Here is a 141,607-nt window from a genome sequence, read left to right on the forward strand (position 1 = left end):
GTCTCCCAGGAGCTGCATGGGTTTGGTGGGTCGGAAGTTCTCATCCAGCTCAATCAGAATGGGTGTCCCAGTGGGTAACGTCACATTGACGATGTCAGCATCTGATATACCTGTTGATATAATATTGAATGTTGTGTTGTTCTGCTTCTGTAAACCACAGTAAAAACAACCATATTATCACCATAAACATAATAAAACCGTTAGCACAGCCCTCACCCATGCTGTTATGTAAAGCGTTAGCAACATGACCAATTAAAACCAAAATACACAGATAAGGGAATAACTTTATTATGTGTACATCTAGATCTTTACACAGTTGCCATTTTTTTGTCCAGCTACATAACGTTGATAATTTATAACATAACGGCCTATTAAGTAACTGGCTGGCCAGCTACAACAAACATTATCTCTATAAGCCTGTGGGGAAGATAAAAGGTCAATGTGGATCTAATGGCAGTAGCCTGATATAACAAACCTAGTGGGCTTTTTGTACAAGTTCAACCGCTTCCATTTCTGGAACTAATATACAGTATATTCCTCTCATCCAAATGGGAGTGAATGATAGTGACGAACTAGGTCTAAAACATGGAGGGCCTAGCAAACTCCAATACAAGGGCCTTTGTGGATTCAAACATTCAAATTCAAGTGAAAGTGGCCATGCAGCTCATACTAAAATCTGCATGAACAAAAGAACAATAGCAGTGCAGCAAAAGTCAATGGTAATAATGGTACTGCAACTGATGCAGTCCAGCTGAGCAGGGTTGGCATACAGAGACACAGAGACACACGAGGAGCCACCAGGCATACCTTCCAGGTGTTTCAACAGGGCCCTGCAGCTATTCCCATGCCCAGAGATGAGCACCAATTTCCCCCGTTTGATCTCCGGCACAATAGTGCCGTCCCAGTATGGCTGGAGCCTCTCCAAGACATCCTTCAGGCTCTCCGACTTCGGAAGATCCTCTTTAGACACGTCACAGGTAGAATACCGGCGGTCATTGTAGATCTCCAGGAAGTAAGGGTGTGATTCGTCGATGGGGGGCAGCGTGAGGTCATAGCTCCTCCTCCACTGTTTCACCTGCTCCTCACCATGGTTTAGGGCCATCTCAGCTCTATTCAGCCCGATCAGGGCACCGTAATGGCGCTCGTTGAGTCTCCACGTCCTGACCACGGGGACCCACTCCTGCTCCATGGCTTCCAACAACAGCCAGGCTGTGTGGATGGATCGGCTGAGCAGGGAGGTAAATACTACATCCAGGTGGTAGCCTGCTTCCTTCAGGAGGTGACCACACGCCAAGGCCTCCTTCACCCCGTCCTCACTCAGCCTCTGGTCCACCCAGCTGCAGAAGCGGTTCTCTTTAGTCCAGGCTCCTTCTCCATGCCTCATCACAAAGACTTTGTACTTGGACATCCGGAATGACTGTCTGGCAGCAGCAGCCTGTACACAAACAATGAGTTTACAGTAATTAGATGAGGGCGATGCTGGACTAGTGCAGTCACATATAGTACTGTGGCCAGACACTTACCACAAAAGTGAAAAACATCATTCAACAAGTCTCTTGATGAGTTTCATCGACCTAAATATCCAACAATATTTCAGTGGTGTTGTATATTATTAACTATACACAACTCCACTCACTAAAGCCTAATATTTTACTGTTGCTATGTAACTGCTGTTACTAAGCTTAATGTCAGAAGCAGTAGCCATGTCATTTATTCTGCGGCTGAGGGTCTAGTGGGGTCAGCAAATGTCCGGCATTTCGAATGGTTAAAAAGGCTACATGCCAACACAACGGGTTATGTTTAACCCCAAATTAAACAGGTTAATGCAGTAACTAAACATGGAAATGTGGCTATTACACATTCCCTAATTAATACCTTTTACATCATAACAGTCAAATGGTAAAACATTTTAAAGTTAGCTGGGACGCATTTTACACTTGTCATCTCATTGGTAGGCTGCTAGCGGGCATGCGTTTACGCGCGAGACTGCAAGACGGCAAACTACAAAACATAAATGTACCCGAACACATGCATCATAATAACAGCATGAATACTAGCTTACCCTGCGAGTTTACAAGTCCGTCCCAATAGTCGCGCAGTCGTGACTGTTGACAGAAATGTGGACAACCATCGAGAGCGTTTAAGAAGTCCGCGATTGAAAGCTTGTGGTCCAATCGAAACGGCAAAGCCCCCGTTAGGGCGGGATTTGTGTCATGTGTGCGGCCCATGTGGAGAGATGGAAGAAAAGGCTCCCCGGAACGTCATGGGGGACAAGGCATGACACATTCCGCTGGCTACAGTCCAACAGTAAAGTATATTCTATGTCAATGTTTTGCTTGGCAAAAACTACAGTATGAACTATGATTGATCCACAATGCAAATTACACGCACACGCACACACACGATCACACCTTTGTGGAATAAACTGTGTGCAGCTGACTGTTGACCATACATGTGACAATGATAACACAAGTAATTTATTGTCAGTAACACAATCATATTTGGATAACTTCTAACATCCAACATTTTGTGTGTCCATACCATATAATACACACTACAGTTCAAAAGTTTGGGGTCACTTTAGAAATGTCCTTGTTTTTGAAATGAAAGCACGTTTTTTTGTCCATTAAAATAACATCAAATTGGTCAGAAATACAGTGTAGACATTGTAAATGTTGTAAATGACTATTGTAGCTGGAAACGGCTGATTTATTTATGGAATATCTACAGAGGCCCATTATCAGCCACCATCACTCCTGTGTTCCAATGGCACAGTGTACTAGCTAATCCAAGTGTATCATTTTACAACGCTAATTGATCATTAGAAAACCCTTTTGCAATTATGTTAGCACAGCTGAAAACTGTTGTTCTGATTAAAGAAGCAATAAAACTGGCCTTCTTTAGACTAGTATCTGGAGCATCAGCATTTGTGGGTTCGATTACAGGCTCAAAATGGCCAGAAACAAATCAAATCAAATCAAATGTATTTATATAGCCCTTCGTACATCAGCTGATATCTCAAATAACTTTCTTCTGAAACTCGTTAGTCTATTCTTGTTCTGAGAAATTAAGGCTATTCCGTGCGAGAAATTGCCAAGAAACTGAAGATCTCGTACAACGCTGTGTACTACTTCCTTCACAGAACTGCACAAACTGGCCCTAACCAGAATAGAAAGAGGAGTGGGAGGCCCCAGTGCACAAATGAACAAGAGGACAAGTACATTAGAGTGTCTAGTTTGAGAAACAGATGCCTCACAAGTCCCCAACTGGCAGCTTCAAAAAATAGCACACGCAAAACAGCAGTCTCAACGTCAACAGTGAAGAGGAAACTCCGAGATACTGGCCTTCTACAACATTAACAATGTCTACACTGTATTCCTGACCAATTTGATGTTATTTTAATGGACAAAGAAATGTGCTTTTCTTTCAAAAACCAGGACATTTCTAAGTGACCCCAAACATTCGAAGGGTAGTGTATATAATAACAACATTCCATAACATATTACATAAAGATAATATATTATTTTCCCTTGAGTGAGTATAATTATCATATGATAGAAATGTGATTTGCGTGCACACACAAAACATATGTACACATAACAACGCAAGAGACTCTGTAGCTACGTAAAACCATGCAAACTAACTTTGTTCCTTGACTGTCATAATGTAAGTTAAACACTGAGGAGTCATAATGATGTCATCGTTCCACCCGTGACTTTTAGGAAGCAGCGAACATCTTCTTTCTGCCCTCCATGCCAGACATGGCATCCACATTCTTACGCCAATCAGTCACTTCCTCTTTCTATGGAGATGACAGAAGTATTGCACACGCAGTTGTATTGCAGGTGCACATCACAAAAAAATAAGTAACGAAAAGAAAGCATTGGGACAAGGTGTACTGTGCAGTGAATGTCCCTCTTACCTTCTCCTCCTCCTTCTTGACAGTCTTGAGGTTGGCTTTGAAGTCGACAGACTCTTTGATCTTGGCTCCCAGCAGGGCCCCCATCATGGCTTCAGCTGATACTCTCACCCTCTTCAGCTGAGGTCGCTTCTTGCCCTTCAACTCAATGATCTTCATGGTCAGATTTTCAATCTATATTGCCACATAGCAAGGTGTCAAAAAAATAAAAGTCTCCATTTCTAAATAAAAGTTCCACATACCAACACAAATATTCACTCTGTGATAAAATTTCACTCCGTGGTTAAGAGTACCTGACTCAAAGCCACAAGAGGGTAGAACATATTTCAAACGTTGCTGTCTGTACATTGATTTGATTGAAATGTTATTGTAAAAAATAAATGCATATGTTGCCTTTATGGTAACAATTCTTTTTTACAATTTCGCCCTGAACAAAGGTTTATTATATACTATTCTTCTTAATAAGATATCCCACACTTGGATAGAGTATGAATTGAAAGATAATACACTGATGTGAATTGTTTGTAATATTTGAATGTGAGAATCTGTGGATTGGGTACCTCTGCATCACTTTTGGAAACTTTCATTGCGATGTCGTACCGCTCTTCATCAACAACATCAATTTTCTGGTGCAGTTCTTTACAAAGAGTCTGTGAAGAGAAAGCAGATTGATATCTGAATATAGCGTACTCATACTCATAGTACCTGAATATTTTAGAATATACCCAATGTACTTAACTCAGACTAATGTACCTAAACATACAAACAAACTCATATTCATAGTACTTTTCCTGAATATAACTAACTATACTGTAGTCATACTCATAGTAACCTACAGATTTGGTCATTTTGATCACTCTGTTGTCCCAGAGAATTTTCCTGAGCCACAGGATTTACATGAATTCACTGAAAATCTGCAGTTCTCCTTCTCTCTCGCTTGCTCAAATGCTAAAGCACCAGACCAAATAAATATCCTAGGTCCTATCAAAACGCATTTCCTGTTAGAAATCATTACTTTTTTTGAGAATAATCAAATCTTCCTGGAGCAGGATGATTTTACTCCTGCAATGAAACTGATCAAATTAAGATCTGACACCTGTACCTAAATATACCTGAACATTCCTAAATATACTTATACCATAGTACTGTACCTGAATGAACATGAATATACTCATACTTACTGTACCTGAATATACATGACTATATGCATAGTAATGTATCTAAATAATATTCCTATATTAATAGTACCTGCAGGTCCTGTACAGACAGCCCAGATAGGTTGAGTGCTGGGACTCGTTCATGCAGTGTGCTTTCTCTGTCAATCACCTTCTGCTCCTTTTCAGCCACCAACATAGCCATGGCCTTCTTCACCAGTTTGGTCTGGGATACATCACCATATAATTACTTTATACTATTATGTATTAGCAGTGTACTTGTAGCATAACTGCTATTGTGTTTGATATATCTATGTGTACGTTAGCCACAAATCACAACTGACACACATTATGGAGAACTGTTGTTTAGTTGTAATTGACAGTAACAGGGAAGTAAGACACAAAAGGTACCTTCAAGAAGAGTCTGCGAGATGCAGAGATCTTCGACTTTGGTTTTGGCTGAAATGAGGTCAGAGAAGATGTTTTAAGCTCATTGCTAAACAAAGAATAAATAATAATATTCATGATCAATATTTTGATTTGAAATTATGAATTGGCTTTTATGGACAGTACCCTTGAACTGTTTATCTTTGTATTGTTGCTGCATCAAATTAACTGAGGGCTTTATATACATTTTAGTCATTTAGCAGACACTCTTATCCAGAGTGACTTACAGTAGTGAATGCATACATTTCATGTATTTTATTTTTTTGTACTGGCCCCCCGTGGGAATCGAACCCACAACCCTGGCGTTGCACACACAATGCTAGCGTTGCAAACAACCATGCAAACACCATGCTCTACCAACTGAGCCACAGGGAAGACATTTGATTGATTAGATCAAAAGTCCTGAAATCCAGAATATAAAATACCCTGATCTTCATGCTATGCTGCAACTGCACCTTCTAGGCCAGCGCAGTGAAGCATAAATTATTGTGATAATAGACCGGTTTCCCTTCTTTCTTTTCTTTCAAAAACACGCGCGTGCTGTCTCTGACCAACTCTCTCTTTATCTCTCTCAGAACCATCTTCTTGATCCTAACCAGTCACGGAGGCTCTCCGCTCTGCCAAAGCTGACTCTCTCTCCTCTGTTGTCATCCTCCTAGATCTATCCTCTGCCTTCAACACCGTGAACCATCAGATCCTCCTCTCCACCCTCTCAGGGCTGGGCGTCTCAGGCTTTATCAGATCCTCCTCTCCACCCTCTCAGGGCTGGGTGTCTCAGGCTCTATCAGATCCTCCTCTCCACCCTCTCAGGGCTGGGCGTCTCAGGCTCTACACACTCTTGGATTGCATCCTACCTGGCATGTCGCTCCTTTATGTATTTGTTTTGAGCTGTTGGTGGAAGGGGCACTTGATTCAGCAGGCCAGGTGCTGGGAAGGCAAAGTGTTCCCATTTTGAACCATTTCATGTGTCTGAAGGTAGAACTCTGCATACCCAGCATGCCCAGAGAGCAAATCAAGTACACTTACAGGTCTACCGCTGGCCAATCAGATAGCTCACATCATAAAAAACATGACTAGAGAGACTCAATGAATACAGCAAAGAGCTGCTGTTTTTATGAGTCAGTTCATGTTTGTTGTTATTCAGCACTGTCAACACTTTGTTCAACACTTTTACAAGCCATAAAATGTGCGTTCTCCTTACTTCCACTCACGCTAAAACCAGCACTGCAGCTGTAATGAATGAGTATAGCAAAGTGTTCCCATAAGCTTGCATTGTTATTATTAGTGGCTTTTAACATCAAGGAATATTTCACTTTCTGGTAAAAAGAGTAACAACATGAATTGGTGCATGAGGCAGAAATGATTCAGTGCGACTTAAGTTTTGCTATCAGCTGGAAGACTGTTCCCTTTTTTCAGCGAAGGGAGCGCTCTCCCTCCCCTCACTGACCATCAGATGCAGGTCATCAGTACAGTAAAAAACAAAGGGATCTCTCTCCCTCCCCTCACTGACCATCAGATGCAGGTCATCAGTACAGTAAAAAACAAAGGGATCTCTCTCCCTCCCCTCACTGACCATCAGATGCAGGTCATCAGTACAGTAAAAAACAAAGGGATCTCTCTCCCTCCCCTCACTGACCATCAGATGCAGGTCATCAGTACAGTAAAAAACAAAGGGATCTCTCTCCCTCCCCTCACTGACCATCAGATGCAGGTCATCAGTACAGTAAAAAACAAAGGGATCTCTCTCCCTCCCCTCACTGACCATCAGATGCAGGTCATCAGTACAGTAAAAAACAAAGGGATCTCTCTCCCTCCCCTCACTGACCATCAGATGCAGGTCATCAGTACAGTAAAAAACAAAGGGATCTCTCTCCCTCCCCTCACTGACCATCAGATGCAGGTCATCAGTACAGTAAAAAACAAAGGGATCTCTCTCCCTCCCCTCACTGACCATCAGATGCAGGTCATCAGTACAGTAAAAAAACAAAGAAGCTCACTCAGCTGTGCCTCACAAGTAATACAACAAATAGTCTATTACCAGTGTGATCATATACCTAAATGTTTTTAATATCATTTCAAAATGGTCTGAGAAGAACAAAATTGGCAGGGCAATTCAAGCATAGCCAATAAGCAGTGATAATGTATTGGGCCTATAGCTTACTGTACATACCTCATTGCTACAGAACTGTTTTTAATTGGTTAATGTTGCATAGGCTTAGGGTTTTTAAGTCATGTTAAAAACAAATTGGAATGGTAGATCTCGGCTTGCAATTTGACTCAGAAAGTGATCTTGGTGACCACTACAACATCCGAAGAGTACGAGCTTTCCTCACACAGGAAGCAGTGCAGATTCTAATCCAGGCACTTGTCATTTCCCACCTAGACTACTGCAACTCTCTGTTGGCTGGGTTCCTCGCTTGTGCCATCAAACGCAGCGGCCCGCCTGGTGTTCAACCTTCCTAAGTTCTCCCGTGTCCCCCTGCTCCTCCGGACACTCCACTGGCTTCCAGTCGAAGCTTGCATCATCTTCAAGACCCTGGTGCTTGCCTACGGAGCAGCAAGGGGAACTGCCCCTCCTTACCGTAAGGCTATGCTCAAACCCTACCCTACTTTTCTTTTCCTACTACTGCTGTTGAGGGAAAATGTACTTGATACGATTGTGATATGTTGTTGTCTCACCTAGCTGTCTTAAGATGAATGCACTAATTGTACGTTGCTCTGGATAAGAGTGTCTGCTAAATTACTAAAATGTAAATTAAATTACGCCTGTCAAGATGATCATTGTGTAAGGGCAGTGTTCATTTCTGCACATTTGTTCTGGTTTGAGTATGAAAATTCACTTACCGGCCTGGACCAACATCAGCCAATTGGAGAGAAAGAAACCAAAACCCCAAAAGAGGAAGATTGTCACGTTTATGTTCTTTGCATATTGTTTTACTGCAGTGACTATAGAACGTCTACACCCCCCTTGGAGTTCTTCACATTTCATCGTTACAAAGTGGGATTAAAATTGATTTAATAGTAAAACATTTTTTTAAATGATCTAAACAAAATACACTATAATGTCAAAGTGGAAGAAAAATTGGAACATTTATTGAATATGAATGAAAAATAATACACTAATAAAGTATTTACACCCGAGTCAATGCATGTTAGAAACACCTGTGGTAGCGATTACAGCTACAAGTCTTCTTGGTTATGTCTCATAAGAGCATTGCACACCTCTATTGTGCAATATTTTCCCATTATTGTCTTAAAAATTATTCAAGCTCTGTCAAGGTGTTGGGATCATGGCTAGACAGCAATGTTCAGGTCTTGCCATAGATTTCAAAGCAGATTTAATTCAAAACTGAGCTTCTCAGGAAAATGCTCTGCCTTCTTGGTAAGCAACTCCAGTGTAGATTTGGCTTTTGTCTGTTATTGTCCTGCTGAAAAGTGAATTCCTCTCCCAGTGTCTGTTGTAAAACAGACTGAAGCAGGTTTTCCTCTAGAATTTTGTCTGTGCTTAGCTACATCCTATTTCTTTTCATCCTGATAAACTCACCAGTATTTGCCAATGTCAAGTATACCCATACCATGATGCAGCCACCACCATGCTTGAGAATAAGAAGACAGTTACTCAGTGATGTGATGTGTTGTATTTGCCCCAAAACATGAGGCTTTGTATTTAGGCCAAAAAGTGTATTCCTTTGCCATGTTTTTTTTTGCGGTATTACTTTAGCATGTATTCTGTATATTTCTATTCTTCTTTTCACTCTGTGATTTAGGTCATTATTGTGGAGTCACTAAAATGTTGTTGATCTATCCTAATTTTTCTCCCATTACAGCCATTGCACTCTGTAACTGATTAAAAATGTCCAATGGCCTCATGGTGACATCCTGAGCAGTTTCCTTCCTGTCCTGCAGCTCAGTTCAGAATGACGACTGTATCTTTGAGGTGTCTGGGTGGTTTAATACATCATCCATAGCATAATTATTAACTTGACCATGCTTAAAGATATATACAATGGCTTATTTGTTATTATTACACATCTACCAATCACCGCCTTTATTTATGAGGTTTTCGAAAAGCTCCCTGGTCTTTGTAGTTGAATCTGGGCTTGAAATTCAGTACTTGACTGAGGGACCTTACACATGTTGTATGTATAGGGGACAGAGGAAGGGTTAGTCATTAAAAAATCATGTCAACCCTTATTATTTCAAACAGAGTGAGTCCATGTAACTTATTATATGATTTGTTAAGCCACATTTTACTTCTGAACTAGTTTAGGCTTGCCTAAACAAACGGTTGAATACTTATGCAACGACTATATTTTCTATTAATTCGTCAAAAACAATTATAATTTTCTTTTCACTTCGAGAATTTTGTGTGGATCAATTACAAAAAATTACAATTAAATCTATTTCAATCCCACTTTGTAATACAACAAAATGTGGAACAAGTTCAAGGGGATGTAGACTTTCTACAGTCTCTGTATATGTTGACAGCAATGCACTGAAATATGAGCCGTTGATACTTACGCTTCAGACATGGTTGCAGTTCTCTGTGTCTCCTACATATTTCACAATGTAAAAAAGTTAAACAGTTACAACAGACTGAAAGACGTTTTCAAAACTACATCATATTACACACAGTTTATTTTATTACGGACAGTTTTCAGCACGCAAAACTATAGCTAAACTATTTTAGATAAAACATACATAAAACGATACATTTAGTTCATTTTGATAACATTCCAATCTATTCTAGCAGATTATCAGATAAAAACTATCTTATTTCTTGATACCTACAGCAAATGACTGTAATAAAAACGTACAACATACAACTAAAATACATGACATGACCTTGGAGTAATAAAATATTGGTTGAAAGTCAGTACCGTTAACACACAATAAATCTGTCGGAGTAGTATTTTGTCTTTATTTTATTCAGTCTTTAGTTAATTTAGGATTAAGAAACATATCTGACTAGTGTTTAGTATTTGGGGCATTATCAAGGAACGCTTTTATGCAGATGTATAACTTGATTAAGAAAGGTCTTCTCCCAGGAGATATCCTTTTTAGTATTGTAGATTTTAAACTGCATGAATTGTACACACACATGGAGATGGAGTTATGAGCTCAAATAGCTAAACTGGTTAGCTATCTTCTGTAATATCTCACAAAAATCATATATATCAAACATACATAACAGAAAACAATTCTCTGGTTGTTCGCCAATTCATAAAATGACCATGAAATGTACCATGAAAACAGGAAATGCAATAAAGTTCTGGTCTTACCCGATTGCAATAGAAAATGTTGGCAAACTAAAACAATCCTGACATAAATCACATGTACAAACTACAACTTCAACTTGACATCTCTTTGCTGGGGGTACCTACTCACACTGACAACAAGCTACTGTCAAAAACATACACACAAAAAAAAAATCCTTTACCACAATCAGATTTTACACTTTCCTCCTTTGAGGCGTTACATTAATACTGGAAACTTACCTTTCAGGTGAAGAAAAGCTACTGTAACGTTACTAGTTGTCTTTGTGAGGCTGGAGGGATGGAAAGTGGGTTAATATATAGATTCTGGACCTCATGTGAGTGGCTCACCAAAATAGACCCTCTGTCCTCACCATTCTTACTATGTGTGACCTTCCACACATAGTGACTTGATTTGAGTTTTAGTGGTGGTACTTTAAATTCTACTACATGTGATTTGAGAGCGTAAATAAATCTATGTAAGTGATACATTATATTTGGTGAACACAACCAAGAGTACTTCAGAGAATTTGATCCGTGTCACATAACTAACTGTACAATGCCATGTAGTTTGGAAATGAATAATGATTACACTGAGATTTTAATTAACCGGACTGTTTATTATAAGAATTAAGAGTTCTCAAGGACTTAGATGTACACTACCGGTCAAAAGTTTTAGAACACCTACTCATTCAAGGGTTTTTCTTTATTTTTACTATTTTCTACATTGTAGAATAATAGTGAAGACATCAAAACTATCAAATAACATACATGGAATCATTTACTAACCAAAAAAGTGTTAAAGAAATCAAAATATATTTTATATTTGAGATTCTTCAAATAGCCACCCTTTGCTTTAAGGACAGATTTCCACCGGTCTAATGTCCATTGCTCGTGTTTCTTGGCCCAAGCAAGTATCTTCTTCTTATTGGTGTCCTTTAGTAGTGGTTTCTTTGCAGCAATTCGACCATGAAGGCCTGATTCACGCAGTCTCCTCTGAACAGTTGATGTTGAGATGTGTCTGTTACTTGAAGTCTGTGAAGTATTTATTTGGGCTGCAATTTATGAGGCTGGTAACTAATGAACTTATCCTCGGCAGCAGAGGAAACTCTGGGTCTTCCATTCCTGTGGCGGTCCTCATGAGAGCCAGTGTCATCATAGCACTTGATGGTTTTTGCGACTGCACTTGAAGAAACTTTCAAAGTTCTTGAAATTTTCCGGATTGACTGACCTTCATGTCTTAAAGTAAGGATGGACTGTCATTTCTCTTTGCTTATTTGAGCTGTTCTTGCCATAATATGGACTTGGTCTATTACCAAATAAAGCTATCTTCTATATACCACCACTACCTTGTTACAACACAACTGATTGGCTCAAACGCATTAAGAAGGAAAGAAATTCCACAAATTAACTTTTAAGAAGGCACACCTGTTAATTGAAATGTATTCCAGGTGACTACCTCATGAAGCAGGTTGAGAAAATGCCAAGAGTGTACAAAGCTGTCATCAAGACAAAGGGTGTCTATTTGAAGAATCTCAAATATAAAATGTATTTTGATTTCTTTAACACTTTTTTAGTTACTACATGATTCCATGTATGTTATTTCATAGTTTTGATGTCTTCACTATTATTCTACAACGTAGAAAATAATACAAATAAAGAAAAACTCTTGAATGAGTAGGTGTTCTAAAACTTTTGATCAGTAGTGTACCTCTGTCAAAAATATAATATTTTCCACAAATTGGAAATACATGTACAATATACACCCCAAGCCAATATATATATCCAGAGTATTTACTTCCTAAATAGAGAGAGTATATTAAGAGTACTGTCCTGTCTTCCACTGTTTGACTCGCTCTCTGAAAAAAATCCCAATCCCTACCACAGCAATCCGTAACGCCCCCATAATCACTTCACAAGCAGTTGATTTACAATTGAGTTAAAAGTTTATTTAATTGGTATCAATGTTGAAACAAGTAACTCTTGATGGGGTGTATATAGACATTCAATAGTACATTTGTACAGTAAACAACCAATAATAGAGGAAAATAGCAACTTAGTGGGTGGAAGCAACGTTCTCCGACCTCAAGCTAACACTGCCATCATCAGGCAGTTGAGGATAATATTGTTCATCAAACAAGAAACTGCACTTGGAATACTACAAATAAAAAAGGATTGGCTTGTAACTTCTGCATAAACGCACTGAAAATAAGGAAATGCATTTGCTCAAACACAATAATATTACGTTTATTGTACACACACTATCTGTATTTCCTTCAACATTCTCATACAGTCATTTAAATCAAAACCTTTATTTCATGTACAAAAAATAACAAATGTTTGTATTTATTTATTTTTCTTCTCCGTGTGTTCACTCAGTTATCTCCTCCTACAGTTATTCTTCATACCTTCAGTTTCCCTCTCTATTTCTGTTGCATCGTCTTTTATCTTCAATCATCAAAGCCATCATTGGAGGATAACGTGATAATCATCACTAATCTGCAAAACATGATATATTATGTAAGTATTCACACTCCTTGACTTTTTACAAATTGTTTTGTGTTACAGCCTGAATGTAAAATGGGTTAAAGTGAGATTTTGTGTCTTAAGTGGAATTATAAGTCCCCATAATGTCTAAGTGGAATCATGTTTTTAGAATTGTTTTGAAATTAATTAATTAAAAAGGAAAATCTGAAATGTCTTGAATCAATAACCCCTTTTTTATGGCAAGCCTAAATAAAATCAGGAGTAAAAATATGTTTAATAAGTTGCCTGGACTCTGTGTGCAATAATAGTGTTTAACATGATTTTTGAATGACTAACTCATCTCTGTACTAAGGTCCCTCAGTTGAGCAGTGAATTTCAAACAAATTCAACCACAAAGACCATGGAGGTTTTCCAATGCCTCACAAAGAAGGGCATCTATTGATACTTTAGATTTAAAAAATAAAAGAAATGTAAATGCAGATATTGAATATCTCTTTGAGTATGGTAAAGTTATGAATTACCCTTTGGATGGTGTATCAATATACCCAGTCATTACAAAGATATAGGCTTCCTTCCTAACTTAGTTGCCGGAGGGGAAGGAAACCGCTTAGAGATTTCACCATGAGGCCAATGGTGATTTTAAAACAGTTACAGAGTTTAACGGCTGTGATTGGAGAACATTGAGGATGGGTCAACTACATTGTAGTTACTCCACAATACTAACCTAATTGACAGAGGGAAAAGAAGGAAGCCTGTACAGAATAGAAATATTCCAAAAATATGCATCCCGTTTGCAACAAGGCACTAAGGTAAATCTGCAAAAATGTGGCTAAGAAATGTACTTTATTGTCCTGAATACAAAGCGTCATGTTTGGGACAAATTCAAATCAACACATCACTGAGTACCATTCTGTCACGCCCTGACCTTAGAGATCCCTTTTATTCTCTATTTGGTTAGGTCAGGGTGTGACTAGGGTGGGCAATCTATGTTTTCTATTTCTTTGTTGGCCGGGTATGGTTCCCAATCAGAGGCAGCTGTCTATCGTTGTCTCTGATTGGGGATCATATTTAGGCAGCCTTTTTTCCACCTTTAGTTTGTGGGATCTTGTTTTTGGTACTGTGCTGTGTAGCCCTACTGAACGTTACGGTTCGTTTGTATTTGTTTTGTTTCGGTGTTCATTGAATAAAGAAAGATGTACGCCTACCACGCTGCACCTTGGTCCAATCCTTCCAACAACGAGCGTAACACATTCTTCATATTTTCAAGCATGGTGGTGGTTGCATCATGTTATGGGTATGATTGTCATCGGCAAGGACAAGGGAGGTTTTTTTTAGGATCAAAAGAAACGGAATAGAGCTAAGCACAGGCAAAATCCTAGAGGAAAATCTTGTTCAGTCTGCTTTCCAACAGACACTGGGAGACAAATTCACATTCCAGCAGGACAATAACCTAAAACACAAAGCCAAATACATACTGGAGTTGCTTACCAAGACGACACTGAATGTTCCTGAGTGGCCTAGTTGCAGTTTTGACTTGAAAATGTCTGTCTAGCAATGATCAACAAGCAACTTGACTGAACTTGAAGAATTTTAAAAGAAAGAATCTGCAAATATTGTACAATCCAGGTGTACAAAGCTCTTAGAGACTAACCCAGAAAGACTCACATCTGTAATAGCTACCAAAGGTGATTCTAACATGTATTCACTCAGGGGTGTGAATACGGATGTAAATGAGATAAATTTTCAAAAATGTCTAGAAACATGTTTTGACTTTGGCATTATGGGGTATTGTGCGTAGATGGGCCAGAAACATGTTGAATTCATTTTAAATTCAGGCTGTAACACAACAAAAGGGGTATGAATACAATCTGAAGGCTCTGCAGGTTGAATGCTGGAATTGATCTTCTCAGTACAGATCATGTTTTGTGTACCTTTCAAGCGTCAAACATCTTCTTTCTGCCCTCCATGCCAGACATGGCATCCACATTTTGACGCCAGTCAGTGACCTCTTCTTTCTGGAAGGACCAGAAATGTATTATCTACACTAAATCAATCATTGAAAACAAACTACTTTGAGAATAAACAAGTTCATAATTTGTCCATCGAGATGAAGAGGTTCTCAGATTTCAACTGCCCATGATAGTAGCTAAATAACATGTAAAAGCAAGTAGTATTGTACAACGTCAAGTACAATGGGCATGCACCAGTCTTACCTTCTCCTCTGCTTTCTTGACTGTCTTGAGGTTGGACTTGAAGTCGATGGTCTCCTTATGCTTGGAGCCCAGCAGAACACTGAGCATGGCTTCAGCTGAGATCTTCACCCTCTTCAGGTTTGGCTTCTTGAACTTGCTCTGCAGCTCAATGATCTTTAGTCCTAAATCATGGATCTGGCAGAGCACAAAGAACAGAGGACATTTTTACATTTACATTTTAGACATTTAGTAGATGCTCTTATCCAGAGTGACTTATAGGTAGTGCGTTCATCCTAAAGGAAAAATCCTTAGTCCACTGTTGATACATTCCCAAAATGTTTGGCATGTCATCAGTCAAGTTTTCAAGATGTGTCACTTACCATATCATCATGATTATGTAACAAGTGACACTTTGCTTCTTGAAAGTCCAATATCTTGACAACTTGACTGCTGACATGCAAAACATTTTGGGATTGTATCAACAGTGGACTGATGAAAAAAAGTGTTTGAGTTTATTTTTCCCGTAGAGTAGCTGAGAGAAGCAGCCACATATCACAGTCACAGTAAGCAGGATTTTAGTTACTTTCAGGTACAACAAAGGCTCGCACATTAACTGTGACCATTGACATAGTCTATGTCCCAAACGGTACCCTATTCCCTTTATAGCGTACTACTTTTGACCAGGGCCCATATTTCTATCAGTCCAATTTGCACACTTAGTCCTCCCAGTTGTACTGTAACTAGTGTGTACTGTGGCTGACCTTCGCTCTAAATGTATGTTCTAAACTCATAACCACCGGGATGCAGTGTTTTAACAGGGTCATCTTAAAATGTACAGCGTTCAAAAAAGGTGCATGTTGGACTGATAGAAGTAGAAGTGATTTAAGTGTTAGAGGAATATTGCAATCATTTTATGATATCATAGCAGCAATTCTATACCTTATATACAATAATCTATAAAACATTTCAACTATCTTTAGTCATTTCCCTCTGGAATTATTTTTTTCCCCTACAAATTATTTTGGGGTATCCTACCTCCTTGTCATTTTTGGTAACTTTGAGTCCCACGTCATATCGCTCCTCATCTACCACATCAATCTTATGGTGCAGATCTCTGCACAAATCCTGCCGAGAGAACAAAAGACAGCTAATTCATCATATTTTGTTACACTTTCTGTAAGGAATTTCAACTGCGTCGTGCATTATAACGCATTATGCACGGCTTATATGGCGTTATAAATGCATTCAAAACAGTTTTTTTATACAATGTGTATACCTGGAGCTCCTCCACAGACAAGCCAGACAGTTTTAGAGGAGGGACTCTCTCAGCCAGAGCTTCATCTCTTTCTCTCTTCTTCTCCTCCACCTCAACCTCTAGCATCTGGCCAGCTACAATCAGCAATCTGATCTATAGGAGAATAAAGCTACAATCAGCAATCTGATCTATTGGAGAATAAAGCTACAATCAGCAATCTGATCTATAGGAGAATAAAGCTACAATCAGCAATCTGATCTATAGGAGAATAAAGCCACAGTCAGCAATCTGATCTATAGGAGAATACAGCCACAGTCAGCAATCTGATCTATAGGAGAATACAGCCACAGTCAGCAATCTGATCTATAGGAGCATTAACATCCAAAGGAGGTTAAAAAGGGTCACAAGAGGTCAGGGTTCATGAGCTACACATTATGGCATGCATTCTGTTTATATAACATTCATGTCGCAAATGTAAGATGCCTTGTTTATTTCTTGTGTTGACAATAGAATGCAACGCTCACCTTCAAACCCAACCGTCGGGCTGAGGAGATCTTGGACTTTTCTTTTGGTTTTGGTCTGTGTCATTAGGAGGGGGGAAAAGATAGATAACATTTCAATGTGCTAACCTGTCATTTATATGTGGTTCATTATTAAAATACACACCAAGGTTATTATACTTTTTTGTTTTTATATTCGTTTTTATTTCTATTAGTTTTAAGATTTTTATTACAAATTCAGAGCCACTTTACTATTTATAAAAACATTTATATTACATTTTTATATGATTTAGTTTTTGTTTTACTGTTAGGGACAGAAAGTAACCTATGTGTGAGAGGAGCTGTGTATGTGTGTATGGTTTGTGTTTTAGGGGATGTCACTTTTTGCCACTGGGGGGAAGTAACACAAAGTGATGGGTCAAGTTATCGGTTAGGTTTAAAGATGGATCCCGCAGTAGTCTAAAACAGCACCACGGTCGCCCCACTACAGTTGTTATTGTTTTTGATGCCGAGCTGAGGAGCAGTGTTGCCAACTTAGCGACTTTGTTGCTATATTTAGTGAGTATTCAGACCCCTCTAGCGACACATTTTCAAAAAAGCGGCTAGCGACGTGAAAGCACGTATCGTTCTTACTCTTCTCAACGAGCAGCGTCCCTAAGCACTCACAAGCGGCCCAGTCCTCGCGCAGCAGTCCCTCCCAGCTGCAGTCAGAGCAGGAGATGTTCACCCCTCCGCGTCCAGACTGCAAATGAATTGCGCATGCGGGAAGCCGCCGCTGGCTGATCCTGCCCTGGCTTACATTAAAAAATAACAATTAACCTCAATTAGGGCCAGACTAGTTACCATAATTTTCTCACATTGCCATTGACAGTTTTTTCTATTGTCTCTTCTTGGTCCATTTAGATTGTTAATGTAGATTGTATACAAAAAAATGTAAAAAATGTTATGGTAAAACATTTTCATGTTATACTGTGACTTGTTGTAGGCTCCTAAGTGGATCATAAGGTTAAAAACCAAACCAAGAGTGTCTCTTTTGGGTCACTTTTGCTGGTCCCAAGCCCGGATAAAGGAGGAGGGTTGTAATTGTGACATAAAAAAAACAAGAATCGACAGAAGAAAGTTAATTTGTAGTTCTAAACATATTTAGTGTGTTTTTTACACACTTTTTGTCTCTCCCACGACGTTATTCCTCTCTCCTACAGCGTCCATCACAATTACATGCACATGGCCAATCATGCAAATTAGGTGATGACGTCATTTAGCGACTTCTAGCAACTTTTAGGACAGCCAATAGCTACTTTCCTTACTGAGAGGTTGGCAACACTGCTGAGGAGACGTAGCGCAGCATGGTAAAAAACAAAATGGCAGTACATATTGCACTCTTCTATCATCCATGCAATGATGTATGAGGAGGAAAAAACTTCTGGTTGTTTGTAGTAACTTTGTTGTTTAAATATTGCAAATGGACATGGCTGTTTCACGGTTGAGGATTTCAGCTTTAAAGGTAGACTCAGCGAGATGATGTAGATGCATGAAGTAAACAGTACTTCTAGGTCTTACTTAAAAAAAAAAAAGTATTTCTCCTTTATTTAACTAGGCAAGTCAGTTAAGAACAAATCCTTATTTTACAATGAGGGCTTACCTCGGCCAAACCACCCCCCCCTAACCCGGACGACGCTGGGCCAATTGTGTGCCTCCCTATGGGGCTCCCAATAACGGCTGGTTGTGATACAGCCTGGCATCGAACCAGGGTCTGTAGTGACGCCTCTAGCACTGAGATGTAGTGCCTTAGACCGCTGCACCACTCGGGATCTTACAGGGTATCTCATACAGCCGAGCTTTACATGAGAAGGAAGAGACTCATCAAGAAACTATAATATGGACGAAGTGAGTTTCCTTACTTCATCCACCATACAGGTCAGTCGACGCGCATCAATCACTTCACCTACTTCCACAGGTATATCATTTGCATCCACTTCATGCGCAACCCCAGAAATAACCCCCTTGACAGGCAAAACATTTTTGAGGCTCAAAGCACGCTTCTTCTGTTCCGCGGATACACAAAAAAATCGTAATAAAACCAGCTCTTGTGACTCTCGCCGACGCCGCCTCACCCAAATCATCCATCATACTCCTTGTGACTTCAAACGGATCCATCCCCCAGATAACATTGATCCAAAACTCTCACTCTGACTATAAACTAATCTAGGGATTTCTTAGTTTCCATCACAACTATACTTCATTTGTTTCCTTTCTTTTTCACCACTGCAGCCCACTGGTTCTCTCTCTGTACTCTCTTCTTCACCTGACCCACCATCAGTTACGAACAGAACATCAGTTTCTCTCTCTCTCTCTCTCTCTCTCTCTCTCTGTGTGTGTTTTGACTGCAGTCGACAACAAGTTTCTGCAGTTCCTCTTCATCCTGCCGCGTGGGAGGCTCTATTTTTAACCAATCATCAGGGTGTTTTTGTTTTAACCACACGAACGTGACCAAAGACATAACTGAAACGGGAACCGATTTGGAAAGGCACACATCTGTCTATATAAAGTCCCAGAGTTGACTGTGCATGTCAGAGCAAAAACTAAGCCATGAGGTCTAAGGAATTCTCCGTAGAGCTCAGAGACAGGATTTTGTCAAGGCACAGATCTGGGGAAGGGTACCAAATCATTTCTACAGCATTGAAGTCCCCAAGAACACAGTGGCCTCCATCATTCTTAAATGGAAGAAGTTTGGGACCACCAAGACTCTTCCTAGAGCTGGCCGCCCGGCCAAACTGAGTAATCGGGGGAGAAGGGCTTGGTCAGGGAGGTGACCAAGAACCCAATGGTCTCGCTCTCCAGAGTTCCTCTGTGGAGATGGGAGAACCTTCCAGAAAGAAAACCATGTCTGCAGCACTCCACCAATTAGGCTGTTATGGTAGAGTGGCCAGACGGAAGCCACTCCTTAGTTAAAGGCACATGTCAGACCGCTTGCAGTTTGCCAAAAGCCATCTAAAGGACTCTCAGACCATGAGAGGTCTGATGAAACCAGATGTAACTCTTTGGCCTGAATGCCAAGCGTCACATCTGGAGGAAACCTGACACCACTCATCACCTGGCAAATACCATCCCTACGGTGAAGCATGGTGGTGGCGGCATCATGCTGTGGGGATATTGTTCAATGGCAGGGACTGGGAAACTGGTCAGGATCCATATTGCTCAGGACCTCAGACTGGGGCAAAGGTTCACCTTACAACAGGACAACAACCCTAAGCACACAGCCAAGACAACGCAGGAGCGGCTTTGGGACAAGTCTCTGAATGTCCTTGAGTGGCCCAGCCAGAGCCCGGACTTGAACCAGATCGAACATCTTTGAAAATAGCTGTGCAGCATCGCTCCCCATCCAACTTGACAGAGCTTGACAGGACCTGCCGAGAAGAATGGGAGAAACTCCCCAAATACAGGTGTGCCAAGCTTGTAGCGTCATACCAAGAAGACTCAAGACTGTAATCGCTGCCAAAGGTGCTTCAACAAAGTACTGAGTAAAGGGTCTAAATACTTATGTAAATGTCATATTTCAGTTTTTTATTTGTAATAAATTTATAAAAACCTGTTTTTGCTTTGTCTTAATGAGGTATTGTGTGTAGATTGATGAGAGGGAAATACAATATTATCCATTTTAGAATAAGGCTGTAACATAACAAAATGTGGAAAAAGTGAAGGAGTCTGAATACTTTCCGAATGCACTGTATATATGCATTGGATAAATACCTACAAGTAAATGTGATATTTGAGGCTCTCTATCACTAATTAATTTTACAATGTGTACACACATATTATTAAAACGATGTTTATAAACAATGGCAATACTGCAATGTGGATCTGAGCCTTGTTGTTAGAAAACCACATTAGTTTTCGACTGTCGCAGACGCACCTCACTCCTCGACTTTCGTCTACAGTCGGTTCCTTTATCTTTACAACTCAAAAATGCCAAATATCGGCAGTGCTGCTATTGGCAACGTCATCTTGTGAGTCTACCTTTAAATTATAAACTAAATCTCAATGTGATCTGCCAGATTCAGAAGCCTGAAAACCCCATTAGAAGGAAAAAAAGCTTTAAAATCCCATTGAAAACCCCATTCGCTTTTCGACCCCCCCAAAAACAAAAATTGAACATAATTAATGTTTATTTTATTTTGGTTGTTTTGGAGTCAAATAAAAATAGTTTTTCAAATGGGTTTGTTAATAATTTTATTTCAGTTCACTAAATAGTTTTTTCATGATTAGTTTTCGTTTTAGTTTCAGTTTTAGTTTACTATATTAACCTTGATACACACAGTGAACATGAATACTTACGCGTCTGCCATGTTTTCCTTCTTATCTTACTGAAATTTAGATAGAGAAAGGAGTTAGCATTTTTACCCCACAAAAAGAAAACCAGTAAACCGAAAATTCAGGCTTAACTTTTTTATCCATTAATGATCCAAAAAATTATGTGGGAATAATTTTCCTTTATTTATATACTATTTTATTAATTTGGTTGAAAAATGTATTGGAAATACAATTCAATGAATGTATCTTTCACTTCTGCACCAATTGAGCTATTGTCAATGCTGAGGATGGGGTTTGATGACCGGTTGTATCATCTTTGGGTCAGCTATGTCACATACTCACTGCATGTGTTGCCTCATTAAATCTCCCTTTAGATAATTTATTGTGCACTGCTGGTTAAGCCTGTGTCCAAGTCCAAAAGAAGCCTCAGTCCATACTTGAGAAGGGAGTTATTTTACTGTAGCACATTTGAATTGTGTACAGTATGTGAGGCAGTATAGGGTTATTGTTATTTCCAGCTCACATGACCTGATTGCAAAGGTCAACATTTCATACAATGAAATATTTGAGATATTATTATATATTACATATCATTATTTTCTGGGAAAATGTCAGAGCATGTAACACCCAAATGACAAACTATTACAACACATTTTACATTTCAATCACAATTTCAAAGGCTGTGCTGGTTTCTTTTTTGCTCCCAAGTAAAAAGCAGAGTAGAAACAATGTGCCTAAATGTTATATTTAAATAGTTAAAATATAAATATTGTAAAACATTTAGTTGAAAATATAAGATTTACATTCATAGGTGTCAGTATAGTCCATAGCCAACTAATTCATAGGTGTCAGTATAGTCCATAGCCAACTAATTCATAGGTGTCAGTATAGTCCATAGCCAACTAATGCATAGGTGTCAGTATAGTCCATAGCCAACTAATTCATAGGTGTCAGTATAGTCCATAGCCAACTAATTCATAGGTGTCAGTATAGTCCATAGCCAACTAATTCAAAGGCATGTGAACTCATTAACACAAACTATCTTGCTGTCTATGGCAAAGTATTAATCCAATGTGTCATCACATCAATAATTTCCTATCTGAATTCCAGCAGACCCTCCAGAAATAAATACAATTCACCTATACTGAAAAATCACACATTCCCATAGTGTTTTCCAGTGCCTCCTCAACACTCTTCCTGCATTCATAGTGTACCTAAAATGTAATACATGTATTCTACACAGAAGATGAAATATAAAGAACTACGTTTCTTAATATCAAGCCAAAGTGGTCATTGAGAGGTACCCTACCTTTAAGATGTAGAAAAGGCTGAGAGAGGGAGAGAGTGAGGGACTGAGGGACTGAGAGAGGATAGGGGGGAAATCATTCAGATTTATAGTTTCTAACCCCTGTGTGAATGGCTCACTAAAATAGACTGCTCTCTGTCCAAGCCACTCTACTGCTGACGTTTACAAACATTATTCAGGCAGGAAAGGGCTGCAATAAAACAACTTATATGGACTTGGACGTTTGGGCAGTACACTGTCTGTCTGTCGTGTGGATCTGACGCCACCCGTTGGTGGCAAGTTAACATGAAACATTTATTGTTAGAGACCCTCTAAAACCTTCCCTTGTGGCTTGTCTGTAGACTATTACAGCATCAAGTCTACCAAATGGTCTCAGGGCAACTCTAGGCAACGAAATCCAATCAAATCCAATCAAATTGTATTTGTCATATGCGCCGAAATACAACAGACCTTACCGTGAAATGCTTACTAACAAGCCCTTAACCAACAATGCAGTTCAGGAAAATAGAGTTAAGAAAATATTTTCTAAATAAACTAAAGTAAAAAAATATATAAAAACTAACACAATAAAATAACAATAACAAGGTTATTTGCAGGGGGTACCGGAACCGAGTCAATGTGTTGGGGTACAGGTTAGTCAAGGTCATTTGTACATGAAGGTAGGGGTAAAGTGACGATGCATAGATAATAAACAGCGAGTAGCATCAGTGTAAAAATAAAGGGAGGGGGGTCAATGTAAATAGTTCGGTGGCCATTTGATTAATTGTTCAGCAGTCTTATGGCTTGCGGGTAAAAGCTGTTAAGGAGACTTTTGGACCTAGACTTGGCGCTCCGGTACCGCTTGCCATGCGGTAGCAGAGAGAACAGTCTATGACTTGGATGACTGGAGTCTTTGACAATTTGTTGGGCCTTCCTCTGACACCGCCAAGTATATAGGTCCTGGATGTCAGGAAGCTTGGCCCCAGTGATGTACTGGGCTGTACGCATTACCCTGATGAAACCGGTCAGGATGCTGTTGAAGGTGCAGCTGTAAAACCTTTTCAGGATCTGGGGACCCATGCCAAGTATTTTCAGTCTCCTGAGGGAAAAAATGTGTTGTTGTGCCATCTTCACAACTTTCTTGGTGTGTTTGGAACATGATAGTTTGTTGGTGGTGGACACCAAGGAACTTGTAACTCTCGACCTGCTCCATTACAGCCCCGTCAATGTGAATGGGGGCGTGTTTGGCCCTCCTTTTCCTGTAGTCCACGATCATCTCCTTTGTCTTGCTCATGTTGAGTGAGACGTTGTTGTCCTGGCACCACACTGCCAGGTCTCAGACCTCTTCCCTATAGGCTGTCTCATCGTTGTTGGTGATCAGGCCTAACACCGTTGTGTCGTCAGCAAACTTAATGATGGTGTTGGAGTTGTGCTTGGCCACGCAGTCGTGGGTGAACAGGGAGTACAGGAGGGGACTAAGCACGTACCCCTGAGGGGCCCCTGTGTTGAGGATCAGCATGGCATATGTGTTGTTGCCTACCCTTGCCACCTGGGGGCGGCCCGTCAGGAAGTCCAGGATCCAGTTACAGAGGGAGGTGTTTAGTCCTTAGCTTAGTGATGAGCTGTGTGGGCACTATGGTGTTGAACACTGAGCTGTAGTCAATGAACAGCATTCTCACATAGGTGTTCCTTTTGTCCAGGTGGGAAAGGGCAGTGTGGAGTGCGATTGAATCATCTGTGGATCTGTATGCAAATTGGAGTGGGTCTAGGATTTCTGGGATGATGGTGTTGCTGTGAACCATGACCAGCCTTTCAATGCACTTCAAGGCTACCGATGTGAGTGCTACAGGTGTTAGTAATTTAGGCATGTTACCTATAGACCCTCTAGGTCAAGAACACACACACACACACACACACACACACACACACACACACACACACACACACACACACACACACACACACACACACACACACACACACACACACAAATTCTGTACAAAGTAGGGACTAATGTCAACGGGAGTAGAGATGTCCTAAGATGTATTTATCCGTTATTTTACCAGGTAAGTTGACTGAGAACACATTCTCATTTACAGCAACGACCTGGGGAATAGTTACAGGGGAGAGGAGGGGGATGAATGAGCCAATTTTAAACTGGGGATTATTAGGTGACCGTGATGGTTTGAGGGCCAGATTGGTATATATCGTAACCATGTCCTTAATCTTGCTGCCCTTCATCTGGTTACGGTTTCGTTTTTTACATTTACATTTTAGTCATTTAGCAGACGCTCTTATCCAGAGCGACTTACAGTAGTAAATGCATACATTTCATACATTTTTTCCCCCGTACTGGTCCCCCATGGGAATCAAACCCACAACCCTGGCGTTGCAAACACCATGCTCTACCAACCTCACATTTAGAAACCTTAGATGTTAATATCATCTTACCTTTTCTAGCGAATATTTCAATTGCTATAATAATGAAATACTGTACGGTGATAAAGCACATCCTTGTCTCTTACACCCCTAGAAAATGTCATAAAAAAAAAACTACCATTATTTATGTTTGTACATTCATGTATCATACAATATCTTGCACGGTTCTAAGAGTCAGAGGCATCTGTTTGAATTTGGTCTTATACCAAAAATAATCAATCTCAGGGCATCTAATATTAGCACTGGTCAATACCAAGGAAACACATGGGGTGGGATAGCTCAGTGTTTTGGTTTAGTATTTGTTTGAGTTGATTCTTTGCATGAAGTACTTTGATAGTAGTGTTATTAAGGAGCCCCATGTGTACAATAGCTTCCTGATGTCAATTGTAGAACTAGGAACTCTTCCTATATAACATGCATGTATGTACCACATCACATTTAGCTGTCTTTATGTGATAATTAGCCAACACATCAGACCGCCACCTCTGACCAGAGAACAAGCGATATAAATCTTAGCGGTGCTTTATTTAGAGTGGGACTAACAGGTGTTAGTGTAAGGTGGCAGATCTTGATGTGTTGTAACCCGATCCAGCCAGAGTTCATTCTCTGTGTGAATGCAGTAAGTGACGTCAATGGTACAAAGGAAATAATCACTTTGATATCCTCTACATTTATGTCTTTGATATCTTGTATATTATCATGTCTATATCCTGTATATTTATCATGTCTTTGATATCCTGTATATTATCATGTCTATATCCTGTATATTTATCATGTCTTTGATATCCTGTATATTATCATGTCTATATCCTGTATATTTATCGTCTTTGATATCCTGTATATTATCATGTCTATATCCTGTATATTTATAATGTCTTTGATATCCTGTATATTATCATGTCTTTGATATCCTGTATATAATCATGTCTTTGATATCCTGTATATTATCATGTCTCTGATGTCCTGTATATTTATATTGTCTCTGATGTCCTGTATATTTATCATGTCTTTGATGTCCTGTTGTAACGGCTGTCGTATAGAGGGGACCAAGGCGCAGCGTGTTGAGTGCTCATAATTATTTTTATTTAAACTCAGAACACTAAAGAAAATAACAAAGAGAAACCAATCAGCTCACAGTTCTGTTAGGTACTGAAGGCTACACAGGATACAACTAAACCGAAAGCAACTGCCCACAAACACACTAGAAAAAAACCCAACATAAATATGATCTCCACTTAGAGACAACGCGAACCAGCTGCCTCTAATTGGAGATCATCCCAAAAACCTCCAACATAGAAATAGAATACTAGAACAAAACATAGAAATAGAAAACATAGACAAACCACCCAAAACACCCCCTGTCACGCCCTGACCTACTCTACTAGAAAATGACATCTTACTAGGGTCAGGACGTGACACCTGTATATTTATCATGTCTTTGATATCCTGTATATGTATCATGTCACTGATGTCCTGTATGTTTATCATGTCTCTGTGGAACAGCCTATCTATTAGGTACAGTAGGTGGCGCCTAATGAAAATGAGTAGCCTGTCAGCATAGTAGTAAGAAAATATACTGTGGTATTGGACCACTTTTTTCATTGGTTCAGTACTATTTTTTGGTAGATCATCTTAAGCTGTCCATTGAGTGCGACCCGTAGTTTTACCTGGTCAGGTCACACGGTCAGGATAGACTCCTGGCCCCACACAACACTAAACTAAACTCCTGGTACACAACCCCATGTGTCTATTGTCAATCACAACATCCTCGATAAAAGTCTTTATTACACAGCCTGTCTCTTCGGGTATGTGAGTGTTGGAATGGGGTCCTCTCAGGCCTGTGGCCAGGCAGGCCTCTTTGAAACACATCATTGAACAATAGCAACCCTGACCCTGTGACCATCACTATGTTTGGAAAGGTCAAATAATCCTAATATGTGTCTCATGTCTTCTTTGATTTACAAATGTTGTTAAAACATAATGGTTGACTGACTGTTCTCTGAGGAGACCTTGAAGTATAAAGAGAGACTGAATGTGGATACAATGACCCGCTAGCTTATCGCTGAGTTACTCTCTAGAGTAAAATACTTTATAATACCCAGAAGAAGCAAAGTAATTAGTAAGTAAGTAATTAATTTGTCAATCACCTAGCAAACTCCTGATTGATTGACCTTATCCTGACTAACCGTCCCTATAAATATTTGGCTAGTGGTGTTTTTGCAAATGATATCAGCGACCACTGCCTTTTTGCTTGCATTAGAGATACCAAATTGAAAAACTGGCCCAAGTATAATTGTGAAGACAAATTTTTAAGTAATTCTCGCCCCAGGCGTTCCTTCATGATCTATATTATTCAGAGCTTGTTTCTCCTAGCTGCATACCAGACCGTGTTTCGGGACTTTAATTTTCTCATCCATTTTTACCTCTCTGGCTGAATAATATGCCCCTTTTAAGCAACTCAGAGTCAAAAACTGAACTAACCCATGGTACTCTCATGTACTCCTCTTGATAAGAAATCAAGCCTGGGCCAAGGCTAAACAAACTGTCTCGTTAGCTGATTGGTAGCTGACTGGCAGCTATTTAGGCAATTGAGAAATAGTTGCACTGCCTCGGTTAAACAGGCCAGATCAAACTACTTCCTTAGCTCTATGACAGACTCTGTTAGTGATCCCTCTAAATTCTAGAAAACAGTTAATTCACTGAAGCGGGGTAATTCCTCTACTTCCCTGCCTATTTTTGGTATTTTGTTAGGATCCCCATTAGCTGTTGCAAAAGCAACATCTACTCTTCCTGGTGTCCACACAAAACATTAAACATTACATAATACAGAATGTAAATAGACAAGAACAGTATGGAAGGCCGTTTGGGTCTTTACTATGGAACACCGTTAAGGGTCTTTTTCTTCAAAAAAGATACACGTCAAATAACACTTTGACGCGTCAAATGAGCTTGTTAACCAGTCAGGACCTAAATATGACTGCACGTCACATAATAATTTAACACGTTCATTCATTTTATACGTAGTTATTACACATTGACTACACCATCACTCGTATTTCATGTCACAACGATTCACTGATTCGTATGCTATGATGCTGGTAAAGTTTTGTCTCGCGTACCTGCCGCTGTCACACGAGCGCAGGCATTTCCCCAAGTTCTGGACAGTGCTGGTCATAAAAACAGCTAGCTAGCTGATGGATGCAAGCAATGTTCTTCCCCAAAAACATAGCAAAACAACAATCTGTTTCAGTAGCTAGCTAACTATCTATATAGGTGTCATCATCTAAAATATCCATAATTTATAAGACAGTTCTTATTTGAGTAATGGTGGTCGGACCCACCTACGTGAAGCTAGCCACAATAAGGATTAGCCACAATAGTGGAATTTGCTGCTCGCCTTCAAACCAGAAGTCTGTCATTGACGGATGCAAATGTATACAAGTAGTGGAATTATGCTATAATTGAATAGATCATGCTAAACGAGGTTGGAATGTTATAGAAATTCAACAAAAGACAATAATTTGTTAATTTGACAAAGATCTGTAGCAATCACACTGGATGTATTAGACTGTAGAATTGCATTGGGGGCATACTTATTTCACTGTACAGCCCTACCTATGGATTGTGGATCATTGACATGGGGTATCAGTCTACTCAGTGACACCCAGAGAACATTAGTATCGTGGCTCTTATTGCGGGACTCTGAAACCACTGTGAATTGAGCCACATTTATTGTACTTGTCAACCTACTATGTGTATTGAACACTATTCCAGAGGAAAAAAAATACAATGTGGGGAGGGGAGCACTTGGGTACTGAGTAGACAGATACCCCATGTCATTGAGTAAGGCTGTACAGTGCAATATGATTGTCAGTACGCACAATAGGCTGATTGGGGAGGTGATTTCCCTCAGTCATAATCCCTGATAAAGAGCTATGACGCTAATATTTGCGTTAACTCTTCACAGTTGTGTTCTGTGGGTCTAACCGAGTAGACTGATACCCCATTTCATTGCTCCACATTACAACACTCCAACCTTGTTTAACATGATCTAGTCTAAATATGGCTTGATTGCACCAATTGTAACCTTCTGCGGCTCTTTCAAATGGAGATGTTTATTTTGAAGGCCAACCGCAAATTCCACTATTGTGGCTAACCCTTATTGTGGCTAGCTTCACAACCCGGTCCAGTCAAGCCTCACTAGCCAAAGGAAGCTAGCTGGTTGCTTATAACGTTTGCTTTGGCCAACAAATGCTAGCTAGTTATTTACAGTACATGAACTGAAGTTCAACAACAAGTGGCTACCTAGCTAATACTTAGTCACATGGATTCCTAAATCATTGCTAAGAATATTGAAAATGACTGCAGTTTCTACTGGTCATTGTTTTCAGGCTGGTTGCACTGGTGCTAGCTAGGTACCAAGCTAAAGCTAGCTAGCTACCGCAGAAGTTGCTAATAACATCTGTAACATTTTTTATCCTGCTCATTTGATCCTGATCTTATTTCAAATGCTCACACAGACGTTTCCCCATTCGGTTGAACAAATAATGCCTTATTACCAATGAGGTATTGTAAACACATCGTTCGTGACCAGTGTGTACTTGTTTGCAGGCTTTTATTTTTTGTACAGCTTTAACATTGTTACTGATTGTAATGGTGGATCTTGGCTTGCATGTGAAAATTCAGCACACACAACATTCTATAATAGAATTGTATTATTTGATGTGTCAAATTAAAAGCTTGTTTGAGCATCATAGTGTTATTTGACTTGTATCGTTTTTGACACGCAAATTACCCAAACGGCGTTCCATAGAACAGCTCAAGGACAGAACTACATACATTTAAAAAAGGCATGCGTAGCCTATCAGTACATACACACAAACTATCTAGGTCAAATAGGGGAGAGGCATTGTGCCGTGAGTTGTTGCTTTATCTATTTTTTTAAACCAGGTTTGCTGTTTATTAGAGCAATATGAGATGTAACCGAGTTGCAAGCGATAATGGCTCTATATAATATTGTATGCTTTCTTGAATTTGTTCTGGATGTGGGGACTGTGAAAAGACCCCTGGTGGCATACCTGGTGGGAAAAGTGTGTGTGTCATGGCTGTGTGTAAGTTGACTATGCAAACATTTTGGGATTTTCAACACATTAATGTTTCTTATAAAAAGAAGTGATGCAATCAGTCTCTCCTCAACACATAGCCAAGAGAGACTGGCATGCATAGTATTTATATCAGCCCTCTGATTACAATGAAGACCAAAACGTGCCGTTCTGTTCTGTGCCAGATGCAGCTTAACTAGGTCTTTCCTTGCAGCACACGACTGGACAATAATCTAGATAAGACAAAAGTAGAGACTGCAGGACTTTAAACTTTTTTTTTTTAAAGCAGAGCTTCTCTTTATTACGGACAGACCTCTCCCCATCTTTATAACCATTGAATCTGTATGTTTTGACCATAACAGTTTGCAAATCTAAGGTAACACCAAGTAATTTAGTCTCCTCAACTTGTTCAACAGCCACACCATATATTACCAGATTCAGCTGAGGTCTTGGACTTAGGGAATGATTTGTACCAAATTCAAAGCTCTTAGTTTTAGAGATGTTCAGGACCAGTATATTACTTGCCACCCATTCCAAAACAGACTGCAACACTTAAGGGTTTCAGTGATTTCATTGGCTGTGGTTGCTGATGCGTATATGGTTGAATCATCAGCGTACATGGACACATATGCTTTGTTTAATGCCAGTGGCAGGTCATTGGTAAAAATGGCAAAGAGTAGAGGGCCTAGAGAGCTGCCCTGCGGTACACCACACTTAGAGATGTTTGACATTAGAGAAACTTCCATTAAAGAAACCCCTTTGAGTTCTATTAGATAGCTATGAATCCACAAAATAATAGAGGTTGAAAAGCCATAACATGTACCTTTTTTCAACAACAGGTTATGGTCATCAAAGGCGGAACTGAAATCTAACAGTACAGCTCCGGAAAATTTCAAGAACTTTGAAAGTTTCTTCATGTGCAGTTGCAAAAACCATCAAGCGCTATGATGAAACTAGCTCTCATGAGGCCGTCACAGGAATGGAAGACCCAGAGTTACCTCTGCTGCAGAGGATAAGTTCATTAGAGTTACCAGCCTCAGCAATTGCAGCCCAAATAAATGCTTCACAGAGTTCAAGTAACAGACACATCTCAACATCAATTGTTCAGAGGAGACTGCATGAATCAGGTCTTCATGGTTGAATTGCTGCAAAGAAACCACTACTAAAGGACACCAATAATAAGAAGAGACTTGCTTGGGCCAAGAAACACGAGCAATGGACATTAGACCGGTGGAAATCTGTCCTTTGTTATAATGAGTCCAAATTGTAGATTTTTTATCCAACCGCCATGTCTTTGTGAGACGCAGAGTAGGTGAATGGATGATCTCCGCATGTGTGGTTCACACCGTGAAGCATGGAGGAGGAGGAGTGATGTTGTGGGGGTGCTTTGCTGGTGACACTGTCAGTGATTATTTTAGAATTCAAGGCACACCTAACCAGCATGGCTACCACAACATTCTGCAGCGATACACCATCCCATCTGGTTTGTGCTTAGTGGGACTATCATTTGTTTTTCAATAGGACAATGACCCAACACAGCTCCAGTCTGTGTAAGGGCTATTTGACCAATAAGGAGAGTGATGGAGGGCTGCATCAGATGACCTGGCCTCCACAACACCCGACCTCAAACCTATTGAGATGGTTTGGGATGAGTTGGACTGCAGAGTAAAGGAAAAGCAGCCAACAAGTGCTCATCATATGTGGGAACTCCTTCAAGACTGTTGGAAAAGCATTCCAGGTGAAGCTGGTTGAGAGAAGGGTGGCTACTTTGAAGAATCTCAAATGTAAAATATATTTTGATTTGTTTAACAGTTTTTTGGTTACTACATGATTCCATATGTGTTATTTCATAGTTTTGATGTCTTCACTATTATTCTACAATGTAGAAAACAGTAAAAAAATAAAGAACAACCCTTGAATGAGTAGGTGTGTCCAAACTTTTGATTGGTACTGTACACATATTCATGTATTTATTCATACAGTACGTATTTCATATACATTGACATATATTTATGTACATGCCTGTATACATATATTTACATTGCTTGGATAGCAAAATTGCCTTTCTTGACCAAGGTCTATAGCTGCTGATTGAAGCACACTAACCTTACCTTCTCCTCTTCCTTCTTAATAGACTTGAGGTTGGCCTTGAAGTCGACAGACTCTTTGTTATTGGCTGCCAGCAGGGCCTCCATCATGGCTTCAGCTGATACTCTGACCCTCTTCAGAGTAGGTCTCTTTTTACCCTTCAGCTCAACTATCTTCAGATTCTCAATCTTTGGCAAATATGGCGTAATAAAGTATATTAAGTATATAAATAACAAACCCGAGCCTATATAAAGCATTAATAATGTTATTGCATGCGTTAGTGTTTTACACAGAGTTTGTGTATGTAAATGTTTACATATACATGTAAATAAGTACCTCTGTCATTCTTGGACACCTTCATTGCAATGTCATACCTGTCTTCATCTACAACATTGATCTTATGGTGCAATTCTCTACACAGTTCCTGTGCAGAACTTAGATAGGATGACAGGCAAAGTATTGCATCCTATCAATTATGTTCCAGTTAGGTTCATGATTGATTGAGTCAATCAACCTCTGTGACCTATGACCATTATCCTATGACCCCTGGGACATACCTTTAGGTCAACCAGAGCCAAATCAGAGAAGTTCAGAGGAGGAACTCTTTCACTCAGAGCCTCTTCTTCTCTTTCTCTGCTACCAGCATCACTCCTGCCTTTTTACATTTGACATTTTAGTCATTTAGCAGACACTCTTATCCAGAGCGACTTACAGTAATGAATGCATACATTTCATTTCATGCATTTTTTTTTTTTTGTACTGGCCCCCCCGTGGGAATCAAACCCACAACCCTGGTGTTGCACACACCATGCTCTACCAACTGAGCCACAGGGAAGGCAGCAGTTTCATCTGAAATAACAGGAGGAATATTAATCATTATAATATAATAATGCATGATTTATGCCACTAAGTATCTCCTATCAAATAAATACATTATCACAAATATAATTGACTTCCTAGGCCTCCAGAGATCTATTTTACTGTGTTGTTATCCTTAAGAATCAGATCAATTAGTCTCTAGCCTCAACTCATCAACTATGGCTTTATTTCTGAGCTAATTGCCAAAAGCATCTGCACGTAGAATAGAATACGGTTTCAGCTTCACAACCCTGTGTATTTCTCCTATATCAAGCCTCTGGTTGAGTGATACCCATGCAGCTGAAGCTAAAGATGTGAACTTTTTAATTTTTTTATTTCACCTTTATTTAACCAGGTAGGCTAGTTGAGAACAAGTTCTCATTTGCAACTGCGACCTGGTCAAGATAAATCATAGCAATTCGACACATACAACAACACAGAGTTACACTATTCAAGTCATGGTATGCTAACACGCAGGCACTTAGCCTTTAAATTAGCAACAGGCCATACCTGAATACTATAGATTGTTCAAAGAAATTGACTTGAAATACATTTTTGAGAGGCATACTGTACATCTGCCCCTATTTCAGAGAGATCTAAAGAGCTTTTTTTTTATTTTATTAAATATCTTTCTTGTCCAGAATGTGTCTAAATAACAATGGTAGACATAAGTCAATTGTGAATATGACATATTATAATATATATTGATATTCAATATTTTGAAATATTGAATCTAGTATAAGAAATATGAATCTGCATGTACATAATGCTTCAAACGTACCTGATATTGGAATATAAAATTATACATAATTAACTTCATATCTTGATATCTGATCTCAGAGCATGCTCCCATGCCACATCGGATGCTAAACAAACGTACCTTTTTCTATGCAGGAAGAAAACCTGGAAGAGTGAGCTATTCACTGGTCGACAATATGATAACTAGACAATGTGATAACTAGACAATAGGATAAGTAGACAATAGGATAACTAGACACTAGGATAACCAGCCACTAGAATAACCAGACAGTAGGATAACTAGACAGTAGGATAACTAGACAATAGGATAACTAGACAATGTGATAACTAGACACTAGGATAACTAGACAATAGGATAACTAGACAATAGGATAACTACTGTATGACCTCAGTCAAATGTCATGGCCTCCTGTGAGTGGACAACTCAAATAAACCCACTGTCCTGACGAACCAGGATATAACATCTAAACACTATATCATGAGTGTAGAACTCCCCCAGTCCCCAATGTCAGGTCCCGTACTAACACTCCAGTGTTCAGCCCTAGATGGGATGAGAGGATGTTGTTCTGGAACTTGCCAAACACCTGCAGCGGCCACCTTTCCACAGTAATAAAAAGTGAGACACCAGACTGCAAAACTATCAAGCTCTATTTATTAAATAGTGGAGTGGCATTTACATTCATATCAAATAAATTAATAACTTTTAAACCATTCAGTCAAATGTAGCAGTGTGTACACCAATTCTGTACATTCAGCCAAATGTAGCAGTATGTACACCAATTCTGTACATTCAGTCAAATTTAATGAAGGCTACAGCAAGTCTGTACATTCAGTCAAATTACATGTATGTAGGCTACACCAAGTCTGTACATCAAAATAACCTGGCTTCACTCTCTCAATAGCGATTGTCTTTTTTTCTTTTGCTAAATCAACTGAAAATATACAACTTTTCAGATACTGTACAGTTAATATCATCACATTCCTGGCTCTGACCTGAAATATCTATTCAGATGATATTGACAGTTATCCACCTACAGAACTACAATCCCTTACGGAAAAACACATGAATTTCACGTGATCACATGTGAAGTTAATGTGATAACATGAAACTACACATGTGAAAACATGGTCTCAAGTGAAATAAATGTGACAACATGAGGATGCAAATTTCAACATGTGATGCCATGACACTACACCTGTGACAACATTTGAACATTTTTCACATGTAAAACCGAAAATTCAATTTTCACGTGTGAATGTTTCTTACATGTGTACTCGCAATTCCACATATGCTCATCCTCCAGTACCCCCAACAGTACACATTTGTATTGTGACCCTGGACAACCACACCTCATTCAACTCATTGAGGGCTTGATGATTAGTTGAATCTGGTGTGCTTGTCCAGGGTCCCAATAAACATGTGTACTGTTAAGGGTACAGGATGACCAGGGTTGGGAAAGACTAATGTAAAGTAAGATAGAGGTTTAATGCGATGCAGCTTGCATCATATGTCATGACAACAATAGAAGGGTTGGCTATACATTCTGCTATACAGAATGGGACCAGGCTAGTGAACCACATTACCGTGCACTTAGTTAGTACTTATTCCACATACACTTATAAGGAGTGGACTGAGAATGTTTTGTAGGTGGATAATGAATGACCTCGGGCATGTGAAATCATCATATTATCCTAAAATAGAAGTCAATGATGAAGACTGTGACAAATTTGATTTTCACATGTGAAAATGTAATTCCACATGTGAAAGTTTTCACATGTTTAAATACTGAATTTAATTTTCACGTGAAAGTTTTTCATATGTGGAACTGCAAATTTCACATGTGAATCTGCAAATTTCACAAAATGTTATTCTCCTCACATGTGAAAAGCTGGTGTTAACATATGAACTCTAAATTTAATATATATGGTTTCACATGTGAAACTGCACCTTTCATATGTTTTTTGTTTGTTAGGGAAGTAATCAAATGGTAGGGGGGGTTTAAGGTAAATGGTACGCTGTTCAGCTAAAATAGTGCAAAAATCTTTCATCAATATAAATATGATTACATTTTACATGATCACTTAGTACTGACTTTTCAATATGACCCCAACTGGGAATTGGGGTCCGCTGATCTTTCTGCTGCGCCACAAAGTCTGTACCATTCTCAGAAATCCCCTACACATTCATTACCTATAATATATCTCTGCTCTTAGTAAAAGAGTGCCATCTGCACTGCTATTTTACTTATCATTTAATCTGACTATTCTCTCATCATTGATTTAGTTTACTTATTTCAGCAAGTTGAGGGTTATCTGTATAGTTTTCTGATGTTGGTGAATCACTATGATAAATATAATTGATTTTCTTGAGTGTATTATACAAAGCTAACATTAATGTAAAGTCTAACGTGTAGGAATACAGGTGAAATCAGTCATTGACACAGACATTGTGGCATGGCTGGAAGGTGAGGACATGTTGAATAATAATTACTGTATAAATAAATATACAGGAGGTTGGTGGCACCATAATTGGGGAGGATGGGCACATGTTAATGGCTGGAGCAGAATAGGTGGAAAGGTATCAACAACATCAAACACATGGTTTCCATTTGTTTGATGCCATTCCATTCGCTCCGTTCCAGACATTATTATGAGCCGTCCTCCCCTCCACTGAAATAAACATGCACAATATAATCATGTGTGTCAAATACGTAAGTTGAAAACACTGCAACTATTTTGTGACAAATTATTGTATGCAGTGCATCATCACCTGTGAAATCCCATGTGAAAAATATACACAAGTGAACATTTGAATCCACATGTGAAAATTCATGTGAAATATAATCCAATGTGAAGTGTTCCAAAACCACATTGGTTCACATGTGAAAGATGTGATCACGTGAAAGTCCACGTGAAACTTCATGTGAAATATCATCACATGTGAAGTGTTCAAAAACCACATTGTTTCACATAAACTTTTACATGTGCAAAACGTGGAAATTTCACATGTGAAATCATGTGATTTTCCACTTGAAATCATGTGATTTTCCACTTGAAATCATGTGATTTTTACATAAGGGATACTACCAATACATCATAAATAACTGATTATATCAGCACATAATTTATAACACAACTATCTATAACATATCTACAATATATAATATCAACAATATTCCCTGTGAACTAGCAAACTCTCATCACATTAAACAGGGGACACGTCAAATTCACATGGTTGACATGGTTGACATGATTCTTTACAAAATTCATTTCATATCACAACATGGCATTCACATCTCATCTAGAACTGACCTCCTCTCTCTCTTCTTTGTGGGTTCTTACAGTCTTGGCATACTTCTCTCTTAATGGTGGTTACAACATGACCCTGCAATAATATTAGAATCGAGATTAGCACTCCTTGACAATATATCATAAGTGCAAAAGACACTTTCCATTGTCCTAAAGCAGGCGTGTCAAACTCATTCCATTGAGGACCTAGTGTCTGCGAGTTTTTCCTTTCAATTAAGACCTAGGTAACCAGGTAACCAGGTAAGGGGAGCTATTTACTAATTAGTGACCTTAATTCATCAGTCAAGTCCAAGGGATGAGTGAAAACCCACAGACACTCGGCCCTCCGGGGAATTAGTTTGACACGTGTCCTAAAGTGTAATTTAGCTAATGTTGCTAATCATAATCAATACCTGCTTATTTTCCAGCATCAAACAGCTTCTTTCTGCCCTCCATGCCAGACATGGCATCCACATTCTTACGCCAGTCAGTCACCTCTTCTTTCTGAGGAGACCAGATATCATATTATTAGGTTTGATTTTGACCCCTATTCTCTATATAGTGCACTACTTTTGACCTCTATTCCCTATATAGTGCACTACTTTTTACCAGAGAGCACTATATAGGGAATAGGGTGCCATTTGGGACAACCGTAGACCTCATTGATGTCTAAAAACAAACAAACCTTCTCCTCTTCCTTCTTGACTTTCTTGAGGCCGGATGTGAAGTCAGCCTTCATTTTGCCAGTGTCGGCCACAGCTCCCGACAAGGCATCGGCGGCAGACTTTTTCACCCTCTTCAGAGTGGGCTTCTTCGACCCCTTAATCTCATCGATCTTCTGGGTCAGCGACTTAATCTGTGGACATCGTTGATGATGTGCTGCTTTTTAGTGTCTGTTATTTTTGTTGTGCATTTATTGGTGTTGTTTGTATGGCTGGTGCAATCAGATCAGATCTCCCTTAAAAGGGATTAATAAAGTACAATCTTATCTTATCTAGCATGTGTCCAATCAGTCAATTGCTATTGCTGTTAATTATTAGGAATACTTTCCTTCGCATGGAGGCACAAGACAGGGGTGTACACTCTCACCGCTTTTTATTTAATATAGCTAGGAATGTAATAATTTAATTACGGTAAGATACATTCTATAGGATGAGTCATCATTGTGGACAGGTTTATGGTTGGGTGAATATATCAAACACAATAACAGAGAACTTAGCATACCTCTAAATCATTTTTCCCCACTTTGATTTCCATGTCATATCGTGCCTCATCTACGATATCAATCTTTTTGTGTAGGTCTTTACAAAGGTCCTGCAAGAATATGATATCATGTAGAAAAGACAACCAACAACACATTAATTACAGATAACGGTATTATTGAAATTACAGATTATTTAAAATATTTAGCCAATCAATTGCAAAATAAATAATTGATAGTGTATAGAGGATTCTATAAATTCTATATTAGCAGATTTGTTGAGTAAAATATTTTTATGGAGGATTCTCCAACTCTTTAACCACCTCCTAATATGGATGATATACTGGAATATATTTTATTGTATATATGGTGTATTATAGATATATTAAGTATTATAGATAAATGAAGTATTATAGATATATTAAGGCTTACCTGTAGCTCCTGCACAGACAGGCCAGACAGTTTGAGGGGTGGGGCTCTCTCATTCAGAGCGCTCTCTCTTTCACGTTTCTTGTCCGCAACCTCAGCCACCAGCATTATCCCTGCCTTTTTCAGCAGTTTGGTCTGAGGAAAGACAACACCAGCAGTTAACCCCTGCCAATTTTCCTTCTCACAGAATGACAGATTTGTGTTTTACATCAACAGTTAATCACTTTTAATGTGGCATTTGGTATACAGGTAAACATCTCTTTTCAATTGAAGTTACCACTGTTTATCATGTATTAGAATTCATTCTCAATAAAAGGTGTAGCTGCACTCTCAGAAAAAAGGTTCTATCTAGAACTTAAAATAGTACTTTGGCTGTTCCTTTTTGGTTGCAGGTTGAACTCTTTTTGATTCCATGTAGAAGCCTTTCCACTGTTTTCTAAGTGTGTGTAAGAGTAACTGAGCAGTTGTTCCCATTCTAAATTAGTGGTTGTCCCCAAAGGTGGTTGTTCCTGTTCTAAATTAGCGGTTGACCCCAAATAGCGATTGTCCATATCCGTCTCGAAGGACCAATAAGCAGCCAGGCAGTCGAAATAAAGGCACAACCTAGGGATTCAAAGGGTAGGTCCACGACTGAAGACCTGGAGAGACTCAGAATTCAATGTGGATCCATATTGTAGGGGCACATGCAGATAACTAAGGCCTCCTTGTTTCTGTGGATTCTGTCATCGACCTACTACCGTCATCAACAGAGCGAGGCCTGAGAGTAAAACCTACCTTTAGGAGCAGCCGGCGTGTTGCCGAATACTTTGGCTTTTTCTGAAAGAGACAAAATATTTTCACTATAGACAATATACACCACTGACCTCTGTATATAAGCAATTGCTTTAGATGTGTTGATGTGGATAAAGAACCAAGTACTCACCGGTCTTTTTCCACCATTGGTAAAACAACAATAAGACAAGAACAGTTAATTGACTGTACATAACATATATTTTGAATAAGCTTTGGATCAAGAGAGGTTAAAGTCACTACTCACCCTTCAGACATGGCTGCTATTGGTCAGGTTACCTGAGGAACCAATTAAAACAAGCGTTACAAGCTTTATGGAACATTTATGCTGATACAATAATCTCCCACAGATCATTTAATAATTACAGTTAGGCCTGGTGGTCCCATAGGACTTGATGGGGACAAAATGTCAGTGCGCTCACACCATGGGATAATACTTCGCTTCGTAATCAAGGGCTAAGGTTGTGTGAGAGCTCCTGTCTGGCTATATTTGTGTAGCACATTTCTCCCGTGCTTTCCTTTGGCCCAGATAGATGCCAAATAGCAGCTGTGGCCTTGGTTATGCCAGTCAAAGGACTGGCAATAGAAGGCCTGTCGATAGAAGACCTGACAGGAAAGAGGTTTTGGCAGGACACTGAGGATGATCTAGCTGTTTTCACATCTCTCTCTTTCTTCTGTTTCTTTCTGTCTCTGGTAGGAAACAGATTTAATGTGACTCCTTTTAGCTTCCCTGTTACACATGGCGGCTTGTGTTGAAATATAGCAGAGAGAACCTTACAATACATGGCTGACACAGTAAAAAAATCTTGTTGAAATATTTGGATGAAAAAAAACATTATCTGCTATTTTTCCTTACCCTACTCTTAGAAAAAAACTGTTTAAAAAGGGTTATTTGGCTGTCCCCTTTTTGGTTCCAGGTAGAAAGAACCCTTTTGGGTTTCATGTAGAACCCTCTGTGGAAAGGGTTCTACATCAAACCCAAAAGGGTTCTACCTGGAACCAAAAAGGGTTCTTCAAGGAGTTATCCTATGGGGACAGCTGAAGAAACGTTTTAGGTTCGAGATAGAACCACTTTTTCTAAGAGTGTAGATCGAATGAGACATGAGAATTACAGGTTCTGTAACAGAGCATGACAGTATAACGAAACCTAAATGCAAAATATGCAGTCTATGAAGCTAAGCCTGTCAATGACTGACAGTGTGCTCAAGTCAAGGTAAACTAGTAGAGGAAGAATGGCCTTTGACCCCAGATTCTTGACCACTAAAAAGGATTCAAGCTGTGAAGTGGTTGTAACCTGCCATCAGACTTTTGGCAATTGGGGTGTGTATAAGCTTCAAGGTTACATGTTTTTCTCTTTGGGGCGACAGGTAGCCTAGTGGTTAGAGCATTGGGCCAGTAACCGAAAGCTAGGTAAAGGTAAAAAAAATCAGTCGTTCTGCCCCTGAACAAGGCAGTTAACCCACTGTTCCCCAGTAGGCTGTCATTGTAAATAAGAATTTGTTCTCAACTGACTTGCCTAGTTAAATAAAGGTAAAAATAAAATCAGTCAGTCATTCATGGTGTTTGCCCAGAGAGGGACAAAATAAGTCACACACAATCGGACGATTGCTCTGACTAAGTCACACATACAACAAAAGCAGTGGCATAACACAGATTCCATGACGTAAATACGAACAGCAGCAGTAGTATCCGTGTCACAGCTGGTCACAATGATATGCAATCTGCAATAATCCCCGACATTAAAACAAAGGCTGCTTCACCGGCCTCAGCCCATTTATACAGGCAACTGCACTGCTGTCTCAACATCACTATGCAGGAGCTACGGCTGGGTTCCGTTCTTCATTCTACTGTATCTTGCAATGTCAGAAGTTTTACCGTTAAGTGGCCCTTTTTAATGTAAATCTGATTTACTTAGATTTTTTCTTCCAAATTCCAATACATAACTTTTCACAATACCCATTTAATTTTGCGTAATTTTATTACTTGATTATTGTATCAAACTTACCTTCAAGGTGAGGACAATCAGAGAGAGTGAGAGGAGTGTCAGAGAACAGAGGAGAGGAAAAAGTATTTTATGATTTGAGATGATAGATTTATGGATTGAAAGCCTCGTGTGAATGGCTCACTAAAATAGACCCCCTGCAACGCCTCTCCTAGTCCTGACATTTAACATTTAATAGAATGCATCACTCTTTGTTCCCCAACCTAGTACACATCCGTTCCCAGATGATGTACATATAAAAGCTGTAAACAGTTCACACACGTGAGCATACACTCAGTTACACACACAGTTACGCACGTTGCATACACTTATGTATACGCACACACACACACACACACACACAGTACTATGAAACTACTTCTGAAATAATTATTTATTTTAACAGACTTGCAGAACAGTCTGATATCTAAGAGCACCTGCTGTAAGACCATAAACATGGAACAATCATCTGATGCCAGTTTCTCTAGCAAGATAGATTCTTAGGCACAAGGTCTAGCTAGAAATCATTGGTCAGGGTCATGAGTGCTTCACACAGGGATGATTGGCGTGTATCATACTGTAAACAGAGATGCTGTGTAATAGAATACAATTAAAACGGCAATGTCTTTCAACACAGGTAATCCTTATGTGAAATACCAGTACATAGAGCTTCACACCAAACACTGTTATACAGATCACCACCACCACTGTTCCTTTCTAGCTGTAACAAAACACTACTGTAACATCTATTTTTACATTAACGATTTTGGATCAAAATAAACAAATACCATGATGGTGTCTGTCTAAACTGGATCGGAGTGTGCATTTGACTTTATACAATGCTCAGTGCTCACGCACTAGTACACCCTCATCTGTCAGAGGTAGGTAACCTTGGTCCTGGAGCGTTGCAGACATTTCATGTTTTTTTATTTTAACTGACCTGACAGACCAGGTGTGTTGAATTTAGGCAATCGCTGAACTGATCAATGAGCTCAGTTGGTCAGGTGTGGTGCCTGGTTGGAACAGAATCCTGCAGTACCTTTGGAACTCCAGGAACAGCGTTGCCCAGACCTGATCAGTGTAATGGTTCCAAATAGCAGCTAGAGGGCAGGTGTCAATCTTTAGCCTGGTCCCAGATCTGTTTGTGCCGTCTTGCTAACTTATACGGCCAAAGCAGACATAGGAGTTGGCAACTCAGCACAAACAGATCTAGGACCAGGCTAGTCAATCTGCCAGTGTTATGTAAACTGATCTGACTAGAGCTTTGTCTACATCCCAAATAGCACCTTCTTCCCTACAGAGTTCACTATGGGCGCTGGTAAAAAGTTGTGCACTATGTAGGGAATAGGATGCCATTTGGGACAGAGCTCTTAGCTCGTTGTCAGTGAACAGTGCAGAAACAGCTGTAAGAAGAGCCAGGACTGAACACACACAATCCCTGGTCACAGGTCAATCTTTAGGATTTAAGCCCGATAATGAAACAACTGACGCTGGGATATTTGGAGTTCAGTGTAGATAAGACCGGCAACGTGTTTGTAGATCACAGTGTTGAGCCTGTGAATGAGGTTGAGAACGTGTACAGATCCTTTGGGGATTTGACTGAGAGAACATTCCAACACATTCCTACTTGGCGTTGATGAGTAATGGTGTATTGTCTGGATTAGGAGTAGGACTAGACTACAGTTAAATATACAGTAATCAACACGTTCATTTTTATATGAGTTATTGGATGTATTTTTATGAATACTAAGAGGTTTCAAAATCCAAACATATTTTATTTTTCTATAGTGTAGAAATTGGACTATATACAGTCAGAAAGGCATAGATTAGCTAATATCCATATGATCCAAATATACCGAAACCAATCTAGAATACTTGGTACAGGATACTGACTAGACAGGGAAAACACATTTAGTTGGTGCTCCCCTCTAGTGGCTGATGTTTGATAAGAAAACAACCTAATATGTAATTTCCTGCAAATTATGATGTTTATCAGTACAAATTCACCAGACAGTACATTTACCTCAAAGCATTTCCTTGTTCATGCCTCCACATGTCCTCCTGTAAACTACCTTTATTTCATTCTCAGAATTGAAGGCTTCACATTGTACCATCACAACACATCTCCAACACATGTTATCCTTATTGTGCACATAGGCCTGCATTTGAGGGACCTGCAGAACATTTCTCGAGGAGAATGGACCTGTACTGTGTTTGGCTGAACATCTTTGGACTGGCTCTGACATCAACTCTCAGGATTCTGGAATGGCCACCCCTGAACTGCACACAACCGGTATGTTTCAACCAACACAGTTGTTCTTTACTGTTAGTAACTGTAAAAATGCATCGCAAATGATCAAAACACACTGTGACTATGCCCACCGGAGAGCGCCCGTCATGTGACACATTCCACTCCATTGTATTTTACTAATTTGGCTCAATACAGCCAAACACACTTTGCAAATGTTTTTTTTAATGTTTGTTCATGTTTCAAGCGTATGCCTGCTAATAGTAGACATGTCCCAAGTTTCTATATAAAATATCACACGCGAGAAGGAAGTTAAATTATAAATTAATTTTAAATTGACCTGTACTCAGAAGCGAATTGTGGTGAGTACACGCCTATGGACTGATAAGGAGAGCGCACCTCAGTCACGTCACATATTTATCCAGCAGGCGCTCAGGAATTTGGATGTTCTATTTTCATAGCAACTGAGGGTTTTTTCCTAATCTTTATTAATTGAATGTTTATGTGATGTTATTATGTTCTGAGATGTTGAAATGTATAGGTTAATACATTGAGAGTATTGATTATATAATAAGATAATGTCATTGAAGAAATACCTGTTTAGGTGCATTTTGGATTATACCAGTTTTAAGGGTTGGGTATTTCATCTGTTCAGGTTGCTTATAGAGCTCCACAGTGGAGGTGTCATAATACCCATAAAACCTAGTAGTCAAACAGAGAAATGGTTCCAATCGTTTTTTCCACCATCAATTTTTCCCATAGGGGATTTTAGAAAACAAAATGAGGGCTGTTTTTTTGTATAGGTTTACTGTGACGTGACGTTTTGATAACCATGTAAATCTCTCGGACAAGGTGACTTTTATCAATATATTCAGCTCTATTTAGTCTCAGATCCGAAAATGCTAACTAGCATCAAAGTAGACATCATCAAATCCCTGCAAGCTCCTACACGTCATCTCTAGCTGACACCTTTGCTAACAGGTATTGTGTCAATTTAAAACTTGAATAAAACAGTTCACAGAATTGTAAATGTAAAGAAATGTAGCCAATTTATTCATTACTAAATGTAGCTAACATTAGACAGTTAATCCAGAGATTCCTAACTTTGCCTCAATTCGGCAGTCTTGTCCAGATCAGCATCATGGCATTTGTATTTTTTTTTATGATAGCCACATTAGCAGATAATTAGCATTTCATTTCTGTGGGGAAAATACAGGTGAATATATTGATAAAAGTCACCTTGCCTTAGAGAGATTTACACGGTTATCAAAACGTCACGCCAGGGTAAGCCTACACGAAACACAGCCCTTATTTTAAGCGTTTCTAAAATCACCTATGGGAAAAATGAATGGTGGAAAACAATTGGAACCATTTCCATCTTTGATCTCTAGGTTTTATGGGTATTATGACTCATACTGTGGTACTCTATTCAGGGGAGTATTAGGCTGTTTGTTATTTAGCAATTCTACGTTTATATGCCAGCATTCATCAACCTTTTCTAAATATCCACATATCCAGCTCACCTTCTGCACCTGGAAATAAATACCGCAATTTTGCACCTGATCTGACTCTTTATGCTTCTCAATCACCTGATCTGACTCTTTATGCTTCTCAATCACCTGATCTGACTCTTTATGCTTCTCAATCACCTGATCTGACTCTTTATGCTTCTCAACCACCTGATCTGACTCTTTATGCTTCTCAATCACCTGATCTGACTCTTTATGCTTCTCAATCACCTGATCTGACTCTTTATGCTTCTCAATCACCTGATCTGACTCTTTATGCTTCTCAATCACCTGATCTGACTCTTTATGCTTCTCAATCACCTGATCTGACTCTTTATGCTTCTCAATCACCTGATCTGACTCTCAATCACCTGATCTGACTCTTTATGCTTCTCAATCACCTGATCTGACTCTTTATGCTTCTCAATCAACTGATCTGACTCTTTATGCTTCTCAATCACCTGATCTGACTCTTTATGCTTCTCAATCACCTGATCTGACTCTTTATGCTTCTCAATCACCTGATCTGACTCTTTATGCTTCTCAATCAACTGATCTGACTCTTTATGCTTCTCAATCACCTGATCTGACTCTTTATGCTTCTCAATCAACTGATCTGACTCTTTATGCTTCTCAATCACCTGATCTGACTCTTTATGCTTCTCAATCACCTGATCTGACTCTTTATGCTTCTCAATCACCTGATCTGACTCTTTATGCTTCTCAATCACCTGATCTGACTCTTTATGCTTCTCAATCAACTGATCTGACTCTTTATGCTTCTCAATCACCTGATCTGACTCTTTATGCTTCTCAATCAACTGATCTGACTCTTTATGCTTCTCAATCACCTGATCTGACTCTTTATGCTTCTCAATCACCTGATCTGACTCTTTATGCTTCTCAATCACCTGATCTGACTCTTTATGCTTCTCAATCACCTGATCTGACTCTTTATGCTTCTCAATCACCTGATCTGACTCTTTATGCTTCTCAATCACCTGATCTGACTCTTTATGCTTCTCAATCACCTGATCTGACTCTTTATGCTTCTCAATCACCTGATCTGACTCTTTATGCTTCTCAATCACCTGATCTGACTCTTTATGCTTCTCCATCACCTGATCTGACTCTTTATGCTTCTCAATCACCTGATCTGACTCTTTATGCTTCTCAATCACCTGATCTGACTCTTTATGCTTCTCAATCAACTGATCTGACTCTTTATGCTTCTCAATCACCTGATCTGACTCTTTATGCTTCTCAATCACCTGATCTGACTCTTTATGCTTCTCAATCACCTGATCTGACTCTTTATGCTTCTCAATCGGACCGCCTGACAAGACCGCCTAGGGTCCGTTATCTTCCGCTCACTTCATTGTTTTGTTGTAATAGCCTATTGCACAGTATATCTTTTTTTATTTTTGTTTTCCAGGATCTTCAATGCAGCGTTCAAATTAGTAAGTGTCATCTGCACTATGGGGAAAGTATCTCGTCTTGATTGTTGTAAATACAGGGTACAAAGTTGGAAAAACCCAAGGGGGTCTCTGTATTATAAAATGGCGTAGTGCAATGGTAAATCATGACATGTGCAGTTGAACATATATATCGTTAACATACATGTACAGTATTTTGTTCAATACATTTCAATATGTTCAATGATGACACACACTGTTAATACAGATCATTCATTGTCATACCATCTATTGAATCTGCCAGATAACTGTTCAGATGAGGGCTGGATTAAACCCAGACACCAGGCACCTAACGGTCCACTGTGGCACTCAGGTTCACAGCAGCATGTGTTTGTGAGGAGAGGGGAGAGTGGTGATCTGCTGCCCGTGATCTCTCTGAGCTGGAGCTTTCAGGTCAATGGTAATGTACACAGCGGTTCTTATTATTTGATAAGCAAGTAAAACTAGATGCTTGCTTCTGCAGTTGTGTCGTTGAGCAAGCCATTTCATCCCTAATCTGTTCCTGGTACGCTGCACTGCGTTGTGACAGACCCTGTGCTCTAACAGCTCCAACGATAATGTAATCATCTTCTTCTTCCTTGATCTAATCAACAGGAGGTGTAGACATCATCCGTGGGACCGAGGTGCACATCACTGAAGAGGACACTAATCAAAGCATATGTGTCCGATACATCTTCCATAACAAAATACAAAACATGATGACAAACTGGATGCCGGTAAAACAATGATACTGGATGGGAATCTAAGTGATGGAGGTTTCCTGAAAGGTGGAAATGAATAGTCAGATATGAAAAGAACCTTCTGCTTTGTTAGACTGATATCTATTTACTTGACTTTCTTTTAGTGGACATTTTCCTTGGACAGAGCTGTGGTGGACCCTGAATACAAGTATTCTGTTTCGATCTACAACTTACCAAAACCAGACCTGGGGAATTACAGACTTGACAAAAATGTTACAATCCCAGGTGAGGCAGACATGGAATTCGATTGGAAAAGTGATTAGGTTCAACTTTTGAATGTGTATTAAAATGTATACCTGTATGTTATCATGATCAGGATGCAAGGATCCAAGCATAAAAGCAGCCAAGGTGTGTTTGGAAAACGGTAAGGCTCACAATTACAGTCAGGTAATAGTTAATACAGAAAGTAATCAAGGGCTTGGATATATCTACAACAACACTGAGTATGTTGCATCATTCCAGGCAGTCTTTGGGATCCCCAGTTGTCCTGGACTGTGCCAGTGGATGGAGGAGAGAGACTGATCATCACAGTGGGTTTTAATACAGCAGAGTTCTCTGAGGAATACCAGATATCCATCCAGAACACTCAACACTCACAGCATGTCATGAGGGTGGGTATCTGTGGTCAACAACACTCAATGATGAAACATTGGTAATTGATTACTGTGTTACAGGAACTTATTACTGTGTCATGATTTCTTCCCTCCAATTCACGTTTCAGGAGAATAGAACATCATTGAATGTGACTTTTGAACTGGATGTATGGCAGCTGCCTCCATGTGAAATGCTAATTGTGGTAAGTTTCATTTCCTATAGTAACAATTTGTTTTCTGTTTCACTGACTGACCTAACCACCAACATACTTTTTTTCTCAAAAGATTCAGCCATTTTTCATACGATGCAAGAGCAACTGTTTACATCACCAGACAAAGTGTAACTACTGCTCCTGTGAGTAAAATGTATTTGCCATCTAAATTACTTATTTTGTCCAAAGGTCATCTCATTCATTTTCACTTTTATCTTTGTCTGATAAATGTATTGTATTGCTTTTTCCCCCAGACTATAAAAGGCCTCCCACTTATAGCCGATCATTGATGATAAAAGCATTACTGGGGCTGATCATGGCTGGTGGTTTCCTGACTTATTTGCTGCAAAAAACATTCCATACAGGTTTGTTGGTTAATAGATGAACCTTTCACTAAATAAAAACAGAATAGTAAACTACATGCCTCAACTGGTAAAATATCGTTCATATTTCTGCGCACTTACGCAGTATCACTCTATTCCATTTCTTCTTCTCCTTCCTAGATCCAGGAATCCAGTTCCTGACCACTCCTAGAGATGAACTGGAGGGAGTCCAAGTACAAGAGAGAAAGAGAAAAGTCCTCATCATCTACTCTCTGGACCATCCTCTGTACATAGAGATCGTCCTGAAGCTCTGTGCTTTCCTCATGGCTAAGTGTGGCATAGAGGTGAGAACGAGGACCACAATAGACATTTTGACTGTTGTCTGTTGACATTATTGTGTTTTTAATCCTCTATGATTTTTTTTATGTATGTACAAAAACAAAACAACAAAAAAAATGTATGAAATGTATGCATTCACTACTTACTGTAAGTCGCTCTGGATAAGAGCGTCTGCTAAATGACTCAAATGTAAATGTATGCATTGTTGCTAGGTCATCTCTATGGGATGGTTCTAGCCTAGTCCTAGATTTTAAATCCTACTCAATCATGAATCTCCATTGAAATAGCGTAATGAAATACTGTAGGCTTAATCTGTGTCCGGGAAACCAGCCCTATATGTACTTTCAATTTGTCAATTAATTGACTCATTTAGGTGGTGCTGGACCTGCTGGACTCTGCCCAGCTGGGCATTGTGGGCAGTGTCCAGTGGCTGGACTGGCAGAGGGAACAGATTGTTAAATCCTCAGACAAGATCCTAATCCTGTGTTCGCGGGGGGTAAGGGCCAAATGGAGAGCAATGTGTGATGGTGCCGAAACCCGGGTGATCCTGAGAGAGGATGTACGTTCCCCCATGGGGGACATGCTCACCCCTGCGCTCAGCCTCCTGGTGCCCAGCTTTGTGAGATCTGATACGTTTCAGAACTACATGGTGGCTTACTTTGAGGACGTTTGTTCCGAGGAGGATGTTCCGTCTCCGTTTAACATCATAGTGAGGTACTGTCATAGGGAGGGAGGGAGGGAGGGAGGGAGGGAGGGAGGGAGGGAGGGAGGGAGGGAAGGAAGGAGGGATACCTGCCATGACTCATTCCTGTTCCCCTTTACAGGTACAAACTTATGAAGCATTTTGAGGAGCTCTTTTTCAGGCTCTTGGATAAAGAGAAACATGAGCCAGGGCGAGTGAATCGCATTGAAGGCATCACCCAGGACCAGTATTTTCATTGTCCCTCAGGGAAAGCATTGCGGGACGCGGTGGAGGCTTTCCATGCCTATCAGCTGGAGCATCCAAACTGGTTTGAGGATGAACTAGTAAAGGACACAGATGTGGAAGTGGAGGAACCTTCCCTGGAGCATCATGCTATAGAACAACCAACTGAGAGCCCCATCACCATCAGACAGAGTGTGCCTGGGTGCATAGAAGATGGACCTTCCACTCTCATCAATGATGTGACACCGTCAGAGAGGGATCACACGGTGTACTCTGCAACCCTTCACATGACAGAGGGACTCAAAGGTCCCACTTCGAATGAATTCAAATAATTTCCTTTCTCGGAGCACACACATATGTTTCCCATCCAGCTGAGCAAGATGGGTCCTGTAACTCTGTCTTGGCAGGTTGGGATCCCCCTGTCAGCACACTTAAAGAAGGAACAGCAGTGTAATTTCACTGATGCCGCTTGGGAGGGATCCATACCCAAGCCCATGCAGTGCACCACATCATCATCTTGAAGACATCTTGAGTTCAAGTAATGTCTGTATGGGGTCAACAGGGACATACCAAAGAGAGGTCTATGAGGGGGTGTCAGTGTCACATACTGCAACTCATCTAACGTTACAGGCCCCACCACAAGCATATGTGGACCCTGTTGCACGGTGTCTTCCTATGACCTTTGAGACTGAGAGTGAAGACGGCGCACGTGTAACAGTCGAGGGGGAAGCTCATAACGCTCTCAGTTGTGGAGTGAGGGGAACATGGAATGTGTCCAGGACAGAACGAAGTAACTACTCCCAAACCCACCTGCAACTCAATAGAGTTTATATGCATTTAACATTTTGGTCATTTATCCAATGCTCTTAACCAGAGCGACTCATAGTCAGTGCATTCAACTAAGGTAGGTAAGACAACCACATATCACCGTCATTGCATGTTTAAAACATTCCTCAATAAAGCAACTATCACCAAAATCAGTGCTAGTTAAAAAACACAAGTGTTTGTGCAAGAAAGACAAGTACAACAGTAAGGTGTTCATAGAGACTGACTGTGTTTAGCTCGCTCTACCATTATCCTGCTGTGTTCAGTAAGTAAGCATTTCATTGTACTGTGTACACAACACTGTATCTTATGCATATGACAAATAGATTTGATCAGGTAACTCTGTAGAAGGGACAGTTTTATATTTACTGGGGTGGGGGAGTGGTCCAAAATAGGGGAGGGTTGTCAAACCTTATTTTTGCTTTGGGGAGGGTTGTGTAGTTTTTTATTTGGCACAGAGGAGGGTAGTGTGTTTTTTCGCTGGTTTACATTACCTAACTTTAATTGTGCAATCCCATTCACTTTTACAAATATTTGTACTCTGTGTGTGTGTGTAATATATATATATATATATATATATATATATATATATATATATAGCTTTTACTGACAAATAAAATCAATCAATCCAAACTGTGCAGCTGCCATTTGATAAATTGAAAGAGACAACTGTTTAAAAACACCCCAAAAGTTGAATAATATTCTGAGATTGTCAATCCAAGCCTTTGATACTGGGTAGACCTACAAGGTTGGGAGGGATGTATTTTCTGCAATGCTGGAAAAAGTACTCAATTGTCATACTTGAGTAAAATTAAAGATACCTTAACAGAAAATGACTCAAGTAAAAGTGAAAGTCACCCAGTAAAATCCTACTTGAGCAAAAGTCTAAGTATTTGGTTAAATATACTTAAGTATCAAAAGCAAATGGAATTGCTAAAATGTACTAAGTATCAAAAGTAAAAATCATTAAAGATTCCTTATATTAAACAATCCAGACGGCAAATCAATCAAATCAAATGTATTTATAAAGCCCTTCTTACATCAGCTGATATCTCAAAGTGCTGTACAGAAACCCAACCTAAAACCCCAAACAGCAAGCAATGCAGGTGTAGAAGCACGGTGGCTAGGAAAAACTCCCTAGAAAGGCCAGAACCTAGGAAGAAACCTAGAGAGGAACCAGGCTATGTGGGGTGGCCAGTCCTCTTCTGGCTGTGCCTGGCTGAGCCGCCACCATTTCTTATTTTATTTTTATTGACGAATTGCCAGGGGCCCTCTCCAACAGTCAGCTATAATTTACAGACGAAGCATTTGTGTTTAGCGAGTCCGCCAAATCAGATGCAGTAGGAATGACCAGGGATGTTCTCTTGATAAGTCTGAATTTTCCTGTAAAAATGTAACCAGTACTTTTGGGAGTCACGGAAAATGTATGGAGTAATAAGTACATTATTTTATTTCAGAATGTAGAAGTTAAAAGTAAAAGTTGCCAAAAATATAAATAGTAAAGTACAGATACTCCAAAAAACTACTTAAGTAGTACTTTAAAGTATTTTACTTAAGTACTTTACACCACTGATATTCTGTTTGTCAAGATTGACATAGTCTATTTATTGTGGTGTTGAAAACACAACCCATGATTTTGAAGTGCCCGAAGTCAGTATGTTTTGTTTATTGATTGTATGGTATATTGGCACAGAAACCTGTTGCTGTAAAATGTTTTGTGTAGGTCTAGTGAAATAGGCAGGGAGAATAAGCTTGCATGGAATCAAACATATTTTATTTAATTACTCATGTGTTTCATTATAAATTTAACTTTTTGATACAAGAGTAGCTCTGATCTTAGCAAATTGTGTGTGCATTGATAATGATTGATATATTTTTAGATATAGTTTTCTTATTCATATCATGTTAATTTCCAATTGCATAAACTCAGTCAAACTGGGTGAATAGATACAGTCCAGAGTTCTAATGGTAAAGGAAAGCAAACTGGGTGAACAGATACAGGCCAGAGTTCTAATGGTAAAGGAAAGCAAACTGGGTGAACAGATACAGGCCAGAGTTCTAATGGTAAAGGAAAGCAAACTGGGTGAACAGATACAGGCCAGAGTTCTAATGGTAAAGGAAAGCAAACTGGGTGAATAGATACAGGCCAGAGTTCTAATGGTAAAGGAAAGCAAACTGGGTGAATAGATACAGGCCAGAGTTCTAATGGTAAAGGAAAGCAAACTGGGTGAATAGATACAGGCCAGAGTTCTAATGGTAAAGGAAAGCAAACTGGGTGAATAGATACAGGCCAGAGTTCTAATGGTAAAGGAAAGCAAACTGGGTGAATAGATACAGGCCAGAGTTCTAATGGTAAAGGAAAGCAAACTGGGTGAATAGATACAGGCCAGAGTTCTAATGGTAAAGGAAAGCAAACTGGGTGAATAGATACAGGCCAGAGTTCTAATGGTAAAGGAAAGCAAACTGGGTGAATAGATACAGGCCAGAGTTCTAATGGTAAAGGAAAGCAAACTGGGTGAATAGATACAGGCCAGAGTTCTAATGGTAAAGGAAAGCAAACTGGGTGAATAGATACAGGCCAGAGTTCTAATGGTAAAGGAAAGCAAACTGGGTGAATAGATACAGGCCAGAGTTCTAATGGTAAAGTAAAGCAAACTGTGTCAACAAAAAGCATGACAGAGTCAAAGTTCACTCACTTTTCTGGGGAAAAGGTCTCTCATTCCTGAGTTTCTCACACACTTGAGAAGGTAAGCATTAAGAGCAGTATTGTTGGTAATGAGCTGATATGAATTATGGGAAATTGAATGCCTAGTGCCATGTATACAATATGTTAGTGATATTAATTAATGAGGATGCTTTAAATCATAACGGCATATCTAGGGATTTTTGGCAATGAAACCCGTTATCTACATCCCCAGTCAGATTAACTCGTGTATACCATTTGTATGTCTCTGCGTGCAGTTTGAAGGAAGTTTTTAACTAGCTTTAGCGCATTTGCTCTGGTTATCATTAGCTCTATTCACGAGTTAGCTGTGTTGTTGGCTAGATATTGAACAAGTGTCCTGAAGAGAGAGCACATTTTCTAAGCCAGGTGAAATCTCGCATCACTAGCTCATTGTTATGGATGTATCCAAATAAATGTCACTAGAAAACCGCTTGAACAAATGCAAATACTGCTACTTCGTTGTTATTTTGGCTGCACTGTTTGACATGACTGTAAATTAGCTGTAGTTGACTAGCAAGCAAGGGATAAGAACGTTACCAGCCAGTATGGAAATGGACCATTTAGAACGAACGACTTGGGTCGCGTCCAAAGACCCAGAGCAGAAAGACTGAATGACTGGGTCGCGTCTCTGGTAACCGAACCGATAGAACGAACGACTTGGGTCGAGTCCAAAGACCCAGAGCAGAAAGACTGAATGACTGAGGCGCGTCTCTGGTAACCGAACCGATAGAACGAACGACCAGCCAGGTTGGGGAGCAACCCTATTTGTCGGAACTATATCTTGTGGAAGGATGAAATAGTATGAATAAATTCATCAATAACGTTAATGAAAATATGTCAATCACTTTAACATGTTGGTAACCCGTTAAAAAGACCTCGAAGCCGGTGTTAGGAGGATTTATTTGCCGTTCTGAGACGAACAACAACCGTGCCAATAGATCCTCCAAACACCGGCTTCTCGGGCATTATCACTGCTGGTCTAGCATAAAACGCAAACTGTGACGATTCAGCCTTTATTATTTAAGTGGTAACTTGTGGAATAGACACCGTCTGGAATGCAGTTTTAACCTATCAGCATTCAGGATTAGACCCCCACCCCTTGTATAATTAAGCAAACACACCCAGGTTGGCACCGTAGGGGTCCACTTTGGGCTACATGCACTGGGCCCGTGGGTTTTTGCTCATGGGCAAATAGTTGGCCCCTAATTGCTGGCAGCCCTTATTCAGCCCCAAGTACGTGTGGGCAGCCCAGTACCAGCCCACAAGAAGCCCTTATGTTGTTGGGCCAATTATGGTCCAAATAAAAGTTTGATGGCCTATTGATATATTCCCAAATATTACCTGCATTCAACCCAAACAGCTGCAGTAAACCTGTTAATTCTGGAGGTATAAAATTAAAAAAAGACTCCCAAAAATGTAATAAACAAATGAAATACCACATGTTCAAATTCAATAGATTTTGTCAATATTAAATAACAGGTACGTACCTCAGCATCTGAATGGAGTCTTTGGTTAATATCAAGTAAATACAATTAAAAGGGAAAGATTTAACAATTGGCTAATATAATAAAATGAATATAGAATATTTTTTTCAGAGAAATAAGCATAACATTCTGCGTATAAGACTTGAATGGAGTCTTTAGCTTAAAAGTACAATATTAATTAAGAAAGTATGCTTTCAAAGTGAGTTTACAACTTCAACATGCACAACATTGACATATCATGAACATCTAATGGTTTAAATATACAGACACACACCACAGACAATTACAAATACATCAGCTGCTGGACAGAGTATACAGAATGTATTGATTCTCATGTATACTCTGTCCAGCAGCTGTGAGAGCTGACAGACAGTTTAGTTTCTCAGGCTGTGTTCACATCAAAAAAAGCTGAGGTTGACTGTGGAGATAAAATGTAAACACAATCCCCATTTTTTGACCTTGAGCTTGGGTCCAGCAACCAAACGTTTAGACGTGAACCTCAAGGACTAGGCTGATACACGGCTGTTACGTACCTGTACACAGACAGCCTCTGAGACAAAGTAGTTCCAGTGTTCGTTCTCTCCACCTTTCCGCCCCTACTCTTTCTCCTGTGTAGCAACATCTCAGATTGTCTTGTGCTCCCCTTGCTCTCTTACACCCGAGTGAGTTTACCAAGTCTTCTAGACTTTGGTGGTCCTCAATTTTTTGTTCCAGGCAATCAAGTTCATCATAGTTTTGTAAGGGTAAGCTGATGTTGTCATAAAGTGACCTCTGCTGTACTTGATTGAGAGAGACCTGACACCATTCTCTCAAGTTTTGTCAGTCTGTCCTTAATTTCTTCAAGCGCATTGACCAAGTACCTATCAATACCTGACAAGAAAGCATCTAATCACAAACTTTGGCCACATGTACTCAGCGAGACTGAAAGCCCAATTGCGTTTTTTATCATTTCGGCTTAGCAAAGAATTTTTCAAGACATACCTGCAGACAGAGAGTGGCTAGCAGGCGCTAAAGGATGGCTTGGAGTCAGAGAGTGTCTTGCAGATTGGGGGTGACTCAAAGGAAGTGAGTTGCTGACAGGGTTCATAGGGTTGCTGGTAGATGGAGAGTTACTGGGAGGTGAAGGTATTGGCAAACTTATTGGTAGTGGTGGGACTGGAAGCACAGACTACTGGACACAGGTCTCTTGCACTTGGAAAAGTCTGTTGCCTTTTCGGAGGGGCTGGCTCCAAATCAATGTATCGCTTGTTTGGTCTGGTGAAAATAGAAAATGATTTCACATACATACCAAGACCACAAAAATATTAATGTAAAGATGCTTCACATAACTTTGTAATTATAACTGCTATTTATTTCATAGCACTTGCAAGCCAAAAATTGCCCAGAACTTGTAAATGTCATACCACATGCAGGACACACACAGTTGACGTGTATCACATCACACAATTTTCATGAGGTGTATATAATTATTCAAGATTTACTGTATTGTCCTAATAAATCAGAGGGTATGGAAACAAATAGATCTTACTGTCTCGACCATTGACTACATTCAAGTTTTTCTGGGTCGCTTAGTAAAACCATTTGTCTCCGCTTCTCTAGCTATCAACTGTAAGAAGACAAATTAATTTAATTTGGCAGCTGTTCGCACGTACTGTACAAAAAATATATATTCACCCCTTAATATGACATTATGCTGTTCAAGACGTTATTCTTTCAGCACACCATATGGGTCCAATCTAGTGCTATTTGCATGTTCCTATTGTATTTGTGGGTGACCCTACATGCAGAAATAATTCAGAAAAACCAGCTGTGCTTAAAGTTGTCTTCTCATATGAAATCCATGTTTCACCACGTACTTCATGAGTCACTAAAGCTCTCTTGCATTTGTTCGGATCGGTATAAGGGGGCCATAACATTATGGATGAGTCCTCCTGTATCCATGTACTACTAACAATCCCAACTGAATGATACAGAAACTCCACAATGTGATACTGTGCCATTAGTAAATAATATAGCTCTCTGTAGGACAATTTAAAATTCAGTAAATAGGTAAAACAAAAAACGCTAAACCTTGACTATGCAGCAAGGGCGTGGCTGCCCAATATGTGCCCATTGGGATCAAAATGTCCAATAGGTGGTGAACTTGGTCTCTTAATTGAACATGGCGTGCTTTATAGATGCCAATGTCTTTTGAATCCAGGGGACTGGAGAAGAGTGACAATAATGTCAAGAACTTCCTGAAAATAATGTACTCCTCCCCTGTGCGATCATCTCGTAGGATGTTCTGTACCAGTCCTATGTCTCCGTTAACCAAAACACAGTTGTCCCCAGTGGTTGTGGCAATGCTGAAGTGTTCAAATATATCCTTTAGAAACTGGGTGCAGTGAGGGAGTGAGGGAATGGTTGGGCCTCTATATAGTGTGTTCTTTTCAGAGAATGTTTCTTGTCCTGGGTTCTCTTTGTCTTTATGGATGGGAGCGTCCTCTCGAGTAATTTGGTGATTCATTTGTTTGAGAACAAATTGTGGTTTCCGGCAGACTTTCTTCAACTTTCTCATAGTTCGTTTTCAAAAGGAAAAGACGACACTAAGGACCCAAACCTCCTCACATCCTCTGCAAAGAGTCAGATTATGGACATTGTAGACCAACTCTTCAATGCCATACAAATTCTCAAACTCACTGAGGAAGTGTTTGAGGTCATCTGCATAGCCACAGTAGTAACAGCACAAGGCAGGGAAGTTGCTGTAGTGGGAGAAGGAAAGGATGTCTTGCAACACGACAGGGCCTGTGTATAATAAGAATTGGCGGAATTGGGTTCCTTTCCATCTGTCTATTTCTTTCAGTCCTCTTGGGTCTCTGAAACTCCATTGGAATGCGCTGTCTGATTTGACACCAACCTCTCAGAGGTGGCGCTCACTGCCCGAGATCCCAAGCTACAAGAAAAATCCCCTTTCATCCAAAAATACAAACTTCCGAGTTACTCTTAAGACAAACAAGGTGCATGTAGTCAAGAATGAACATTGTGACCATGCCTATGTTCAACAGGGTAACAGGAGATGGTCCTTCATTGTGATTTTCATCTTCCCATCTCAAACTGATCTGTGCGGAGTGTAGCGGTTCTATCTGGGAACGTCATGATTCTTGACATAGACCCCTTCCTGAGTGCAGCGCTCACACTGTACCCATTATGGCCCTTAATGTTATTGACTTCTTCGGGATCGGTGTCCCTTCCACCAGACGGTTGATCTAACGTTGGCTAATGCGATTAGCACGATGTATGTAACAAGAAAGTTTCCCAGAACATAGACATGTCTGATATTGTCTAATTTACAGTAGCTATTACAGTGAAAGAACACCATGCTATTGTTTGAGTAGAGTGCACAATTTTGAACATGAAGTTATTAATAAACAAATTAGGCACATTTGGGCAGTCTTGATACAACATTTTGAACAGAAATGCAATGTTTCATTGGATCAGTCAAACTTTGCACATACACTGCTGCCATCTAGTGGCCAATCTATATTGCATCTGGGCTGGAATAATACATTATGGCCTCTCTCTTGTATTTCAAAGATGGTACAAAAAAAATACAAAATAACTGTAGTTTTTGTTTTTACCATATCTATTGTGTTATTGTCCTACATTCCTTTCACATTTCCACAAACGTCAAAGTGTTTCCTTTCAAATGGTACCAAGAATATGCATATCCTTGCTACAGGCAGTTAGATGATTTGGGTATGTCATTTTAGGCGAAAATTGAAAAAAGGGGCGGATCTTTAAGAGGTTATGGAATGATCTTGATGGAGCATCACAAATGAAACAACCAATATGTAAAGGAATGATTTCCCTGCCACATCAAAACCCTCCTGTAGTCTCCCTACCTCCTCCACAAAGTCAGACAAATATTTCCCCAAATGATGTGGTTTACTCTTGCCAGAAAACACCAATCACAAAGGGCTCCTTAAGAGACTTTGCCTAAAATTGTCCACAACTGCAAAGAAGAGCTCTTGTATAAGGGCAAACCATCAACATTCACTTGGAGGCCAATGGTGTTGTTGGCAGTGTTGAAGTGGCTGCTGGATATTGTCTTAAGACACAATGCCAAAATGTAAATATCGCCACCCTTAATGTTTTGAACGTTGGATTCTATTCTATCTGTTTGTAGGACAGTACGAGCTTTCTTTCGTAGATTTAGATGGAATTCCTTCAGCACACCAAGAAGATCTGAGAAGGTGTTCTGTGGTGTATCATTTCTCAATGCCCACTCACATAACACCTTGCATAACTTTGCAGAATTATTATCTTCCTCATCAAAGCTGTCACTTGTCTCATCACTATCGTCACCAACAAGATTTATCAAAATAACTTAAGCAGTCCAGATACACATCATCATTAGGCTCCTCGTGGAGTTTCAATTCTGGATGAACGTCTTCTTGAGAATCATTAACATCCTATAGTGAAGATGATGAATTGGCAAACGATTGGAGTATTCTAAATGTGCGCCTTCGTTTCGTCCAATAACTTCTGCCAGACATAACTGCCTTTGGACAGCCACTACTACTGCAAGTCAAATATGCTTCAGACAAACTGACTAAATTGAGGACGACTGACCTTAACTCTGAGGCTTTTGTTCAGTGTAGGTTTCAGCAAATCTGAAAAAAGAAGACATGAAACACTGTGGTTTAAGTGAAAAAAATGTGGGTTAAATATACGGGATATGGTACAGCTAAATTATGGACACATCATTTGATAGATTAATGTTACTTGCCTTGCAAAAGTTTGACAGTTACACATTAAATGGACAATTTTACTGTATCCAAATTAGCTAGCTAACTATTGAATATCACCACAGAAAGGTATGGTGGTGTAACTGTGTAGGTTCCGTCCCTCTCTTCGCCCCAACCTGGGCTCAAACCAGGGACCCTTGGCAACTAACTTGCTTAGCCAGTCACGTTAGAAGTGCACACATCTAGATGCTAACGTTAGCTGTGGTAACGTTAGCCCAAAACCAGTAACCTTAAGATAGCAACCTAGTACATAGATGTATAAGCTTACTCCTTGCACTACATGTGTACATTTATCTCAAGTTAGTTATGTCCCCTTTCATAGATGTTACTTAGCTAATTACTTACATGAATCTTATTAACCAAGTGATCTTGGTCAATTTAGGCTTTGCTTTGAAATATTTTTATGCTAACTTAATAAGCTAAAATTAGTCACTTACCCAAAGTTGACCTATGGTGGTGGTTAAGCTTTAAAATACGTAGCTTTGCGTTGAAACAGCGAATTCGCTGATCGTTTTACAAAACTAAGTCTGTCACACAGTTAACATTAAATAACTTAATCATAGCGCTAACGTTAGCCTAGCTAGTTAACGTTAGCTATTCTAGTTCCTGCTAAATTAGTGTTGTTGGCCAGACAAGCAATGTTACCATCGTAAAATATTCAAACCATTTAGCCTAGGTATCTTACCCGTTTTACTAAGTTAACAAAACGGTTAACAAATGTTATGGCTGAGCCGATTGCTTAGCTGTCCGTTTGTGAAGTCGACCGTTCCTTCAAAAACCGTTCACATTTAAATGCGGGCTCGCGTACGTCTTGAAAGAGTGCGAGTCCAATCAATCCCAACCGCTCAGTGGTGGTCCATAATGTTATCGACCGCGAGGGCCCCCGCTCAGTCATGTTTGCTGGGTAAGGCCCGAAGAGGTGTGGTATATGGCCAATATACCACGGCTAAGGGCTGTTCTTTTGCACGGTGGAGTGCCTGGATACAGCCCTTAGCCGTGGTATATTGGCCATATACCACAAACCCCTGAGGTGCCTTATTGCTATTAATAAACTGGTTACCAACGTAATTAGAGCAGTACAAATAAATGTTTTGTCATATGGTGGTATAGGGCCTGATATACCACGGCTGTCAGCCAATCAGCATTCAGGGATTGAACCACTCAGTTTATAATGTGTAATAAGGCTTTTTTTGTGTGTGAACTTTATACATAATGTGACCCTAACTTTGACAGAGCCCTTTCCTCAATTCTTTTTTTAAAGTAGTAGTTCTATTAAGTTACAATTGACTGTGTTTTTCTCTACCATTATGACTTAATATGAATAAGTATACCTTTATTGGAAAGGGACTTTGAATCAGTTCTTGAATGTAGCAGGATAAGAATACAAAACACTCCACTTATTTCACAATGTTGCAGGCAGCACTGATATTTCGGGTGTAGATTTACCGCTGTGTGCCCCAATAGGGGGGTTTTACTTTATCCCGACTAACTAGAGCATGGAAATCTACTTAATGGGTGAATTGTATGTGTGCCTTGCAGTGACGTGGTTGGCTACTCACTGCTGCTTTTGATGCCCAGGAATCCAAGGCTGAGAGTTTTGTTTTCCATCATGAAATTAAGGTAACTCCCTGTGATTACGTTTTGTTCTGTAACTTGGATATGCAATTTTGACAAAAGTTTCGTATATTTTTGTTGTTTTAAAATGTTATTCTTAAAATGTTATTCTTGAATTCTGATTTGTTTATTCTGCTGTCAGTGTTTCCCTTAGATATTCTGAGTTGAGGTTGCTGAAGGAAGTATCTGCACAACTCCTAAAACGTGGCATCTCAACATTTCACAGTAGATTATGCAAAAACGGTAAAGTGACTGACTTTGAACTTACTCTTATTGTAGTATTGAAGTCGGACTCAAATATTTCTATTCTTTAGATTTCAAAAAAATTATCTCCCCCCAGATGGTCTCTTCCTTGTCCACCCGGCAGTATCCCAGGCATTGGCAGAAAACAGACCAGTGGTGGCGCTAGAGAGCACCATCATCACCCATGGCATGCCATACCCACACAACCTGAGGTATGTGCTGCAAACATGTCAAAATGGGAAGGACTTTGTTAGACAGAAAGTTCCTGATATAAAATATAATCCATGCTATCAAGCTTATTTATTCTAGCAACCTTACATGTACCTCATTTAGCAGACGCTCTTATCCAGAGAGACTTTAGTCAATTAGTGCCTTGCTCAAGGGCACATCGCCAGATGTTTCACTTAGTTGGCTCAGGGAATCGAACCAGCAACCTTTCCGGTTACTGGCCAAACGCTCTTAACCACTAGATTACCTGCCGCCCTTAATTCAGTATTAGAATTTACTGCTTCAACAGTCACTGTTTTTCCTCATTCAGCACAGCCAAAGCGGTAGAAGCCATAGTAAGGACAGAGGGAGCCATTCCTGCCACTGTTGGGCTGCTCCAGGGGAGGGTTCATGTGGGGTTGTCTTCAGAAGAACTGGACTACCTAGCACGGAGTAAGACGTCGCTGAAAGTGTCCCGCCGAGACCTGCCCTACGCCATCAGCAAGGTGAGCACCTGTCAACGTTTGGACAAACAACTGAAAAGCCACTCCATTCAGTCTTATTCAGATTGAATACCTTGCTTACCGGTGTGTGTGTGTTCTCCAGGGTCTCTGTGGTGGCACTACGGTTTCAGGCACCATGATAGCAGCACACAGAGCCGGTATCCATGTCTTTGTCACTGGGGGTGTTGGAGGAGTGCACCGAGATGGAGAGAATAGTAAGTGCAATATACCAAAGTGAAATTTAATAGGTTGTAAGCTACTGTCGCCTCAGTGAAATGTAATTGGTTGTAAGCTACTGTAGCCTCAGTGAAATGTTATTGGTTTGAAGCTACTGTAGCCTCAGTGAAATGTTATTGGTTTGAAGCTACTGTAGCCTCAGTGAAATGTTATTGGTTTGAAGGTATTGTAGCCTCAGTGAAATGTTATTGGTTGGAACCTACTGTAGCCTCAGTGAAATGTTATTGGTTTGAAGGTATTGTAGCCTCAGTGAAATGTTATTGGTTGGAACCTACTGTAGCCTCAGTGAAATGTTATTGGTTGGAACCTACTGTAGCCTCAGTGAAATGTTATTGGTTGGAACCTACTGTAGCCTCAGTGAAATAACATCATAATACACAGCAGGGAGACTTCATGTTTAGGATACAGAAATTGAAAACAACAAAATGTATTGAAATTGTTAACTGACCATCTTCTCAGGTATGGATATCAGTGCAGATCTGACAGAGCTAGGCAGGACTCCCATTGCTGTGGTCTCAGCTGGAGTGAAGTCCATCCTCGACATTGGCCGCACCCTGGAGTACTTGGTTAGTGGTTATTGCTAGATGGTTTTATACATGGTCAAATGCAGAGATTCCATTGCAAGAGATTCCATTGCAAGAGATTCCATTGCATCGCAAGTAATTATTAACAATTGTGTGCTTTCTTCAGGAGACACAGGGTGTGTGTGTCGCCACATTTGGGAGCTCCATGAATTTCCCCGCTTTCTTCTCTCCAGAAAGTGGGTTTACCTCCCCTTACCACGTCAACAATGCTGAGGAGGCTGCAGATCTCATTGGTGACGCAGCTAAATATTTTATGTCTGAGTAGCAACATTTTCAACTGACTCGAAATTGCTGTTATTTCAGGGTCATTCTGAGCTGATAATCTAGACATGATTATAAGATATTATAAAGGGTCATACATGCTTATGACAAATCTTACAATGTATTGTGACTGCATCATAATGTACTATACCTGTCTCTTTCCCCTGGCCTACAGCGGGTAACCTGTCCCTGGGTCTACAGAGTGGCCTGCTGCTGGCTGTGCCCATCCCTAAGGAGCATGCAGCAGCTGGACAACAGATTGAGAACGCTATACAGGCTGCACTGGCAGAGGCCAAGTAAGGAAACACTGCATTATAACATAATATGATCTCTCCACCTGGCTTGACTGTTGTTGAATTAAGCAATAAGGCCCGAGGAGGTGTGGTATATGGCCGATATACCACGGCTAAGGACTGTTCTTATGCATTACGCAACTCAGAGTGCCTGGATACAGCCCTTAGCCGTGGTATATTGGCAATATATCACAAACCCCCTAGGTGCCTTGTTGCTATTATAAACTGGTTACCAACGTAACTAGAGCAGTAAAAATAAATGTTTTGTCATACCCGTGGTATATGGCCTGATATACTACGGCTGTCAGCCAATCACCATTCAGGGATTGACAAACCCAGTTTATAATCCCAAATACATGTTTTTGGATATGTATGTTGCCTACTTAGGTAGGCACAGTGATGCAGAAACATTGGTAAATACCCATTAAATTGCTGGGTGTTTATATATGGAGTGTGCGACTTTCTTTATTTTCATAGTTTATAGTTTATTCGCCGTTAGTCAGCACCTCCACATAAACACATTTTTCTGGGTGTGCGCCAGCTCATGTTTTTTAGCCTACTTAGGTATTGCTATAAAGCCCTATTTATTGAGCACTGCTCATGGTCTGTCTGTGCTGGTGTTATTTCCTGATCTCTAGATAGCCGCTTGCGTGACTGACAACACAGGAAGTTTGCTTATCAGAGTTTCTGTTTGGTACCTTGATATGAGAAGAAAAGTATCAGCATTTCACCTCAGCCACACGATTAACTCTCTGTTGCCTTCGTACGTATTTCCCCTGTAGTGTTAAAGGTATCAGAGGAAGAGATTTGACGCCCTTCATCCTTCAAAAGGTCAACGAACTGACCCGAGGAAAGTCCCTCCAGGCTAGTATCCTTCTCTGATCAATATTGTGATGTGAGAAAACCACGCTGAAGAGAGAGAGAGAGGGATCATATCAGAGTCATTCTTAGTGTAAGAAAATGTAAAAAAAAATCTGACATCATAATTATAATGTATTGTATCATCATTACATTAAGGTCCCTTAATCTGATATTCCCAAAGATATCGCTCTCATTCATAATAATGCCAGGGTAGGCAGTCAGATAGCCTGTGCACTGTCTAAACGAATGCAGAAGAAGACTTGGACACCTTCTGCTCCTCACGCAAAGGAGAGAGAGAAAGATTTGGACTCTCAGCCAAACATTGTGAGTACTGGTCATATGTTCATCATCAATACACATGAACCAATCACTCTTGTCTTGTAGAGTACATCATTTTTCTTACTCAAGTTTTAGCTGGATGAACAGTGTGTAACATGCTTACTGTACAATAACACTGTGGCTCTTTCATCACAGGTTGTCATAGGTGGTGTGAATGTGGATTTTATTGCCAAGGGGAAAACAGATAAGCTAGTGGTGCGTTCACACAAACTCTGCTAATGTCAAGCATCTACTACTGCATGTCTGGAATGTTCAAATGATGTCAATGACACATGGGTTTGTTTGATTGCTCAACAGTTTGGACAGACGAATCGTGGAAGTGTCTGCCAGTCATTTGGTGGAGTAGGAAAGAACCTTGCTGGTTAGTTATTTAAAGCAATAAGGCACCTCGGGGGTTTGTGGTATATGCCTAATATACCACGGCTAAGGGCTGTTCTTATGCACCATGCAGCACGGAGTGCCTGGATACAGCCCTTAGCCGTGGTATATTGGCCATATATCACAAACCCCCAAGGTGCCTTATTGCTATTATAAACTTGTTATCAACATAATTAGAGCAGTACAAATAAATGTTTTGTCATAGAATGCTGTTCATTGACTACAGCTCGGCATACAACACCATAGTGCCCACGAAACTCATCACTAAGCTAATGACCCTGGGACTAAACACCTCGCTCTGCAACTGGATACTGGACTTCCTGACGGGCCGCCCCCAGGTGGTAAGGGTAGGCAACAACACGTCTGCCACGCTGATCCTCAGCACTGGGGCCCCTCAGAGGTGTGTGCTTAGTCCCCTCCTGTACTCCCCGTTCACCCACGACTACATGGCCAAACACGACTCCAACACCATCATTAAGCTTGCTGACGACACAACAGTGGTAGGCCTGATCACCGACAACGATGAGACAGCCTATAGGGAGGAGATCAGAGACCTGGCAGTGTGGTGCCAGGACAACAACCTCTCCCTCAATGTAAGCAAGACAAAGGAGCTGATCGTGGACTACAGGAAAAGGCGGGCTGAACAGGCCCCCATTAACATCAACGGGGCTGTCGTGGAGTGGGTCGAGAGTTTCAAGTTCCTTTGTGTCCACATCACCAATGAACTATCACGGTCCAAACACACCAAGACAGTCGTGAAGAGGGCACGACAAAACCTTTTCCACCTCAGGAGACTGAAAAAATTTGCCATGGGTCCCCAGATCCTCAAAGTTATACAGCTGCACCATTGAGAACATCCTGACCGGTTGCGTCACCACCTGGCATAGCAACTGCTCGGCATCTGACCATAAGGCGCTACAGAGGGTACTGCGAACGGCCCAGTACATCACTGGGGCCGAGATTCCTGCCATCCAGGACCTGTATACTATGTGGTGTCAGAGGAAAGTCCAAAAAATTGTTAGAGGCTCCAGTCACCCAAGTCATAGACTGTTTTCTCTGCTACCACACGGCAAGCGGTACCGGAGCGCCAAGTCTAGGACCAAAAGGCTCCCTGACAGCTTTTACCCCCAAGCCATAAGACTGCTGAACAATTAATCCAATGGCCACCGGACAATTTACATTGACCCCCCCCCCCCTCCATTAGTTTAGTTCACTGCTGCTACTCACTACATGTACTAATTACCGCGACTAACCTGTACCCCCGCACATTGACTCGGTACCGGTAGCCCCGGTATCGAGTACCCCCGGTACCTGTATATAGCCTCGTTATTGTTATTTTACTGTGTTACTTTTTATTATTTTTTACTTTAGTCTACTTGGTAAATATTTTCTTAACTCTTTCTTGAACTGCACTGTTGGTTAAGGGCTTGTAAGTAAGCATTTCCCCTGTAAGGTCTACACTTGTTGTATTTGACGCATGTGACAAGTGAAGTTTGATTTGATTTCAGCATTCAGGGCTCAAACCACCCAGTTTATAATGTGCAATTATGTCTACATAGCTCCTATATGTGGAAAAAAGGTTAATGAAACTTTTGCATTGAGTGAAACAGTTTAATGTTGACTTCTTGTGTGATATTTTACCCACCAGACTCTCTGAGCAGAATGGGTCAAAGACCTCTCTTCATCTCAGCTATTGGAACTGACTCTCACAGTGATGCTGTGCTGAACTACTGTCGGCACATGGTACATATGGGGAGAAGATTTCGAGAGGTGTTCTGAGTTGAGATCAGCACGTTTCCATTAAAATCAGAGTTGTGCGAGTTACTTATCTCAACTCTAAACCAGGCCCTTAATGAGTGGTAACAACTGATTGTTATGACCATATGCAAAGCAGAATTAATCTCTCTCCCATAGTATTCTGGCATGACATTCTTTCCTCTTTTGATTTTCCTTTAGAATACCAGTGGTGTTTCTGTACTTAAGGAGCAGCGGACTGCTACTTATTGTGCCGTGATCACCAAGAGCGGGGATCTGAGTCTGGGATTAGGCGACATGGACATTCACCAGCAAATCACAGAGCAGTATGTGAGTATTTCTGGGGCTCCCAAGTGACGTAGCGGTCTAAGGCACTGCATCTTAGTGCTAGAGGCGTCACTACAGACCCTGGTTCGATTTCGGGCTGTATCACAACCGGCTGTGATTGGGAGTCCCATAAGGCGGCGCACAATTGGCCCAGTGTTATCCGAGTTTGGCCGGGGTAGGCCATCATTGTACATTTACATTTACATTTACGTCATTTAGCAGACGCTCTTATCCAGAGCGACTTACAAATTGGTGCATTCACCTTATGATATCCAAATTTAACTGACTTGCCTAGTTAAATAAAGGTTAAATAAAAATAAATATTTCTGAAGCAGGTACTTCATCTACATTTGAACTGTAAAAATAATCATATTTACTACACATAAAAGTACACCTATCTAACTTTGCCCATCTCTACATACAGGTGTCCCAGTTTGAGGAGAAGCTCTCAACAGCCTCGCTCATGTGTCTGGACGGCAATATACCCGTCTCCACCATCAACTATGTTTGCTCTGTCGCCAAGAAGCATGCAGTGCCAGGTTAGCATGTAGAGCTGAACGCTTTGACAGTCATCAATAGTGATCGATCACCATTTTCTTACCATCAGTGCATCGCTTTGTGATCAGGGCCCATATTCACAAAGAATCTGTGTGGGAGTGCTGATCTAGGATCAGGTCCTCCCTCCCCATGTCATCTTTTTCATTATGATCTAAGAAGGCAAAATGATCCTATATCAGCACTCCCACTCTGAGACACTATATGAATACAGACCCTGATGTGATAAACTTGTGTTGCAGTGTGGTATGAGCCAACTGATAGTGACAAGGCCTGCAAGCCTTTCCTGTCAGACAGCTGGAAAGCCCTGGGCTACACCTCCCCCAACCTGGCTGAGCTGTGTACCATGAACAAGGCATTGGGCCTCCCGACACCTGCAGGTACAATAGTCAGTCCTGCACTGAGATAATTTCTGGAGCCTACTGTATATAATATGGAATTAGCCTGGACGAAGCTATGTTTGTGCTGTGGAGCCAACTCCTATGCTTGGCGTAACAGTGACCATAGGTGTTGACACTTCGCAAGACATCACAAACAGATCTGAGTCCGGGCTAGATATAATAAGTAATGCACACACTATGAAGTCTTTGTTTGACAGCTCATCATCATGCACAAACTCCTGTCTGATTAATGAGGATGAGATCTTGTCTTGTGTTGTCAGTGCTGCCTAGCTCTGTGGAGGAAGTGTTGAGCTGTGCCATGGCTCTCGCACGCCCCCTGCTGGACCACCTGCAGTGTGTGGTGGTGACCCTGGGGGCCATGGGAGTGCTGCTGTGTGGAGAACATAACGCTGGGTCTGTAGACCTGCAGCCAAGGAGAGGAACAAGGGTAAGATGATACTATGTGTGTATATATGTATGTGTGTGTGAGCTCACATTCTGTTTCACTTCTAAACTAAACGTGAGCATCTTGACAACTTTATATCTCCGAACATTATGGTGAGGATGTTTTTTTTGTTTTCCAGAAGGGTCGGCTATGTGCCGTCCACTACTCTGCTCTGGCTCAGACTGCAGCCGAAATAGTGAATGTCTCAGGAGCCGGAGATAGGTCGGTAGCTATCTAGGGACGGGAATAAACCGTAAATTTTTATTTTTTTTATCTCCATAGGTGAAATGTTGGTTTCCCACACACCCCTCTCTTCCCTCTCCTCAGTCTTGCAGGTGGGATATTGGCTGGTATGTTCCAGAGCAGAGACACTCACAGCTGTGTTAGGATGGGGCTCCTGGCAGCGCGCCTGTCACTGGCCTCCCCACATCCCGTTTGCACCACTCTGACCACAGACTCTGTGGACCCAAACAAGGTCCAACCACCCCAATCCTGGCCTCAACCCAACCTCCTGTGGATGGAGGAATAAAGAAATATACATTATTATAATGTTATTATCTTGTTCAACCATCAACATAACTTTTCAATGTTTAGTTCAGGGGTGTCAAACTCATTTTATCCAATGGGCTGCATTTGGTCTTCATCGAGGTCTAGACAGCTGCACTGAAAATTGGTTATATTTCCTCGCTGTCAAGATTTGCAAAATATTGTCCCCTATCCATCGTTTTGGGAATTTATTATGCTCCCTGACTTTCTAGCTTTCCTTTATGTGATTGTTTGACACCCCTGGTGCTGTTAATTTGTATACATTTTGTCATAATTTTCAATAAAATACAAAGATGCTTCGACTTATTATACTACTATATTTCAAATGCCCTATCCTAGGCCTATCATAGGGATGTTGACTGAAAATACAATTAACTATATTTCCCACAATGCACTGTTGATAACCTTCTGCGCCGCCGCAGTATGTACTGAATGCTTGCTTCATTCACTCCTCCCTATTTTAATGCTAGCTAAGATGGTGGTTAGAGCGTATCTTCTTTACAGATAAAAAAAAAACAAGAAAAGGACAAAACATCTATCAAGCCTTTTGAATTATAGCGCAATAATAAGCCTAACATAATCTAAAGTGTCTATACAAATCTGGACAGTTCAGAGACATCAGCAATCCCCGCCCAATTTGGTGTGACTGTCCATTTGGAGTGGAATCCCTGTAATACGTACAGGGTGAGTAGCTAGCTAGTCGAAACTATTATTGTAACTGTTGATAATTTCGTGGTAACATAACATTTAGCTTCGTGGTGCATGAACGAAGTTATACAGTTTCTGCCTCAATGCCATCCTTTTGCATTGTTGCCTTGCTAGTTGTGGATTTAATGAAATGTCAATGGTTTACTGAGTGTCTGAGTCTGTTAGCTCGCAAGCTAACGTTAGTAGGCCGCAGTCGCTAACTAGCTAGGTAACTCCGAATGCCAGCCTAGATTCTGAAGTTAGCTTGTTTGCTAATGTTAGCCTTTTAGCACCTTCGTTGGTTAACAAGCTGTCACTTTGTATTCACACGACAGTGCCTGTCATGTGAACGTTTGGTATTTACTCAAAGCAAAATGTCAAATGGACGGCATTTTACTCGTTGACTTGGGTCTTACTCATATTTTATTGTTTAGGCACCTGACCGGCTTTTTCCGAGCTAACTAACATATGTTATGCCGCGAGCTAACACAGGAGAGAATCATTGCAAACCATTAGCAGCATGCTAACGTTAATTACCTAGCTATTTGGCTTCATAGTATCAGTCATCTGACAATTGCTGCTTATAGTACTTGTACATCTGTATCATTTGTTGAGGGGACAGGGGCGCGAATGTTGGCGATGTCCGCTGTAGTTTAGCAACGGATTTAAATATGCGTTTGACCAACTTGTATTGTATTGGAAAGTACCTAATGTTAGTTGGTTAACTAGTGTTACCCATGGAGCTAACTTTAGCTAGCATGTAGTCTAGCTAGTTTGTCAGTGACCGTTACTTGTAATCAGCTAGCTAACTCACTGGTAGAGTGACTTCCAGTTTGCAATCTACTTCTATTAAAGACCATCGTGAGCTCCTCCTCAACAAACCCCAAGATTCAATAGGCCTGGTTTTTAATCAGTCTTTGATCTATTACAGTTGACAGCTACAAGAAGGTACGCCCTCCTACTGTCAAAACATCACATAATGTGTTTGTGGCTGGCTGTCCTTACCACAATCTGCTACTTTCGTATCAAGCTGTTGCCAATTGACCTGTAACACAGGCAAAAGTTGGTGATGATCCTCATAACGTTCAGCATAGAGTACTAAAATATTAAGACACCTGTACCACTAGTTAAGTGAGCAGGTTTGATTTAGGCCTAAGTTTTGCATTGTCACTAGTGTACTATTAATGTTCTCCACTATACAGGTTTCCAATCCAACCTTTTTTTTATGCCAGTAAAGTATGTCAGATAAAGTCTTGACAGGCTTGATGGAAACAGCAGATTTGTTGTTAAATGTAAAAAAAATGTTGACAAAATAATCTACAAGAGGTGATCTTTTTGTGTTGGTCAAATTAATTATGTGAGAAATGTTTATTTGCAAATATTGATATAGCAGCCATATCAAACTAACTTGATGGGAACACATCTCTGGATGGAAAATGCACATCTTTCTTTTTATGGGGATTGTTGTTGAATATTTGCATGCAAATCTGTTGCCAATTGGATGGAAACCTATCGATTGTTGACCATTTATTTACCTACTTAGAAAATAGTCCAAATAGAGTTTGTGAAAAGCAGAATTGTCTTTCCAGTCTCTATCCAATCTCATCTGCACATGAAAGGAAATGTCTATTTATTGCTGCACTTTTCGACAATGACTGTTACTTTTTATCCATCTCATTGTTTCATGTTGTGTGTGTATCGGTTGTATGCTGTTTATTGTTGAATCCTGACTGCACAACACATTTCCCAATTGGGACAATAAAGATAACTTGATGTCTTACTAAAGCTCCCATCCTGTACTACGCTCCTCCCTCCCAGCCGTGACACCTGCTCCCTTCACCGTGCCATAGGATGTCCCACAGCCCCGAGATGAAGGATGACTCTATGGAGTGCCCTCTGTGCATGGAGCCACTGGAGATTGACGATGTCAACTTCTTCCCCTGCACCTGTGGCTACCAGATCTGCCGCTTCTGCTGGCACCGCATCCGCACAGACGAGAACGGCCTCTGCCCTGCCTGCAGAAAGGTACGTAATCTATCCTAACCCCTAGCCCTTCTGCTGGCACTGTATCCGCACAGACGAGAACGATCTCTGGCCCGCCTGCAGAAAGGTACATAACCTATATTAACCCCTAACCCTAGCCCTTCTGCTAGCACTGCATCCGCACAGACGAGAACGGCCTCTGCCCCGCCTGCAGAAAGGTACTTAACCTATCCTAACCCCCTAGCCTTTCTCCTACACTTCTACTGGCACCGTGTCCGCACAGACGAGAATGGCCTCTGCCCCGCCTGCAGAAAAAGACTGGCTGGGTGGGGTTATGGAAATGTGACCTACAGTCTAGTACAGGGCTTTTCAACCCTGTTCCTGGAGAGCTACCCTCCTGTAGGTTTTCGTTTCAACCCCAGTTGTAACTAACCTGATTCAGCTTATCAACCAGCTAATTATTATAATCGGGTGCGCCAGATTACGGTTGGAACGAAAACCTACAGGACAGTAGCTCTCCAGGAACAGGGTTGGAGAGTACTGATCTAGTATAATATAATACTACTTTATTCATCCATCAGAGACAGAAATGATTCTACTCAGCTCCTAACTCTCCCCAGAAGGATATACTTATAGTCTGTACAGGTGAGTTTACCTGTCTATCTCTGCTCCTACCATCCAGCCGTACCCGGAGGACCCTGCTGTGTACAAGCCCCTGTCACAGGAGGAGATCCAGAGGATAAAGAACGAGAAGAAGCAGAAACAGAACGAGAAGAAGCAGAAGGTGACAGAGAACAGGAAACACCTGGCCAGCGTCAGGGTGGTGCAGAGAAACCTGGTGTTTGTGGTCGGGCTCTCTCAAAGGCTCGCAGATCCAGAGGTGAGACACCAGTGAGCTTACTACATTAATATACATTGAGTGTATATTAGATGTTCTTTCCATGACATAGACTAACCAGGTGAAAAGGATGATCCCTTGTTGATGTCACTTGTTAAAACTGCCCCATGTAGATCATGGGGCAGCAGGTAGCCTAGTGGTTAGAGCCTTGGGCCAGTAACCAAAAGGTTGCTAGATTGAATCCCCGAGCGGACAAGGTAAAAATCTGTCGTTCTGCCCCTGAACAAGGTAGTTAACCCACTGTTCCTAGGCCGTCATTGTAAATAAGAATTTGTTCTTGCCTAGTTTAATAAATAAAATGAAGGGGAGGAGACGGGTTAAGTATTTTCTAAGCCTTAAAACAATTGAGACATTGACAAAAGTGAAGTGCCTTTGAACGGGGTATGGTAGTAGGTGCCAGGCAAACTGGTTTGTTTCAAGAACTGCAATGCTGCTGGGTTTTTCACACTCAACAGTTTCCTGTGTGTATAAAGAACAGTCCACCACCCAATGGACATCCAGCCAACTTGACACAACTGTAGGAAGCATTGGAGTCAACATGGGCCAGCATTCCTGTGGAACGCTTTCAACACCTTGTAGAGTCCATGTCCCAGTGAGTTAAGGCTGTTCTGAGGGCTAAAGGGGAGGTATTCCTAATGTTTGGTATACTCAGTGTAGATATACTATATCAGTATAGACCAATCAGTCAAATGTATTTGTAAAGTCCTTCTTACATCAGCTGATGTCACAAAGTGCTGTACAGAAACCCAACCTAAAACCCCAAACGGCAAACAATGCAGATATAGAAGCACGGTGGAAAAACTCCCTAGAAAGGCCAGAACCTAGGAAGAAACCATTAGAGGAACCAGGCTATGAGGGGTGGCCAGTCCTCTTCTGGCTGTGCCGGGTGGAGATTATAACAGAACATGGCCAAGATGTTCAAATGTTCATAGTTGACCAGCAGGGTCAAATAATAATCACAGTGGTTGTTGAGGGTGCAACAGGTCAGCACCTCAGGAGTAAATGTCAGTTGGCTTTTCATAGCCGACCATTCAGCGTATCTAGATCTTTTTAGTTTTTAAGGTGGCAAAATTCCAGGAAACTTTCCAGAAATTCCCAGGTTTTCCAGAAATTGGGAATCCTACCACTAGGATTTTTGGAAAACCTGGGAAATTGAGTTTCCTGAATTTTGCAACCCTAGTTGACCTACCCTTTTTTGAGGATTTTTCTCTTAAAGCCTCACCGACCCAGAGGTGAGTCCATCATCAATAGTGTAGGAGACATCTAGGTAATTAGTTGTTTTTAGGATGTCCATATTTTCTCATCTGATTTCAGCTAAATGCCATAGATTTCTTCTATAAGTAACGTGATATACTATCCCATCCGTTCTACAGTTAACCCATGCATACCTTTTTTGCCTGGGAAATGCTTTTTTTGCATAGTACATAGTTTTATCGTAGAGTATTTGACGTTCACAGATGCCAGTGGAGATCAAAAGCACTTAGCACATTGATTGGAAATAGTTAACACCTCGCGTTAAATCTACTGAAGTCCCCACCCCTCCACTTTGCTTCAGTTATTTTAAAGGGATACTGCGAGATTTCAAGACTTGGGGTTGTATTTCTCATAGAGATGTATAGAGGTCACAATTGTTGTATCTGTCCCATTATGGTGTCTGAGTTTATGGGCAATGCCATTGAGACGGATACAACGTTGCGATCTCTATACATCTCTATGCTACAATGGGACAGAAAATGAGGAAGTGGATAATATGCTTATCAGTAAAATGTATGAATTTATAAAATATTGATTACTATGTGTAGATTATTAGCATTAGTAAATAACAGCTTTACGGTAGTTAGATTTATTTTCCTGCTTTTGAGAGGAGCTGGCTACTGTACCGGGAGACTTCCAGCAATTGTGCTAAGCTAACTTCAATCATCTCACCTGCACACAGAGACATAAAAATTGTATCCATTAGTTGTTCACTCCAACCCTGTTCCTGGAGAGCTACTGTCCTGTAGGTTTTCACTCCAACCCTAGTCTAGCACACCTGACTCTAATAATTAGTTGGTTGATAAGCTGAATCAGGTTAGTTACAATTGGGGTCTGAGTTAAAACCTGAAGGGAGGGGGGGTTGCTCTCCAGGAACAGGGTTGGAGTGAACCTAAAGGTGGGGTTGCTCTCCAGGAACAGCGTTGAAGAGCCCTGCTTTTAAGTAGTTGGACAAAGATGTTCACAATTTCATCTCACTATTCTGTTACTTGATCATATTTCTGGTCTACTGACCTAGCTATATTTGTTTTCCCTCAACTGTATTTATAAAGCTTTGTTTGTGAAAAATGTCTCCATCTCTATTCAATTCTGCACAGGTTCTAAAAAGGCCAGAGTATTTTGGGAAGTTTGGGAAAATACACAAGGTGGTCATTAATAACAGCACATCATATGCAGGTTCACAGGTAAGAACTGGTTCTTTGTGGCTCTCTTGGGAGGAGGGTGGCTCTCTTGGGAGGAGGGTGGCTCTCTTGGGAGGAGGGTGGTAACGGGGAACAGTCGTGGGTTCTATCGCCTTAGGGATCACATACTAAAATGTATACGGTGCCAGTCAAAAGTTTAGACACACCTACTCATTCAACGGTTTTTCTTTATTTTTTATTTTCCACATGGTAGAATAATAGTGAAGACATCAAAACTATGAAATGACACACATGGAATCCATGTAGTAACCAAAAAAGTATAAAACAAATCCAAATATATTTTTTATTCTTCAAAGTAGCCACCCTTTGCCTTGATGACAGCTTTGCACACTCTTGGCATTCTCTCAACCAGCTTGACCTGGAATGCTTTACCTACAGTCTTGAAAGGGGTTCCCACATATGCTGAGCACTTGTTGGCTGCTTTTTCTTGACTCTGCTGTCCAACTCATCCCAAACCATCTCAATTGAGTTGAGGGTGGTTGTGGAGGCCTGGTCATCTGATGCAGCACTCCAACACTCTCCTTCTTGGTCAAATAGCCCTTACACTGCCTGGAGGTGTGTTTTGTGTCATTGTCCTGTTGAAAAACAAATGATAGTCCCACTAAGCGCAAACCAGATGGGATGGCGTATCGCTGCAGAATGCTGTGGTAGCCATGCTGGTTAGGTGTGCCTTGAATTCTAAAATAAGTCACTGACAGTGTCACCAGTAAAGTACCATCACATCTCCTCCTGCATCCTCCTCCATGCTTCATGGTGGCAACCACACATGCGGAGATCATCCATTCACCTAATCTGCATCTCACAAAGACACGGCGGTTGGAACCAAAAATCCACAATTTGGACTCATCAGAACAAAGGAAAGATTTCCATCGGTCTAATGTCCATTTTCTTTTGTTTCTTGGCCCAAGCAAGTATCCTCTTCTTATTGGTGTCCTTTAGAAGTGGATTCTTTGCCGCAATTCTACCATGAAGGCCTGGTTCACAGTCTCCTCAGAATAGTTGATGTTGAGATGCGTCTGTTACTTGAACTCTGTGAAGCATTCATTTGGCTGCAATTTCTGAGGCTCCTAACTCTAATGAACTTGTCCTCTGCAGCAGAGGTAACTCTGGGTCTTCCTTTCCTGTGGTGGTCCTCATGAGAGCCAGTTTCATCATAGCGCTTGGTTTTTGCGACTACACATGAAACGTTCAGAATTGACTGACCTCCATGTCTTAAAATAATGATGGAATGTTGTTTCTCTATACTTATTTGAGCTGCTCTTGGCATAATATGGACTTGGTATTTTACCAAATAGGTATTTGTTCCGTATACCACACCTACATTGTCACACAACTGATTGGCTCAATGCATTAAGAAGGAAAGAAAGTCCACAAATTAACTTTTAACAAGGCACACCTGTTAATTGAAATGCATTCCAGGTGACTACCTCATGAAGCTGGTTGAGAGAATGCCAAGAGTGTGCAAAGTGGTCATCAAGGTTACTTTGATGAATCATAGATTTAACACTTTTGGTTACTATATGATTCGGTATATGTTATGTCATATTTTTGACATCTTCACTATTATTCTACAATGTAGAAAATATAAAATAAAACGCTTGAATGGGTAGGAGTCCAAACTTTAGACTGGTACTGTACATACTCGCTGTACTGTCAATTACTTTGGAGAAAAGTGTCAGATCATGAAAAGTGGGATTGAATTTAAAAGCAAATGGGTTCCTCTCAACTGTAAATAGGCAGGTTGTTACACACACTACATCTTTAATAAAAAGCTGTGTGTTTTCTTATCACCTATTCTGAATATTATAACTTTTCTGATCCACAGGGTCCCAGTGCCAGTGCCTATGTCACCTATATCCGCTCTGAAGACGCCCTCCGAGCAATACAATGTGTAAACAATGTAGTGGTGGACGGCAGAACACTCAAGGTGACCGAAACAGACAGTCAGGGCCAGTTTCTTTGACACAAATTAAACCAAATCCTGGATAACAATTCCCAATTGAGAAATTCCATTGAAGGTGCATTTTAGTCCAGGACAATGCTTAATCTATCTGGGGAAACTGGTCCTAGAAGTAACTGTTTGTTTACTTACTGTAAGGAACGTTATCAAATAAAGTACTATCTTATCTTAAATGCTATATGACCTTTCTCTTAGATATGTAGTAATATGATTTAGAGGGCAATAACTGAAGAGAACATTCATCAAGTACATTTTCACTGAGCTCTCCTTTTGTTTTTAAAAAATATATATTTTTTTAAATGCAGGCTTCTTTAGGTACAACAAAATACTGCAGTTACTTCCTCAAAAGCATGCAGTGTCCCAAACCAGACTGTATGTATCTACATGAGCTGGGGGATGAGGCAGCTAGCTTTACTAAAGAGGAGATGCAGGTAAAAAATCATTTTTATTCTTCCTGTGTGATTTGTTGGTGGGTGAATAGAGATGCCAAACAACTTTCTCTTGACGTCATGTACTGTTCTTGCCTGTGTGTCTACCTTGTCCCAGGTTAGATCTTGTTCTTTATTTCCTCTTGGATGTTTTAGTATCTGCCTTTTCAACCATGTTCTTACTTCAAGTGACTTTGGACCTCAGCATTAATGTTATTTGAAGCTGGTCCCAGATCTGTTTGTGCTGTATAGCCAATTCCTGATGTCGTTGTCATGCTAGATCAGGGTCTAGGTGGAAGCTGTGACACAGTTGAATTGAGTCGGGTGTCTGTGGTGAACAGTGGGAGCGTTGAGTCGGGTGTCTGTGGTGAACAGTGGGAGCGTTGAGTCGGGTGTCTGTGGTGAACAGTGGGAGCGTTGAGTCGGGTGTCTGTGGTGAACAGTGGGAGCGTTGAGTCGGGTGTCTGTGGTGAACAGTGGGAGCGTTGAGTCGGGTGTCTGTGGTGAACAGTGGGAGCGTTGAGTCGGGTGTCTGTGGTGAACAGTGGGAGCGTTGAGTCGGGTGTCTGTGGTGAACAGTGGGAGCGTTGAGTCGGGTGTCTGTGGTGAACAGTGGGAGGGTTGAGTCGGGTGTCTGTGGTGAACAGTGGGAGGGTTGAGTCGGGTGTCTGTGGTGAACAGTGGGAGCGTTGTGTGTTATGATTCTTAGGCCGGGAAACACCAAGAATACGAGCAGACACTACTCCAGGACCTCTACAAAATGAACCCCAGCTTTCTACAAACGTCAACGTGTGCAGGGGAAAAGTCAAAAAACAGATCTTCAAATTCTACACAAAGGTATGTTTGGTATTTTGGCTCTCCCCTATCTACCCAAAAGCAAATATTTGCCCTGGAGGCTGTGGCACTAACCGCTTGACCACCTTAGGCTTCTATTGATTTTGACCACACAACATCTCTTTATTAGATGTTTGTCCATTTATCACAACAGACCCAACAATGGCAAAGATGGGTGGCCGATTCTATCGGGGTACGGTGGCAAACTGGCCAATGGCCTGTCAGAGGACAGGAAGTCTCCTCCGCTGCTAGACTGCTGCCTGGACCCAGAGGGCATGACCTCCGATGGGTTAGGACTTGGCCTGGGGCTGGACACCGAGCTGGGGATGGGGTCTGGTCAGAGTGCTGCCCTCTCCCCCTTCTCCTCTAACTGTGACAGCAACAGGTAATATGGAACAGGGCTTCTCAAACTTTTTGGGTCACGGACCACTTTTGTAAAAGCACCCCCTCATACTCAGAACATTACTCGAGTGTGATTTAAAAAATAGCCTACAAGGAATTTTACTATGACGTCTGCATTACATGGCCAGACTAACCAATTCTCAGCCCCGGGGAAGGAACATTTTTAAAAGGTCTGCATTTTGACATCGGAGAGAAAATATTGCCGTTTTAAAGCGAATTTCCCGTAAATCTACACTTTTTGTCATGGGTCAGGTATTTTATTTTTTTCAGCTGTCAAGCTAATATCCTGCAATTCTACACATTTTGCCATTAGGCAGAGAGAACTTTGCACTGTAATTTAAGTTTTAAAAACTGCAGTTAAGTAAATAAAAATTGGGGGAGGAGTAGTATTGAGTTGAAAAATGTATAATTGGAGTGCTGTGGATACCAACATCCCTGTGAGCCTCCCAGGCCCATGTTGCCCAGGGTTAAGAACATACATTATAGATTAATATTATTACACACTTTAAATCTATTCCACGGATCCCTTGGCCGAAAGTCTCTCTTGTAATATTCATTAAAAAAAATTGTGTGTGGATAGGTGGATGGATACAGATCGAGAAATCTGCCCACAGACCCCCTGCAGTACCTGGATCCCACTTTGAGAATCCCTGATATGCAGTGCCTTGAGAAAGTATTCATACACCTTGACTTATTCCACATTTTGTTGTTACAGCCTGAATTCAAAATGGATACTCCATAATGACAGTGAAAACATGTTTTTAGAATTTGGTGCAAATTTATTGAAAATGAAATGCAGAAATATCTCATTTACATAAGTATTCACACCCCTGAATCATCTTTGGCAGTGATTTACATCTTTCTGGGTAAATCTCTAAGAGCTTTCCACACCTGGATTATACACTATTTGCCTATTTATTATTTTCAAAATTCCTAAAGCTTTGTAAAATTGGTTGTTGATCATTGCTAGACAACCATTTTCAGGTATTAACATGGATTTTCAAGTAGATTTAAATCCAAACTGTAACTCGGCCACTCAGGAACATTCGCTGTTTTCTTGGTAAGCAAATCCAGTGTAGATTTGGCCTGGTGTTTTAGGTTGTCTTGCTGAAAGGTAAATTCATTTCCCAGTGTTTGGTGGAAAGCAGACGGTACCAGGTTTTCCTCTAGGATTTTGCCTGTGCTTAGCTCCATTCCCTTTTTTTTATTTTTTTATCCTGAAAAACTCCCCATTCCTTAACGATTACAAGCATACCCATAATGTTATGCAGCCACCATGCTTGAAAATATGTAGTTGTACTCAATGTGCTGTATTGGATTTGTCCCAAACGTAACACTTTGTATTCAAGACAAAAAGGGAATTGCTTACCACATTTCTTTTTTGCAGTATTACTTCAGTGCCTTATTGCAAACAGGATGCATGTTTTGGAATAGTTTTTTTTTCTGTACAGCCTTCCTTTTCACTCTGTCGTTTAAGTTAGTATTGAGGAGTAACTACAACGTTGTGGATCCATCCTCAGTTTTCTCCTATCACAGCCATTCAACTCTGTTTTAAATTCACCATTGACCTCACGGGGAAATCCCTGAAATTGTGAGGCATTGGAAAACCTCCCTGGTCTTTGTGGTTGAATCTGTTTCAAATTCACTGCTCAACTGAGGGACCTTACAGATAATAATTGTATGTGTGTACAGTGATGATGTAGTCATTCAAAAATCATGTTGAACTCTATTGCACACAGTCGATGCAACTTATGTGACTTGTGAAGCACATTGTTACTCCTGAACTTATTTAAGCTTGCCATAACAGAGTTTGAATACTTATTGACTCAAGCCATTTTGACTTACATTTTTTTTATTCATTTGTAAAAACATTATTCCACTTTGATTATGGGTTATTGTATGTAGGCCAGTGAACAAAAAAATGCTACATTTTATCAATTTACAAAATGTGTAAAGTCAAAGGTGTGACTACTTTCTGAAGGCGCTGTAGAAGAATAAGACTTTATTAGTCCATTTTACAATGACAACAGAAATGTTGACATGTCACAGGCAATATATACTGGAGGGTTAAACCAAGCTTACTGAGAAGGCAGGCAGTACTATTCTGTACTGCATGGTTACACATTCACTATAGTTGCTGGAAACGTGCTGAAAAGGGCTGTGTGAACAGAGAATCCAAGCCAGCCTAGTTTGGTTCAGGTCAGAACAATAGAGTGAAAAGGTTATAACTCACAGGCCAAACTGGTCTCATTTTGGTCCATTTTAAATGCTGGTGGTGGGCCATGAAGATCATAGTCTGTTTCTCTTTAGTCCCAGCGACAAACCTCCGGAATCAATAAGTATGGTGAATGGAGAGACATTACAACAGGTACGAAGACCTTTACTAATGACTTCATTTCACATGTAGAAGTACAGAAATATGTTTTAACCATTTAAAAAAATGTGTTTTCAAGATTTGTATATAGATAATTACTATATTACATGAAGAATGTTGACGTTATTTAGGGAAATGATTGTTAAATATATGCAGAGTATACAGTTTCTTCGGATCCATTTCAAATATAACTGATTATTTCTTAAAAATGTTACATTGTCACAGACATTACCAATGTCCCCCCCCCTCTCCAGATGCCTAACAGTGAGTCCCCCTCCTCTCCTCCGGGGCTGACCAGACCCCCCAGCAGTCTGGTGGTTCCTATCAGTGTAGTGGACCTCACCGCCCGCTCGCCCTTCGAGGGGGCTGCTGCAGAGTCCCAGTCCCTGTTCTCAGACAACAGTAACTTCAGACAACCCAACCCCATCCCGTCTGGCCTGCCCCCCTTCCCTAACACACCTAGAGGGGGATGCGACTGGCCCATGACCCCTGAACCACAGAGCCTCTTCGCATCAGGTGGGTTGTGTGGGGTAGACACTGGGACAAATACACACACACACACTATTTGGTAGACGATGCGTCCTTTAACAGTGTAGTGTCGCCTCCCGGGTGGCGCAGTGGTCTAAGGCACTGCATCGCATTGCTAGCTGTACCACCAGAGATTCTGGGTTCGAGCCCAGGCTCTGTTGCAGCCGGCCACAACCTGGAGGCCCATGGGGCGGCGCACAATTGGCCTCGCATCGTCCGGGTTAGGGGAGGGTTTGGCTGGCAGGGATTTCCTTGTCTCATCGCGCACTAGCGACTCCTGTGTCAGGCCGGGCGCAGTGCACGCTGACCAGGTCGCAAGGTGTACGGTGTTTCCTCCGACACATTGGTGTGGCTGGCTTCCGGGTTGGATGTGCATTGTGTCAAGAAGCAGTGCGGCTTGGTTGGGTTGTGTTTCGGAGGACGCGTGGCTCTCGACCTTCGCCTCTCCCGAGTCCGTACGGGAGTTGCAGCGATGAGACATGACAGTAACTACCAATTGGATACCACGAAATTGGGGAGAAAAAAGGGGTAATAAAAATATGCAGTGTCTGCTCCACTGCGTTTCAGCTTTGAAACATAACCTCTAGATAAGTTTTCCATGGTTCTCTTCCTTCCCCAGACACGATACCGGTCTCGTCCTCCACAGACTGGCAGGCGGCCTTCGGCTTCGGCTCCTCATCCAAGACACAACAGCAGGATGACGACCTAGGCTTCGACCCCTTCGACATCACGCGGAAGGCCCTGGCTGACCTCATAGAGAAGGAGCTGTCAGTCCAGGACCAGCCCAGTCCACTGGGGTCCCCCGGGCCTTTCAGCCTCCACCACCCCGGGTCACACCACGGCCTTCACGTGCCCCCCTCCAACCCCAACCATTTCCCCAGCAGCATTGGACCTCCACCCCGACTTTCTCAGCTCCACCATAGGCAAATTTATAGTTCCTTTAGTTTCCCTGGTTCCCAGAGTCAGAGTAGTCATCATGGTGGAAGTCAGGCTCCACAGGCCGCCGCTGCAGCTCGGCATCCCTGGATGGACATGTCTCCCTCGGCACGCAGCAATAATCACCTCTCACACTTGAACCACTCGGCCAACACTGGAGGGGGACACGGAAACTTCCTGGACTTGAGCATGCCTCCTCAGCGCCACAGTACAGGGCTGGGAGGGATCCCCATATCAGGTAGGTTGTTATAAGACCCTGGCTCTGTCTTCTGGGAGTGTTGAGGTTAGGGGTCAGTTATGTCTTGTCTTAATTCAGGAAGTAAACAAAATTGAAATTGGAATTTCAGTTTAAATCCTGAATGGACTGAATTGAAATTCAGTTGACCCCAACTCTGAGTCATGTTTAGTACAGTCTGTCCAGTATGACTGTAACAAGGATTGAATGTCAAAACAAGTCATCGTTTTGCCTATTTTTCCCATGTAATTTGTTTCCTGCAAGGGCAAAATAACATGTAGATGTAGTTCTGTGTTTTGACCACTAGATGGCAGTCCAAAGCCACCTGTGAAGATGTGGATTCATCAAAAATCTGTATTAAATGAAGTAAATCAGCACTGCTTATTTTCTAATTTGTCCATAATTAAATAAAGATGTTCTCTCTACAGAAAGCAGCTGTTCTATAGACGGCCTCAATGTGAAAGAATGGCAGGCTGGCCTGAGAGCTCTCCTACCCAACATCAACATCAACTTCGGCGGTCTCCCCAACTCCTCCTCATCTTCCTCCTCCTCCTCGTCCTCCAGTGTGAACCACATCGGGCGGCCTAACCACCTGGTGGGCCCTGGGGGGCTCCACGGGCCAGGGGGACTATCTCACAGCCTCAGCTGGGACGGTACGGCCAGCTGGATGGACCCAGCCATCATCACAGGTAGTGAGTAACCCCAGACGTATTTATTACACAGGTACAATACGATGATGATGATAATGACTTTATTCTGTCATATAACATGCAGATATCTAACAACTATTTACACTAACTTATTAAGAGGTTTGAAAGTGTTATAAACAGAGTTGGACATGTCATCTTTATTTAGCCAGGATACTCTACTCACCAACAATAGTCAGTGTTTTCCAGGGAGCTCTGTAGACAACACTAAAGATACTAAATGGAAGTGGGTCTCCTACACCATGGTTTCTCCAACAGGTCCCGAGATCTCGAGCACGTTTTGGTTTTTGCCCTAATCAAAAGCGATGATGAGTTGGTTATTTGAGTCTGCTGTGTGGTGCTAGGGGCAAAAACCAAAGCATGCAGAGTTTGGGTAACTCTGTCCTACAGTTCCCACTCACTCACCCGTCTCTCTCCTCTCTTCAGGCATCCCAGCCTCGACAGGAAACAGTTTAGACCTTTTCCAAGAGGACCAGAACCCTCCCCACTGGCTCAAGTCCCTCCAGGCCCTGACAGAGATGGACGGCCCTGCCCTGCCTAGCTCCTCCCTCCCCCAGCAGCCCCAGAACCAGCAGCACCAGTCCCTCCACAGCCACCACCACGGCCTCCTAGACCAGGCTGCCTCACACCCACACCTCCCCCTCCACCACAGAGCTGGCTCCGGTTGGGCCCCTTACCTTCCCAGCCTGGCCCAACCCACACAGGCCAACCCCAGCCAGTTTCACAGCCCTCCCCCAGGCTTCCAGACAGCCTTCAGACCCCCAGGCCAGAGCGCTACAGAGCTGCTAAACAGCACCACTGCTGGGGACCGACACTAAAGACAGATTACAGCAGTGTCTCAACCCGATACAGATACAGTGTACACACACCAATCTGCAGATTATCAAATTATGAAAAATTATTAGCTAACAAAATAACAAGGCTGCTTTCTTTGTCCTTTCAACTTCTATCTTTTTTTCTGTTCTGACGGCCTGTTTGTTCCTTTGTTTTTTTTTCCGTGGCACATGACATGCATTGCTAGGTCCCCTCCCTTTTGGTCTGCTACCGGCCACGTCAACGCCTTACTGTGAGCTCCAGTAGTCAGGGGTGTGTTCAGTAGTAGTGAAACATTTTGAAAATGGAAAGTGTTTCTTATTGGACAGATAAATCCATGTAGTCCCTGCCGGTTTCACTTCGTTTTCTTTCGTTTGGTGCATAATAAATATGACCCAGGGGAATTGTTTGGGATCAGACACTGCTGTGAGCTTCACTTGAGGTCCGTCCTTTTATGATCTAGACGAGCACGGAGAACGGGAGCAATGCTAGTCGATAACTACAAACGCACAAGAAGCAAGATTAACTAACGTGGGTCATTTTAAGAAGTTAACTCGTGATCAAATATGAAATGGGTGAAAGAAGTGAAGTCACGATTACTCTCTGAGGATGAAGCAACAAAACGAATGGAAAATCTGCTCTTAAAGCTTTGCCCCAAATACCCTCATCCTCCCCACTTTCAACAGAACAGGAGACCTGAATGAAACTTTACGTTCCCTCCCTGCAGAGAAGCCCTGAAGTGGTTAACTTTGGGCATGTGACAAAATGCCTCAGTTTAACGGTTTAAGAGGTATGTTTGAGAATCTTTAGAGAAGTATTGTTGAGGGACTTGTTGTAGTTGGTTCAGATGACAGGAAATGATGCAGACAGATGGGCAGACTAAGACGTTAGGAGGGGTGAGTTGAGGGCACAGGCAGGCTGTACATGCTACGGTTTCCATGTTAGACACACGGTCACAATGGTGACGTTCCAGGCCGACTAGATTGTAGTCGTGCTGCACTCATGCAGCAACCAATGATCGACCTTTTGAAGTCGGTGTCAGACTGCTATATCATATGTGGTTAGCTGAGAACTGATCAGCTATAGCTGATTTAACTGTTTAGTTGAGAACACCTATCCAGGCGTTGTGAGATCTGGCTGGCGACTGCAATGTAGTCTGCCTGGAACGCGCCCAACCAATGACTTGTCTCATGCAGGTCATTAAAACCAACGTTCTTCCCTTTGGGGTCAGGGGTCATGGTGCCCCGTCCTGTAGTAGAGGGAAGGTTCAGTTGAACCTCTGTATCAGAGGAAGTAGCACCACCTAACAGGAGGGCTGGCCGACGGGTTAAAGAGTCTCGCCACTGTTCTCGGGTCGGAAGAAGAATAGGCCAAGACTCGCGATACCAGACCTCGGCACGTTAAGTGCTAATTCTGGTGAAACAGAGCGGTTGGCATCGAGGCTAGAACAAAGTACAATATTTAAAGACTGTTGGAAGGCTAATACTGGGACATCATGAAATCCAGGATTTGGTCTTATACACAGTGCCACTGTGTGGCACCTACAGTAGCTAAACCCTTATCAGGAGAACTACCAGAAAGCAGACAAAACAGAGAAATGAAGGGGTTGATGAAAAGGCTTCCAAGATATGCAGGTCAAAACTAATACTAATAAGGGTAGCCAATAGCGTTACAAGTTTCTGCCTTGTTAGACCCGTGAGGGCTTTCAACGAGGCCTTACCATGATATGAGAGGAGCTTGAGTGATTGGCAAGGGAATTAGTGTCACGATGTTCTGATATGTATCTGTATAAAACATATGAGAATGGAAATAATGCAATGTGATATCGTAAAGTGCTATACAAGACAAGCTGACAAACGACGGCTTGCAATTTAATCCAAGGAGCTCTCTGCCTTTCTCTGGGCCAAGAGAATGAATAACCTCTCCTCCCTTCACAGCCTCTTTCTTTTCGAGTCTTAACTCATGATCTCTCCATCTTTCTCTCTCTCTCTCTCGCTCTGTTCATCGCTCCCTCTTTCTCCTGCTGTCCCCTATTAAAACAGTATTCACCAGAAACAAGAACTGATCCAGGAGAAACTAACAGTCAGTTCTACTACCGTGGTTTTAAACATGATGCTGAGTTAAACACTCATTGAGGAGGTTAAAGGAATTGAACTGTCCTCTGCAGGTCTGGAAAAAGAAACCTTAAATAAAACGGAAAAACCCAATGCTCGATTTGGCTCTTTTTGTTTCACAGATTCACACTTTGTCACGTTTCCTTGTCGTTAAAGTATTACATTGACTGTTCTTAACTGTCATAACATGTTGATATAACCAGTTGTACAACTCGTAGGGTCTGTTTCCTGGACACGGATTAAATCCTATCCTGGACTAAAACCCTATTTCAATGGAGAACGTCCATTGAGCGTGCTTTCTACTCCAGCGCTAGACTTGTTCTGCACCCGGGAAACAGACCCCTAATGTTTCTGATGTAACGTAAGCTTGATCTCCACAGTGCGAAGACCTGCATTTATGACCAGTAGAAGATTTGAATGATCTTAAATGTGACACCACAAAAACTCAAGTCAATGAATCGTTACTTAAATGTTAAAGAGAGCAATTTCTTCAGGGCTGTATTTTTACTTTCTCTCCACTAGGGGTCAGTCTGTCTTCACTCCCTGCTGAGACTCTGCAACCCAAATTTAGTTTGTATCCCAAATGGCCCCCTATTCACCATATATAGTGCACTACTTTTGACCAGAGCCCTGTATTGTACTACAGAGGGAATAGGATGCAGTTTTAGGACGGAGACCCTGTCTACCCCAACAAAAGTGGGGAGAGCTCAGTGGGATGTTGACGCTCAGGTACTGAAGGTTATCTCTGAGTACATTGCGTCTTTGTTGTTTATCCCCTGTAAAACCCCCGTAATTGTTTTTAATTCTGTCCCAACTGATATCAAATTGACATTGTCCTACATTGATTTATTGACTTTGAAAAGCTGGCAGGAGTATGTGGCAAACTAGATGGTGCTCTCAGATCTGAGGGTTTGTCTGAGAGGTAGGGGGGTGTGTGTGTGTTCTTGCATACTGTATGCAGTCCTCACCCACCTCCTGTGCAGTGCAACCTGGCCCACACAGCCAGCCAGCCTATGCAGTACTATGTGGCTACCTGCAGCAGAATAGCGGTGTACTGCTATAGCTCACTGTCCTGTAGGACCTCTGACAGATTAAAGGTAACAGTGGGGAAACTGATCCTGTGACATCATTACTGTCAGTTATGTACTGTGACGACAGAATCCCAGTGTGACTTCAACACCTCACGCTGGTAGAATAATGTTTACCTTTATCATTTAATGAATGTCTTTGTGTTAGTTCCATAAGGGATAATCAAGGATATGCTAATGCATCATGACTGTATTAGAATCCAACACTGATTATTGTTTTACTTCCTGTCTTTTCCTGTGAGATCTCACCCCATGTGTTAATTCATGTACTGCGGTGACAAAATTGTAATGTTAGGTTATTCTTCTTGCCTGTGGGTGTTTGATGAATGAATGTCTCTACTGTTTATGAATTAGTTTAATCCAAAGCAAGGTTAATATGGCATGAATCCAACATTGTCCCTGTTGTTACCTGTGGTCTTCCCAGTGTGAGTTTTTTCAAACCCCAGGCTTCTAGAATGTTGTTCTGAACCTTCTTGTTAATCAACGTCTTCCTACGAGTTAAATCTGAAGCAAGTCAGAGATAATCAAGGTTATGCTAATGAATCACAATATCAGAATCCAACCTTGTTCATAAGTTACCTATGGTCTTCCCAGACTGTGTGGTTTACAACACCTCGTGCAGCCATGTTTACCCTCTTACCTAAAGCGGTACATTTTTAATGTCCTCTTATGTAAATACAGTGTTACTTGCTGAGGCAAGGTTATGCTATGACTCCAACGTCGTCCATAATGTTACCTCTGGTCTTCCCACTGGGACTTCTACACGCTGCCGGAATATTCTTACCTATATTTATCATTTTCACGGGAGGCAAAGCAGAGTTTGTTATCCTCTTCTATTTGCCTGTGGTCTGCTGGACATTGTAACCTGTTGTTCCTCCTGGAGCTGAGGTGTGTCCAGGCCGGGGTGGCTGGAGCTGTCCTCTGATACTAGCCGCTATGGCACTAAAGTCAGCCCCCCATTAGGTGTTGCTCAATACGTCCAGCCTTATAACAATAAAGAGTTGTAGATCCATAGTTAAACACTTAAAGTGATTTTTCGGTCACAGGAGGGGCCAAGTGATTTAGGGCTGGGGTGACTGGAGGTTAGAAATGCCCTCTGAGACAAGTCCCCCGGCCCCCACTGATGCCTGGCCCCTAGGGCCTGCACGGCCGTCCCAGCACTGACCCCACGGACCAGCACAGTCCCCATAGCCGGCCAAGTCCAGGTGCTGAGGAGACACTACCAGTTAACAGAGGAAGGTGAGTCAGTGAATAATGCAGACAGCCAGCAGATTCTGGGGCAGTGACAATGAGTCAGCAACACAGAGGCAGTAGAGGAGGAGGCACTGCTCTCTCTCACTATGTTGATTGGACACACAGGCACTCACGCACACAGACAAGCAGGAAAATAGAGTGCTTTCACACAGCAAGCACCTCACATACTCACAGCTGAAGTGATATTGCACAATTTATGCCTGATATGTATTTAGGAATTATAAATATTTTGAATAAATGATTTGTAATAAATAAGTATTACCTGTAGGTTAGAATCTGTAGTGAAAGTAAAATATAGGTGGTGGGCCACAGGATCAGGAAAGTCAGTGTAGGAAATCCAATATAGGGTGTGTTCGTAAATTCAATCTGGAGTGCCAGAGTGCACTCTGGGTGTTCGTAAATTCAGAGCGTTGTCAGATTGTCTATTAGTAAATTCAGAGTGTTTTGCTCTCGGAGCGTTCAGAGTGCACACTGGATTCTCTGGTTGAGGAGTAGGGTTGATCCGAGTGTTCTGACCTCACAACGGCAGTCAATCACCCAAGCTAACTTGCTAACGTTGGCTAGCTTTCTAGATACTTCCACACACAAATGAGAGAACCTCACTTTGACCATTTTACTCTCCCTAGCAGAGCTGGTTAGGCTGTTTTCATGTTATCCAGAGCATTGGTGATTGTAACTGCTGCTGCCAACAATTTAATTACCTTTTTTTGCCAACGTTTACTGACATCGGCCATATTCAACGGGGGTTGAGCGTTTGTAAATTCATCAGTTATTCTGCGCTCTGGCACACTGAAACGAGAGTGCTCTTAAATCAGATTAGATAACCAGAAAGAATTTACAAACACACCTATTGTTTTGTTTTTTATAACTTCTGTGTATGTGTTGGCAGGGTTGGCCAATCAGATTCATCTAGTTAGCTTTGTCTTGGGCAGGGCCAGGTAGGGAATATGCTATTTTGAGTGGTGAGTACAAGCTGGCTACTTTAAGTGTTCAAACAAATTAAAAATGATTGATTAACATATTCATTCCCAGAATTTGCTGAAATGCTGTATTCACGCTAGTTACTGTAGTGCTGCTTGCTATGGGAGTAGTACAGGAACAAAGCAGTGGGTGGTAATGCATGTATAACAGTAATGGACATAATGATTAATAATACTAATTATGCCATCGTTGTTTGCAAAAAATTGGGGAGATTACAGTTTTTTGCTGCAGCAAAGAAAAAGCTTCTGATCGGGAATTCAGTTGAGTATCAATCAGACACACACACACACACACACACACACACACACACAGCAGTCACTTAAAATGCTGAAACCCAGGTTTTCCTGCTTCCTGCAGGGACTGCTTGCTGCAGAGTGTGGGGGGAATCTTTCTAGCTGCAGAGTGGACGGTATACTCTCTCTCTAGCTGCAGAGTGGAGGGTATACTCTCTCTCTAGCTGCAGAGTGGAGGGTATACTCTCTCTCTAGCTTCAGAGTGGAGGGTATACTCTCTCTCTCTCTAGCTGCAGAGTGGAGGGTATACTCTCTCTCTAGCTGCAGAGTGGAGGGTATACTCTCTCTCTAGCTGCAGAGTGGAGGGTATACTCTCTCTAGCTGCAGAGTGGAGGGTATACTCTCTCTCTAGCTGCAGAGTGGAGGGTATACTCTCTCTCTAGCTGCAGAGTGGAGGGTATACTCTCTCTCTAGCTGCAGAGTGGAGGGTATACTCTCTCTCTCTAGCTGCAGAGTGGAGGGTATACTCTCTCTCTCTAGCTGCAGAGTGGAGGGTATAATCAAATCAAATCAAATGTATTTATATAGCCCTTCGTACATCAGCTGATATTCTCAAAGTGCTGTACAGAAACCCAGCCTAAAACCCCAAACAGCAAGCAATGCATGTGAAAGAAGCACGGTGGCTAGGAAAAACTCCCTAGGAAAAACTCCCTAGAAAGGCCAAAAACCTAGGAAGAAACCTAGAGAGGAACCAGGCTATGACGGGTGGCCAGTCCTCTTCTGGCTGTGCAGGGTGGATATTATAACAGAACATGGTCAAAATGTTAAAATGTTCATAAATGACCAGCATGGTCAAATAATAATAATCATAGTAGTTGTCGAGGGTGCAACAAGCACGTCCGGTGAACAGGTCAGGGTTCCATAGCCGCAGGCAGAACAGTTGAAACTGGAGCAGCAGCACGGCCAGGTGGACTGGGGACAGCAAGGAGTCATCATACCAGGTAGTCCTGAGGCATGGTCCTAGGGCTCAGGTCCTCCGAGAGAAAGACAGAAAGAGAGAATTAGAGAGAGCATATTTAAATTCACACAGGACACCGGATAAGACGAGAAATACTCCAGATGTAACAGACTGACCCTAGCCCCCCGACACATAAACTACTGCAGCATAAATACTGGAGGCTGAGACAGGAGGGATCAGAAGACACTGTGGCCCCATCCGATGATACCCCCGGACAGGGCCAAACAGGCAGGATATAACCCCACCCACTTTGCCAAAGCACAGCCCCTACACCACTAGAGGGATGTCTCCAACCACCAACTTACCGTCCTAAGACAAGGCTCTATAGGAGAAAGCCCTACCTCCAGCCGTTTGCTTAGAAATTCTAGGGACAATTAGGAGGCCTGCGTCTTGTGACCGTAGCGGACGTGTAGGTATGTACGGCAGGACCAAATCGGAAAGATAGGTAGGAGCAAGCCCATGTAATGCTTTGTAGGTTAGCAGTAAAACCTTGAAATCAGCCCTTGCCTTAACAGGAAGCCAGTGTAGGGAGGCTAGCACTGGAGTAATATGATCACATTTTTTGGTTCTAGTCAGGATTCTAGCAGCCGTATTTAGCACTAACTGAAGTTTGTTTAGTGCTTTATCCGGGTAGCCGGAAAGTAGAGCATTGCAGTAGTCCAGCCTAGAAGTAACAAAAGCATGGATTAATTTTTCTGCGTCATTTTTGGACAGAAAGTTTCTGATTTTTGCAATGTTACGTAGATGGAAAAAAGCTGTCCTTGAAACAGTCTTGATATGTTCTTCAAAAGAGAGATCAGGGTCCAGAGTAACGCCGAGGTCCTTCACAGTTTTATTTGAGACGACTGTACAACCATCCAGATTAATTGTCAGATTCAACAGAAGATCTCTTTGTTTCTTGGGACCTAGAACAAGCATCTCTGTTTTGTCCGAGTTTAAAAGTAGAAAGTTTGCAGCCATCCACTTCTTTCTGTCTGAAACACAGGCTTCTAGCGAGGGCAATTTTGGGGCTTCACCATGTTTCATTGAAATGTACAGCTGTGTGTCGTCCGCATAGCAGTGAAATTTAACATGATGTTTTCGAATGACATCCCCAAGAGGTAAAATATATAGTGAAAACAATAGTGGTCCTAAAACGGAACCTTGAGGAACACCGAAATTTACAATTGATTTGTCAGAGGACAAACCATTCACAGAGACAAACTGATATCTTTCCGACAGATAAGATCTAAACCAGGCCAGAACTTGTCCATGTAGACCAATTTGGGTTTCCAATCTCTCCAAAAGAATGTGGTGGTCGACGGTATCAAAAGCAGCACTAAGATCTAGGAGCACGAGGACCGATGCAGAGCCTCGGTCTGACGTCATTAAAAGGTCATTTACCACCTTCACAAGTGCAGTCTCAGTGCTATGATGGCGTCTAAAACCAGACTGAAGCGTTTCGTATACATTGTTTGTCTTCAGGAAGGCAGTGAGTTGCTGTGCAACAGCTTTTTCAAAATGTTTTGAGAGGAATGGAAGATTCGATATAGGCCGATAGTTTTTTATAATTTCTGGGTAAAGATTCGGCTTTTTCAAGAGAGGCTTTATTACTGCCACTTTTAGTGAGCTTGGAACACATCCGGCGGATAGAGAGCCGTTTATTATGTTCAACATAGGAGGGCCAAGGACACTCTCTCTCTAGCTGCAGAGTGGAGGGTATGCTCTCTCTCTAGCTGCAGAGTGGAGGGTATGCTCGCTCTCTAGCTGCAGAGTGGAGGGTATGCTCGCTCTCTAGCTGCAGAGTGGAGGGTATGCTCGCTCTCTAGCTGCAGAGTGGAGGGTATGCTCGCTCTCTAGCTGCAGAGTGGAGGGTATTCTCCCTCTCTCTCTCTAGCTGCAGAGTGGAGGGTATGCTCGCTCTCTAGCTGCAGAGTGGAGGGTATGCTCGCTCTCTAGCTGCAGAGTGGAGGGTATGCTCCCTCTCTCTCTCTAGCTGCAGAGTGGAGGGTATGCTCCCTCTCACTCTCTAGCTGCAGAGTGGAGGGTATGCTCCCTCTCTCTCTCTAGCTGCAGAGTGGAGGGTATGCTCCCTCTCTCTCTCTAGCTGCAGAGTGGAGGGTATGCCCCCTCTATCTCTCTCTAGCTGCAGAGTGGAGGGTATACTCTCTCTCTCTCTAGCTGCAGAGTGGAGGGTATACTCTCTCTAGCTGCAGCGTGGAGGGTATACTCTCTCTCTAGCTGCAGCGTGGAGGGTATACTCTCTCTCTAGCTGCAGAGTGGAGGGTATACTCTCTCTCTAGCTGCAGCGTGGAGGGTATACTCTCTCTCTAGCTGCAGAGTGGAGGGTATACTCTAGCTGCAGAGTGGAGGGTATACTCTCTCTCTCTAGCTGCAGAGTGGAGGGTATACTGTCTCTCTAGCTGCAGAGTGGAGGGTATACTCTCTCTCTCTAGCTGCAGAGTGGAGGGTATACTCTCTCTCTCTAGCTGCAGAGTGGAGGGTATACTCTCTCTCTCTAGATGCAGAGTGGAAGGTATACTCTCTCTCTCTAGCTGCAGAGTGGAGGGTATACTCTCTCTCTCTAGCTGCAGAGTGGAGGGTATACTCTCTCTCTCTCTCTAGCTGCAGAGTGGAGGGTATACTCTCTCTCTCTCTCTAGCTGCAGAGTGGAGGGTATACTCTCTCTCTCTAGCTGCAGAGTGGAGGGTATACTCTTTCTCTCTCTCTAGCTGCAGAGTGGAGGGTATACTCTCTCTCTCTCTCTAGCTGCAGAGTGGAGGGTATACTCTCTCTCTAGCTGCAGAGTGGAGGGTATACTCTCTCTCTCTAGCTGCAGAGTGGAGGGTATACTCTCTCTCTCTAGCTGCAGAGTGAAGGGTATACTCTCTCTCTCTCTAGCTGCAGAGTGGAGGGTATACTCTTTTTCTCTCTAGCTGCAGAGTGGAGGGTATACTCTCTCTCTCTCTAGCTGCAGAGTGGAGGGTATACTCTCTCTCTCTCTCTCTAGCTGCAGAGTGGAGGGTATACTCTCTCTCTAGCTGCAGAGTGGAGGGTATACTCTCTCTCTCTAGCTGCAGAGTGGAGGGTATACTCTCTCTCTAGCTGCAGAGTGGAGGGTATACTCTCTCTCTCTAGCTGCAGAGTGGAGGGTATACTCTCTCTCTCTAGCTGCAGAGTGGAGGGTATACTCTCTCTCTCTAGCTGCAGAGTGGAGGGTATACTCTCTCTCTCTAGCTGCAGAGTGGAGGGTATACTCTCTCTCTAGCTGCAGAGTGGAGGGTATACTCTCTCTCTAGCTGCAGAGTGGAGGGTATACTCTCTCTCTCTAGCTGCAGAGTGGAGGGTATACTCTCTCTCTCTAGCTGCAGAGTGGAGGGTATACTCTCTCTCTCTAGCTGCAGAGTGGAGGGTATACTCTCTCTCTCTAGCTGCAGAGTGGAGGGTATACTCTCTCTCTCTAGCTGCAGAGTGGAGGGTATATCTCTCTCTCTAGCTGCAGAGTGGAGGGTATACTCTCTCTCTCTAGCTGCAGAGTGGAGGGTATACTCTCTCTCTCTAGCTGCAGAGTGGAGGGTATACTCTCTCTCTCTCTAGCTGCAGAGTGGAGGGTATACTCTCTCTCTCTCTAGCTGCAGAGTGGAGGGTATACTCTCTCTCTCTCTCTAGCTGCAGCGTGGAGGGTATACTCTCTCCCTAGCTGCAGCGTGGAGGGTATACTCTCTCTCTAGCTGCAGAGTGGAGGGTATACTCTCTTTCTAGCTGCAGAGTGGAGGGTATACTCTCTCTCTAGCTGCAGAGTGGAGGGTATACTCTCTCTCTAGCTGCAGAGTGGAGCGTATACTCTCTCTCTCTCTCTAGCTGCAGAGTGGAGGGTATATTCTTTCTCTAGCTGCAGAGTGGAGGGTATACTCTCTCTCTCTAGCTGCAGAGTGGAGGGTATACTCTCTCTCTCTAGCTGCAGAGTGAAGGGTATACTCTCTCTCTCTAGCTGCAGAGTGGAGGGTATACTCTCTCTCTCTCTAGCTGCAGAGTGGAGGGTATACTCTCTCTCTCTCTCTCTCTAGCTGCAGAGTGGAGGGTATACTCTCTCTCTCTAGCTGCAGAGTGGAGGGTATACTCTCTCTCTCTAGCTGCAGAGTGGAGGGTATACTCTCTCTCTCTGCAGCTAGAGAGTATACTCTCACTCTGCAGCTGCAGAGTGGAGCGTATACTCTCTCTCGCTCTCTCTAGCTGCAGAGTGGAGGGTATACTCTCTCTCTAGCTGCAGAGTGGAGGGTGTACTCTCTCTCTAGCTGCAGAGTGGAGGGTATACTCTCGCTCTCCCTCTAGCTACAGAGTGGAGGGTATACTCTCTCTCTCTCTGCAGAGTGGAGGGTATGCTCTCTCTCTCTAGCTGCAGAGTGGAGGGTATACTCTCTCTAGCTGCAGAGTGGAGGGTATACTCTCTCTCTAGCTGCAGAGTGGAGGGTATACTCTCTCTCTAGCTGCAGAGTGGAGGGTATACTCTGCAGCTAGAGAGAGAGAGGGTATACCCTCCACTCTGCAGCTAGAGAGAGAGAATACACCCTCCACTCTCTCTCTCTCTCTAGCTGCAGAGTGGAGAGTATACTCTCTCTCTCTAGCTGCAGAGTGGAGGGTATACTCTCTCTCTAGCTGCAGAGTGGAGGGTATACTCTCTCTCTAGCTGCAGAGTGGAGGGTATACTCTCTCTCTAGCTGCAGAGTGGAGGGTATACTCTCTCTCTAGCTGCAGAGTGGAGGGTATACTTTCTCTCTCTAGCTGCAGAGTGGAGGGTATACTCTCTCTCTCTAGCTGCAGAGTGGAGGGTATACTCTCTCTCTCTAGCTGCAGAGTGGAGGGTATACTCTCTCTCTCTAGCTGCAGAGTGGAGGGTATACTCTCTCTCTCTAGCTGCAGAGTGGAGGGTATACTCTCTCTCTAGCTGCAGAGTGGAGGGTATACTCTCTCTCTAGCTGCAGAGTGGAGGGTATACTCTCTCTATCTAGCTGCAGAGTGGAGGGTATACTCTCTCTCTCTAGCTGCAGAGTGGAGGGTATACTCTCTCTCTCTCTAGCTGCAGAGTGGAGGGTATACTCTCTCTCTCTAGTTGCAGAGTGGAGGGTATACTCTCTCTCTCTAGCTGCAGAGTGGAGGGTGTATTCTCTCTCTCTAGCTGCAGAGTGGAGGGTATACTCTGCAGCTAGAGAGAGAGAGAGTATACCCTCCACTCTGCAGCTAGAGAGAGAGAGAGTGGACGGTATACTCTCTCTCTAGCTGCAGAGTGGAGGGTATACTCTCTCTCTAGCTGCAGCTTGGAGGGTATACTCTCTCTAGCTGCAGAGTGGAGGGTATACTCTCTCTCTAGCTGCAGAGTGGAGGGTATACTTTCTCTCTAGCTGCAGAGTGGAGGGTATACTCTCGCTCTCTCTCTAGCTACAGAGTGGAGGGTATACTCTCTCTCTCTCTAGCTACAGAGTGGAGGGTATACTTTCTCTCTAGCTGCAGAGTGGAGGGTATACTCTCTCTCTAGCTACAGAGTGGAGGGTATACTCTCTCTCTCTCTAGCTACAGAGTGGAGGGTATACTCTCTCTCTAGCTGCAGAGTGGAGGGTATGCTCTCTCTCTAGCTGCAGAGTGGAGGGTATACTCTCTCTAGCTGCAGAGTGGAGGGTATACTCTCTCCCTAGCTTCAGAGTGGAGGGTATACTCTCTCTCTAGCTGCAGAGTGGAGGGTATACTCTCTCTCTCTAGCTGCAGAGTGGAGGGTATACTCTCTCTCTCTAGCTGCAGAGTGGAGGGTATACTCTCTCTCTCTCTCTAGCTGCAGCGTGGAGGGTATACTCTCTCCCTAGCTGCAGCGTGGAGGGTATACTCTCTGTTTCTAGCTGCAGCGTGGAGGGTATACTCTCTCTCTAGCTGCAGAGTGGAGGGTATACTCTCTCTCTAGCTGCAGAGTGGAGGGTATACTCTCTCTCTCTCTAGCTGCAGCGTGGAGGGTATACTCTCTCTCTCTCTAGCTGCAGCGTGGAGGGTATACTCTCTCTTTCTAGCTGCAGCGTGGAGGGTATACTCTCTCTCTAGCTGCAGAGTGGAGGGTATACTCTCTCTCTAGCTGCAGAGTGGAGGGTATACTCTCTCTCTAGCTGCAGAGTGGAGGGTATACTCTCTCTCTCTAGCTGCAGAGTGGAGGGTATACTCTCTCTCTCTCTCTAGCTGCAGAGTGGAGCGTATACTCTCTCTCTCTCTCTAGCTGCAGAGTGGAGGGTATACTCTTTCTCTAGCTGCAGAGTGGAGCGTATACTCTCTCTCTCTCTCTAGCTGCAGAGTGGAGGGTATACTCTCTCTCTCTCTAGCTGCAGAGTGGAGGGTATACTCTCTCTCTCTCTAGCTGCAGAGTGGAGGGTATACTTCTCTCTCTCTAGCTGCAGAGTGGAGGGTATACTCTCTCTCTAGCTGCAGAGTGGAGGGTATACTCTCTCTCTCTAGCTGCAGAGTGGAGGGTATACTCTCTCTCTCTAGCTGCAGAGTGGAGGGTATACTCTATCTAGTTGCAGAGTGGAGGGTATACTCTCTCTCTAGCTGCAGAGTGGAGGGTATACTCTCTCTAGCTGCAGAGTGGAGGGTATACTCTCTCTCTAGCTGCAGAGTGGAGGGTATACTCTCTCTCTCTAGCTACTGAGTGGAGGGTATACTCTCTCTATCTAGTTGCAGAGTGGAGGGTATACTCTCTCTATCTAGTTGCAGAGTGGAGGGTATACTCTCTCTCTCTAGCTGCAGAGTGGAGGGTATACTCTCTCTCTCTCTAGCTGCAGAGTGGAGGGTATACTCTCTTACTCTCTCTCTAGCTGCAGAGTGGAGGGTATACTCTCTCTCTCTCTCTCTAGCTGCAGAGTGGAGGGTATACTCTCTCTCTCTCTCTCTAGCTGCAGAGTGGAGGGTATACTCTCTCTCTCTCTCTCTCTAGCTGCAGAGTGGAGGGTATACTCTCTCTCTCTAGCTGCAGAGTGGAGGGTATACTCTCTCTCTCTAGTTGCAGAGTGGAGGGTATACTCTCTCTCTAGCTGCAGAGTGGAGGGTATACTCTCTCTCTAGCTGCAGAGTGGAGGGTATACTCTCTCTCTCTAGCTGCAGAGTGGAGGGTATACTCTCTCTCTAGCTGCAGAGTGGAGGGTATACTCTCTCTCTAGCTGCAGAGTGGAGGGTATACTTCTCTCTCTAGCTGCAGAGTGGAGGGTATACTCTCTCTCTCTAGCTACAGAGTGGAGGGTATACTCTCTCTCTCTAGCTACAGAGTGGAGGGTATACTCTCTCTCTAGCTGCAGAGTGGAGGGTATACTCTCTCTCTAGCTGCAGAGTGGAGGGTATACTTTCTCTCTAGCTGCAGAGTGGAGGGTATACTCTCTCTCTCTCTCTAGCTACAGAGTGGAGGGTATACTCTCTCTCTCTAGCTACAGAGTGGAGGGTATACTTTCTCTCTAGCTGCAGAGTGGAGGGTATACTCTCTCTCTCTCTCTAGCTACAGAGTGGAGGGTATACTCTCTCTCTAGCTGCAGAGTGGAGGGTATACTCTTTCTCTCTCTCTAGCTACAGAGTGGAGGGTATACTCTCTCTCTCTCTCTAGCTACAGAGTGGAGGGTATACTCTCTCTCTAGCTGCAGAGTGGAGGGTATACTCTATCTAGTTGCAGAGTGGAGGGTATACTCTCTCTCTAGCTGCAGAGTGGAGGGTATACTCTATCTAGTTGCAGAGTGGAGGGTATACTCTCTCTCTAGCTGCAGAGTGGAGGGTATACTCTCTCTCTAGCTGCAGAGTGGAGGGTATACTCTCTCTCTCTAGCTGCAGAGTGGAGGGTACACTCTCTCTCTCTAGCTGCAGAGTGGAGGGTATACTCTCTCTCTCTAGCTGCAGAGTGGAGGGTATACTCTCTCTCTCTCTAGCTGCAGAGTGGAGGGTATACTCTCTTACTCTCTCTCTAGCTGCAGAGTGGAGGGTATACTCTCTCTCTCTCTCTCTCTAGCTGCAGAGTGGAGGGTATACTCTCTCTCTCTAGCTGCAGAGTGGAGGGTATACTCTCTCTCTCTAGCTGCAGAGTGGAGGGTATACTCTCTCTCTCTCTAGTTGCAGAGTGGAGGGTATACTCTCTCTCTAGCTGCAGCTTGGAGGGTATTCTCTCTCTAGCTGCAGAGTGGAGGGTATACTCTCTCTCTAGCTGCAGAGTGGAGGGTATACTCTCTCTCTAGCTGCAGAGTGGAGGGTATACTCTCTCTCTAGCTGCAGAGTGGAGGGTATACTCTCTCTCTAGCTGCAGAGTGGAGGGTATACTTTCTCTCTAGCTGCAGAGTGGAGGGTATACTCTCTCTCTCTCTCTAGCTACAGAGTGGAGGGTATACTCTCTCTCTCTAGCTGCAGAGTGGAGGGTATACTCTCTCTCTAGCTGCAGAGTGGAGGGTATACTCTCTCTCTAGCTGCAGAGTGGAGGGTATACTTTCTCTCTAGCTGCAGAGTGGAGGGTATACTCTCTCTCTCTCTCTAGCTACAGAGTGGAGGGTATACTCTCTCTCTAGCTGCAGAGTGGAGGGTATACTCTCTCTCTAGCTGCAGAGTGGAGGGTATACTTTCTCTCTAGCTGCAGAGTGGAGGGTATACTCTCTCTCTCTCTCTAGCTACAGAGTGGAGGGTATACTCTCTCTCTCTAGCTACAGAGTGGAGGGTATACTCTCTCTCTCTCTCTCTAGCTACAGAGTGGAGGGTATACTTTCTCTCTAGCTGCAGAGTGGAGGGTATACTCTCTCTCTCTAGCTACAGATTGGAGGGTATACTCTCTCTCTCTAGCTACAGAGTGGAGGGTATACTCTCTCTCTAGCTGCAGAGTGGAGGGTATTCTCTCTCTCTCTAGCTGCAGAGTGGAGGGTATACTCTCTCTCTCTCTCTAGCTACAGAGTGGAGGGTATACTCTCTCTCTCTCTAGCTACAGAGTGGAGGGTATACTCTCTTTCTAGCTGCAGAGTGGAGGGTATACTCTCTCTCTAGCTGCAGAGTGAAGGGTATACTCTCTCTCTAGCTACAGAGTGAAGGGTATACTCTCTCTCTAGCTACAGAGTGGAGGGTATACACTCTCTCTCTTGCTGCAGAGTGGAGGGTATACTCCTCTCTCTCTCTAGCTGCAGAGTGGAGGGTATACTCTCTCTCTAGCTGCAGAGTGGAGGGTATACTATCTCTCTAGCTGCAGCGTGGAGGGTATACTCTCTCTCTCTCTAGCTGCAGAGTGGAGGGTATACTCTCTCTCTAGCTGCAGAGTGGAGGGTATACTCTCTCTCTAGCTGCAGAGTGGAGGGTATACTCTCTCTCTAGCTGCAGAGTGGAGGGTATACTCTCTCTCTCTAGCTGCAGAGTGGAGGGTATACTCTCTCTCTAGCTGCAGAGTGGAGGGTATACTCTCTCTCTAGCTGCAGAGTGGAGGGTATACTCTCTCTCTCTAGCTACAGAGTGGAGGGTATACTCTCTCTCTCTCTAGCTACAGAGTGGAGGGTATACTTCTCTCTCTCTAGCTGCAGAGTGGAGGGTATACTCTCTCTCTAGCTGCAGAGTGAAGGGTATACTCTCTCTCTAGCTGCAGAGTGGAGGGTATACTCTCTTCTCTCTCTCTAGCTACAGAGTGGAGGGTATACTCTCTCTCTCTAGCTGCAGAGTGGAGGGTATACTCTCTCTCTCTCTAGCTGCAGAGTGGAGGGTATACTCTCTCTCTCTCTAGCTGCAGAGTGGAGGGTATACTCTCCTCTCTCTCTAGCTGCAGAGTGGAGGGTATACTCTCTCTCTCTAGTTGCAGAGTGGAGGGTATACTCTCTCTCTCTAGCTGCAGAGTGGAGGGTATACTCTCTCTCTCTCTAGCTGCAGAGTGGAGGGTATACTCTCTCTCTAGCTGCAGAGTGGAGGGTATACCTCTCTCTCTCTAGCTGCAGAGTGGAGGGTATACTCTCTCTCTAGCTGCAGAGTGGAGGGTATACTTCTCTCTCTCTAGCTGCAGAGTGGAGGGTATACTTCTCTCTCTCTAGCTGCAGAGTGGAGGGTATACTCTCTCTCTAGCTGCAGAGTGGAGGGTATACTCTCTCTCTCTAGCTGCAGAGTGGAGGGTATACTCTCTCTCTCTAGCTGCAGAGTGGAGGGTATACTCTCTCTCTCTAGCTGCAGAGTGGAGGGTATACTCTCTCTCTCTAGCTGCAGAGTGGAGGGTATACTCTCTCTCTAGCTGCAGAGTGGAGGGTATACTCTCTCTCTCTAGCTGCAGAGTGGAGGGTATACTCTCTCTCTCTCTAGCTGCAGCGTGGAGGGTATACTCTCTCCCTAGCTGCAGCGTGGAGGGTATACTCTCTCTTTCTAGCTGCAGCGTGGAGGGTATACTCTCTCTTTCTAGCTGCAGAGTGGAGGGTATACTCTCTCTAGCTGCAGAGTGGAGGGTATACTCTCTCTCTAGCTGCAGAGTGGAGGGTATACTCTCTCTCTAGCTGCAGAGTGGAGGGTATACTCTCTCTCTAGCTTCAGCGTGGAGGGTATACTCTCTCTCTCTCTAGCTGCAGCGTGGAGGGTATACTCTCTCTCTCTAGCTGCAGAGTGGAGGGTATACTCTCTCTCTCTCTCTCTCTCTAGCTACAGAGTGGAGGGTATACTCTCTCTCTCTAGCTACAGAGTGGAGGGTATACTCTCTTTCTAGCTGCAGAGTGGAGGGTATACTCTCTCTCTCTCTAGCTGCAGAGTGGAGGGTATACTTTCTCTCTAGCTGCAGAGTGGAGGGTATACTCTCTCTCTAGCTACAGAGTGGAGGGTATACTCTCTCTCTCTCTCTAGCTACAGAGTGGAGGGTATACTCTCTCTCTAGCTGCAGAGTGGAGGGTATACTCTCTCTCTAGCTGCAGAGTGGAGGGTATACTCTCTCTCTAGCTGCAGAGTGGAGGGTATACTCTCTCTCTAGCTGCAGAGTGGAGGGTATACTCTCTCTCTCTAGCTGCAGAGTGGAGGGTATACTCTCTCTCTAGCTGCAGAGTGGAGGGTATACTCTCTCTCTAGCTGCAGCGTGGAGGGTATACTCTCTCTCTAGCTGCAGAGTGGAGGGTATACTCTCTCTCTAGCTGCAGAGTGGAGGGTATACTCTCTCTCTCTCTCTAGCTGCAGAGTGGAGGGTATACTCTCTCTCTCTCTAGCTGCAGAGTGGAGGGTATACTCTCTCTCTAGCTACAGAGTGGAGGGTATACTCTCTTTCTAGCTGCAGAGTGGAGGGTATACTCTCTCTCTAGCTGCAGAGTGGAGGGTATACTCTCTCTCTAGCTGCAGAGTGGAGGGGATACTCTCTCTCTCTAGCTGCAGAGTGGAGGGTATACTCTCTCTCTAGCTGCAGAGTGGAGGGTATACTCTCTCTCTAGCTGCAGAGTGGAGGGTATACTCTCTCTCTAGCTGCAGAGTGGAGGGTATACTCTCTCTCTAGCTGCAGAGTGGAGGGTATACCTCTCTCTCTCTCTAGCTGCAGAGTGGAGGGTATACTCTCTCTCTCTCTAGCTGCAGAGTGGAGGGTATACTCTCTCTCTCTAGTTGCAGAGTGGAGGGTATACTCTCTCTCTCTAGCTGCAGAGTGGAGGGTATACTCTCTCTCTAGCTGCAGAGTGGAGGGTAGACTTTTCTCTCTCTCTCTAGCTGCAGAGTGGAGGGTATACTCTCTCTCTCTCTAGCTGCAGAGTGGAGGGTATACTCTCTCTCTAGATGCAGAGTGGAGGGTATACTCTCTCTCTCTAGCTGCAGAGTGGAGGGTATACACTCTCTCTCTAGCTGCAGAGTGGAGGGTATACACTCTCTCTCTAGCTGCAGAGTGGAGGGTATACTCTCTCTCTCTAGTTGCAGAGAGGAGGGTATACTCTCTCTCTCTAGCTGCAGAGTGGAGGGTATACTCTCTCTCTCTAGCTGCAGAGTGGAGGGTATACTTCTCTCTCTCTAGCTGCAGAGTGGAGGGTATACTCTCTCTCTCTAGCTGCAGAGTGGAGGGTATACTCTCTCTCTCTAGCTGCAGAGTGGAGGGTATACTCTCTCTCTCTCTGGCTGCAGCGTGGAGGGTATACTCTCTCTCTCTAGCTGCAGCGTGGAGGGTATACTCTCTCCCTAGCTGCAGCGTGGAGGGTATACTCTCTCTTTCTAGCTGCAGCGTGGAGGGTATACTCTCTCTCTAGCTGCAGAGTGGAGGGTATACTCTCTCTCTAGCTGCAGAGTGGAGGGTATACTCTCTCTCTAGCTGCAGAGTGGAGGGTATACTCTCTCTCTAGCTGCAGAGTGGAGGGTATACTCTCTCTCTAGCTGCAGCGTGGAGGGTATACTCTCTCTCTAGCTGCAGCGTGGAGGGTATACTCTCTCTCTAGCTGCAGAGTGGAGGGTATACTCTCTCTCTCTCTCTAGCTACAGAGTGGAGGGTATACTCTCTTTCTAGCTGCAGAGTGGAGGGTATACTCTCTCTCTAGCTGCAGAGTGGAGGGTATACTCTCTCTCTAGCTGCAGAGTGGAGGGTATACTCTCTCTCTAGCTGCAGAGTGGAGGGTATACTCTCTCTAGCTGCAGAGTGGAGGGTATACTCTCTCTCTAGCTGCAGCGTGGAGGGTATACTCTCTCTCTAGCTGCGGCGTGGAGGGTATACTCTCTCTCTCTAGCTGCAGAGTGGAGGGTATACTCTCTCTCTCTCTCTCTAGCTGCAGAGTGGAGGGTATACTCTCTCTCTCTCTAGCTGCAGAGTGGAGGGTATACTCTCTCTCTCTAGCTGCAGAGTGGAGGGTATACTCTCTCTCTCTCTCTAGCTGCAGAGTGGAGGGTATACTCTCTCTCTAGCTGCAGAGTGGAGGGTATACTCTCTCTCTAGCTGCAGAGTGGAGGGTATACTCTCTCTCTCTAGCTGCAGAGTGGAGGGTATATTCTCTCTCTCTAGCTGCAGAGTGGAGGGTATACCTCTCTCTCTAGCTGCAGAGTGGAGGGTATACCTCTCTCTCTCTCTAGCTGCAGAGTGGAGGGTATACTCTCTCTCTAGCTGCAGAGTGGAGGGTATACTTCTCTCTCTCTAGCTGCAGAGTGGAGGGTATACTCTCTCTCTCTAGCTGCAGAGTGGAGGGTATACTCTCTCTCTCTAGCTGCAGAGTGGAGGGTATACTCTCTCTCTCTCTAGCTGCAGAGTGGAGGGTATACCTCTCTCTCTAGCTGCAGAGTGGAGGGTATACTCTCTCTCTCTCTAGCTGCAGAGTGGAGGGTATACTTCTCTCTCTCTCTAGCTGCAGAGTGGAGGGTATACTCTCTCTCTCTAGCTGCAGAGTGGAGGGTATACTCTCTCTCTCTCTAGCTGCAGAGTGGAGGGTATACTCTCTCTCTCTCTCTAGCTGCAGAGTGGAGGGTATACTCTCTCTCTCTCTAGCTGCAGAGTGGAGGGTATACTCTCTCTCTCTAGCTGCAGAGTGGAGGGTATACTCTCTCTCTCTAGCTGCAGAGTGGAGGGTATACTATCTCTCTCTCTAGCTGCAGAGTGGAGGGTATACTTTCTCTCTCTAGCTGCAGAGTGGAGGGTATACACTCTCTCTCTAGCTGCAGAGTGGAGGGTATACTCTCTCTCTCTCTAGCTGCAGAGTGGAGGGTATACTCTCTCTCTCTCTCTCTCTAGCTGCAGAGTGGAGGGTATACTCTCTCTCTCTAGCTGCAGAGTGGAGGGTATACTCTCTCTCTCTCTCTAGCTGCAGAGTGGAGGGTATACTCTCTCTCTCTCTCTCTCTCTAGCTGCAGAGTGGAGGGTATACTCTCTCTCTCTAGCTGCAGAGTGGAGGGTATACTCTCTCTCTCTCTAGCTGCAGAGTGGAGGGTATACTCTCTCTCTCTCTAGCTGCAGAGTGGAGGGTATATCTCTCTCTCTCTAGCTGCAGAGTGGAGGGTATACTCTCTCTCTCTCTCTAGCTGCAGAGTGGAGGGTATACTCTCTCTCTAGCTGCAGAGTGGAGGGTATACTCTCTCTCTAGCTGCAGAGTGGAGGGTATACTCTCTCTCTCTAGCTGCAGAGTGGAGGGTATACTCTCTCTCTCTAGCTGCAGAGTGGAGGGTATACTCTCTCTCTCTAGCTGCAGCGTGGAGGGTATACTCCTCTCTCTAGCTGCAGAGTGGAGGGTATACTCTCTCTCTCTAGCTGCAGAGTGGAGGGTATCTCTCTCTCTCTAGCTGCAGAGTGGAGGGTATACTCTCTCTCTCTCTCTCTAGCTGCAGCGTGGAGGGTATACTCTCTCTCTAGCTGCAGCGTGGAGGGTATACTCTCTCTCTCTAGCTGCAGAGTGGAGGGTATACTCTCTCTCTAGCTGCAGAGTGGAGGGTATACTCTCCTCTCTCTAGCTGCAGAGTGGAGGGTATACTCTCTCTCTAGCTGCAGAGTGGAGGGTATACTCTCTCTCTCTCTAGCTGCAGAGTGGAGGGTATACTCTCTCTCTAGCTGCAGAGTGGAGGGTATATTCTCTCTCTCTAGCTGCAGAGTGGAGGGTATACTCTCTCTCTCTAGCTGCAGAGTGGAGGGTATACTCTCTCTCTCTAGTTGCAGAGTGGAGGGTATACTCTCTCTCTCTAGCTGCAGAGTGGAGGGTATACTCTCTCTCTAGCTGCAGAGTGGAGGGTATACTCTCTCTCTCTCTAGCTGCAGAGTGGAGGGTATACTCTCTCTCTAGCTGCAGAGTGGAGGGTATACTCTCTCTCTAGCTGCAGAGTGGAGGGTATACTCTCTCTCTAGCTGCAGAGTGGAGGGTATACTCTCTCTCTAGCTGCAGAGTGGAGGGTATACTCTCTCTCTAGCTGCAGAGTGGAGGGTATACTCTCTCTCTCTAGCTGCAGAGTGGAGGGTATACTCTCTCTCTCTAGCTGCAGAGTGGAGGGTATACTCTCTCTCTAGCTGCAGAGTGGAGGGTATACTCTCTCTCTCTCTAGCTGCAGCGTGGAGGGTATACTCTCTCTCTCTAGCTGCAGAGTGGAGGGTATACCTCTCTCTCTAGCTGCAGAGTGGAGGGTATACTCTCTCTCTAGCTGCAGAGTGGAGGGTATACTCTCTCTCTAGCTGCAGAGTGGAGGGTATACTCTCTCTCTCTCTAGCTGCAGAGTGGAGGGTATACTCTCTCTCTAGCTGCAGAGTGGAGGGTATACTCTCTCTCTCTAGCTGCAGAGTGGAGGGTATATCTCTCTCTCTAGCTGCAGAGTGGAGGGTATACTCTCTCTCTAGCTGCAGAGTGGAGGGTATACTCTCTCTCTAGCTGCAGAGTGGAGGGTATACTCTCTCTCTAGCTGCAGAGTGGAGGGTATACTCTCTCTCTAGCTGCAGAGTGGAGGGTATACCCTCTCTCTCTAGCTGCAGAGTGGAGGGTATACTCTCTCTCTCTCTAGCTGCAGAGTGGAGGGTATACTCTCTCTCTCTCTAGCTGCAGAGTGGAGGGTATACTCTCTCTCTCTCTAGCTGCAGAGTGGAGGGTATATCTCTCTCTCTAGCTGCAGAGTGGAGGGTATACTCTCTCTCTCTAGCTGCAGAGTGGAGGGTAGACTCTCTCTCTCTCTAGCTGCAGAGTGGAGGGTATACTCTCTCTCTAGCTGCAGAGTGGAGGGTATACTCTCTCTCTCTAGATGCAGAGTGGAGGGTATACTCTCTCTCTAGCTGCAGAGTGGAGGGTATACTCTATCTCTCTAGCTGCAGAGTGGAGGGTATACTCTCTCTCTCTAGCTGCAGAGTGGAGGGTATACCTCTCTCTCTAGCTGCAGAGTGGAGGGTATACTCTCTCTCTCTAGCTGCAGAGTGGAGGGGTATACTCTCTCTCTCTAGCTGCAGAGTGGAGGGTATACTCTCTCTCTCTAGCTGCAGAGTGGAGGGTATACTCTCTCTCTCTAGCTGCAGAGTGGAGGGTATACTCTCTCTCTCTAGCTGCAGAGTGGAGGGTATACTCTCTCTCTCTAGCTGCAGCGTGGAGGGTATACTCTCTCTCTCTAGCTGCAGAGTGGAGGGTATACTTCTCTCTCTCTAGCTGCAGAGTGGAGGGTATACTCTCTCTCTAGCTGCAGAGTGGAGGGTATACTTCTCTCTCTAGCTGCAGAGTGGAGGGTATACCTCTCTCTCTAGCTGCAGAGTGGAGGGTATACTCTCTCTCTCTAGCTGCAGAGTGGAGGGTATACTCTCTCTCTCTAGCTGCAGAGTGGAGGGTATACTCTCTCTCTCTCTCTAGCTGCAGAGTGGAGGGTATACTCTCTCTCTAGCTGCAGAGTGGAGGGTATATCTCTCTCTCTAGCTGCAGAGTGGAGGGTATACTCTCTCTCTCTAGCTGCAGAGTGGAGGGTATACTCTCTCTCTCTAGCTGCAGAGTGGAGGGTATACTTCTCTCTCTAGCTGCAGAGTGGAGGGTATACTCTCTCTCTAGCTGCAGAGTGGAGGGTATACTCTCTCTCTCTAGCTGCAGAGTGGAGGGTATACTCTCTCTCTAGCTGCAGAGTGGAGGGTATACTCTCTCTCTAGCTGCAGCGTGGAGGGTATACTCCTCTCTCTCTCTCTAGCTGCAGAGTGGAGGGTATACTCTCTCTCTCTAGCTGCAGAGTGGAGGGTATACTCTCTCTCTCTCTAGCTGCAGAGTGGAGGGTATACTCTCTCTCTCTCTAGCTGCAGAGTGGAGGGTATACTCTCTCTCTAGCTGCAGAGTGGAGGGTATACTCTCTCTCTCTCTCTAGCTGCAGAGTGGAGGGTATACTCTCTCTCTAGCTGCAGAGTGGAGGGTATACCTCTCTCTCTAGCTGCAGAGTGGAGGGTATACTCTCTCTCTAGCTGCAGAGTGGAGGGTATACTCTCTCTCTAGCTGCAGAGTGGAGGGTATACTTCTCTCTCTAGCTGCAGAGTGGAGGGTATACCTCTCTCTCTCTAGCTGCAGAGTGGAGGGTATACTCTCTCTCTAGCTGCAGAGTGGAGGGTATACTCTCTCTCTCTAGCTGCAGAGTGGAGGGTATACTCTCTCTCTAGCTGCAGAGTGGAGGGTATACTCTCTCTCTAGCTGCAGAGTGGAGGGTATACCTCTCTCTCTAGCTGCAGAGTGGAGGGTATACTCTCTCTCTAGCTGCAGAGTGGAGGGTATACTCTCTCTCTAGCTGCAGAGTGGAGGGTATACTCTCTCTCTCTCTAGCTGCAGAGTGGAGAGGTATACTCTCTCTCTCTAGCTGCAGAGTGGAGGGTATACTCTCTCTCTCTCTAGCTGCAGAGTGGAGGGTATACTCTCCTCTCTCTCTAGCTGCAGAGTGGAGGGTATACTCTCTCTCTCTAGCTGCAGAGTGGAGGGTATACTCTCTCTCTCTCTAGCTGCAGAGTGGAGGGTATACTCTCTCTCTCTCTAGCTGCAGAGTGGAGGGTATACTCTCTCTCTCTCTAGCTGCAGAGTGGAGGGTATACTCTCTCTCTCTCTCTAGCTGCAGAGGGGAGGGTATACTCTCTCTCTAGCTGCAGAGTGGAGGGTATACTCTCTCTCTCTCTAGCTGCAGAGTGGAGGGTATACTCTCTCTCTCTCCTAGCTGCAGAGTGGAGGGTATTCTCTCTCTCTCTAGCTGCAGAGTGGAGGGTATACTCTCTCTCTCTCTAGCTGCAGAGTGGAGGGTATACTTCTCTCTCTAGCTGCAGAGTGGAGGGTATACTCTCTCTCTCTCTAGCTGCAGAGTGGAGGGTATACTCTCTCTCTCTAGCTGCAGAGTGGAGGGTATACTCTCTCTCTCTAGCTGCAGAGTGGAGGGTATACTCTCTCTCTCTAGCTGCAGAGTGGAGGGTATACTCTCTCTCTCTAGCTGCAGAGTGGAGGGTATACTCTCTCTCTCTAGCTGCAGAGTGGAGGGTATACTCTCTCTCTAGCTGCAGAGTGGAGGGTATACTCTCTCTCTCTCTAGCTGCAGAGTGGAGGGTATACTCTCTCTCTCTAGCTGCAGAGTGGAGGGTATACTCTCTCTCTAGCTGCAGAGTGGAGGGTATACTCTCTCTCTCTAGCTGCAGAGTGGAGGGTATACTCTCTCTCTCTCTAGCTGCAGAGTGGAGGGTATACTCTCTCTCTCTCTAGCTGCAGAGTGGAGGGTATACTCTCTCTCTCTAGCTGCAGAGTGGAGGGTATACTCTCTCTCTAGCTGCAGAGTGGAGGGTATACTCTCTCTCTCTAGCTGCAGAGTGGAGGGTATACTCTCTCTCTAGCTGCAGAGTGGAGGGTATACTCTCTCTCTCTAGCTGCAGAGTGGAGGGTATACTCTCTCTCTAGCTGCAGAGTGGAGGGTATACTCTCTCTCTCTAGCTGCAGCGTGGAGGGTATATCTCTCTCTCTAGCTGCAGAGTGGAGGGTATACTCTCTCTCTAGCTGCAGAGTGGAGGGTATACCTCTCTCTCTCTCTCTAGCTGCAGAGTGGAGGGTATACTCTCTCTCTAGCTGCAGAGTGGAGGGTATACTCTCTCTCTAGCTGCAGAGTGGAGGGTATACTCTCTCTCTCTAGCTGCAGAGTGGAGGGTATACTCTCTCTCTCTAGCTGCAGAGTGGAGGGTATACTCTCTCTCTCTAGCTGCAGAGTGGAGGGTATACTCTCTCTCTCTAGCTGCAGAGTGGAGGGTATACTCTCTCTCTCTAGCTGCAGAGTGGAGGGTATACTCTCTCTCTAGCTGCAGAGTGGAGCGTATACTCTCTCTCTCTCTAGCTGCAGAGTGGAGGGTATACTCTCTCTCTCTAGCTGCAGAGTGGAGGGTATACACTCTCTCTCTAGCTGCAGAGTGGAGGGTATACTCTCTCTCTCTAGCTGCAGAGTGGAGGGTATACCTCTCTCTCTAGCTGCAGAGTGGAGAGGTATATCTCTCTCTCTAGCTGCAGAGTGGAGGGTATACTCTCTCTCTAGCTGCAGAGTGGAGGGTATACTCTCTCTCTAGCTGCAGAGTGGAGTGGTATACTCTCTCTCTCTAGCTGCAGAGTGGAGGGTATACTCTCTCTCTAGCTGCAGAGTGGAGGGTATACTCTCTCTCTAGCTGCAGAGTGGAGGGTATACTCTCTCTCTAGCTGCAGAGTGGAGGGTATACTCTCTCTCTCTAGCTGCAGAGTGGAGGGTATACTTTCTCTCTAGCTGCAGAGTGGAGGGTATACTCTCTCTCTCTAGCTGCAGAGTGGAGGGTATACTCTCTCTCTAGCTGCAGAGTGGAGGGTATACTCTCTCTCTAGCTGCAGAGTGGAGGGTATACTCTCTCTCTCTCTAGCTGCAGAGTGGAGGGTATACTCCTCTCTCTAGCTGCAGAGTGGAGGGTATACTCTCTCTCTAGCTGCAGAGTGGAGGGTATACTCTCTCTCTCTCTAGCTGCAGAGTGGAGGGTATATCTCTCTCTAGCTGCAGAGTGGAGGGTATACTCTCTCTCTAGCTGCAGAGTGGAGGGTATACTCTCTCTCTCTCTCTAGCTGCAGAGTGGAGGGTATACTTTCTCTCTCTAGCTGCAGAGTGGAGGGTATACTCTCTCTCTAGCTGCAGAGTGGAGGGTATACTCTCTTCTCTCTCTAGCTGCAGAGTGGAGGGTATACTCTCTCTCTAGCTGCAGAGTGGAGGGTATACCTCTCTCTCTAGCTACAGAGTGGAGGGTATACTCTCTCTCTAGCTGCAGAGTGGAGGGTATACTCTCTCTCTAGCTGCAGAGTGGAGGGTATACTCTCTCTCTAGCTGCAGAGTGGAGGGTATACTCTCTCTCTAGCTGCAGAGTGGAGGGTATATCTCTCTAGCTGCAGAGTGGAGGGTATACCTCTCTCTCTAGCTGCAGAGTGGAGGGTATACTCTCTCTCTCTAGCTGCAGAGTGGAGGGTATACTCTCTCTCTAGCTGCAGAGTGGAGGGTATACTCTCTCTAGCTGCAGAGTGGAGGGTATACTCTCTCTCTCTAGCTGCAGAGTGGAGGGTATACTCTCTCTCTAGCTGCAGAGTGGAGGGTATACTCTCTCTCTCTCTAGCTGCAGAGTGGAGGGTATACTCTCTCTCTAGCTGCAGAGTGGAGGGTATACTCTCTCTCTCTAGCTGCAGAGTGGAGGGTATACTCTCTCTCTAGCTGCAGAGTGGAGGGTATACTCTCTCCTTTCTCTAGCTGCAGAGTGGAGGGTATACTCTCTCTCTAGCTGCAGAGTGGAGGGTATACTCTCTCTCTAGCTGCAGAGTGGAGGGTATACTCTCTCTCTCTAGCTGCAGAGTGGAGGGTATACTCTCTCTCTAGCTGCAGAGTGGAGGGTATACTCTCTCTCTAGCTGCAGAGTGGAGGGTATACTCTCTCTCTCTAGCTGCAGAGTGGAGGGTATACTCTCTCTCTAGCTGCAGAGTGGAGGGTATACTCTCTCTCTCTAGCTGCAGAGTGGAGGGTATACTCTCTCTCTAGCTGCAGAGTGGAGGGTATACCTCTCTCTCTCTAGCTGCAGAGTGGAGGGTATACTCTCTCTCTCTAGCTGCAGAGTGGAGGGTATACTCTCTCTCTCTCTCTAGCTGCAGAGTGGAGGGTATACTCTCTCTCTAGCTGCAGAGTGGAGGGTATACTCTCTCTCTAGCTGCAGAGTGGAGGGTATACTCTCTCTCTAGCTGCAGAGTGGAGGGTATACTCTCTCTCTAGCTGCAGAGTGGAGGGTATACTCTCTCTCTCTCTAGCTGCAGAGTGGAGGGTATACTCTCTCTCTAGCTGCAGAGTGGAGGGTATACTCTCTCTCTAGCTGCAGAGTGGAGGGTATACTCTCTCTCTCTAGCTGCAGAGTGGAGGGTATACTCTCTCTCTAGCTGCAGAGTGGAGGGTATACTCTCTCTCTAGCTGCAGAGTGGAGGGTATACTCTCTCTCTAGCTGCAGAGTGGAGGGTATACTCTCTCTCTAGCTGCAGAGTGGAGGGTATACTCTCTCTCTCTAGCTGCAGAGTGGAGGGTATACTCTCTCTCTAGCTGCAGAGTGGAGGGTATACTCTCTCTCTAGCTGCAGAGTGGAGGGTATACTCTCTCTCTAGCTGCAGAGTGGAGGGTATACTCTCTCTCTCTAGCTGCAGAGTGGAGGGTATACTCTCTCTCTCTAGCTGCAGAGTGGAGGGTATACTCTCTCTCTAGCTGCAGAGTGGAGGGTATACTCTCTCTCTCTCTAGCTGCAGAGTGGAGGGTATACTCTCTCTCTCTAGCTGCAGAGTGGAGGGTATTTCACTCTCTCTCTAGCTGCAGAGTGGAGGGTATACCTCTCTCTCTAGCTGCAGAGTGGAGGGTATACTCTCTCTCTAGCTGCAGAGTGGAGGGTATTCTCTCTCTCTAGCTGCAGAGTGGAGGGTATATCTCTCTCTAGCTGCAGAGTGGAGGGTATACTCTCTCTCTCTCTCTAGCTGCAGAGTGGAGGGTATACTCTCTCTCTAGCTGCAGAGTGGAGGGTATACTCTCTCTCTCTAGCTGCAGAGTGGAGGGTATACTCTCTCTCTAGCTGCAGAGTGGAGGGTATACCTCTCTCTCTCTAGCTGCAGAGTGGAGGGTATACTCTCTCTCTCTAGCTGCAGAGTGGAGGGTATACTCTCTCTCTAGCTGCAGAGTGGAGGGTATACTCTCTCTCTCTAGCTGCAGAGTGGAGGGTATACTCTCTCTCTCTCTAGCTGCAGAGTGGAGGGTATACTCTCTCTCTCTAGCTGCAGAGTGGAGGGTATACTCTCTCTCTCTGGCTGCAGAGTGGAGGGTATACTTCTCTCTCTCTAGCTGCAGAGTGGAGGGTATACTCTCTCTCTCTAGCTGCAGAGTGGAGGGTATACTCTCTCTCTCTAGCTGCAGAGTGGAGGGTATACCTCTCTCTCTAGCTGCAGAGTGGAGGGTATATCTCTCTCTAGCTGCAGAGTGGAGGGTATACTCTCTCTCTCTAGCTGCAGAGTGGAGGGTATACCTCTCTCTCTCTAGCTGCAGAGTGGAGGGTATTCTTCTCTCTCTCTCTAGCTGCAGAGTGGAGGGTATACCTCTCTCTCTAGCTGCAGCGTGGAGGGTATACTCTCTCTCTAGCTGCAGAGTGGAGGGTATACTCTCTCTCTCTAGCTGCAGAGTGGAGGGTATACTCTCTCTCTAGCTGCAGAGTGGAGGGTATACTCTCTCTCTAGCTGCAGAGTGGAGGGTATATCTCTCTCTCTCTAGCTGCAGAGTGGAGGGTATACTCTCTCTCTAGCTGCAGAGTGGAGGGTATACTCTCTCTCTCTAGCTACAGAGTGGAGGGTATACTCTCTCTCTAGCTGCAGAGTGGAGGGTATACTCTTTCTCTCTCTCTAGCTGCAGAGTGGAGGGTATACTCTCTCTCTAGCTGCAGAGTGGAGGGTATACTCTCGCTCTCTCTAGCTGCAGAGTGGAGGGTATACCTCTCTCTCTCTAGCTGCAGAGTGGAGGGTATACTCTCTCTCTAGCTGCAGAGTGGAGGGTATTCTCTCTCTCTAGCTGCAGAGTGGAGGGTATACTCTCTCTCTCTAGCTGCAGAGTGGAGGGTATACTCTCTCTCTAGCTGCAGAGTGGAGGGTATACTCTCTCTCTCTAGCTGCAGAGTGGAGGGTATACTCTCTCTCTAGCTGCAGAGTGGAGGGTATACTCTCTCTCTAGCTGCAGAGTGGAGGGTATACTCTCTCTCTAGCTGCAGAGTGGAGGGTATACTCTCTCTCTAGCTGCAGAGTGGAGGGTATACTCTCTCTCTAGCTGCAGAGTGGAGGGTATACTCTCTCTCTCTAGCTGCAGAGTGGAGGGTATACTCTCTCTCTAGCTGCAGAGTGGAGGGTATACTCTCTCTAGCTGCAGAGTGGAGGGTATACTCTCTCTCTCTAGCTGCAGAGTGGAGGGTATACTCTCTCTCTAGCTGCAGAGTGGAGGGTATACTCTCTCTCTAGCTGCAGAGTGGAGGGTATACTCTCTCTCTCTAGCTGCAGAGTGGAGGGTATACTTCTCTCTCTAGCTGCAGAGTGGAGGGTATACTCTCTCTCTCTAGCTGCAGAGTGGAGGGTATACTTCTCTCTCTCTCTAGCTGCAGAGTGGAGGGTATACTCTCTCTCTCTAGCTGCAGAGTGGAGGGTATACTCTCTCTCTCTAGCTGCAGAGTGGAGGGTATACTCTCTCTCTAGCTGCAGAGTGGAGGGTATACTCTCTCTCTAGCTGCAGAGTGGAGGGTATACTCTCTCTCTCTAGCTGCAGAGTGGAGGGTATACTCTCTCTTCTAGCTGCAGAGTGGAGGGTATACTCTCTCTCTAGCTGCAGAGTGGAGGGTATACTCTCTCTCTCTAGCTGCAGAGTGAGGGCATACTCTCTCTCTAGCTGCAGAGTGGAGGGTATACCTCTCTCTCTAGCTGCAGAGTGGAGGGTATACTCTCTCTAGCTGCAGAGTGGAGGGTATACTCTCTCTCTCTAGCTGCAGAGTGGAGGGTATACTCTCTCTCTAGCTGCAGAGTGGAGGGTATACTCTCTCTCTCTAGCTGCAGAGTGGAGGGTATACTCTCTCTCCTAGCTGCAGAGTGGAGGGTATACTCTCTCTCTCTCTAGCTGCAGAGTGGAGGGTATACTTCTCTCTCTCTAGCTGCAGAGTGGAGGGTATCTCTCTCTCTAGCTGCAGAGTGGAGGGTATACTCTCTCTCTCTCTAGCTGCAGAGTGGAGGGTATACTTTCTCTCTCTAGCTGCAGAGTGGAGGGTACTACTCTCTCTCTCTAGCTGCAGAGTGGAGGGTATACTCTCTCTCTAGCTGCAGAGTGTAGGGTATACTCTCTCTCTCCTCTAGCTGCAGAGTGGAGGGGTACTCTCTCTCTCTCTAGCTGCAGAGTGGAGGGTATGCTCTCTCTCTCTAGCTGCAGAGTGGAGGGTATACTCTCTCTCTAGCTGCAGAGTGGAGGGTATACTTTCTCTCTCTCTAGCTGCAGAGTGGAGGGTATCACTCTCTCTCTAGCTGCAGAGTGGAGGGTATACTCTCTCTCTCTCTAGCTGCAGAGTGGAGTGGTATACTCTCTCTAGCTGCAGAGTGGAGGGTATACTCTCTCTCTCTAGCTGCAGAGTGGAGGGTATACTCTCTCTCTAGCTGCAGAGTGGAGGGTATACTCTCTCTCTAGCTGCAGAATGGAGGGTATACCTCTCTCTCTAGCTGCAGAGTGGAGGGTATACTCTCTCTCTAGCTGCAGAGTGGAGGGTCTCTCTCTCTCTAGCTGCAGAGTGGAGGGTATACTCTCTCTCTCTAGCTGCAGAGTGGAGGGTCTCTCTCTCTCTCTAGCTGCAGAGTGGAGGGATACTCCTCTCTCTCTCTAGCTGCAGAGTGGAGGGTATACTCTCTCTCTCTAGCTGCAGAGTGGAGGGTATACCTCTCTCTCTCTAGCTGCAGAGTGGAGGGTATATCTCTCTCTCTAGCTGCAGAGTGGAGGGTATACTCTCTCTCTCTAGCTGCAGAGTGGAGGTATACTCTCTCTCTCTAGCTGCAGAGTGGAGGGTATACTCTCTCTCTCTAGCTGCAGAGTGGAGGGGTATACCTCTCTCTCTAGCTGCAGAGTGGAGGGTATACTCTCTCCTCTCTAGCTGCAGAGTGGAGGGTATACTCTCTCTCTCTAGCTGCAGAGTGGAGGGTATACTCTCTCTCTAGCTGCAGAGTGGAGGGTATACTCTCTCTCTCTCTCTAGCTGCAGAGTGGAGGGTATACTCTCTCTCTAGCTGCAGAGTGGAGGGTATACTCTCTCTCTAGCTGCAGAGTGGAGGGGTATACTCTCTCTCTAGCTGCAGAGTGGAGGGTATACTCTCTCTCTAGCTGCAGAGTGGAGTGGTATATCTCTCTCTCTAGCTGCAGAGTGGAGGGTATACTCTCTCTAGCTGCAGAGTGGAGGGTATACTCTCTCTCTAGCTGCAGAGTGAGGGTATACTCTCTCTAGCTGCAGAGTGAGGTATCTCTCTCTCGGCTGCAGAGTGGAGGGTATACTCTCTCTCTAGCTGCAGAGTGGAGGGTATACTCTCTCTAGCTGCAGAGTGGGGGTATACTCTCTCTCTCTCTCTAGCTGCAGAGTGGAGGGTATACTCTCTCTCTCTAGCTGCAGAGTGGAGGGTATACTCTCTTCTAGCTGCAGAGTGGAGGGTATACTCTCTCTCTCTAGGCTGCAGAGTGGAGGGTATACTCTCTCTCTAGCTGCAGAGTGGAGGGTATACTCTCTCTCTAGCTGCAGAGTGGAGGGTATACTCTCTCCTCTGCTGCAGAGTGGAGGGTATACTTCTCTCTCTAGCTGCAGAGTGGAGGGTATACCTCTCTCTAGCTGCAGAGTGGAGGTATACTCTCTCTCTAGCTGCAGAGTGGAGGGTATACTCTCTCTCTCTCGCTGCAGAGTGGAGGGTATACTCTCTCTCTAGCTGCAGAGTGGAGGGTATACTCTCTCTCTAGCTGCAGAGTGGAGGGTATACTCTCTCTCTAGCTGCAGAGTGGAGGGTATACTCTCTCTCTCTAGCTGCAGAGTGGAGGGTATACTCTCTCTCTAGCTGCAGAGTGGAGGGTATACTCTCTCTCTCTAGCTGCAGAGTGGAGGGTATACTCTCTCTCTCTAGCTGCAGAGTGGAGGGTATACTCTCTCTCTAGCTGCAGAGTGGAGGGTATACCTCTCTCTCTCTAGCTGCAGAGTGGAGGGTATACTCTCTCTCTAGCTGCAGAGTGGAGGGTATACTCTCTCTCTCTAGCTGCAGAGTGAGGGTATACTCTCTCTCTCTAGCTGCAGAGTGGAGGGTATACTCTCTCTCTCTAGCTGCAGAGTGGAGGGTATACTCTCTCTCTCTAGCTGCAGAGTGGAGGGTATACTCTCTCTCTCTCTAGCTGCAGAGTGGAGGTATACTCTCTCTCTCTAGCTGCAGAGTGGAGGTACTCTCTCTCTAGCTGCAGAGTGGAGGTATACTCTCTCTCTAGCTGCAGAGTGGAGGGTATACTCTCTCTCTAGCTGCAGAGTGGAGGGTATACTCTCTCTCTAGCTGCAGAGTGGAGGGTATACTCTCTCTCTAGCTGCAGAGTGGAGGGTATGTTTTCTCTCTCTCTAGCTGCAGAGTGGAGGGTATACTCTCTCTCTCTAGCTGCAGAGTGGAGGGTATATCTCTCTCTCTCTAGCTGCAGAGTGGAGGGTATACTCTCTCTCTCTAGCTGCAGAGTGGAGGGTATACTCTCTCTCTAGCTGCAGAGTGGAGGGTATCTACTCTCTCTCTAGCTGCAGAGTGGAGGTATACTCCTCTCTCTCTAGCTGCAGAGTGGAGGGTATACTCTCTCTCTAGCTGCAGAGTGGAGGGTATACCTCTCGCCGCTCTCTCTAGCTGCAGAGTGGAGGGTATACTCTCTCTCTAGCTGCAGAGTGGGGGGTATACCTCTCTCTAGCTGCAGAGTGGAGGGTATACTCTCTCTCTCTAGCTGCAGAGTGGAGGGTATACTCTCTCTCTCTCTCTAGCTGCAGAGTGGAGGGTATACTCTCTCTCTCTAGCTGCAGAGTGGAGGGTATACTCTCTCTCTCTAGCTACAGAGTGGAGGGTATACTTCTCTAGCTGCAGAGTGGAGGGTATACTCTCTCTCTCTAGCTGCAGAGTGGAGGGTATACTCTCTCTCTCTAGCTGCAGAGTGGAGGGTATACTCTCTCTCTAGCTGCAGAGTGGAGGGTATACTCTCTCTCTAGCTGCAGAGTGGAGGGTATACTCTCTCTCTCTCTAGCTGCAGAGTGGAGGGTATACTCTCTCTCTCTAGCTGCAGAGTGGAGGGTATACTCTCTCTCTAGCTGCAGAGTGGAGGGTACTCTCTCTCTAGCTGCAGAGTGGAGGGTATACCTCTCTCTCTCTAGCTGCAGAGTGGAGGGTATACTCTCTCTCTCTAGCTGCAGAGTGGAGGGTATACTCTCTCTCTAGCTGCAGAGTGGAGGGTATCTCTCTCTCTAGCTGCAGAGTGGAGGGTATACTCTCTCTCTAGCTGCAGAGTGGAGGGTATACTCTCTCTCTCTAGCTGCAGAGTGGAGGGTATACTCTCTCTCTCTAGCTGCAGAGTGGAGGGTATACTCTCTCTCTAGCTGCAGAGTGGAGGGTATACTCTCTCTCTCTAGCTGCAGAGTGGAGGGTCTCTCTCTCTAGCTGCAGAGTGGAGGGTATACTCTCTCTCTCTAGGCTGCAGAGTGGAGGGTATGCTCTCTCTCTCTCTAGCTGCAGAGTGGAGGGTATTACTCTCTCTCTAGCTGCAGAGTGGGAGGGTATACTCTCTCTCTAGCTGCAGAGTGGAGGGTATACTCTCTCTCTAGCTGCAGAGTGGAGGGCATCTCTCTCTCTAGCTGCAGAGTGGAGGGTATACTCTCTCTAGCTGCAGAGTGGAGGGTATACTCTCTCTCTAGCTGCAGAGTGAGGGTATACTCTCTCTCTAGCTGCAGAGTGGAGGGTACTCTCTCTCTAGCTGCAGAGTGGAGGGTATACTCTCTCTAGCTGCAGAGTGGAGGGTATACTCTCTCTCTAGCTGCAGAGTAGGTCTCTCTCTCTAGCTGCAGAGTGGAGGGCATACTCTCTCTCTATGCTGCAGAGTGGAGGGTATACTCTCTCTCTAGCTGCAGAGTGGAGGGTATAGCTCTCTCTCTAGCTGCAGAGTGGAGGGTATACTCTCTCTTCTAGCTGCAGAGTGGAGGGTATACTCTCTCTAGCTGCAGAGTGGAGGGGTATTCACTCTCTCTCTAGCTGCAGAGTGTGAGGGTATATCTCTCTCTCTAGCTAGAGAGTGGAGGGTATATCTCTCTCCTAGCTGCAGAGTGGAGGGTATACTTCTCCTCTCTCTCTAGCTGCAGAGTGGAGACGTCTCTCTCTCTCTAGCTGCGAGAGTGGAGGGTATACTCTCTCTAGCTGCAGAGTGGAGGGTATACTTCTCTCTCTAGCTGCAGAGTGGAGGGTATACTCTCTCTCTCTCTCTAGCTGCAGAGTGGAGGTACTCTCTCTCTCTAGCTGCAGAGTGGAGGGTATTCTCTCTCTCTCCTCCTAGCTGCAGAGTGGAGGGTATGTTCTCTCTCTAGCTGCAGAGTGGAGGGTATACTCTCTCTCTAGCTGCAGAGTGGGAGGGTATACCCTCTCTCTCCTAGCTGCAGAGTGGAGGGTATACCTCTCTCTCAGCTGCAGAGTGGAGGGTATACTCTCTCTCTAGCTACAGAGTGGAGGGTATACCTCTCTCTCTAGCTGCAGAGTGGAGGGTATACTCTCTCTCTCTCTCTAGCTGCAGAGTGGAGGGTATCTCTCTCTCTCTCTAGCTTCAGAGTGGAGGGTATACTCTCTCTCTAGCTGCAGAGTGGAGGGTATACTCTCTCTAGCTGCAGGTGGGAGGTATACCTCTCTAGCTGCAGAGTGGAGGGATACTCTCTCTTCTCTAGCTGCAGAGTGAGGGTATCTCTCTCTAGCTGCAGAGTGGAGGTGTATACTCTCTCTCTAGCTGCAGAGTGGAGAGGGTATACTCTCTCTCTCTAGCTGCAGAGTGGAGGGGTATACCTCTCTCTCTAGCTGCAGAGTGGAGGGGTATACTTCTCTCTCTCTCTAGCTGCAGAGTGGAGGGTATACTCTTCTCTCTGGCTGCAGAGTGGAGGGTATACTCTCTCTAGCTGCAGGAGTGGAGGGCCTCTAGCTGCAGAGTGGAGGGTATACTCTCTCTAGCTGCAGAGTGGAGGGTATACTCCTCTCTCTCTAGCTACAGAGTGGAGGGTATATCTCTCTCTAGCTGCAGAGTGAGGGGTATACTCTCTCTCTAGCTGCAGAGTGGAGGGTGTATCTCTCTCTAGCTGCAGAGTGGAGGTATACTCTCTCTAGCTGCAGAGTGGAGGGTATACTCTCTCTCTAGCTGCAGAGTGGAGGGTGATACTCTCTCTCTAGCGCAGGTGAGGCCTACAGAGTGGAGGGTATACTCTCTCTCTAGCTGCAGAGTGGGAGGGTATACTCTCTCTCTCTAGCTGCAGAGTGGAGGGTATACTCTCTCTCTCTAGCTGCAGAGTGAGGAGGGTATCTCTCTCTAGCTGCAGAGTGAGGGGTATACTCTCTCTAGCTGCAGAGTGGAGGGTCTCTCTCTCTAGCTGCAGAGTGGAGGGTATTCTCTCTCTCTAGCTGCAGAGTGGAGGGTATACTCTCTCTCTCTAGCTGCAGAGTGGAGGGGTATGTTCTCTCTCTCTCTAGCTGCAGAGTGGAGGGCTATACTTCTCTCTCTCTAGCTGCAGAGTGGAGGTATCTCTCTCTCTAGCTGCAGAGTGGAGGGTATACTCTCTCTCTCTAGCTGCAGAGTGGAGGGTATTCTCTCTCTCTAGCTGCAGAGTGGAGGGTATACTCTCTCCTCTAGCTGCAGAGTGGAGGGTATTTCTCTCTCTCTAGCTGCAGAGTGGAGGGTAATACTCTCTCTCTCAGCTGCAGAGTGGAGGGTATACTCTCTCTCTAGCTCAGAGTGGAGGTATACTCTCTCTAGCTGCAGAGTGAGGTATACTCTCTCTCGTCTAGCTGCAGAGTGGAGGGTATACTCTCTCTAGCTGCAGAGTGAGGGTATACTCTCTCTTCTCTAGCTGCAGAGTGGAGGGTATACTCTCTCTCTAGCTGCAGAGTGGAGGGTATACTCTCTCTCTCTCTAGCTGCAGAGTGGAGGGTATACCCTCTCTCTAGCTGCAGAGTGGAGTGGTATCTCTCTCTCTCTAGCTGCAGAGTGGAGGGTATACTCTCTCTAGCTGCAGAGTGGGAGGGTATGTCTCTCTCTCTAGCTGCAGAGTGGAGGGTATACTCTCTCTCTAGCTGCAGAGTGGAGGGTATACTCTCTCTCTAGCTGCAGAGTGAGGGTATACTCTCTCTCTCTAGCTGCAGAGTGGAGGGTATACTCTCTCTAGCTGCAGAGTGGAGGGTATACTCTCTCTCTAGCTGCAGAGTGGAGGGTATACTCTCTCTCTAGCTGCAGAGTGGAGGGTATACCTAGCTGCAGAGTGAGGGTATACTCTCTCTCTCTAGCTGCAGAGTGGAGGGTATACTCTCTCTTCTAGCTGCAGAGTGGAGGGTATACTCTCTCTCTCTAGCTGCAGAGTGGAGGTATACACTCTCTCTCTCTAGCTGCAGAGTGGAGGGTATGCTCTCTGCTCTCTCTAGCTACAGAGTGGAGGGTATACTCTCTCCTAGCTGCAGAGTGAGGGAATCTCTCTCTCTAGCTGCAGAGTGGAGGGTATACACTCTCTCTCTAGCTGCAGAGTGGAGGGTATACTCTCTCTCTCTAGCTGCAGAGTGGAGGGGGTATCACTCTCTCTCTAGCTGCAGAGTGGAGGGTATACTCTCTCTCTCTAGCTGCAGAGTGGAGGGTATCCTCTCTCTAGCTCAGAGTGGAGGGTATACCTCTCCTAGCTGCAGAGTGGAGGGTATACTCTCTCTCTAGCTGCAGAGTGGAGGGTATACCTCTCTCTCTCTAGCTGCAGAGTGGAGGGTATACTCTCTCTCTGGCTGCAGAGTGGAGGGTATCTCTCTCTCTAGCTGCAGAGTGGAGGGTATACTCTCTCTCCTAGCTGCAGAGTGGAGGGTATACTCTCTCTCTCTAGCTGCAGAGTGGAGGGCTCTCTCTCTCTAGCTGCAGAGTGAGGGTCTCTCTTTCTCTAGCTGCAGAGTGGAGGGTATGCTCTCTCTCTAGCTGCAGAGTGGAGGGTATACTCTCTCTCTCTAGCTGCAGAGTGGAGGGATCTCTCTCTCTAGCTGCAGAGTGGAGGGTATACTCTCTCTCTGGCTGCAGGGAGGGTATCTCTCTCTCTCTAGCTGCAGAGTGGAGGTATATCTCTCTCTAGCTGCAGAGTGGAGGGTATACTCTCTCTCTCTAGCTGCAGAGTGGAGGGTATACCCTCTCTCTAGCTGCAGAGTGGAGGGTATACTCTCTCTCTAGCTGCAGAGTGGAGGGTATCACTCTCTCTCTAGCTGCAGAGTGGAGGGTATACTCTCTCTCTCTCTAGCTGTAGAGTGGAGGTATACTCTCTTCTAGCTGCAGAGTGAGGTGACTCTCTCTCTAGCTGCAGAGTGGAGGGTATACTCTCTCTCTAGCTGCAGAGTGGAGGGTATACTCTCTCTCTCTAGCTGCAGAGTGGAGGGTATACTTCTCTCTCTCTAGCTGCAGAGTGGGGGTATCTCTCTCTCTAGCTGCAGAGTGGAGGGGTATACTCTCTCTCTCTAGCTGCAGAGTGGAGGGTACTCTCTCTCTCTCAGCTGCAGAGTGGAGGGTATACTCTTCTCTCTCTAGCTGCAGAGTGGAGGGTATACTCTCTCTCTAGCTGCAGAGTGGAGGGTTACTCTCTCTAGCTGCAGAGTGGAGGGTACTCTCTCTCTAGCTGCAGAGTGGAGGGTATGACTCTCTCTCTAGCTGCAGAGTGGAGGGTATACTCTCTCTCTAGCTGCAGAGTGGAGGGTATACTCTCTCTCTAGCTGCAGAGTGGAGGACTTCTCTCTCTAGCGCTGCAGAGTGGAGGGTATACTCTCTCTAGCTGCAGAGTGGAGGGTATACTCTCTCTCTCTAGCTGCAGAGTGGAGGGTATATCTCTCTCTCTAGCTGCAGAGTGGAGGGTATACTCTCTCTCTCTAGCTGCAGAGGAGTGGGTATACTCTCTCTCTCTAGCTGCAGAGTGGAGGGAACTCTCTCTGGCTGCAGAGTGGAGGGTACTTCTCTCTCTCTAGCTGCAGAGTGGAGGGTATACCTCTCTAGCTGCAGAGTGGAGGTATACACTCTCTCTAGCTGCAGAGTGGTATACTCTCTCTCTAGCTGCAGAGTGGAGGGTATACTCTTCTCTCTCTAGCTGCAGAGTGGAGGGTATAACTCTCTCTCTCTCTAGCTGCAGAGTGGAGGGTATACTCTCTCTAGCTGCAGAGTGGAGGGTATACTCTCTCTCTAGCTGCAGAGTGGAGGGTAGACCTCTCTCTCTAGCTGCAGAGTGGAGGGTGTATACTCTCTCTAGCTGCAGAGTGAGGGTATACTCTCTCTCTCTCTCTAGCTGCAGAGTGGAGGGTATACTCTCTCTCTAGCTGCAGAGTGGAGGGTATACTCTCTCTCTAGCTGCAGAGTGGAGGGTATACTCTCTCTAGCTGCAGAGTGATACTCTCTCTAGCTGCAGAGTGGGGGTATACTCTCTCTCTAGCTGCAGAGTGGAGGGATACTCTCTCTCTAGCTGCAGAGTGGAGGGTATGCTCTCTCTCTAGCTGCAGAGTGGAGGGTATACTCTCTCTCTAGCTGCAGAGTGGAGGGTATTTCTCTCTCTCTAGCTGCAGAGTGGAGGGTATACCCTCTCTAGCTGCAGAGTGGAGGGGTATACTCTCTCTCTAGCTGCAGAGTGGGGGGTATACTCTCTCTCTCTCTCTAGCTGCAGAGTGGAGGGTATACTCTCTCTAGCTGCAGAGTGAGGGTTTCTCTCTCTCTCTAGCTGCAGAGTGGAGGGTATACTCCTCTCTAGCTGCAGAGGGAGGGTATACCTCTCTCTCTCTAGCTGCAGAGTGGAGGGTGTACTCTCTCTCTCTAGCTGCAGAGTGGAGGGTATACTCTCTCTCAGCTGCAGAGTGGAGGGTATACTCTCTCTCTCTAGCTGCAGAGTGGAGGGAATTACTCTCTCTCTAGCTGCAGAGTGGAGGTATTATCTCTCTCTCTAGCTGCAGAGTGGAGGGTATACTCTCTCTCTCTCTAGCTGCAGAGTGGAGGGTATACTCTCTCTCTCTAGCTGCAGAGTGGAGGGTATACTCTCTCTCTCTAGCTGCAGAGTGGAGGGTATACCTCTCTCTCTAGCTGCAGAGTGGAGTGTTACTCTCTCTCTAGCTGCAGAGTGGAGGGTATCTCCTCTCTCTCTCTAGCTGCAGAGTGGAGGGTATACTCTCTCTCTAGCTGCAGAGTGGAGGGTATACTCTCTCTCTAGCTGCAGAGTGGAGGGTATACTCTCTCTCTCTCTAGCTGCAGAGTGGAGGGTAACTTCTCTCTCTAGCTGCAGAGTGGAGGGTATACTCTCTCTCTCTCTCTAGCTACAGAGTGGAGGGTATACTCTCTCTCTCTAGCTGCAGAGTGGAGGGTATACCTCTCTCTCTAGCTGCAGAGTGGAGGTATACTCTCTCTCTGCTGCAGAGTGGAGGGTATACTCTCTCTCTCTAGCTGCAGAGTGGAGGGTATACTCTCTCTCTAGCTGCAGAGTGGAGGGTCCTCCTCTCTCTCTAGCTGCAGAGTGGAGGGGATACTCTCTCTCTAGCTGCAGAGTGGAGGGTATACTCTCTCTCTCTAGCTGCAGAGTGGAGGGTATACTCTCTCTCTTAGCTGCAGAGTGGAGGTATATCTCTCTCTCTCTCTAGCTGCAGAGTGGAGGGTACTCTCTCTCTAGCTGCAGAGAGTGGAGGGTATACTCTCACTCTCTCTAGCTCCAGAGTGGAGGTATACTCTCTCTCTCTAGCTGCAGAGTGGAGGGTATACTCTCTCTCTCTCTAGCTGCAGAGTGGAGGGTATACTCTCTCTCTCTAGCTGCAGAGTGGAGGGGTATACTCTCTCTCGCTGCAGAGTGGAGGGTATACTCTCTCTCTAGCTGCAGAGTGGAGGGTATCTCTCTCTCTCTAGCTGCAGAGTGGAGGGTATACTCTCTCTCTCTAGCTGCAGAGTGGAGGGTATACTCTCTCTCTAGCTGCAGAGTGGGGTACTCTCTCTCTAGCTGCAGAGTGGAGGGTATACTCTCTCTCTAGCTGCAGAGTGGAGGGTATACTCTCTCTCTAGCTGCAGAGTGGAGGGTATACTCTCTCTCTCTAGCTGCAGAGTGGAGGGTATACTCTCTCTAGCTGCGAGTGGAGTATACTCTCTCTAGCTGCAGAGTGGAGGGTATACTCTCTCCAGCTGCAGAGTGGAGGGTATACTCTCTCTAGCTGCAGAGTGGAGGGTACATTACTCTCTCTAGCTGCAGAGTGGAGGCATACTCTCTTAGCTGCAGAGTGGAGGGTATCTCTCTCTCTCTAGCTGCAGAGTGGGGGTATACTCTCTCTCTAGCTGCAGAGTGGAGGGTATACTCTCTCTCTAGCTGCAGAGTGGAGGGTATACTCTCTCTCTCTCTAGCTGCAGAGTGAGGGTATCTCTCTCTCTAGCTGCAGAGTGGAGGGTATACTCTCTCTCTCTCTAGCTGCAGAGTGGAGGGTATACTCTCTCTCTAGCTGCAGAGTGGAGGGTATCACCTCTCTCTCTAGCTGCAGAGTGGAGGGTATACTCTCTCTCTCTAGCTGCAGAGTGGAGGGTATTCTCTCTCTCTCTAGCTGCAGAGTGGAGGGTATGCTCTCTTCTCTAGCTGCAGAGTGAGGGTATACTCTCTCTCTAGCTGCAGAGTGGAGGGTATACTCTCCTCTCTCTCTCTAGCTGCAGAGTGGAGGGTATCTCTCTCTCTAGCTGCAGAGTGGAGGGTATACTCTCTCTCTCTAGCTGCAGAGTGGAGGTATACCTCTCTCTCTAGCTGCAGAGTGGAGGGTATACTCTCTCTCTCTCTAGCTGCAGAGTGGAGGTATACTCCTCTCTCTCTAGCTGCAGAGTGGAGGGTATATCTCTCTCTCTAGCTGCAGAGTGGAGGTATACCTCTCTCTAGCTGCAGAGTGGAGGTGTATTCTCTCTCTAGCTGCAGAGTGGAGGTATATCTCTCTCTAGCTGCAGAGTGCGAGGGTATACTCTCTCTCTAGCTGCAGAGTGGAGGGTATACTCTCTCTAGCTGCAGAGTGGAGGGTATACTCTCTCTCTCTAGCTGCAGAGTGGAGGGTATACTCTCTCTCTAGCTGCAGAGTGGAGGGTATCTCTCTCTCTCTCTAGCTGCAGAGTGAGGTATACTCTCTCTCTAGCTGCAGAGTGAGGTATACTCTCTCTCTAGCTGCAGTGGAGGGTACTCTCTCTCAGCTGCAGGTGGAGGGTATCTCTCTCTCTAGCTGCAGAGTGAGTGTATTCTCTCTCTCTAGCTGCAGAGTGGAGGGTATACTCTCTCTCTCTAGCTGCAGAGTGGAGGGTATACTCTCTCTCTAGCTGCAGAGTGGAGTGGTATATCTCTCTCTCTCTCTAGCTGCAGAGTGGAGGGGTATTCTCTCTCTAGCTGCAGAGTGGAGGGTATACTCTCTCTCTAGCTGCAGAGTGGAGGTATTCTCTCTCTCTAGCTGCAGAGTGGAAGGGTATACTCTCTCTCTCTCTAGCTGCAGAGTGGAGGGTATACTCTCTCTCTCTAGCTGCAGAGTGGAGGGTATACTCTCTCTCTAGCTGCAGAGTGAGGGTATGCTCTCTCTCTAGCTGCAGAGTGGAGGGTACTCTCTCTCTAGCTGCAGAGTGGAGGTATACTCTCTCTCTAGCTGCAGAGTGGAGGGTATACTCTCTCTCTAGCTGCAGAGTGGAGGGTATACTCTCTCTCTTTAGCTGCAGAGTGGAGGGTATCCTCTCTCTCTGGCTGCAGAGTGGAGGTATATCCTCTCTCTCTAGCTGCAGAGTGGAGGGTATACTCTCTCTCTAGCTGCAGAGTGGAGGGTATACTCTCTCTCTTTAGCTGCAGAGTGGAGGGTATACTCTCTCTCTAGCTGCAGAGTGGAGGGTATACTCTCTCTCTCTCTAGCTGCAGAGTGGAGGTATACTCTCTCTCTAGCTGCAGAGTGGAGGGTATACTCTCTCTCTCTAGCTGCAGAGTGGAGGGTATACTCTCTCTCTCTAGCTGCAGTGAGTGGAGGGTATACTCTCTCTCTCTAGCTGCAGAGTGGAGGGTATACCTCTCTCTCTAGCTGCAGAGTGGAGGGTATACTCTCTCTCTAGCTGCAGAGTGAGGTGTCTCTCTCTCTCTCTCTAGCTGCAGAGTGGAGGGTATACTCTCTCTCTAGCTGCAGAGTGGAGGGTATACTCTCTCTCTCTAGCTGCAGAGTGGAGGGCTCTTCTCTCTCTAGCTACAGAGTGGAGGGTATACTCTCTCTCTCTAGCTGCAGAGTGGAGGGTATACTCTCTCTCTAGCTGCAGAGTGGAGGGTATACCTCTCTCTCTAGCTGCAGAGTGGAGGGTATACTCTCCTCTCTAGCTGCAGAGTGGAGGTGTACTCTCTCTAGCTGCAGAGTGGAGGGTATACTCTCTCTCTAGCTGCAGAGTGGAGGGTATACTCTCTCTCTCTAGCTGCGGGAGTGGAGGTATACTCTCTCTCTAGCTGCAGAGTGGAGGGCTCTCTCTCTCTAGCTGCAGAGTGGAGGGTATACTCTCTCTCTAGCTGCAGAGTGGAGGGATCTCTCTCTAGCTGCAGAGTGGAGGGTATACTCTCTCTCTAGCTGCAGAGTGGAGGGCATACTTCTCTCTCTAGCTGCAGAGTGAGGGTATACTCTCTCTCTAGCTGCAGAGTGGAGGGTATACTCTCTCTCTCTAGCTGCAGAGTGGAGGGATACCTCTCTCTCTAGCTGCAGAGTGGAGGGTATACTCTCTCTCTCTAGCTGCAGAGTGGAGGGTATACTCTCTCTCTCTAGCTGCAGAGTGGAGGCGTATACTCTCTCTCTCTAGCTGCAGAGTGGAGGGTATACTCTCTCTCTCTAGCTGCAGAGTGGAGGGTATACTCTCTCTCTCTAGCTCAGAGTGGAGGGTATACTCTCTCTCTCTAGCTGCAGAGTGGAGGGTATCACTCTCTCTCTAGCTGCAGAGTGGAGGGTATACTCTCTCTCTCTGGCTGCAGAGTGGAGGGTATACTCTCTCTCTCTTAGCTGCAGAGTGGAGGGTATACTCTTCTCTCTCTCTCTAGCTGCAGAGTGGAGGGTATACTCTCTCTCTCTAGCTGCAGAGTGGAGGGTATACTCTCTCTCTAGCTGCAGAGTGGAGGGTATCTCTCTCTCTAGCTGCAGAGTGGAGGGTATACTCTCTCTCTCTAGCTGCAGAGTGGAGGGATACTCTCTCTCTTCTAGCTGGCGAGTGGAGGGTATACTCTCTCTCTGGCTGCAGAGTGGAGGGTATACTCTCTCTCTCTAGCTGCAGAGTGGAGGGTACTCTCTAGCTGCGGAGTGGAGGGTATCTCTCTCTAGCTGCAGAGTGGAGGGTATACTCTCTCTCTAGCTGCAGAGTGGAGGGTATACTCTCTCTTCAGCTGCAGAGTGGAGGGGTATACTTCTCTCTCTCTAGCTGCAGAGTGGAGGGTATACTCTCTCTCTCTAGCTGCAGAGTGAGGGTATACTCTCTCTCTAGCTGCAGAGTGGAGGGTATACCCTCTCTCTAGCTGCAGAGTGAGGGTTATCTCTCTCTAGCTGCAGAGTGGAGGGTATACTCTCTCTCTAGCTGCAGAGTGGAGGGTATACTCTCTCTCTCTCTAGCTGCAGAGTGGAGGGTATACTCTCTCTCTCTAGCTGCAGAGTGGAGGGTATACTCTCTCTCTAGCTGCAGAGTGGAGGGTATACCCTCTCTCTCTCTAGCTGCAGAGTGGAGGGTATCCTCTCTCTCTAGCTGCAGAGTGGAGGTATTCTCTCTCTAGCTGCAGAGTGGAGGGTATACTCTCTCTCTGGCTGCAGAGTGGAGGGTATACTCTCTCTCTAGCTGCAGAGTGGAGGGTATACTCTCTCTCTAGCTGCAGAGTGGAGGGTGACTCTCTCTCTAGCTGCAGAGTGGAGGGTATACTCTCTCTCTAGCTGCAGAGTGGAGGGTATACCTCTCTCTCTAGCTGCAGAGTGGAGGGTATACTCTCTCTCTAGCTGCAGAGTGGAGGGTATACTCTCTCTCTCTCTAGCTGCAGAGTGGAGGGTATACTCTCTCTCTCTAGCTGCAGAGTGGAGGGTATACTCTCTCTCTCTCGCTGCAGAGTGGAGGTATACTCTCTCTAGCTGCAGAGTGGAGGGTATACCTCTCTCTCTAGCTGCAGAGTGGAGGGTATACTCTCTCTCTCTAGCTGCAGAGTGGAGGGTATATCTCTCTCTCTAGCTGCAGAGTGGAGGGTATACTCTCTCTCTCTAGCTGCAGAGTGGAGGGTATACTCTCTCTCTAGCTGCAGAGTGGAGGTACTCTCTCTAGCTGCAGAGTGGAGGGTATATCTCTCTCTAGCTGCAGAGTGGAGGGGATATCTCTCTCTCTAGCTGCAGAGTGGAGGGTATCTCTCTCTCTAGCTGCAGAGTGGAGGGTATACTCCTCTCTCTAGCTGCAGAGTGGAGGGTATACTCTCTCTCTAGCTGCAGAGTGGAGGGTATACTCTCTCTCTAGCTGCAGAGTGGAGGGTATACTCTCTCTCTAGCTGCCATTGTTAGAGTGGAGGGTATACTCTCTAGCTGCAGATGGAGGGTATACTTCTCTCTCTAGCTGCAGAGTGGAGGGTATACTCTCTCTCTAGCTGCAGAGTGGAGGGTATACTCTCTCTCTGAGCTGCAGAGTGGAGGGTATACGCTCTCTCTCTAGCTGCAGAGTGGAGGGTGGATTCTCTCTCTCTCTAGCTGCAGAGTGGAGGGTATACTCTCTCTCTCTAGCTGCAGAGTGGAGGGTATGCTCTCTCTAGCTGCAGGAGTGGGGTATGCCACTCTCTCTCTAGCTGCAGAGTGGAGGGTATACTCTCTCTCTCTCTCTAGCTGCAGAGTGGAGGGTATACTCTCTCTCTCTAGCTGCGGAGTGGAGGGTATATCTCTCTCTAGCTGCAGAGTGGAGGGTATACTCTCTCTCTCTCTCTAGCTGCAGAGTGGAGGGTATACTCTCTCTCTAGCTGCAGAGTGGAGGGTATACTCTCTCTCTCTCTGGCTGCAGAGTGGAGGTATACTCTCTCTCTCTCTAGCTGCAGAGTGGAGGGTATACTCTCTCTCTCTCAGCTGCAGAGTGGAGGGTATACTCTCTCTCTCTAGCTGCAGAGTGAGGGTATCTCTCTCTCTCTAGCTGCAGAGTGGAGGGTATACTCTCTCTCTAGCTGCAGAGTGGAGGGTATACTCTCTCTCTCTCTAGCTACAGAGTGAGGGAAAATTCTCTCTCTAGCTGCAGAGTGGAGGGTATACTCTCTCTCTAGCTGCAGAGTGGAGGGTATTCTCTCTCTCTAGCTGCGTAGAGTGGAGGTATACTCTCTCTCTAGCTGCAGAGTGGAGGGTATACTTCTCTCTCTAGCTGCAGAGTGGAGGGTATACCTCTCTCTCTCTAGCTGCAGAGTGGAGGGCTCTCTCTCTAGCTGCAGAGTGGAGGGTATACCTCTCTCTCTAGCTGCAGAGTGGAGGGTATACTCTCTCTCTCTAGCTGCAGAGTGGAGGGTATCTCTCTCTCTAGCTGCAGAGTGGAGGGTATACTCTCTCTCTCTAGCTGCAGAGTGGAGGGTATACTCTCTCTCTAGCTGCAGAGTGGAGGGTATACTCTCTCTCTAGCTGCAGAGTGGGTATACTCTCTCTCTAGCTGCAGAGTGGAGGGTATACTCTCTCTCTAGCTGCAGAGTGGAGGGTATACTCTCTCTCTCTAGCTGCAGAGTGGAGGGTATACTCTCTCTCTAGCTGCAGAGTGAGGGTATATCTCTCTCTCTAGCTGCAGAGTGGAGGGGCATACTCTCTTCTCTAGCTGCAGAGTGGAGGGCTCTCCTCTCTAGCTGCAGAGTGGGAGGGTATACTCTCTCTCTAGCTGCTGAGTGGAGGGTATACTCTCTCTCTAGCGAGTGAGGGTATACTCTCTCTCTCTAGCTGCGAGTGGAGGGTATACTCTCTCTCTAGCTGCAGAGTGGAGGGCTTTTCTCTCTCTAGCTGCAGAGTGGAGGGTATACTCTCTCTCTCTAGCTGCAGAGTGGAGGGTATACTCTCTCTCTAGCTGCAGAGTGGAGGTGTATACTCTCTCTCTAGCTGCAGAGTGGAGGGTATACTCTCTCTCTAGCTGCAGAGTGAGGGTTGCTCTCTCTCTAGCTGCAGAGTGGGGATACTCTCTCTAGCTGCAGAGTGGAGGGTATACTCTCTCTCTAGCTGCAGAGTGGAGGGTATACTCTCTCTCTCTAGCTGCAGAGTGGAGGGTATACTCTCTCTCTAGCTGCAGAGTGGAGGGCTTACTCTCTCTCTCTAGCTGCAGAGTGAGAGAGGAGGGTATACTCTCTCTCTAGCTGAGAGTGGAGGGTACTCTCTCTCTCTCTAGCTGCAGAGTGAGGGTATACTCTCTCTAGCTGCAGAGTGGAGGGTATACTCTCTCTCTAGCTGCAGAGTGGAGGGCTCTCTCTCTCTAGCTGCAGAGTGGAGGGTATATTCTCTCTCTAGCTGCAGAGTGGAGGGTATCTCTCTCTAGCTGCAGAGTGGAGGTATTCTCTCTCTCTAGCTGCAGAGTGGAGGGTATACTCTCTCTCTAGCTGCAGAGTGGAGGGTATACTCTCTCTCTAGCTGCAGAGTGGAGGTATGCTCTCTAGCTGCAGAGTGGAGGGTATACTCTCTCTCTCTCTCTAGCTGCAGAGTGGAGGGTATACCTCTCTCTCTAGCTGCAGAGTGGAGGGTATACTCTCTCTCTAGCTGCAGAGTGGAGGGTATCTCTCTCTCTAGCTGCAGAGTGGAGGGTATACTCCTCTCTAGCTGCAGAGTGGAGGGTATACTTCTCTCTAGCTGCAGAGTGGAGGGTTACTCTCTCTAGCTGCAGAGTGGAGGGTATACTCTCTCTCTAGCTGCAGAGTGGAGGGTATACTCTCTCTCTAGCTGCAGAGTGGAGGGTATACTCTCTCTGGCTGCAGAGTGGAGGGTATACTCTCTCTCTCTAGCTGCAGAGTGGAGGGTATATCTCTCTCTAGCTGCAGAGTGGAGGGTATACTCTCTCTCTCTCTCTAGCTGCAGAGTGGAGGGTATACTCTCTCTCTAGCTGCAGAGTGGAGGGTATGCTCTCTCTCTCTAGCTGCAGGTGGGGGTTCTCTATCTCTCTCCTCTCTCTCTAGCTCAGAGTGGGGTATCTCTCTCTCTCTAGCTGCAGAGTGGAGGTATGTCTCTCTCTAGCTGCAGAGTGGAGGGTATACTCTCTCTCTAGCTGCAGAGTGGAGGTATACTCTCTCTCTCTAGCTGCAGAGTGGAGGGTATACTCTCTCTCTCTAGCTGCAGAGTGGAGGGTATACTCTCTCTCTCTGGCTGCAGAGTGGAGGGTATATCTCTCTCTCTAGCTGCAGAGTGAGGGTATTCTCTCTCTCTAGCTGCAGAGTGGAGGGTATACTTCTCTCTCTAGCTGCAGAGTGGAGGATACTCTCTCTCTCTCTAGCTGCAGAGTGGAGGTAGACTCTCTCTCTAGCTGCAGAGTGGAGGGTATACTCTCTCTAGCTGCAGAGTGGAGGGTATACTCTCTCTCTAGCTGCAGAGTGGAGGGTATATCTCTCTCTAGCTGCAGAGTGGAGGGTATACTCTCTCTCTAGCTGCAGAGTGGAGGGTATACTCTCTCTCTAGCTGCAGAGTGGAGGGTATACCTCTCTCTCTAGCTGCAGAGTGGAGGGTATACTTCTCTCTCTAGCTGCAGAGTGGAGGTATACTCTCTCTCTAGCTACAGAGTGGAGGGTATACTTCTCTCTCTCTAGCTGCAGAGTGGAGGGTATACCTCTCTCTCTAGCTGCAGAGTGGAGGGTATACTCTCTCTCTAGCTTCAGAGTGGAGGGTATACTCTCTCTCTGGCTGCAGAGTGGAGGGTATCTCTCTCTCTCTAGCTGCAGAGTGGAGGGTATACTCTCTCTCTAGCTGCAGAGTGGAGGGTATGTCTCTCTCTCTCTAGCTGCAGAGTGGAGGTATATCTCTCTCTCTAGCTGCAGAGTGGAGGGTCTCTCTCTAGCTGCAGAGTGGAGGGTATACTCTCTCTCTAGCTGCAGAGTGGAGGGTATACTCTCTCTCTAGCTGCAGAGTGGAGGGTATCACTCTCTCTCTAGCTGCAGAGTGGAGGGTATACTTCTCTCTCTCTAGCTGCAGAGTGGAGGGTATACTCTCTCTCTAGCTGCAGAGTGGAGGGTATACTCTCTCTCTCTAGCTGCAGAGTGGAGGGTATACCTCTCTCTCTAGCTGCAGAGTGGAGGGTATACTCTCTCTCTCTAGCTGCAGAGTGGAGGGTATACTCTCTCTCTAGCTGCAGAGTGGAGGTGTATCTCTCTCTGGCTGCAGTGGAGGGTATACTCTCTCTCTAGCTGCAGAGTGGAGGGTATACTCTCTCTCTCTAGCTGCAGAGTGGAGGGTATACTCTCTCTCTAGCTGCAGAGTGGAGGGTATACTCTCTCTAGCTGCAGAGTGGAGGGTATACTCTCTCTCTAGCTGCAGAGTGGGGGGTATTTCTCTCTCTAGCTGCAGAGTGGAGGGTATACTCTCTCTCTAGCTGCAGAGTGGGAGGGTATACTCTCTCTCTCTAGCTGCAGAGTGGAGGGTATACTTCTCTCTCTAGCTGCAGAGTGGAGGGTATACTCTCTCTCTAGCTACAGAGTGGAGGGTATACTCTCTCTCTCTAGCTGCAGAGTGGAGGGTATACTCTCTCTCTAGCTGCAGAGTGGAGGGTACATCTCTCTCTCTAGCTGCAGAGTGGAGGGATGCTCTCTCTCTCTAGCTGCAGAGTGGAGGGTATACTCTCTCTCTCTCTCTAGCTACAGAGTGGAGGGTATATCTCTCTCTCTAGCTGCAGAGTGGAGGGTATACTACTCTCTCTCTAGCTGCAGAGTGGAGGGTATACTCTCTCTCTCTAGCTGCAGAGTGAGGGTCTCTCTCTCTCTAGCTGCAGAGTGGAGGGTATACTCTCTCTCTAGCTGCAGAGTGGAGGGTATACTCTCTCTCTCTAGCTGCAGAGTGGAGGGTATACTCTCCTCTCTCTAGCTGCAGAGTGGAGGTATACTCTCTCTCTGGCTGCAGAGTGGAGGGTATACTCTCTCTCTAGCTGCAGAGTGGAGGGCCTACTCTCTCTCTCTAGCTGCAGAGTGGAGGGTATATTCTCTCTCTCTCTAGCTGCAGAGTGGAGGGTATACTCTCTCTCTAGCTGCAGGTGAGGGTATACTCTCTCTCTCTAGCTGCAGAGTGGAGGGTATACTCTCTCTCTAGGCTGCAGAGTGGAGGGTATACTTCTCTCTCTAGCTGCAGAGTGGAGGGTATACTCTCTCTCTCTAGCTGCAGAGTGGAGGGTATACTCTCTCTCTCTAGCTGCAGAGTGGAGGGTATACCTCTCTCTCTAGCTGCAGAGTGGAGGGTATACTCTCTCTCTCTAGCTGCAGAGTGGAGGTATCTCTCTCTCTAGCTGCAGAGTGGAGGGTATGCTCTCTCTCTCTAGCTGCAGAGTGGAGGGTATACTCCTCTCTCTAGCTGCAGAGTGGAGGGTATACTCTCTCTCTAGCTGCAGAGTGGAGGGTATACTCTCTCTCTAGCTGCAGAGTGGAGGGTATACTCTCTCTCTAGCTGCAGAGTGGAGGTTACTCTCTCTCTAGCTGCAGAGTGGAGGGTATGCTCTCTCTCTCTAGCTGCAGAGTGGAGGGTATACTCTCTCTCTCTAGCTGCAGAGTGGAGGGTATCTCTCTCTCTCTCTAGCTGCAGAGTGGAGGGTATTTCTCTCTCTAGCTGCAGAGTGGAGGGTATACTCTCTCTCTAGCTGCAGAGTGGAGGGTATATCCTCTCTCTCTAGCTGCAGAGTGGAGGTATACTCTCTCTAGCTGCAGAGTGGAGGTATACTCTCTCTCTAGCTGCAGAGTGGAGGGTATATCTCTCTCTAGCTGCAGAGTGGAGGGTCTCTCTCTGGCTGCAGAGTGGAGGTATTCTCTCTCTAGCTGCAGAGTGGAGGGTATACCTCTCTCTAGCTGCAGAGTGGAGGTATATCTCTCTCTAGCTGCAGAGTGGAGGGTATACTCTCTAGCTGCAGAGTGGAGGGTATACTCTCTCTCTGGCTGCAGAGTGGAGGGTATACTCTCTCTCTAGCTGCAGAGTGGAGGTATACTCTCTCTCTCTAGCTGCAGAGTGAGGGTATACTCTCTCTCTCTAGCTGCAGAGTCTGGAGGGTATACTCTCTCTCTAGCTGCAGAGTGGAGGGTATACTCCTCTCTCTCTCTAGCTGCAGAGTGGAGGGTATACTCTCTCTCTCTAGCTGCAGAGTGGAGGGTATACTCTCTCTCTAGCTGCAGAGTGGAGGGTATACTCTCTCTCTCTAGCTGCAGAGTGGAGGGTATACTCTCTCTCTCTAGCTGCAGAGTGGAGGGTATACCTCTCTCTCTAGCTGCAGAGTGGAGGGTATACTCTCTCTCTAGCTGCAGAGTGGAGGTATACTCTCTCTCTAGCTGCAGAGTGGAGGGTATACTCTCTCTCTCTCTAGCTGCAGAGTGGAGGGTATACTCTCTCTCTCTAGCTGCAGAGTGGAGGGTATACTCTCTCTCTCTCTAGCTGCAGAGTGGAGGGTATACCTCTCTCTCTCTAGCTGCAGAGTGGAGGGTATACTCTCTCTCTCTCTAGCTGCAGAGTGGAGGGTATACTCTCTCTCTCTAGCTGCAGAGTGGAGGGTATCACTCTCTCTCTAGCTGCAGAGTGGAGGGTATACTCTCTCTCTAGCTGCAGAGTGGAGGGTATACTCTCTCTCTCTAGCTGCAGAGTGGAGGGTTACTCTCTCTCTAGCTGCAGAGTGGAGGGTATACTCTCTCTCTCTCTAGCTGCAGAGTGGAGGGTATACTCTCTCTCTCTAGCTGCAGAGTGGAGGGATACTCTCTCTCTCTAGCTGCAGAGTGGAGGGTATATCTCTCTCTCTAGCTGCAGAGTGGAGGGTATACTCTCTCTCTCTAGCTGCAGAGTGGAGGGTATACTCTCTCTCTAGCTGCAGAGTGGAGGGTATACTCTCTCTCTCTAGCTGCAGAGTGGAGGGTATACTCTCTCTCTCTAGCTGCAGAGTGGAGGGTATACTCTCTCTCTCTAGCTGCAGAGTGGAGGGATACTTCTCTCTCTCTAGCTGCAGAGTGGAGGGTATACTCTCTCTCTCTAGCTGCAGAGTGGAGGGTATATCTCTCTCTCTAGCTGCAGAGTGGAGGGTATACTCTCTCTCTCTAGCTGCAGAGTGGAGGGATACTCTCTCTCTCTAGCTGCAGAGTGGAGGGTATTCTCTCTCTAGCTGCAGAGTGGAGGGTATACTCTCTCTCTCTCTCTAGCTGCAGAGTGGAGGGTATACCTCTCTCTCTAGCTGCAGAGTGGAGGGTACACTCTCTCTCTAGCTGCAGAGTGGAGGGATACTCTCTCTCTCTAGCTACAGAGTGGAGGGTATACTCTCTCTCTCTAGCTGCAGAGTGGAGGGTATACTCTCTCTCTAGCTGCAGAGTGGAGGGTATACTCTCTCTCTAGCTGCAGAGTGGAGGGTATACTCTCTCTCTAGCTGCAGAGTGGAGGGTATACTCTCTCTCTAGTGCAGAGTGGAGGGTATACTCTCTCTCTCTAGCTGCAGAGTGGAGGGTATACCTCTCTCTCTCTAGCTGCAGAGTGGAGGGTATACTCTCTCTCTAGCTGCAGAGTGGAGGGTATACTCTCTCTCTAGCTGCAGAGTGGAGGGTATACTCTCTCTCTCTCTCTAGCTGCAGAGTGGAGGGTATACTCTCTCTCTCTAGCTGCAGAGTGGAGGGTATACTCTCTCTCTCTAGCTGCAGAGTGGAGGGTATACTCTCTCTCTCTCTAGCTACAGAGTGGAGGGTATACTCTCTCTCTAGCTGCAGAGTGGAGGGTACTTACTCTCTCTCTCTAGCTGCAGAGTGGAGGGTATACCTCTCTCTCTAGCTGCAGAGTGGAGGGTATACTCTCTCTCTCTAGCTGCAGAGTGGAGGGTATACTCTCTCTCTAGCTGCAGAGTGGAGGGGTATGCTCTCTCTCTCTAGCTGCAGAGTGGAGGGTATATCTCTCTCTCTAGCTGCAGAGTGGAGGGTATACTCTCTCTCTAGCTGCAGAGTGGAGGGTATACTCTCTCTCTAGCTGCAGAGTGAGGGTATACTCTCTCTCTAGCTGCAGAGTGGAGGGTATACCTCTCTCTAGCTGCAGAGTGGAGGGTATCTCTCTCTCTCTAGCTGCAGAGTGGAGGTGCTCTCTTCTCTCTCTAGCTGCAGAGTGGAGGGTGCTCTCTCTAGCTGCAGAGTGGAGGGTATACTCTCTCTCTAGCTGCAGAGTGGAGGGTATACCTCTCTCTAGCTGCAGAGTGGAGGGTATACTCTCTCTCTAGCTACAGAGTGGAGGGTATACTCTCTCTCTAGCTTCAGAGTGGAGGTATACTCTCTCTCTAGCTGCAGAGTGGAGGGTATACTCTCTCTCTAGCTGCAGAGTGGAGGGTATTCTCTCTCTCTAGCTGCAGAGTGGAGGGTATTCTCTCTCTCTCTAGCTGCAGAGTGGAGGGTATACTCTCTCTCTCTAGCTACAGAGTGGAGGGTATACTCTCTCTCTAGCTGCAGAGTGGAGGGGGTATACTCTCTCTCTCTAGCTGCAGAGTGGAGGGTAACTCTCTCTCTAGCTGCAGAGTGGAGGGTATACTCTCTCTCTCTAGCTGCAGAGGAGGGTATACTCTCTCTCTAGCTGCAGAGTGGAGGGTATTCTCTCTCTCTCTAGCTGCAGAGTGGAGGGTATACTCTCTCTCTAGCTGCAGAGTGGAGGGTATTCTCTCTCTCTAGCTGCAGAGTTGAGGGTATACTCTCTCTCTCTAGCTGCAGAGTTGAGGGTATACTCTCTCTCTCTAGCTGCAGAGTGGAGGGTATACTCTCTCTCTCTAGCTGCAGAGTGGAGGGTATACTCTCTCTCTCTAGCTGCAGAGTGGAGGGTATACTCTCTCTCTAGCTGCAGAGTGGAGTGGTATACTCTCTCTCTAGCTGCAGAGTGGAGGGTATACTCTCTCTCTAGCTGCAGGGAGTGGAGGGTATACTCTCTCTCTCTAGCTGCAGAGTGGAGGGGTATACTCTCTCTCTCTCTCTAGCTGCAGAGTGGAGGTATACTCTCTCTCTAGCTGCAGAGTTGAGGGTATATCTCTCTCTCTCTAGCTGCAGAGTGGAGGGTATGCTCTCTCTCTAGCTGCAGAGTGGAGGGTTTACTCTCTCTCTAGCTGCAGAGTGGAGGGTATGCTCTCTCTCTCTAGCTGCAGAGTGGAGGGTATATCTCTCTCTAGCTGCAGAGTGAGGGTATACCTCTTCTCTCTCTAGCTGCAGAGTGGAGGGTATACTCTCTCTCTAGCTTCAGAGTGGAGGGTATACTCTCTCTAGCTGCAGGTGGAGGGTATCTCTCTCTCTAGCTGCAGAGTGGAGGGTATACTCTCTCTCTAGCTGCAGAGTGGAGGGTATATCTCTCTCTCTCTAGCTGCAGAGTGGAGGGTATATCTCTCTCTCTAGCTGCAGAGTGGAGGGTATACTCTCTCTCTCTAGCTGCAGAGTGGAGGGTATAGTCTTCTCTCTCTCTAGCTGCAGAGTGGAGGGTATACTCTCTCTCTCTAGCTGCAGAGTGGAGGGTATATCTCTCTCTCTAGCTGCAGAGTGGAGGGTATACTCTCGCTCTCTAGCTGCAGAGTGAGGGTATACTCTCTCTCTCTAGCTGCAGAGTGGAGGTGTACTCTCTCTCTGGCTGCAGAGTGGAGGGTATACTCTCTCTCTAGCTGCAGAGTGGAGGGTATACTCTCTCTCTAGGCTGCAGAGTGGAGGGTATACTCTCTCTCTAGCTGCAGAGTGGAGGGTATACTCTCTCTCTAGCTGCAGAGTGGAGGGTATACTCTCTCTCTCTCTAGCTGCAGAGTGGAGGGTATACTCTCTCTCTCTAGCTGCAGAGTGGAGGGTATACTCTCTCTCTAGCTGCAGAGTGGAGGGTATACTCTCCTCTCCTCTAGCTGCAGAGTGGAGGTATTCTCTCTCTCTAGCTGCAGAGTGGAGGGTATACTCTCTCTCTCTAGCTGCAGAGTGGAGGGTATACCTCTCTCTCTAGCTGCAGAGTGGAGGGTATACTCTCTCTCTAGCTGCAGAGTGGAGGGTATCACTCTCTCTCTCTAGCTGCAGAGTGGAGGGTATACTCTCTCTCTCTAGCTGCAGAGTGGAGGGTATACTCTCTCTCTCTAGCTGCAGAGTGGAGGGTATACTCTCTCTCTAGCTGCAGAGTGGAGGGTATACTTCTCTCTCTCTAGCTGCAGAGTGGAGGGTATACTCTCTCTCTCTCTCTAGCTGCAGAGTGGAGGGTATACTCTCTCTCTAGCTGCAGAGTGGAGGGTATACTCTCTCTCTAGCTGCAGAGTGGAGGGTATACTCTCTCTCTCTAGCTGCAGAGTGGAGGGTACTCTCTCTCTCTAGCTGCAGAGTGGAGGGTATACTCTCTCTCTCTAGCTGCAGAGTGGAGGGTATATCTCTCTCTAGCTGCAGAGTGGAGGGTATACCTCTCTCTAGCTGCAGAGTGGAGGGTATACTCTCTCTCTCTCTAGCTGCAGAGTGGAGGGTATACTCTCTCTCTCTAGCTGCAGAGTGGAGGGTATACTCTCTCTCTCTAGCTGCAGAGTGGAGGGTATACTCTCTCTCTCTAGCTGCAGAGTGGAGGGTATACTCTCTCTCTAGCTGCAGAGTGGAGGGTATACTCTCTCTCTCTCTAGCTGCAGAGTGGAGGGTATACTCTCTCTCTCTAGCTGCAGAGTGGAGGGTATACTCTCTCTCTCTAGCTGCTGAGTGGAGGGTATACTCTCTCTCTAGCTGCAGAGTGGAGGGTATACTCTCTCTCTCTAGCTGCAGAGTGGAGGTATACTCTCTCTCTCTAGCTGCAGAGTGGAGGGTATACTCTCTCTCTCTAGCTGCAGAGTGGAGGGTATACTCTCTCTCTCTCTAGCTGCAGAGTGGAGGGTATACTCTCTCTCTCTAGCTGCAGAGTGGAGGGTATACTCTCTCTCTCTCTCTAGCTGCAGAGTGGAGGGTATACTCTCTCTCTCTAGCTGCAGAGTGGAGGGTATACTCTCTCTCTCTAGCTGCAGAGTGGAGGGTATACTCTCTCTCTCTAGCTGCAGAGTGGAGGGTATACTCTCTCTCTCTCTAGCTGCAGAGTGGAGGGTATACTCTCTCTCTCTCTAGCTGCAGAGTGGAGGGTATACTCTCTCTCTCTAGCTGCAGAGTGGAGGGTATACTCTCTCTCTAGCTGCAGAGTGGAGGGTATACTCTCTCTCTCTAGCTGCAGAGTGGAGGGTATACTCTCTCTCTCTAGCTGCAGAGTGGAGGGTATACTCTCTCTCTCTAGCTGCAGAGTGGAGGGTATACTCTCTCTCTCTAGCTGCAGAGTGGAGGGTATACTCTCTCTCTCTAGCTGCAGAGTGAGGGTATACTCTCTCTCTCTAGCTGCAGAGTGGAGGGTATACTCTCTCTCTCTAGCTGCAGAGTGGAGGGTATACTCTCTCTCTCTAGCTGCAGAGTGGAGGGTATACTCTCTCTCTAGCTGCAGAGTGGAGGGTATGTCTCTCTCTCTAGCTGCAGAGTGGAGGGTATACTCTCTCTCTCTAGCTGCAGAGTGGAGGGTATACTCCTCTCTCTCTAGCTGCAGAGTGGAGGGTATACTCTCTCTCTCTCTAGCTGCAGAGTGGAGGGTATACCTCTCTCTCTCTAGCTGCAGAGTGGAGGGTATACCTCTCTCTCTCTCTAGCTGCAGAGTGGAGGGTATACTCTCTCTCTCTCTAGCTGCAGAGTGGAGGGTATACTCTCTCTCTCTAGCTGCAGAGTGGAGGGTATACTTCTCTCTCTAGCTGCAGAGTGGAGGGTATACCTCTCTCTCTCTAGCTGCAGAGTGGAGGGTATACTCTCTCTCTAGCTGCAGAGTGGAGGGTATACTCTCTCTCTCTAGCTGCAGAGTGGAGGGTATACTCTCTCTCTAGCTGCAGAGTGGAGGGTATACTCCTCTCTCTCTAGCTGCAGAGTGGAGGGTATACTCTCTCTCTCTAGCTGCAGAGTGGAGGGTATACTCTCTCTCTCTCTAGCTGCAGAGTGGAGGGTATACCCTCTCTCTCTAGCTGCAGAGTGGAGGGTATACTCTCTCTCTAGCTGCAGAGTGGAGGGTATACTCTCTCTCTCTAGCTGCAGAGTGGAGGGTATACTCTCTCTCTCTCTAGCTGCAGAGTGGAGGGTATACTCTCTCTCTAGCTGCAGAGTGGAGGGTATACTCTCTCTCTAGCTGCAGAGTGGAGGGTATACTCTCTCTCTAGCTGCAGAGTGGAGGGTATACTTTCTCTCTCTAGCTGCAGAGTGGAGGGTATACCTCTCTCTCTCTAGCTGCAGAGTGGAGGGTATACTCTCTCTCTAGCTGCAGAGTGGAGGGTATACTCTCTCTCTAGCTGCAGAGTGGAGGGTATCTCTCTCTCTAGCTGCAGAGTGGAGGGTATACTCTCTCTCTCTCTAGCTGCAGAGT

At 44.8% G+C, this 141,607-nt stretch overlaps 6 protein-coding genes across 11 annotated transcripts in view; 2 read left to right on the top strand and 4 right to left on the bottom strand.

Annotated features, from left to right (window-relative positions):
* LOC106561646 (bisphosphoglycerate mutase) overlaps window positions 1–2,633 on the bottom strand; it is a 4,061-nt gene extending 1,428 nt beyond the window's left edge. The window contains exons 1-3 of one of the 2 annotated variants that reach the window (XM_014125802.2): window positions 1,524–2,030; window positions 808–1,435; window positions 1–110 (exon numbers count right to left, since the gene is read on the bottom strand). The exon at window positions 1–110 is cut by the window's left edge and continues 1,428 nt beyond it. In XM_014125802.2, coding sequence (XP_013981277.1) covers window positions 1–110; window positions 808–1,435; window positions 1,524–1,544 — 759 coding nt within the window. In that variant the 5' untranslated portion in view covers window positions 1,545–2,030. Of the gene's footprint in view, window positions 111–807; window positions 1,436–1,523; window positions 2,031–2,062 lie in introns of those variants that run through there. The other variant, XM_014125803.2, reaches the window with a different exon arrangement.
* A 529-nt stretch (window positions 2,634–3,162) lies between these two features.
* On the bottom strand, window positions 3,163–11,125 carry LOC106561650 (troponin I, slow skeletal muscle). The gene is made up of 8 exons (XM_014125809.2): window positions 11,019–11,125; window positions 10,042–10,073; window positions 8,365–8,368; window positions 5,485–5,532; window positions 5,168–5,299; window positions 4,480–4,569; window positions 3,923–4,093; window positions 3,163–3,802 (listed from the first exon to the last, which is right to left on the bottom strand). The coding sequence occupies exons 2-8, from the start codon at window positions 10,050–10,052 to the stop codon at window positions 3,719–3,721; spliced, it is 540 nt and encodes a 179-aa protein (XP_013981284.1). The 5' UTR covers window positions 10,053–10,073; window positions 11,019–11,125; the 3' UTR covers window positions 3,163–3,718.
* A 1,580-nt stretch (window positions 11,126–12,705) lies between these two features.
* Window positions 12,706–22,882, bottom strand: tnni3 (Troponin I, cardiac muscle). The gene is given in 8 exon segments (NM_001146587.1): window positions 12,706–13,274; window positions 15,194–15,277; window positions 15,476–15,649; window positions 16,490–16,579; window positions 16,731–16,862; window positions 17,234–17,288; window positions 21,545–21,573; window positions 22,830–22,882. Coding segments are annotated over 6 exon segments (543 nt in total). The 5' UTR covers window positions 21,556–21,573; window positions 22,830–22,882; the 3' UTR covers window positions 12,706–13,274; window positions 15,194–15,196.
* Window positions 22,883–34,686: 11,804 nt separating this feature from the next.
* Window positions 34,687–41,865, bottom strand: LOC106561651 (troponin I, cardiac muscle). Of its 2 annotated transcripts, none has more exons than XM_014125810.2 (9): window positions 41,764–41,865; window positions 40,006–40,037; window positions 39,892–39,895; window positions 39,744–39,785; window positions 38,973–39,104; window positions 38,564–38,653; window positions 38,025–38,195; window positions 37,753–37,843; window positions 34,687–37,436 (listed from the first exon to the last, which is right to left on the bottom strand). In XM_014125810.2, the coding sequence occupies exons 2-8, from the start codon at window positions 40,014–40,016 to the stop codon at window positions 37,757–37,759; spliced, it is 537 nt and encodes a 178-aa protein (XP_013981285.1). In that variant the 5' UTR covers window positions 40,017–40,037; window positions 41,764–41,865; the 3' UTR covers window positions 34,687–37,436; window positions 37,753–37,756. The 2 variants fall into 2 exon arrangements, with proteins under 2 accessions (XP_013981285.1, XP_013981286.1); XM_014125811.2 differs by lacking the exon at window positions 41,764–41,865 and adding an exon at window positions 40,125–40,165.
* Window positions 41,866–50,656: 8,791 nt separating this feature from the next.
* On the top strand, window positions 50,657–69,753 carry zgc:136858 (Indigoidine_A and YeiC_kinase_like domain-containing protein). Of its 3 annotated transcripts, none has more exons than XM_014125794.2 (20): window positions 50,665–51,006; window positions 61,463–61,543; window positions 61,680–61,780; window positions 61,878–61,992; window positions 62,319–62,493; window positions 62,594–62,705; window positions 63,187–63,293; window positions 63,418–63,544; window positions 63,748–63,868; window positions 64,648–64,733; window positions 64,908–65,050; window positions 65,201–65,260; window positions 65,363–65,426; window positions 67,092–67,186; window positions 67,400–67,528; window positions 67,950–68,064; window positions 68,323–68,460; window positions 68,742–68,908; window positions 69,045–69,127; window positions 69,233–69,753. In XM_014125794.2, the coding sequence occupies exons 1-20, from the start codon at window positions 50,963–50,965 to the stop codon at window positions 69,432–69,434; spliced, it is 2,265 nt and encodes a 754-aa protein (XP_013981269.2). In that variant the 5' UTR covers window positions 50,665–50,962; the 3' UTR covers window positions 69,435–69,753. The 3 variants fall into 3 exon arrangements, with proteins under 3 accessions (XP_013981272.2, XP_013981269.2, XP_013981271.2); XM_014125796.2 differs by lacking the exon at window positions 50,665–51,006 and adding an exon at window positions 53,619–53,674; XM_014125797.2 differs by lacking the exon at window positions 69,045–69,127 and having other exon boundaries at window positions 50,657–51,006; window positions 69,188–69,753.
* Window positions 69,754–69,876: 123 nt separating this feature from the next.
* On the top strand, window positions 69,877–86,899 carry cnot4a (CCR4-NOT transcription complex, subunit 4a). Of its 2 annotated transcripts, none has more exons than XM_014125792.2 (13): window positions 69,877–70,135; window positions 71,957–72,163; window positions 72,804–73,001; window positions 75,371–75,457; window positions 77,301–77,402; window positions 77,741–77,866; window positions 78,573–78,700; window positions 78,852–79,082; window positions 81,410–81,467; window positions 81,728–81,989; window positions 82,621–83,175; window positions 83,601–83,864; window positions 84,306–86,899. In XM_014125792.2, exons 2-13 carry the CDS (start codon window positions 71,990–71,992, stop codon window positions 84,695–84,697), a joined length of 2,577 nt encoding a protein of 858 aa, XP_013981267.1. In that variant the 5' UTR covers window positions 69,877–70,135; window positions 71,957–71,989; the 3' UTR covers window positions 84,698–86,899. The 2 variants fall into 2 exon arrangements, with proteins under 2 accessions (XP_013981267.1, XP_013981268.1); XM_014125793.2 differs by having other exon boundaries at window positions 83,601–83,861.
* Window positions 86,900–141,607: the final 54,708 nt, after the last annotated feature.

This window comes from Salmo salar, chromosome ssa10, assembly GCF_905237065.1.
Source record: "Salmo salar chromosome ssa10, Ssal_v3.1, whole genome shotgun sequence".
In the NCBI taxonomy this organism is placed as follows: domain Eukaryota; kingdom Metazoa; phylum Chordata; class Actinopteri; order Salmoniformes; family Salmonidae; genus Salmo; species Salmo salar.

Coding starts and splice junctions, on each gene's coding strand:
- LOC106561650 (XM_014125809.2), bottom strand. Junction 5,300..5,484: donor CTCGCAGACTCTTCTTGAAG/GTACCTTTTGTG, acceptor GATGTATCCCAG/ACCAAACTGGTGAAGAAGGC. Junction 3,803..3,922: donor TCAAGAAGGAGGAGGAGAAG/GTAAGAGGGACA, acceptor TCATCTCCATAG/AAAGAGGAAGTGACTGATTG.
- LOC106561651 (XM_014125810.2), bottom strand. Junction 38,654..38,972: donor TGTCTGTGCAGGAGCTACAG/GTAAGCCTTAAT, acceptor ATATTCTTGCAG/GACCTTTGTAAAGACCTACA. Junction 37,844..38,024: donor TCAAGAAGGAAGAGGAGAAG/GTTTGTTTGTTT, acceptor TGGTCTCCTCAG/AAAGAAGAGGTGACTGACTG.
- zgc:136858 (XM_014125794.2), top strand. CDS start 50,963: ATGCTCTTAACCAGAGCGACTCATAGTCAGTGCATTCAACTAAG. Junction 63,869..64,647: donor GCTGCACTGGCAGAGGCCAA/GTAAGGAAACAC, acceptor TTTCCCCTGTAG/TGTTAAAGGTATCAGAGGAA. Junction 65,261..65,362: donor GGAAAACAGATAAGCTAGTG/GTGCGTTCACAC, acceptor ATTGCTCAACAG/TTTGGACAGACGAATCGTGG.
- cnot4a (XM_014125792.2), top strand. CDS start 71,990: ATGTCCCACAGCCCCGAGATGAAGGATGACTCTATGGAGTGCCCTCTG. Junction 72,164..72,803: donor TCTGCCCTGCCTGCAGAAAG/GTACGTAATCTA, acceptor CCTACCATCCAG/CCGTACCCGGAGGACCCTGC. Junction 78,701..78,851: donor TCTTCAAATTCTACACAAAG/GTATGTTTGGTA, acceptor TTATCACAACAG/ACCCAACAATGGCAAAGATG.